The sequence below is a fragment of the Meles meles genome, unplaced genomic scaffold (genome assembly GCF_922984935.1).
Source record: "Meles meles unplaced genomic scaffold, mMelMel3.1 paternal haplotype, whole genome shotgun sequence".
NCBI classification, from domain to species: Eukaryota; Metazoa; Chordata; class Mammalia; order Carnivora; family Mustelidae; genus Meles; species Meles meles.
The window spans coordinates 3,522-147,700 of record NW_025721141.1 but is presented as its reverse complement, the minus strand read 5'-3'; positions in this window follow the sequence as shown (position 1 = coordinate 147,700).

Here is a 144,179-nt window from a genome sequence, read left to right as displayed (position 1 = left end):
GTATCTGTGTTCATTAGTAACATTTGCCTATTTTTTTTTTACTTTTTTAGATTTGATTATATTTTATTTTTTTTCAGTGTTCCAAGATTCATTGTTTTTCCACCACACCCAGTGATCCACGCAATACATGCCCTCCTTAATAGCCAATAACAGGCTCACCCATTCCCCCCTCATTTCCAAAAGCCTCAGTTAGTTTCTCAGAGTCCACAGTCTCTCATACTTCATCTCCCCTCCAATTTCCCCGAAACTCACTTTTCCTTTCATTCTCCTAATATCCTCCATATTTTTCATTATGCTGCACAACTAAGTGAAACCATATGATTAAGGACTTTCTCTGGTTGAATTCTTTCACTCAGCATAATCTCCTACAGTCCCGTCAATGTTGATACAAAGGTTGGATATTCATTTTTCTGAAGGGGTGTAATATTCCATTGTTTATATGGACCATGCACTTTTTATCCATTCATCTATTGAAGGGCACCTTGGGTCTTTCCACAGGTTGGCGACTGTGACCATTGCTGCTATGAACATTGTGGTACAGATGGTCCTTCTCTTCACTACATCTGTATGTAGTGAAATACTCAGTAGGGCAATTGCAGAGTCATAGGGTAGCTCTATTTTTAATTTCTTAAGGAATCTCCACACTGTTTTCCAAAGTGGCTGAACCAACGTGCCTCCCCACAAACAGCATAAGAGGGTTCCCCTGACTCCACATCCTCTCTAAAACTTGTTCTTTCTTGTCTCATTAATTATGGACATTCTAACTGGTGTAAGGTGGTATCTCAATGTGTTTTTGATTTGAATCTCCCAGATGGTTAATGATTATTAACATCTTTTCATGTGTCTATTAGCCATTTGTGTGTCTTCTTTGGAGAAGTGTCTGCACATATCTTCTGCCCATTTTTTGACAGGATTATCAGTTTTGGGGGTGTTGAGTTTGAGGAGATCTTTTTAGATCTTCGAAATTAGCTGTATCTTATAGACCTTGGGCATTAGCTTGGATATTGCCTGCAGTGTCCTTTGTAAATATCTTCTCCCATTCCATGGGTTGCTTCTTTGTTTTGTTGACTCTTTGCTTTGGATCTTGGTGAAGTCCAAAAAGTTCATTTTTGCTTTTCTTTCCTTTGCCTTTGGAGACATGTCTTGAAAGAAGTTGCTGTGGTTGATGTCAAAAAGGTTACTGCCTGTGTTCTTCTCTAGGATTTTGACAGATTCCTGCCTCATGTTGGTGTACATTATCCATTTCGAGTTTACCTTTCTGTATGAAGTAAGAGAATGGTTAAGTTTCATTATTCTATATATAGGTGTTCAGTTTTACCAGCACCATTTATTGAAGAGACTGTTCCCTTCCCCACTGGACATTTTTTCCTGCTTTGTCAAAGACTATTTGACCATAAAGTTGAGGGTCCATATCTTGGTTCTTTACTCTGTTCTATTGGTCTATATATCTGTTTTTGTGCCTGTACCATGCTGTCTTGGTGATTACAGCTTTGTAGTAAAGCTTTAAATGAGGCAACATGATGCCCCGAGCTTTGCTTTTCTTTCTCAACATTTTTTTAGAAATTCAGACTCTTTTATAGATCCATACAAATTTTAGGATTGCTTCTTCCAGCACTATGAAAAATGCCGGCGGAATTTTGATAGGGATGACATTGAAAGTACAAATTACTCTGGCCAGTATACACATTTTACAAATGTTTATTCTTCCAATCCATGAACGTGGAATGCTTTTCCATATTTTTGTGTCTTCTTCAATGTCTTTCATAAGCATTCTGTAGTCCTCTAGTATACATCTTTTACCTCTTAGGTTAGGTTTATTCCCACGTATTTTATGCTTCTTGGTGCTATATTAAATGGAATAGATACTCTAATTTCCCTTTCTATAGTTTCATTGTTAGTGTATAAGGAAGCAACAGATTTCTGTGCATTTATTTTCTATCCTGCCACATTACTGAATTGCTTTATGAATTCTAGTAGGTTGGGGGAAGAATATTTTGGGTTTTCCATAGAATGCATCATGTCATCTGCAAAGAGAGAGAGTTTTACCTCTACTTTGGCAATATGAATACCTTTCACTTCTTTTTGTTGTCTGCAGTGGATAGCATTCTAGTACTATGTGGAACAGAAGTAGTGAGGGTGGGCATCATTATCATGTTCCTGATATCAGAGGGAAGACTGTCAGCTATTCCTGATTGAGAATTATATTTGCTGTGGGTTATTCATCATTAGATTTTATGCAGTTGAGGAATGTTTCTGCCATCACTATACTTAGAAAAGTTTTAATCAGGAACAGATGATATATTTTGTCAGATGTTTTTCTGCATCAGTTGAGAGGAACATATGTGTTTTATCTCTTCTCTTATTGATTTCTTCTATCACATTCTTGCTTTGCGAAAGTTGAACCACCCTTTCATCCAAGGGACAAATCCCACATTATGGTGGATAATCATTTCTTTTCCTTTTTTTTTTTATTTCTTTAGCATAACAGTATTCATTGTTTTTGCACCACACCCAGCGATCCATGCAATACGTGCCTTCCCTATTACCCACCACTTGCTTCCCACAACCTCCCACTTCCCGCCCCTTCAAAACACTCAGGTTGATTTTCAGAGTCCATAGTCTCTCATGGTTCATCTCCCCTTCCAATTTCCCTCAACTCCCTTCTCCTCTCCATCTCCCCATGTCGTCCATGTTATTTGTATGCCCCACAAATAAGTGAAACCATATGATACATGGCTCTCTCTGCTGGACTTATTTCACTCAGCATAATCTCTTCCAGTCCTGTCCATGTTGCTACAAATGTTGGGTACTCATCCTTTCTGATGGAGGCATAATACTCCATCGTGTATATGGACCACATCTTCCTTATCCATTCGTCCATTGAAGGGCATCTTGGTTCTTTCCACAGTTGGGCGACCGTGGCCATTGCTGCAATAAACTTTGGGGTACAGATGGCCCTTCATTTCACTACATCTGTATCGTTGGGGTAAATGCCCAGTAGTACAATTGCAGGGTCATAGGGAAGTACAATTTTTAATTTCTTGAGGAATCTCCACACTGTTCTCCAAAGTGGCTGCACCAACTTGCATTCCCACCAACAGTGTAAGAGGGTTCCCCTTTCTCCACATCCTCCCCAACATACGTAGTTTCCTGTCTTGCTAATTTTGGCCATTCTAACTGGTGTAAGTTGGTATCTCAATGTGGTTTTAATTGGAATCTCACTGATGGCTAGTGATGATGAGCATTTTTTCATGAGTCTGATAGCCATTTGTACGTCTTCATTGGAGAAGTGTCTGTTCGGATCTTCTGCCCATTTTTGATAGGATTATCTGTTTTCTGTGTGTTGAGTTTGAGGAGTTCTTTATAGATCCTGGATATCAACTTTTTGTCTGTACTGTCATTTGCAAACATCTTCTCTCATTCCATGCATTGCTTCTTTGTTTTGTTGACTGTTTCCTTTGCTGTGCAGAAGCTATTGATCTTGATGAAGTCCCAAAAGTTCATTTTCACTTTTGTCTCCTTTCCCTTTGGAGACATGTCTTGAAAGAAGTTGCTGTGGCTGATACTGAAGAAGTTTGCCAATGTTCTCCTCTAGGATTCTGATAGATTCCTGTCTCACGTTGAGGTTTTTTATCCATTGCGAGTTTATCTTTGTGTACGGTGTAAGAGAATGGTCGAGTTTCATTCTTCTACGTTTGTATTTTTAGGGTAAATACCCAGTAGTGCAATTGCTGGGTCATAGGGTAGTTCTATTTTCTACATTTTGAGGAACTTCCATGCTGTTTTGCAGAGTGGTTGCACCAGCTTTTATTCCCACCAACAGTGTAGGAGGACTCCCCTTTCTCCGCATCCTCGCCAGGATCTGTCATTTCCTGACTTCTTAATTTTAGCCATTCTGACCGGTGTGAGGTGATATCTCATTGTTGTTTTGATTTGTATTTCCCTCATGCCGAGTGACGTGGAGCACTTTTTCATGTGTCTGTTGGCCATCTGGATGTCTTCTTTGCAGAGATGTCTGTTCATGTCCTCTGCCCATTTCTTGATTGGATTATTTGTTCTTTAGGTGTTGCGTTTGCTAAATTCCTTATAGATTTTGGGCACTAGCCCTTTATCTGATATGTCGTTGGCAAATATCTTCTCCCATTCTGTCAGTTGTCTTTTGGTTTTGTTAACTGTTTCCTTTGCTGTGCAAAAGCTTTTGATCTTGATGAAATCCCAATAGTTCATTTTTGCCCTTGCTTCCCTTGCCTTTGGCGATGTTCCTAGGAAGACGTTGCTGTGGCTGAGGTAAAAGAGTTTGGTGACTTTGTTCTCCTCAAGGATTTGGATGGATTTCTTTCTCACATTGAGGTCCTTCATCCAATTGGAGTCTATTTTCATGTGTGGTTGTAGGGAAATGGTCCAATTTCATTTTTCTGAATGTGGCTATCCAATTTTCCCAGCACCATTTATTGAAAAGGCTGTCTTTTTTTTCCACTGGACATTCATTCCTGCTTTGTCCAAGATTAGTTGACCATAGAGTTGAGGGTCTATTTCTGGGCTCTCTATTATGTTCCATTGATCTATGGGTCTGTTTTTGTACCAGTACTACACTGTCTTGATGATGACAGCTTTGTAATAGAGCTTTAAGACCGGAATTGTGATGTGTCCAACTTTAGCTTTCTTTTTCAATATTCGTTTGGCTATTCGAGGTCTTTTCTGGTTCCATATAAATTTTAGGATTATTTGTTCCATTTCTTTGAAAAAAATGGATGGGATTTTGATAGCGATTGCATTCAATATGTAGATCGCTTTAGGTAGCATAGACATTTTCACAATATTTAGTCTTCCAATCCAGGAGCATGGAACATTTTTCCATTTCTTTGTGTCTTCCTCAATTTCTTTCATGAGTAGTTTATAGTTTTCTGCATATAGATTCTTAGCCTCTTTGGTTAGGTTTATTCCAGGGTATCTTACAGTTTTGGGTGCAATTGTAAATGGGATTGACTCCTTAATTTCTCTTTCTTCTGTCTTGTTATTGGTGTTGAGAAATGCAACTGATTTCTGTGCATTGATTTTATATCCAGACACATTACTAAATTTGTGTACACATCCTAGCAGTTTTGGAGTAGAGTCCTTTGGGTTTTCCACATAGAGTATCATATCATCTATGACGAGTGATAGTTTGACTACTTCTTTGCCAATTTGTATGCCTTTAATTTCCTTTTGTTGTCTGATCGCTGAGGATAGGGCTTCTAGTACTAGTTGAATAGCAGTGGTGATAATGGACATCCCTAACATCTTCCTGACCTTAGCCAATAAGCTTTCAGTTTTTCTCCATTTAGAATGATATTTGCGGTGGGTTTTTCATAGAAGGCTTTGATGATATTGAGGTATATGCCCTCTATCCCTTCACTTTGAAGAGTTTTGATCAGGAAGGGATGCTGTATTTTATCAAATGCTTTTTCAGCATCTATTGAGAGTATCATATGGTTCTTCTTCTTTTTTTTATTAATGTGTTTTATCACATTGATTGATTAGTGGATGTTGAACCAACCTTTCAGCCATGGAAAAAATCCCACTTGATCATGGTGAATAATCCTTTTAATGTACTGTTGAATCCAATGGGCTAGTATTTTGGTGAGAATTTTCACATCTGTGTTCATCAAGGATATTGGTCTGTAGTTCTCTTTTTTTGATGAGATCCTTGTCTGGTTTGGGGATCAAGGTGATGCTGGCCTCATAAAATGAGTTTGGAAGTTTTCCTTCCATTTCTCTTTTTTGGAACAGTTTCAGGAGAATCGGAATTAGTTCTTCTTTAAATGTTTGTTAGAATTCCCCTGGGAAGACGTCTGGCCCTGGGCTTTTTTTTGTTTGGAGATTTTTGATGACTGTTTCAATCTCCTTACTGGTTATGGGTCTGTTCAGGTGTTCTATTTCGCCCTGGTTCAGTTGTGGTAGTTCATACGTCTCTAGGAATGCATCCATTTCTTCCAGATTGTCAAATTTGTTGGTGTATATTTGCTCATAGTATGTTCTTACAATTGTCTGTATTTCGTTGGTGTTAGTTGTGATCTCTCCTCTTTCTTTCATGATTTTACTTATTTGGGTCTTTTCTCTTTTCTTTTTGATAAGTCTGGCCAGGAGTTTATCAATCTTATTAATTCTTTCAAAGAACCAGCTCCTAGTTTCATTGATTTTTTCAATTGTTTTTTTGGTTTCTATTTCATTGATTTCTGCTCTGATTTTATGATTTCTCTTCTTCTCCTGGGTTTAGGCTTTCTTTCCAGTTCTTTCTCCAGCTCCTTTAGGTGTGGAGTTAGGTTGTTTACTTGAGACCTTTCTTGTTTCTTGAGAAAGTGTTGTACCGCTATGTATTTTCCTCTCAGGACTGCCTTTATGTGTCCCACAGATTTTGAGCCATTGTTTTTTCATTATCATTTGTTTCCATGAATTTTTTCAGTTCTTCTTTAATTTCCTGGTTGACCCATTCATTCTTTAGAAGGATGCTGTTTAGTCTTCAGGTATTTGGGTTCTTTCCAAATTTCCTCTTGGGGTTGAGTTCTCGCATCAGAGCATTGTGGTCTAAGATTATGCAGAGAATGATTCTAAACTTTTGATACCAGTTGAGACCTGATTTAGGACCCAGAATGTGATCTATTCTGGAGAATGTTCCATTTGCACTAGAGAAGAATCTGTATTCTGTTGCTTTCGGATGAAATATTCTGAATATATCTGTGATGTCCATCTGGTCCAGTGTGTCATTTAAGACCTTTATTCCCTTGTCGATCTTTTGCTTGGTTGATCTGTCCATTTCAGTGAGGGGAGTGTTAAAGACCCCTACTATTATTGTATTATTATTGATGTGTTTCTTTGATTTTATTATTAATTGGATTATCTATTTGGTTGCTCCCACATTAGGGGCATAGATATTTAAAACGTTTAGATCTTCTTGTTGGACAGACCCTTTGAGTATGATATAGTGTCCTTCCTCATCTCTTATTATAGTCTTTGGCTTAAAATCTAATTGATCTGATATAATGATTGCTATCCCAGCTTTCTTCTGATGTCCATTAACATGGTAAATTGTTTTCCACCCCCTCACTTTAAATCTGGAGGTGTCATCGCGTCTAAAATGAGTTTCTTGTAGGCAACATATTGATGCATTTTGTTTTTTTTTTTTTTTATCTATTCTATTACCCTGTGTCTTTTGATTGGGTTATTTAGCCCATTAACTTTCAAGGTAACTATTGAGAGACATGAATTTTGTGCCATTATATTTCCTGTAAGGTGACTGTTACTGTATATTGTCTATGTTCCTTTCTGATATACTACTTTTAGGCTCTATCTTTGCTTAGAGGACCCCTTTCAATATTTCCTGTAGAGCTGGTTTGGTGTTTGCAAATTCTTTCAGTTTTTGTTTTTCCTGAAAGCTTTTTATCTCTCCTTCTATTTTCAGTGATAACCTAGGTGGATATGGTATTATTGGCTGCATGTTTTTCTCATTTAGTGCTCTGAATATATCATGCCAACTCTTTCTGGCCTGCCAGTACTCTGTGGTTAAGTCCACTGCCAATCTAATATTTTTACCATTGTATGTTACAGACTTCTTGCCCTGGGCTGCTTTCAGGATTTTCTCTTTTTCACTAAACTTGTAAATTTTACTATTAGGTGATGGGGTGTGGACTTATTCTTGTTGATTTTGAGGGTGGGTCTCTGGACCTCCTGGATTTTGTGGCTTGTTCCCTTTGCCATATTAGGGAAATTCTCTTCAATAATTCTCTCCAATATGCCTTCTGTTACCCTCTCTCTTTCTTCTTCTTCTGGGATCCCAATTATTCTATTGTTGTTTCGTTTTATGGTGTCACTTATCTCTCGAATTCTCCCCTTGTGGTCCAGTATGTGTTTGTCCCTCTTTTACTCAGCTTCTTTATTCTCTGTCATTTAGTCTTCTATGTCACTAATTCTTTCTTCTGCCTCATTTATCCCAACAGTGAGAGCCTCCATTTTTGATTGAATCTCTTTAATAGCTTTTTTTAAATTTCAACTTGGTTAGATTTTATTTCTTTTGTTTCTCCGGAAAGAGCTTTTATCTCTCCAGAGAGTGTTTTTCTAATATCTTCCATGCCTTTTTTGAGCCTGGCTAGAACCTTGAGAATCATCATTCTGAACTCTAGATCTGACATATTACCAATATCCGTATTGATTAGGTCCCTAGCCTTTGGTACTGCCTCTTGTTCTTTTTTTGTGGTGAATTTTTCCACCTTGTCATTTTGTCCAGATAAAAGTATATGACGGTGCAAGTAAAATGCTAAAAGGGTGGCAAAGACCCCAGGAAAATGTGCTTTAACCAATTCAGAAGAGACCCCAAATTGTGGGGGGGAGAAAGGGGATAAAAAGAGGTTCAGAAAAAAAAGAAAAATTAAGAAAAGAAAACAAATAAAGTAAAAATATAAAAAAAGAAATATATATATATATATATATATATATATATATATATATATATATTAGATGAACTAGTTAAAAAACATTTAAAAAGAACAGGGTAAAATTTAAAAAAAATAGCAGAAGGAGAAAGAAAAAAGTTTAAATTAACCGCAAGACTAAAGATCACGGGGAGAAAGCCATGAGTTCCGTGCTTTGCTTTCTCCCCCTCTGGAATTCCATTTATGTCCTTGTTATTGAACCTGCTCTCCTTTAGGTGAACTTGTTCCTGGCTGGATTTCTTGTTTATCTTCTGGGGGAGGAGGCCTGTTGTAGTGATTCTCAAGTGTCTTTGCCTGAGGCAGAATTGCACCGCCCTTACCAGGGGTTGGCTAAGTAATCTGCTTGGGTTGGCTTCCGGGAGCTTTTGTTCCCTGCCTTCAACAGATGAATGGATAAAGAAGATATGGTCCATATATACAATGGAGTATTATGCCTCCATCGGAAAAGATGAATACAAAACTTTTGTATCAACAAGGATGGGACTGGAAGAGATTATGCTGAGTGAAATAAGTCAAGCAGAGAGAGTCAATTATCATATGGTTTTACTTATTTGTGATGTTTATGGAATAACATGGAGGATATGGGGAGATGGAGAAGAGAAGTGAGTTGGGGGAAACTGGAAGGGAAGATGAACCATGAGGGAATGTGGACTCTGAGAAACAAACTGATTCTTTTGGAAAAGAGTAAGGTGGGAGTTTGGGTGAAACTGGTTGCGGGAATTATGGAGGGCATGCATTGCATGAAACACTGGATATTGTGCATAAACAATGAATTCTGGAATACTGAAAAGAAATAAAATTAATAAAAATTTTAAAAGTGGCAATAAATACATAATTATCAATAATTACTTTGAATATAAATCAACTAAATGCTCCAATCTAAAAATGTAGTTTCAGAATGGCTGTAAAATATGACCCATTCATATTCAGCCTACAAGACCTCATTTTAGATAAGGATACCTAAAAATTGAAAGTTAGGGTATCAACAAATATTTACCATACCAACAGATGTCAAAAGAATGTAGTGTAACAACACTTATAATGGACAAATTAGACTTTAAAACACAGTAAGTAATAAGAGAATAAGAAGGGCACCATATGATAATAATAGGGTAATTTCAACAATATCTAACAATTGTAAATATTTATGCATCCAACATGGGAGCAACCAAATATACAATATGATTAATAACAGAAATGGAATCATTGATAATAATACAAAAATCGCAGGAGACGTTAACCTCTCACTTACATCATTAGGCGATCACCTAAACAGAAAATCAACAAGGAAACAATATCTTTGAATGATACACAGAACCAGATGGTGTTAACTGATATCAAGAACATTTTATCCTATAGCAATAGAATATATATTATTTTTAAATGACCATGAGACATTCTCTAGGATAGATGACATGGTAACTCGCATGAGGCCTTAACAAGTATAAAAATATTAGATCATACCATGTATATTTTTTGACCATGACACTATGAAACTTGAAGTCAACCACAAGGAAAATAAAATTGAAAGACCACAAATACTGGTGGTTAAAAAACTTGCTAGTAAGCAATGAATAGATCAAAAAGGAAGTCAAAGTAAAACGAGGCAGAAGAAAGAATTAGTGATATATAAGACCAAATGACAGAGAATAAGAAAGCTGAGAAAAAGTGGGACAAACAGCTACTGGACAATGAGGGGAGAATTCGAGAGATAAGTGACACCATAAGACGAAACAACATTAGAATAATTGGGATTCCAGAAGAAGAAGAAACAGAGAGGGGAGCAGAAGGTCTATTGGAGAGAATCATTGGAGAGAATTTCCCTAATATGGCAAAGGGAACAGGCATCAAAATTCAGGAGATGCAGAGAACCCCCCTCAAAGTCAACAAGAATAGGTCCACACCCCGTCACCTAATAGTAAAATTTACAAGTCTTAGTGACAAAGAGAAAATCCTGAAAGCAGCCCGAGAAAAGAAGTCTGTAACATACAATGGTAAAAATATTAGATTGGCGGCAGACTTATCCACAGAGACCTGGCAGGCCAGAAAGAGCTGGCATGATATATTCAGAGCACTAAACGAGAAAAACATGCAGCCAAGAATACTCTATCCAGCTAGGCTATCATTGAAAATAGAAGGAGAGATAAAAAGCTTCCAGGACAAACAAAAACTGAAAGAATTTGCAAACACCAAACCAGCTCTACAGGAAATATTGAAAGGGGTCCTCTAAGCAAAGAGAGAGCCTAAAAGTAGTAGATCAGAAAGGTACAGAGACAATATACAGTAACAGTCACCTTACAGGCTAATAATGGCACTAAATTCATATGTCTCAATAGTTACCCTGAATGTTAATGGGCTAAATGCCCCAATCAAAAGACACAGGGTATCAGAATGGATAAAAAACAAAACCCATCAGTATGTTGCCTACAGGAAACTGCTTTTTAGACGCGAAGACACCTCCAGATTTAAAGTGAGGGGATGGAAAACAATTTACCATGCTAATGGGCATCAGAAGAAAGCTGGGGTGGCAATCCTTATATCAGATCAATTAGATTTTAAGCCAAAGACTATAATAAGAGATGAGGAAGGACACTATATCCTACTCAAAGGGTCTGTCCAAAAGAAGATCTAACAATTTTAAATATCTATGCCCCTAACGTGGGAGCAGCCAACTATATCAACCAATTAATAACAAAATCAAAGAAACACATCAATAATAATACAATAATAGTAGGGGACTTGAACATTCCCCTCACTGAAATGGACAGATCATCCAAGCAAAAGATCAACAAGGAAATAAAGGCCTTAAATGACACACTGGACCAGATGGACATCACAGATATATTCAGAACATTTCATCCCAAAGCAACAGAATACACATTCTTCTCTAGTGCACATGGAACCTTCTCCAGAATAGATCACATCCTGGGTCACAAATCAGGTCTCAACAGGTATCAAAAGATTAGGATTATTCCCTGCGTATTTTCAGACCACAATGCTCTGAAGCTAGAACTCAATCACAAGAGGAAAGCTGGAAAGAACCCAAATACATGGAGACTAAACAGCATCCTTCTAAAGAATGAATGGGTTAACCAGGAAATTAAAGAAGAATTGAAAAAATTCATGGAAACAAATGATAATGAAAACACAACGGTTCAAAATCTGTGGGACACAGCAAAGGCAGTCCTGAGAGGAAAATATATAGCGGTACAAGCCTTTCTTAAGAAACAAAAAGGTCTCAAGTACACAACCTAACCCTACGCGTAAAGGAGCTGGAGAAAGAACAAGAAAGAAACCCTAAACCCAGCAAGAGAAGAGAAATCATAAAGATCAGAGCAGAAATCAATGAAATAGAAACCAAAAAAAAACAATAGAAAAAATCAACGAAACTAGGAGCTGGTTCTTTGAAAGAATCAATAAGATCGATAAAACCCTGGCCAGACTCATCAAAAAGAAAAGAGAAAGGACCCAAATAAATAAAATCATGAATGAAAGAGGAGAGATCACAACTAACACCAAAGAAATACAGACAGTTATAAGAACATATTATGAGCAACTCTACGCCAACAAATTTGACAATCTGGAAGAAATGGATGCATTCCTAGAGACATATAACCTACCACAACTGGACCAGGAAGAAATAGAAAACCTGAACAGGCCCATAACCAGTAAGGAGATTGAACCAGTCATCAAAAATCTCCAAACAAATAAAAATACATGAAAAAAGTGAAAGAAAACAGTCCAAAACCTTTGGGATGCAGCAAAAGGTTTAAAGGTGAAGCATAGAGCAAAACAGTCCTACCCCACAGAACAAGAAAAATTTCCAGTAAACAACCTGTCCTTACACTAATGGAGCTAGAAAAATTACAACACATAAAACCTAAAGCCAGAAAAAAAGGAAGGAAATATTAAAGATCGGATAAGAAATGAATGATAAAGAAACTAAAAACAAACAAAAAATAAAACAGATTGATGAAACAAGGAATTGGTTCTTTTTTTTGTTTGTTTATTTTCAGCATAACAGTGTTCATTGTTTTGGCATCACACCCAGTGCTCCATGCAATACGTGCCGACCCTATTACTCACCACCTGGTTCCTCAACCTCCCACCCCCCGCCCCTTCAAAACCCTCTGGTTGTTTTTCAGAGTCCATAGTCTCTCATGGTTCATCTCCCCTTCCAGTTTCCCTCAACTCCCTCTCCTATCCATCTACCCATGTCCTCCATGTTCTTTGTAATGCTCCACAAATAAGTGAGACCATATGATACTTGACTCTCTCTGCTTGACTTATTTCACTCAGCATAATCTCTTCCAGTTCCGGCCATGTTGCTACAAAAGTTGGGTATTCATCCTTTCTGATGGAGGCATAATATTCCATTGTGTATATGGACCACATCTTCCTTATCCATTCATCCGTTGAAGGGCATCTTGGTTCTTTCCACAGTTTGGCCACCGTGGCCATTGCTGCAATAAACATTGCGGTACAGATGGCCCTTCTTTTCACTACATCTGTATCTTTGGGGTAAATACCCAGCAGTGCAATTGCAGGGTCATAGGGAACCTCGATTCTTAATTTCTTAAGGAATCTCCACACTGTTCTCCAAAGTGGCTGCACTACCTTGCATTCCCACCAACAGTGGAAGAGGGTTCCCATTTCTCCACATCCTCTCCAACACTCGTTGTTTCCTGTCTTGCTAATTTTGGCCATTCTAACTGGTGTCAGGTGGTATCTCAATGTGGTTTTAATTTGAATCTCCCTGATGGCTAGTGATGATGAACATTTTTTCATGTGTCTGATAACCATTTGTAGGTCTTCTTTGGAGAAGTGTCTTTTCCTATCTTCTGCCCATTTTTTGATATGATTTTCTCTTTTGTGTGTGTTGACTTTGAGGAGTTCTTTATCGATCCTGGATATCAACCTTTCGTGTGTACTGTCATTTGCAAATATCTTCTCCCATCCCGTGGGTTTCCTCTTTGTTTTCTGACTGTTTCCTTTGCTGTGCAGAAGCTTTCAATCTTGATGAAGTCCCAAAAGTTCATTTTCACTTTTGTTTCCTTTGCCTTTGGAGATATATCTTGAAAGAAGTTGTTCTGGCTGATATCGAAGAGTTTACTGGCCATGTTCTACCTAGGATTCTGATGGATTCCTGTCTCACATTGAGGTCTTTTATCCATTTCGAGTTTATCTTTGTGTATGGTGTAAGAAATTGGTCACGTTTAATTCTTCTACATTTAGCTGTCCAGTTTTCCAAGCACCATTTAGTGAAGAGACTCGTATCCACTGTATATTTTTTCCTGTTTCTTCGAAGTTTATTCGGCCCTAGAGTTGAGGGTCCATATCAGGGCTCTCCACTCTGTTCCACTGGTCCATGTGTCTGTTTTTATGCCAGTACCATGCTGTCTTGGTGATCACAGCTTTGTAGTAAAGCTTGGAATCAGGTAACGTAATACCACCAGTTTTGTTTTCGTTTTTCAATATCTCCATAAAAATTCGGGGTCACTTCTAATTCCATACAAATTTTAGGATTATTTACTCTAGCTCTTTGAAAATTACCCGTGGAATTTTGACCAGAATGGCATTAAAAGTCTAGATTGCTCTAGGCAGTGTAGACATTTTAACAATGTTTATTTTTCCAATCCAAGAGCATAAAATGGTCTTCCATTTTTTTGTGTCTTCCTCAATTTCTCTCATGAGTGTTCTGTAGTTCCTCGAGTACAGATCCTTTACCTCTTTGGTTAGGTTTATTCCCAAATATCTTATGGTTTTTGGTGGTATAGTAAATGAAATCGATTCTCTAATTTCCCTTTCTGTATTTTCATTGTTAGTGTGTAAAAAGCCACTGATTTCGGTACATTGACTTTGTATCCTGCCACGTTACTGAATTGCTGTATGAGCTCTAGTAGTTTGGGAGGGGACTATTTGGAGTTTTCCATATAAAGAATCATGTCGTCTGCAAAAAGAGAGAGTTGAACTTCTTCATTGCCAATTTAGATACATTTTATTTCTCTCTGTTTTCTGATTGCTGTTGCTAGGACTACTAATACTATGTTGAGCAATAGTGGTGAGAGTGGGCATCCTTGTCATGTTGCTGATCTAAACGGGAAGGCTGTGAGCTTTTTCCCATTGAGGATGATATTTGCTGTGGGTCTTTCATAGATTGATTTTATGAAGTTCATGAATGTTCCCTCTATTGCTATACTTTGAAGAGTTTTAATCAGGAATGGATGATGGATTTTATCAAATCCTTTTTCTGCATCAATTGAGAGGACCATGTGTTTCTTCTGTCTTCTCTTATTGATTTTCCTATCACATTGATTGATTTGTGAATGTTGAACCAACCTTGCAACCCAGGGATAAATCCCACCTAGTCATGGTGGATAATCTTTTTAATGTGCTGCTGGATCCTGTTTGCTAGGATCTTGTTGAGAATCTTTGCATCCATATTCATCAGGGATATTGGTCTGAAATTCTCCTTTTTGGTAGGGTCTTTGCCTGGTTTGGGGATCAGGGTAATGCTGGCTTCATAAAAAGAGTCTGGAAGTTTTCCTTCTGCTTCAATTTTTTGGAACAGCTTCAGGAGAATTGGTGTTATTTCTTCTTTGAAAGTGTGGTGTAATTCCCCAGGGAATCCGTCAGGTCCTGGGCTCTTGTTTTTTGGGAGGTTTTTGATCACTGCTTCAATCTCGTTACTAGATATCAGTCTATTCAGGTTGTCAATTTCTTCCTGGTTCAATTTTGGGAGTTTGTAGTTTTCCAGGAATGCATCCATTTCATCTAAGTTGCTTAGCTTATTGGTATTTAACTGCTGGTAATAATTTCTGATGATTGCTCCTATATCCTTGGTGTTAGTTGTGATCTCTCTCTTTGCATTGATAATTTTATTAATTTTGGCTTTCTCTCTTTTCTTTTGGATTAGTGTGGCCAATCATTTATCAATCTTATTGATTCTTTCAAAAACACAGCTTCTAGGTTCATTGATATGTTCTACTGTATCACTGATTTCTACCTCATTGATATCTGCTCTAATCTTGATTATTTCCCTTCTTGTGTGTGGAGTTAGTTTGATTTTTTGTTGATTCTCCTGTTCTTTAAAATGTAGAGACAGCTGGTGTATTCTGGATTTTTTAATATTTCTGAAGGAGGTTTGGATGGCCATGTATTTCCCCCTTAGATCCGCCTTTGCTGTATCCCATAGGTTTTGGACCGAATTGTCTTCATTCTCATTGGTGTCCATGAATTGTTTAAGTTCATCTTTGATCTCCTGGTTGATCCAAGCATTCTTAAGCAAGGTGGTCTTTAGCTTCCAGGTGTTTGAGTTCCTTCTGAACTTTTCCTTGTGATTGAGTTCCAGTTTCAAAGCATTATGATCTGAGAATATGCAGGGGATAATGTCAGTCTTCTGGTATTGGTTGAGTCCTGCTTTGTGACCCAGTATGTGGTCTATTCTGGAGAAGGTTCCACGGGCACTTGAGAAGAATGAGTATTCTCTTGTTTTAGGATAGAATGTTCTGTATATATCTATGAAGTCCATCTGATCCAATGTTTCATGCAATGCTCTTGTTTCCTTATTGATTTTCTGCTTCGATGATCTATTACTGAGAGAGGCATATTAAGATCTCCTACTATTAATGTATTCACATCCATATGACTCTTTATCTTGATTAATAGTTTTCTTATGTAATTGGATGCTCCCATATTGGGGGAATAGATATTTACAATTGTTAGATCATCTTGGTGGATAATCCCTTTAAGAATGATGTAGTGTCCTTCTGTATCTCTGACTACAGTCTTTAGTTTAAAATCTAATTTATCTGATATGACAATCGCTACCACGGCCTTCTTTTGAGGTCCATTGGCATGAATGATGCTTCTCCATCCCTTCACTTTCAGTCTGGGTGTATCCTTAGGTTCAAAATAGGTCTCTTGTAGACAACGTATGGATTTGTCCTGTCATTTAATACAATCTGCAACCCTGTGTGGTTTTATGGGTGCAATTAGGCCATTCACATTGAGAGTGATTATTGTTACATAAGACTTTATTGACATTGTGTTACCTTTGAAGTCTTTCTTTCTATAGATTGTTTCTATATTTCTGTTCAATGATATTCTTAGGATTTTTTCTCCCTTATAGAACCCCCCTTAATCTTTCCTGCAGTGTCGGTTTTGTGGTTGCCTAGTCTTTTAAGCCTTGCCGGTCTTGGAAAGTGGGAGTGGTCCTTGTTGACTCTTGAATATGAATGCTTGTTTCCTGCCCCAGATTAGGGAAGTTCTCAGCTATAATTTGCTCAAATATACCTTCTGTTCCTCTCTCCTCCACCTCGGTACCCCAATATCTTTGACATTTTTTTTTCCTTCTCAGGGCATCATTAATTTCTTGAAGTATTTCTTCGTAGTTTGCTAGTTGTCTTTCTCCCTTTTCTCAATCTCCTTCCTTTCCATCAGTCTATCTTTTAGATCAGTTTTTCTCTCTTCTGCCTCATTAACCCTAGCTGTTTGCACATCCAATTTAGACTGTAACTCGGTTAGCATTTTCAAGTTTGGCCTGATTATATCTCTTTTCTGCCTTTAATTTCTATTCTGTCTTTTATACTCTTTTGAAGCCAAGCTATTAAATTTTTAAGTACTGTGCTGAGTTCCATCTCTGACATCTTACTTATAATTTATACTAATTATCTTTGTGGCAGAGAACACTTTCTTTTGTTGTTAATCCCTCCTTCTAGTCATTTTTCCAGAGAAGAATGGGTGAGCAAGTGAGCAGACTGGAAAATATCAACAGCAACGTGAACAAAATTACCCTAGAAAAATCCTAACCAGCCATAAAGCAAAACAGAAAATCAAAACAGAACAAACCAAAAGAAATTTTAAAAGGAGAACAAAAATGTGTGGAGGGGTAGGAAGAGACTATAAGACATCAGTGTGGGCAAAGCAGCATGGTCCACTAGTTCCTGAGTGAGTTTTGGCCTGTGTTTTAGAAGACACTACCTTCCATAATTGCAAAGAAAGCAAAATTTACATTTATACAAAAATAAAATTAAATAGAGTGAGAAAATGACTAAAATGAAGTATATATATATAAAATCTAGATGTAAAAAATGTTAAAACATGACTTAAAAACAGAAGTTGGTAAAATTAAAAAAAAACTAGTTGAAATAGGAAAAATAAAAAATGGAATATTTTAGATTGAAGGATAAGCACATCGTGGAGGGGAAAGAAAAACCCTCAAGCTCAATATGCTGTTCCCTGGCACTGGAATTTTACAGTCTTGTATCTGTAAAAGGTTGTCCTCCCGCTCTTCCAGTCAATCTTCTCAGGAAGATATCTATTATGCTGCTTCTTAGATGTTTTTGCATGGGCAGAGTTGTGTCATCCTTTCCAGGGGGGCTGGACTCAGTGTAAGCTGGTCCTCTGTGTGTCCTTTGTTCCCTGGAGACTTTCTGTAGCTCTTTAGAGGAATGGAAATAAAATGGTTATTCCTTGTTCTCTGGCCCCAGAGCTAAAATATTGAGGTCCCCCTCTTCAATAAACCTGGGAAAGACTTCTCTCTTGTGTGTGCCAAAGTCTGCAGACTGTTGTGGTGTGTGCACACTGTAATCCTCCCAGGGGATGTCCAAGAGACCATGTAACTATCCTTTGTGTGCCCAGGAACTGAGAGTGGTTACAGGTTCCTGGGCATACCTGCTTTGCTGTTTCTAGGGGATTGCTGACTGTCACCTTACTGTCCTTTCTAGGGCCACCACACTGAGAGCTGTTGCCTGGTCATGGATACAGCCATTTTGCCCCTCCAGAGGGATTGTAAATTGCCTGCAAGTACCAGTCCTATTCTGGGTGCTCCAGCAGAGAGCCGTCACCAGCTTGGCTGGTTCATGATTTATGGTGATCACAACTAAGAATCTCATCTTTGACTCAGTGACCATAACCAGTTTCCCCACTCCCATGCTTGGGTACTCTACCATTTCAGGCATCCCCATTCCTTCGGTGTCTCCTGGGATCCTGAGACCATAATGATCCACCTAGAATTCTATCCTTTTCATCCCCTGACCCTCATTCAGAAAGGGTTGTTTCTCACTGGAACAGATTTCTAAGGGTTCTGATTTTGTGCTCTTGGGCTATATCACTTTCCAGTAGCTAGCTTATTTCCCCCCATTTATTTTCTGATATCTCCCTGCAGATCCATGACTTCACACATCCTACCTTGTAAAAAGCAACAACTTTTCTACTTGTAAAGTTCCAGATATATTTCCTTATATCAGGCTGAATCTGTGGGTGTTCAGAATGGTTTGATAGATATGCAGCTAAATTTAAGGGACAAGATAAAACAAAAAATTAGTCCCCTACTCTTCCCCATCTTGCCTTCTCCTGCTTTTCCAATTAAAGAAGTCCCTTTAATATTTCTTGTAAGGCTGGCTTAGTGGTAATAAATTAATTTATCATTTGTGAAACTATCTCTCCTTCATATCTGAATGATAATATTATAGGGAAAATATATTTGTTTGTAGATTTATTTATTTTTTCTTTATACTTTGAATATATAATATCACTTTCATATGGCCTGCAAAATTTCTACTGAAACATCGTTCATACCCTTATAGGTTTTCTCCTATAGACTCCTTTTGTTTCTTCATTAATGCTTTTTAAAATATATCTTTATAATATTTTACATTTTAATTTTTATGTGTTATAATGTGGATCACCTTGGATTCATCTTGTTTGGAAGATGCTCCATGCTTCTTGGACTTGGATGTCTATTTACTACCTTAGATTATGGGTGTTTCCAGATATTAATTCAAATAAGCTTTGTACCCCTTTCTCTCTGTCTTCTTCTTTTGAGATCCCTATAATGTGATTGTTTGTTTGCTTAATATTTTCCAAAAGATCTCTTAATCTATCCTCACTAAAAAAAAAAAAAAAAATTCCCGTTTTATTATTCAAATTACATTTCTGTGTTGGGGTTAATGTAGAGAATGAAATCAGCCATAACACCTCATTTGCTATGTAACATGGAGGTAGTGGAGGGCATGGAAGCTTTCAGAGAATGGTGTTGGCCTTTGGAATGCTGAGGCCTCCATGACCACTCTGCCATTGGAACACCATGAGGAATTGTCTTCCTCAAAGCTTTCTTAGCCCAAACAGCTGCCCTATGATCTAAGATGTATGCACTGTATCTTAGGCTATGTTTATCAGGACTCATAGTAAACACCAAGTAGTGAGTTCTATGACATGATATGACATAATCTCCTAGTTCCAGTAAGATCCCTGTCACATATCATGTTCTTGAGAAACAATGATAAAGATTTGTGATTATCCTGTAGGAGAAATGAAAGTGGGAACAAAGAAGAGCAAAGGATCTTCGTCTCTGAGGGTTGACCCCATTGCCTTCTCCTCTCCTGCATAGCAAACTTTGGAGTAGTATTCCATCTATCATTCTAAGGATTTTTGGCCATTCTCAGCATTTCCATTTGACTGTTTACCAGGTCAATAGGTTCTTTTACATCCTCTAGTGTACTGTTATATTTCTCTGGTGATTTGCATCCTCTAATCTACTGTTATATTTCTCTACCGTGCTTTTTTCTCTTCTTGTATTATTTTTTAAAGATTTTATTTATTTATTAGACAGAGATCACAAGTAGGCAGAGAGGCAGGCAGAGAGAGAGGAGGAAGCAGGCTCCCAGCTGAGCAGAGAGCCCGATGCGGGGCTTGATCCCAGGACCCTGGGATCATGTCCAGAGCCAAAGGCAGAGGCTTTAACATTTTGAGCCACCCTGGCGCCCCTCTCTTATTGTATTATTTGATTCTTATTGATTCTTTTTAATATTTTCTCTCTCCTTATTGAAATAATCACTGACTTCATGTACTCTTTTTTTTTTGTATTTTACTTATTGTATTTATTTATTTATTTTCAGCGTAACAGGACTCATTGTTTTGGCACCACACCCTTGCTCCATGAAATACGTGCCCTCTCTATTACCCTTCACCTGGTTCTGCAACCTCCCACCCCCCCCCCCCCGACCCTTCAAAACCCTCAGGTTATATTTCAGAGACCATAGTCTCTCATGGTTCATCTCCCCTTTCAATTTGCCTCAACTCCCTTCTTCTCTCCATCTCCCCATGTCCTCCATGTTATTTGTTATGCTCCACAAATAAGTGAAACCATATGATACTTGACTCTCTCTTCTTGACTTATTTCGCTAAGCATAATCTCTTCCAGCCCCATCTATGTTGCTACAAAAGTTGGGTATTCATTATTTCTGATGGAGGCGTAACACTTCATCGTGTGTATGGACCACATCTTCGTTATCCATTTGTCCGTTGAAGGGCATCTTGGTTCTTTCCACAGTTTGGCGACCGTGGCCATTGCTGCTATGAACATTGGGGTACAGATGGCTCTTTTTTTCACTACATCTATATCTTTGAGGTAAATACCCAGCAGTGCAATTGCAGGGTCATAGGGAAGCTCTACTTCTAATTTCTTGAGGCATCTCCACACTGTTCTCCAAAGTGGCTGTACTAACTTGCATTCCCACCAACAGTGGAAGAGGGTTCCCCTTTCTCCACATCCTCTCCAACACATGTTGTTTCCTGTCTTGCTAATTTTGGTCATTCTAACGTTTGTAAAGTGATATCTCAATGTGGTTTTAATTTGAATCTCCCTGATGACTGTGATGATGAGCATTTTTGCATGTGTCTGATAGCCCTTTGTATGTCTTCATTGGAGAAGTGTCTGTTCATATCTTCTCCCCATTTTTTCATAGGATTATCTGTTTTGTGTGTGTTGAGTTTGAGGAGTTCTTTATTGATCCTGGATATCAACCTTTTGTCTGTACTGTCATTTGCAAATATCTTCTCCCATTCCGTAGGTTGACTTTTTGTTTTGTTGATTGTTTCCTTTGCTGTGCAGAAGCTTGTGATCTTGATGAAGTTCCAAAACTTCATTTTCACTTTTGTTTCCTTCGCCTTTGGAGACATATCTTGAAAGAAGTTGCTGTGGCTGATATGGAAGAAGTTATTGCCTATGATCTCCTCTAGGATTCTGATGGATCCCTGTCTCACGTTGAGGTCTTTTATCCATTTCGAGTTTATCTTTGTGTACGGTGTAAGAGAATGGTCGAGTTTCATTCTTCTACATATAGCTCTCCAGTTTTCCGAGCACCATTTAGTGAAGAGACTTTTTTTTTTCCATTGTATACTTTTTTCCTGATTTATCGAAGATTATTGGACCATAGAGTTGAGGGTCCCTATCTGGGCTCTCTACTCTGTTCCACTGGTCTATGTGTCTGTTTTTATGCCAGTACCATGCTGTCTTGGTGATCACAGCTTTGTAGTAAAGCTTGGAATCAGGTAACGTGATGCTGCCAGTTTTGTTTTTGTTTTTCAACATTTCCTTAGCAATTTTGGGTCTCATCTGATTTCATGCAATTTTAGGATTATTTGCTCCAGATCTTTGAGAAATACCGGTGGAATTTTGATCAGAATGGCATTAAAAGTATAGATTGTTATAGGCAGTATATACATTTTTAAATATATTATTTATTTTACAGAGAGAAATCACAACTAGGAAGAGAGGCAGGCAGAGAGAGAGGAGGAAGCAGGATCACTGCGGAGCAGAGAGCCTGATGTGGGGCTCAATCCCAGGACCCTGGGAACATGACCTGAGCCAAAGGCAGAGGTTTTAACCCACTGAGCGACCCAGGCGCCCCTAGGCAGTTTAGACATTTTAACAATGTTTATTCTTCCAATCCAAGTGCATGGAATGGTCTTCCATCTTTTTGTGTCTTCTTCAATTTCATTCATGAGTGTTTTGTAGTTCCTCCAGTACAGATCCTTTATCACTTTTGTTAGGTTTATTCCCAGGTATCTTATGGTTCTTGGTGGTATAGTAAATGGAATCAAATCGCTAAATTCCCTTTCTGAATTTTCATTGTTAGTGTGTAAGAAAGACACTTATTTATGTACATTGACTTTGTATCCTGCCACGTTACTGAATTGCTATATGAGTTCTAGATGTCTGCGAGTGGAGTTTTTGGGGTTTTCCATATAAAATATCATGTCATCTGCGAAGAGAGAGAGTTTGACTTCTTCATTGCCAATTTGGATACCTATTTTTCTCTTTGTTGTCTGATTGCGGTTGCTAGAACTTCTAATACTATGTTGAGCAAGAGTGGTGAGAGTGGGCATCCTTGTCGTGTTCCTGATCTCAACGGGAAGGTTGCAAGCTTTTTCCCATTGAGGATGGTATTTGCTGTGGGTCTTTCATAGGTAGATTTTATGAAGTTCAGGAATGTTCCCTCTATCCCTATACTTTGAAGCATTTTAATCAGGAATGGATACTGGATTTTGTCAAATGCTTTTTCTGCATCAATTGAGAGGACCATGTGGTTCTTCTCTCTTCTCTTATTAATTTGTTCTATCACATTGATTGATTTGCAAATGTTGAACCATCGTTGCAACACAGGGATGAATCCCACCTGGTCATGGTGGATAATCTTTTTAATGTGCTGCTGGATCCTGTTTGCTAGGATCTTGTTGAGAATCTTAGCATCCATATTCAAAAGGGATGTTCTTCTGAAATACTCCTTTTTGGTAGGGTCTTTGCCTGGTTTGGGGATCAGGGTAATGCTGGCTTCATAAAAAGAATCTGGAAGTTTTCCTTCTGCTTCGATTTTTGGAACAGCTTCAGGAGAATTGGTGTTATTTCTTCTTTGAATGTTTGGTAGAATTCCCCAGGGAATTCATCAGGTCCTGGGCTCTTTTATTTTTTGGAAGGTTTTTGATCATTGCTTCAATGTCGTTACTAGATCTCGGTCTATTCAGGTTGTCAATTTCTTCCTGGTTCAATTTTGAGAGTTTATAGTTTTCCAGGAATGCATCCATTTTATCGAAGTCGCTTAGCTTATTGGCATTTAACTGCTGTTAATAATTTCTGATGATTGTTTCTATTTTCTTGGTGTTAGTTGTGATCTCTCCCTTTTCATTCATATTTTTGTTACTTTGGGCTTTCTCTCTTTTCTTCTGGATTAGTGTGGCCAATGGTTTATTGATCTTATTGATTCTTTCAAAAAAACAGCTTCTAGTTTCATTGATACGTTCTACTGTATCACTGGTTTCTACCTCATTGATTTCTGCTCTAATCTTGATTATTTCCCTTCTTGTGTGTGGAATTGGTTTGGTTTGTTGTTGATTCTCCAGTTCTTTAAGGTGTAGAGACAGCTGGTGTATTCTGGATTTTTCAAATTTTTTTTTGAGGCATACTTGAATGGCTAAATATTTCCCTCTTAGAACAGCCTTTTCTGGGGTGCCTTGGTGGCTCAGTGGGTTAGAGCCTCTGCCTTCAGCTCAGGTCATGATCCCAGCGTCCTGGGATTGAGCCCCACATCCGGCTTTCTGCTTGGCCGGGAGCCTGCTTCCTCCTCTCTGTCTGCCTGTCTCTCTGCCTACTTGTGATCTCTGTCTGTCAAAGGAATAAATAAAATCTAAAAAAAAAAAAAAAAAAAAAGAACAGCCTTTTCTGTATCCCATAGGTTTTGGACCGAAGTGTCTTCATTCTCATTGGTGTCCATGAATTGTTTAAGTTCATCTTTGATCTCCTGGTTGATTCAGGCATTCTTTTTTTTTTTTTTTTTTTTTTTTTGAACCAAGAATTCTTAAGCAAGGTGGTCTTTAGCTTCCAGGTGTTTGAGTTCCTTCTGAACTTTTCTTTGTGATTGAGCTCCAGTTTCAAAGCATTGTGAGAATTCCCTGAGAATATGCAGGGAATATTGTCAGTCTTTTGGTATTGGTTGAGTCCTGCTTTGTGACCCAGTACATGATCTGTTCTGGAGAAGGTTCCATGTGAACTCGAGAAGAATGAATATTCTGTTGTTTTAGGGTGGAATGTACTTTTATGTCTATGAGGTCCATCTGGTCCAATGTTTCATTCAATGCTCTTATTTCTTTATTAATTTTCTTCTTCTATGACATGTCTATTACTGAGAGAGGTGTATTAAGATCTCCTACTTTTAATGTATTCATATCAATATGATTCACTATCTTGATTAATAGTTTTCTTATGTAATTGGCTGCTTCCATATAGGGGGCGTAGACATTTACAACTGTTAGATCATCTTGGTGGATAGTCCCTTTAACAATGATGTAGTGTCCTTCTGTATCTCTGACTACAGTCTTTAGTTTAAAATCTAATTTATCTGATATGTGAATCACTACCCTGACCTACTTTTGAGGCCCATTGTCATGATAGATGCTTCTCCATCCCTTCACTTTCAGTCTGGATGTATCCTTTGGTTCAAAATGGGTCTCTTGTAGACAACATATGGATGAGTCCTGTCGTTTTATCCATTGTGCAACCCTGTGTCATTTTATGGGCTCATTTAGGCCGTTTGCAATGAGATTGATTATTAAGACATAGATTTTGATTGATATCGTGTTATCTTTGAAGTCTTTCTTTCTGTAGATTCTCTCTATATTTCTGTTCAATGATATTCTTAGGATTTTTTCTCTTTCATAGGACCCCCCTTAATATTTCCTGCAGTGTCAGCTTGGTCGTTGCTTAGTCTTTTAAGCCTTGCCGGTCTTTGAAACTCTTTATCTCTCCATCCATTTTGAATGTCAGTCTTACTGGATAAAGTATTCTTGGTTGCATTTTCTTCTCATTTAGTACTCTGAATATATTTTTCCAGCCATTCCTGGCTTGCCAGGTCTCCGTGGACTTCTCTGACGTTATTCTATTGCGTTTTCCTCTGTATGTAAGGAACTTCTTTGTCCTTGCTGCTTTTGAGAGGGTCTGTCTAGAATCATAATTCTTCATTCTAACTATCAGGTTTCATGAGGACTTTTGAGAATTTAAAATCTTGGGGAGATACCTCTCTGCCTCTAGCACATGAACGTTGTTTCCATTCGTGAGATTGGGAAAATTTTCATAGACAACTTGTTCCACTATTTTTCTAGACTTCTTTCTTTTTCCTCCACTTCAGTGATTCCAATAATTCTGACGTTGGAACGTTTCATGTCATCATTTATTTCCCTGATTCTGTTTTCGAGGCTTCTGAGCTGTTTTTTCCAGGCTTCGTCTTGATCCTTTCTCTCTATCTGTCCTCCAGATCACTAATTCTACCATCTGTCTCAGTTACCTTAGGTTTTGGAGAATTTAGATTGGATTGGAATTCATTCAGGGCATTTTGAACATCATCCCTGGTGGCATTCAGTTCTGCCCTAACATTGTGAACATCATCCCTGGTGGCTTTCAGTTCTGCCCTAATCAATTCCATTTGTTCATCCATGGCTTTCTCCAACCTAGCTATTGCCTGGATAATTGTTAGCTGAAATTCCCTTTCCAACATATTGTCTATGATGATAGCCATTAGCTCTGTTGCAGAAGGTCCATCCTCTGTATTTTTCTTCTGCTGGGCATTCCTCCTCTAGTCATTTTGGTAAGAGATGACTGAGCAGATGTAGCTGGATGTATCAATTGTGGTGCAGTCAAGGTGTACCCTGGAATGCTTATGTGCAATCAGGATTCCTCACCCAAATGAGAGAAAATAAGAAAAGAAAAAGAAATAGAGAAGAAAGAAAAAAAGAAAAGAAAAAGAAAGAGAGAGAGAGAGGATAAAAAGGGAAGGTAAAAGAGAAGGCTCAGCCCAAATGGGCCCCAAGGTAAGATTTATGAAGTATAAAAACAAATAGACTGATAAAAGTATATGACAAGAGAAAAAAATATACATATTTAAGCAAAAAAATGAAGAATCTCATCATAAAGAACCCTAAATATAAGATTTAGATACTATCAGGACAAACACAAATACAGAGAAACACTGGTGGAAGGAAAAGATGGGGAGTGGTTGTAAATTCTCAGTGTGGGCGAGGAAGGTTATTTTGATTCTTCCTGGATATATCTTGATGTTTTTTAAGGGACTCAACTTTCCTACGATAAAGGGAGATTAAATATTGGTTTGCCTATAGGGGTAGCATTGATTGGGGAAAGGGTATTACCTTGAAGTTTAACTCTATATGTATATTAGAAAATAAAAATTCAAAAAGAATAAACCAGACTAAACTAAATTCAAATTAAAAAAATTAATAAAATAGAAAAGCAAAAGAAAAACACGGGTGTATGTATCAAAAATTTCAGGTTAGTGGGTTATTAAGGAATTTGATGTACTGGACATCTCAATGTTATGGGAAATAGGTTAAAAATTATATATATGTATTTAAAAAAGAACCAGAATAGTTGTAAAGAGTTAAAAATAAAAGTAGTATTTATGAAGTAGTGGTGGTTGTTCTCTTGTCATCGTTTTTTTTTTTTTCTTCCTTCCTAGTTGCTTTCTGGGGGAGGGGCCTGCCATGTGGGTTTTCAGACAATGATGTTCCCTGAGTTAGGTCTTCCTGCCCCCTTCAAGTGGGTGGGCTCTGAGGAAACTGGTTTTTTCAGGCTTTTGTTCTCTGGAGGTTTTTATGTTCTTTCATCTGTTTTCTCTTGCCTTGACAGTTTTTGATGGTTTTTGGAGGTTTAGGGGAGAGCAAACTGCACCCAGACCTCCCTCTCAGAGAGAAGCCTCAGAATGCTCTGCAGAGCTGCTGGCAGAGTAGGTTCTGATCCCTGGGGATGCAGGAACTCCTCTTTGTCCCCAGTACCATGGCTGCAGCAGCTGTCTGGGCAGCTCCAGACCGCCAGAGAGGTTCCAAGCAGCAATTGTACACTGAGATTTTCCCGCTGGCCTGGCCTGGGAATACCTGGTTTTTCAGGATGCCAGAACTCCAGGTTGGCACTTGTGTGCACCTCTCCCAGGGGAGGGTGTGGGACAAGTGCATTTCGAGAATGCCCTCTGTCCAGGCTCCCAGCCCCTTACAAGAGCCGGACCCCACGCATTCTTGGGTGTGCTGGCTGCTCTGGCACGCTGGCGCTTTATGGACCAAGACCTGGTTTCTCCGCTGCACTCTCTCTGGCTCAGCACCAGGGGAGGCTGTTCTGGGTACAGGGACGTAAGCCCCTGTCCCTAACCACCCCGATTCCCACAATATCCCCCCGTGATCCTTTGCTCTTTTTTTTTTTTTGAGTGCTTTAAACCAGACTCCAAGTTAATGCTGGTCCCCAGTCACAGGGCACTCATGTATTGGGGTATTACTTTCCAATGTGTCGCCTCTGGTGGCTCCCTCCCCCTTTTTGTTTATCTTCCGATATCAGTCCGATATTCCCACTCTGCTTTACCTGCCACTGGTGTCTTCTGCTACTGTAGAGATCCAGACGTGTATATTTCTGATCTCAGGCTGATTTCATGTGTGATCAGAGTTCTTTGGTTGGTAACCAGCTCACTTTAGGGTTCAGGTTGAAACGGCGCCTCCTCCTACTTCCTCCCCATCTTGACTCCTCTGACTTCATGTAATCTTGTCTACATTCCAGTGAGTATCTTCATAATCATTACTTTAACTACTTTACCAAACATATTTTTATCCCTGTTTCATTTAGTTCTTTTTCTGACATTTATCCTTCTTCTTTCTTTAGGAGCATATTCCACTCTCTCCATTTTGCTTCACTTTGTCTGTTTCCATGGATTAGGTGGCACAGCTCCTTCTCCTAAGCTTTAAGGAATGGAGTTGTATATACTGTCCCCTATGTAGATGGTGCATGCTTAGTGACTTTTCCTGAGTGGCTGGAACAGTGGGTGTTTATGCTAATTTCTCTTTATTTTTTAAAGATTTCATTTATTTGAGAGAAAGAGAGAGTGCACAAGCAGAGGGAAGGGTGGGAGGAGAGGGAAAGGGAGAGGCAGACTCCTTGCAGTTCACAGACCGGGACATGGGGCTTGATCCCAGGATGCTGAGATCATGACTTGAGCTGAAGTCAGATGTTCAACAAAATGAGCCACCCAGGATCCACTGCTACTCTTTTATACTTTGGCTTTTTTTTTTACAGATGGAAGAAAATAATTAATAATAATCATAATAATAATAGTAAAAAAAATTAAAAAATATAAAAAGGAGAAAAAGAAGAAAAAGAAATAAGAGGGAAAGAAATCAAAGAAAAACAAAACCAACAGAATTACAAATAAATACACAACATGGCAAATTAAATAAAATTTAAAAATCGAAATTAAAAAAAAGAAGTGGCTTATTATCTGTGCCCCAGTGGAGAGACTGCGGTGTGCTTGCAGATCCTGGGCTTGCTGAGGCCATGAGTTCCCTGTGATGATGGAACCACCATAGTGGTATCCAGATCCTACTCAAGTCTAGGCTTTTAATTTGAGATTAGAACATAATCATGTTATCTTCCAGTCCCTCTGATCTGGAGATTAACCATGCAGCTCCTTCACTGCTTGGTGGAATCTTAGTGTTATCTCTTTTTTGTGCTACCTTCACTTTTAAATGATGACATTTTTTTTTCCTGTGCCCAAGGACAGATAAATCTATTTCCAGTTCTACATCACTATCCCTCCCCACTGCCATTTGAGGGTTCCCTTTGCTACTGTGTCACCATTTCTCTTGCTGTTCTCTTGCCCTTCTCCCTGTCTTTGGTTTTTCAGCTTAAAGTCACCAGCTGCATTATCTCCTAGCAATCGAGTCAACCTATTCTTTGACACTTTGAAGCCAGGCATTGACTTATCTGCTCTAGCTATGAAAGTCCTACATGATATCTTCTTCCCATAAAAGGCTTTGTTTACATAGAAAAACCTTTTGTTTTGTTTGTTTGTTTGTTATTAGTTCTTGGTTTTTTGTAGCCATCTTTATTAATTATCTTAGGTAAAACTTTTGAAGAACTTGCTGAAGCACTTGCTGCTTCATCTTGCACTTTGATGTTACAGAGATGACTTCTTTCCTTAAATTTCATAAACTAGCCTCTGCTAGTTTGAAATATTTTCTTCTAAGTCTTCCTTACCTCTCTCAGCATTCATAGAATTGAAGAGAGTTAAGACCTTGCTCTGGATTGGGCTTTGGCTTGAGTAAATGGTATGGCTCATTTGCTCTTCTAAACAGACCCCCAACAGAAGTTTCTCTGTATCAGCAATAAGGTTGTTTTAATTCTCTATCCACAGGTTCACTGGCATAGAATTTTTAATTTCTTTCAAGAACTTTCTGTTTGCATTTACAGGTTGGTTGTTTGGTGCAAGAGGCCTAACTTTTGGCCTCTTTTAATACACCTTCTTTACTAAGCATAATCATTTCTAGCTCTTAATTTAATGTGAGAAACATGTGACTTCCTTTCACTTGAGCACTTATTGCCCATCACAGGATTATTAATTCGCTTAATTTCAGTATCATTGTGCCTCATGGAATAAGTAGGCTCAGAGAGAGAGAGAGAGGAGAACAGCTAGTTTTGGAGTAGTCAGAGCAAACACAATATTTATCAATTAAGTTCACTGTCTTATGCAGGAGTCATTTATCATACACCAAAATAATTATAATAGTAATAGAAAAGACTATTGTATTACTGTATACAATAAAGAAAAAATTTGAAATGCTGTGATAATTACCAATCTGTGACACAAAGATACAAAGTGAGATAATACTGTTTGAAAAATAGTGCTGATAGACTTTCTTGATGACAGATTTCCACAAACTTCAATTTGTAGAAAATGCAGTTTGTGAAATGCAACAAAATGAAGCACAATAAACCAAGGTTTTCAACACTCCAAAACTCACTTAGGAAAAATAAACCAAGGAGAAAGTACTAGGTGGTCACCATGATTGTACTGTTATGCCTGATTTATAATGCAGTTTAATAGGCTAGTAGTCTCAAGTGCTTCCTATGTCTGTACTGAAATTTTCATTAGGTGTATCTAGGAAAATATTTTCTGAGTGTCAAATATGTACCATGCATTGACCATATCTGAGGATACCACCATAATGAAGAGAAAACTGATCACCACACTTGGGGGGATTTTATTATAGCATTACATACAGAAAATAAGCAACTATACAAACACATTATAGGGTGATAAGTACTATGAAGGAAAGATTTGAAGTTTTCTGATAAAGAAATTCATCTGATTTATGTGAAGAGACCAGGAGTCTTTCTTAGAAATCATTTGAACTGGAGGATACAAAAGGAAGAAGAGGAATGGATAGTATTCCTATATAGAGGCATGGTAGTGTGTGTTCCAGACAGAAGAAAGGAGCAGCTCCATGGTGCCAATGAAGGACACTTGTGGCTTGTGTCAAGTGAAAGGAAGGAATTATTTTCATCACTGTTCAGAAATATTTAATTAACCTATTAATTAGGTTTTTGAAACCCATATTTCCTCATATGGGAAGTAAAAATAACAAAAGTAATAATGGTTAATAACACTAGACTCATGGGTGGGGTGACAAGATGGCAGAGAAGTAGGAGGTGCTATTTCAAGTGGTTCCCTAAAGTGAGCTGATTATCTGCTTTCACCAATGAAATCAGCCTGATATTTGAATTATACACTTCTGGATTTCTACACAGGCAGTTATCACAAGTGGACAGGTAAAGCAGAATGGGATCATTTGAATGTTATTGGAAGATAAACAAAAAGAGGAGGGAGCCCCCACAAGCAACCCATTGAAAAGTAATACCCTAATACGAGAATGCCCTGTGATTGGGGACCAGCATTAAGTTGATGTTCGGTTGAAAGCACTCAAAAACAGCAAAAGGTCTTAAGGGGAATTTGGTGAATTGGGTGGTTAGGGACAGGGGCTTAAGTCCACAGACCCAGGACAGCAACCGCTGGCGCTGAGCCAGAGAGAGTGCAATGAAGAAGCCAGGCCTTGGTCCCTGAGCCACCAGCATGCCTGAGAGCATCTGGGTGGTGCTGCACATGAGAGTCTGATGTGGATGCCACCCTGCACTCTATAGAACCACAGCCTTTTTCACTCTGCATGCATGCTGCATGACCAGGGTCTGAGTCATGCTCTACACCCTCCTCTGAGAGAGGTCCCTGCAGACGCTAGCCAGTAATATCTAGTACCAGCAAGAGTCTGAACACCCCCAGCCTGGGTCAGCATGAAAATCACAATGTGCTATCTCTGGTTGGGACCTGTCTGGCAGTCTGGACCTGCCTGGACAGCCACGGCAGAGGCAGCTCCTGGAAACCAGCTTTGTGGGCTTCTTGTGGATTTGGTAACATTGGGGCACAAGCAGGAGCTCCTGCGATTCCCGAGATCGTGAATGGAGACATGCTCTGCTGGCAGCAGAGGGGGAATTTATGTGCTCTGGAGCATCAAGAAGGGAACGGACTGAGGTTTCTCTCTGAGACAGAGGTCTAGGTGCAGTTTGCTTTGCTCTAAACCTCCAAATAACCACCAGAAGCCACCAAGGGGAGAGAGAAAAAAAAAAAACCCTCCAGAGAACAAAAACTGGAAAAACTAGTTTCCTCAGAGCCCAGCCCCTTAATAGGAGGCAGGAGCACCCAACTCTAGCAAGACCCCCTGAAAAAAACACATGGCAGGCCCCTTTCCTGGAAAGCCAGATCCCCACCCCAAAGAGGATAACAACCACTACTTCATAGATACAACTTTTAATTTTTTTATAAACTTATAAAATATAGTGTATTATTAGCCCCAGGGGTACAGGTATGTGAATTGCCAGGTTTACACACTTCACAGCACTCACCATAGCACATATCCTCCCCAATGTCCATAACACCACCACCCTCTCCCTATACCCCTCCCCCTGGCCACCCTCCGTTTGTTTTTTGACATGAAGAGTCTCTTATGGTCTTCTCCCAAGCCCATATTGTTTCATTTATTCTTTTTCTACCCTCCAAACCCCCCACATTGAATCTCCACTTCCTCATATCAGGGAGATCATATGATAGTTGTCTTTCTCTGATTGACTTATTTCACTAAGGATGATACCCTCTAGTTCCATCCACGTTGTCACAAATCGCAAATGGCAATATTTCATTTCTTTTGATGGCTGCATAGTATTATATATACTATGTATGTATGTACATATATATGTATGTATGTATGTATGTATATATATATATACACCACTTCATCTTTATCCATTTATCTGTTGACAGACATCTAGGTTCTTTCCATAGTTTGGCTATTGTGGATATTGCTGCTATAAACATTCAGGAGCATGTGCCCCTTCAGAACAATGTGTTTGATACAACTTTTATTTTTAATTCGTTGCCACTGTTCTTGCTCTTCTTATGTTTTTATAAGTTTTTAACCTATTTACCATCACAATGAGATGTACAGTACAACAAATTCCATAATAACCTTTTAACTTGAACTTTTTTGATACATATACCTGTGTTTTTTTTATTTTATTTTTTTATTTTTTTAAATATTCATGTAGAGATAACCTTTAAGGTAATCCCCTTTCCCAAATCAATGCTATCCCTATATATAATCCAGTTTTAATCCCCCATTATCTCAGGAAAGTTGAATCCTTTAACGAGGATATCAAGAGACATCCAGGAAGAATCAAAATAAACTTCCTCGCCCACAATGAGAATTTATAACTACCCTCCCACCTTTTTGTTCTGTCAGTATTTCTCTATTTTTTTTTTTTTGTTCTGGTAGTATCTAAATCTTATACTTGGGGTTCATTTTGACTGGGTTCTTTTTTATTTTTTTTTCTTTTCATTTAATTTTGTTGCTCTTTTTGATTGTCTGGTTTTGTTTGTATACTTTATAAATCTTACCTTTGGGGCCCATTCTGGCTGGCTCTTCTCCTTTATTTTTTCTTTATTTTTTGTTCTCTCTCTCCCACTCTCTCTTTCTTTTTTGTTTATTTTTTTCTGTGGACTCCCAATTGCTCAGAAGCATTCCAGAGTGCACCTTGACTGCACCACGGTTGATACATTCATCTACACATCCCTTCATCATCTCTCACTAAAATGACTAAGAGGAAGAATGCCCAACAGAGGAAAAATTCAGAGACTGTGCCCTCTCCATCAAAACTATTGGATATGGACATAAACAGTATGTCAGAAAGGGAATTCAGGCTAACAATTATCCAGGCAATGGCTAGGTTGAAGAAAACCATTAACAATAACATGGAATCAATTAGGACAGAAGTAAAAGCCACCAGAGAAGAAGTTAAAAATGATATCAATGAGTTCCAATCTAATCTAAATTCTCTAACAGTTAGGGTAACTGAAGCATAAAATAGAATTCGTGATCTCGATGAAAATCTGATAGAGAAAAAGGATCAGGAGGAGGCCTGGAACAAACAGCTTAAAAGGAATGAAAGCAGAATTAGGGAAATAAATGACACCATGAAACTTTCCAAGATCAGAATTATTAGAATCATGGAGGGGCAGGAGAAAGAAAGAAGACTAGATTATAGAGTTGAACAAATTCTCCATGAAAATTTTTCCGATCTAGTGAATGGAAACTTCCTGTCCTAGAGGCAGAAAGGTATCCCCCCAAGATCCCAGAATCTAGAAAGATCATGAGGCACCTGATTGCTAATCTGATGAATCAATGAGAATGATTGGCCCAATTTTAGACAGGAGCTTTGAAAGCAGCTAGCAGGAAGATATTCCTTAAGAACAGAGGAAGGCCCATCAGAATAACTTCATACCTGTCCACAAAAACTTGGCAAGCCAGAAAGGGCTGGAAAGATATATTAAGGGCACTAAATGAGAAGAACATGCAGCCAAGAATAATTTACCCAGCAAGGCTGACATTCAAAATGGAGGAAGAGATATAGAGCTTTAACGACCAGCAAGGTTTAAAAGAGTATGTGACCACCAAGCCAGCACTACAAGAAATGTTAAAGGGAGTTCTATAAAAGAGGGGAAAAAAAAGAAGAATATCTCAAACATAAATTTATGGAGACAATCTATATATAAAAACACTTCACAGATAACGTGATATCAATAAAAATGTATCTCTTAATAATCGCTCTCAATGTGAATGGCCTAATGTGCCCATAAAATGAAAGAGGGTTGCAGATTGGATAAAACGACAGGACCTGTCCATAGGTTTTCTATAAGAGACCCATTTTGAACCTAAGGATACATCCAGACTTAAAGGGACGGAAAAGCATCTTTCATGACAATGGGCCTCAAAAGAAGTCTAGGATAGTGATTCTCATATCAGATAAATTAGATTTAAACTAAAGACTGTAGTCAGAGATATAGAATGGCACTACATCATTCTTAAAGTGTCTATCCGGCCAAGAAGATCTAACAATTGTAAAGATGTATGCCCCCAATACAGGAGCGGCTGACTACATAAGACAATTGTTAATTAAGATAGTCATCTAGATATGAATACATTAATGGTAGGACATCTTAACACACCACTCTCAGTAGTAGACATATCATCCAAGAAGAAAATCAATCAAGAAACAGGAGCATTGAATGACACACTGGACCACATGGACCTCAAAGATAGACACACAACATTTTACCCTAAACAATAGAATACTCATTTTGAATCACACATAGAACTTCCTCCAGAAGAGACCACCTGCCTGGTCACAAATCAGGGCTCACCTGGTACCAAAAGACTGAGATTATTCCCTGCATATTCTCAGATCACAATGCTTTGAAACTGGAGCACAACCACAAGAAAAAGTTCAGAAGGAATTGAAACACGTGGAAGCTAAAAACCACCTTGCGGGGCGCCTGGGTGGCTCAGCGGGTTAAAGCCTCTGCCTTCAGCTCAGGTCATGATCCCAGGGTCCTGGGATCGAGCCCCGCATCGGGCTCTCTGCTTAGCGGGGAGCCTGCTTCCTCCTCTCTCTCTCTCTGCCTGCCTCTCTGCCTACTTGTAATCTCTATCTGTCAAATAAATAAATCTTTAAAAAAAAAAAAAAAAAAAAAAAAAAAAAAAAAAAACCACCTTGCATAAGAATGCTTGCATCAACCAGGAGATCAAAGAAAACTTAAACAATTCATGGAAACCAATGAGAATGAAGACACTTTGGCCCAAAACCTATGGGATACAGCAAAGGCGGTCCTAAGGGAGAAATACATAGCCATCCAAGTCTCCCTCTAAAAAACTGAAAAATTAAGAATACACCAGCTGTCTGTACACCTTGAAGAAATGGAGGACCAACAGCAAATTAAGCCAACACCACACACATGAAGGGAAATAATCAAGATTAGAACAGAGATCAATAACATAGAAACTAGTGATACAGAAGAATGCATCAATGAAACTAGAAGGTTGTTTTTTGAAAGCATCAATAAGTTCAATAAACCATTAGCAAAACCAATCCAAAAGAAAAGAAAGAGGGCCCAAATTAATAAAATAATGAATGAAAAGTGAGAGATCACAAAGAACACCTAGGAAATAGAAACAATCATTAGAAATTATTATTAACATTTATATGCCAATACATTAAGCAAACTAGATGAAATGAAATGGATGCATTCCTGGAAAACTATAAACTCACAAAATTGAGCCAGGAAGAAATTGACAACCTGAATAGACTGTTACCTAGTAAGGATATTAAAGAAGTGATCAAAAACGTCCCAAAAAGCAAGAGCCCAGGACCTGACAGATTCCCTGGGGAATTCTACCAAACTTTCAAAGAAGAAATAACACCAATTCTCCTGAAGCTGTTCCAAAAACTTGAAGCAGAAGGAAAACTTCCAGACTCTTTTTATGAAGCCAGAATTACCCTTACCCCAAACCAGGCAAAGACCCCACCATAAAGGAGAATTCTAGACCAATATCCATGATGAATAGGAATGCTAAGGTTCTCAACAAGATCCTAGTTAATAGGATCCAAGAATACATTAAAAGTATTATCCACCATGACCAGATGAGATTTATCCCTAGGTTGCAAGGGTAGTTCAACATTCGCAAATCAATCAATGTGATAGAACAAATGAATAAGAACAAATCAATAAGAGAAGAAGAGAGAAGGAGCGAGATGCAGAAAAAGCATTTGACAAAATCCAGCATCTGTTTTTGACTAAAACGCTTCAAAGTATAGGGATAGAGGGAACATTCTTCAACTTCATAAAATCTAACAATGAAAAACCCACAGTGAATATTCCTCAATGGGGAAAAGCTGACATCCTTCCCTTTGAAATCAGGAACATGACAAGGATGCCCACTCTCACCACTTTTGTTCAACATAGTATTAGAAGTCCTAGCAACAGCAATCAGGTAACAAAGAGAAATAAAAAGTATACAAATTGACAATGAAGAAGTCAAACTCTGTCTCTTCAAAGATGACATAATTCTTTGTATGGAAAACCCAAAAGACTCCACCCCCAAACTACTAGAACTCATACAGCAATTCAGTAATGTGGCAGGATACAAAGTCAATGCACAGAAATCAGTTCCTTTCATATACACTAACAATGAAAACACAGAAAGGGAAATTATTGAATCAATTCCATTTACTATAGCACAAAGAACCATAAGATACCTGGGATTAAACCTAAGAAAGGTGGTAAAGGATCTGTCCTCAGAAGAAATTAGAGAAGAAACAAAAAAATGGAAAACCATTCCATGTCATGGATTTGAAGAATAAACATTGTTAAAATGTCTATACTTCTTAGAGCAATCTATACTTTCAATGCTATTCCATTAAAAATTCCATGACATTTTTCAAAGAGTTGGAGCAAGTAATCCTAAATTTTGTATGGAATCAGAAGAAACTTTGAATTGCTAAGGAAATGTTTAAAAAGAAAAACAAAACCGGGGGCATCATGTTGCCTGATTTCAAACTTTACTACAAACCTGTGATCACCAAGACAGCATGGTACTGGCACAAAATAGACACATAGACCAATGGAACAGAGTAGAGAGCCCATATATGGACCCTCAAATTTATGGTCAAATGATCTTCGACAAAGTAGGAAAAAAAATATATATATATACACACACAGTCTCTCTCTCTCTATATATACATATATATGTATATATATATACGTATATATATATGTATACATATATATATGTATATATACACATACATATATATGTATATATATGTATATATATGTATATATGTATATATACACAGCAGACAAAACACAGTCTCTCTCTATATATATATGTATATATATATATATATATATATATATATACATACAGCGGACAAAACACAGTCTCTTCAATAATGGTATTGGGAAAATTGGACAGCTATGTGTAGAAGAATGAAACTCGACCATTTTCTTACACCGTATGCAAAGATAAATTCAAAATGGATAAAAGACCTCAGTGTGATACAGCAATCTATGAGAATCTTAGAGGAGAACATAGACAGTAACCTCTTCGACATCTGCCACAGCAAGTTCTTTCAAGATATGTCTCCAAAGGCAAAGGAAACAAAAGCAAAAATGAAATTTTGGGACTTCATCAAGATCCAAACTTTCTGCACAGCAAAGGAAACAGTCAACAAAGCAAAGAGACAACCCACAGAATGAGAGAAGATACTCTCAAATGACAGTACAGACATTGGGCTGATATCCAGGATCTATAAAATACTCCTGAAACTGAACACAAACAAACAAACAAACACAAACAGAAGAGATAATCATGTCAAAAACTGGGCAAAGACATAAACAGACACTTCCCCAGTGAAGACATACGAATGGCTATCAGACACATGAGAAAAATGTTCATCATCATTAACCATCAGGGAGATTCAAATCAAAACCACGTTGAGATACCACCTTATACCAGTTAAAATGACCAAAATTAGAAAGACAGGAAACAACGTGTGTTGGAGAGGATGTGAAGAAAGGGGAACCCTCTTCCACTGTTGGTGGGAATGCATGTTTTTGCAGCCACACTGATAAAGAGTGTGGAGATTCCTTAAGAAATTAAGAATAGAGTTCTCTATGACCCTGAAATTGCACTACTGTGTATTTACCCCCAAAGATACAGATGTAGTGAAAAGAAGGGCCATCTGTACCCCAATGTTCATTGCAACAATAGCCACAGTCATCAAACTGGAAAGAACCAAGATGCCCTTCAACAGACGAAGGGGTAAGGAATATGTGGTCCACATATGGTATGGAGTATTATGCCTCTATCAGAAAGGATGAATACCCAACTTTTGTTATCAACATGGACAGGACTGGAAGAGATTATGCTGAGTGAAATTAGTCAAGAAGAGAGAGTCAATTATCATATGGTTTTGCTTCTTTGTGGAGCATAAGAAATATCACAGAGACATGGAGTGATGGAGAGGAGAAGTGAGTTGGGGGTAACTGGAGGAGGAGATGAACCATGCGAGACTGTGGACCCTGAAAACGATTCTGAGGTTTTTGGAGGGGTGGGAGGTTGGGTGGGCCTGTGGTGGGTATTTTGGAGAGCAAGTATTGCATGGAGCACTGGATATGGTGCATAAACAATGAATTCTGGAACACTGAAAAGAAATTTAAAAAAATAAATTAAAAAAAAATGGGTGGTTGGGGAGAGGGCATGATGTCTCCTGTGACCTTGAACTCAGGGTTTAATACTGGGCCTGGCACATAATAAGAGCTCAATAAATGTTTCTTGAATAAATGAAAAAAAAATACTAGACTCAGATCACATGCTAGTCTTGTTCTCAATGTTTGACCCTAATTTCTCATTCGTTATTCACATATTTTTTTTTCATTTTCCATGCTATTTAAAGAAAAGAAAAGCTTAAATGGTTTAAGTCACTTACCCAATGACATAGAGATCTTAGCTACAGAGATAGTATTTGAAAACATGCAGTTTGGCTTCAGAGCCCAATGTGCTTAACGAATCCCAAATTCATGCCTCATAGGTGTACTTCAAGACTAAATGAGGTAATGTATATAAAACACTTAAGACAGTGCATGGCAATAGGTAAACATTCAGTAAATGTAAATAATTATTAGTAAGCAATACCTTCAATATACTTTGTCAGTACCTGAGAAGTACATTGATAATAAATTTAGTTCCATTTTGTTTAGAACACTCAAAAAGTTATCACAAATCATGATACAGGTTCCATTCATGTTCCAATACAATCCCTTTTCTCAAGACGTCATGCACTGCCATGACTTAAGGAGAGATTATAACTTTCTTCTATCTCAGTGAGTCTCTACTTAAAACCCTAAAGAATTGGATATCTCAAATTATATTTTCCCCCCGGGAGTCTGACACAACAACGTAAAACCATGGCAAGACATTCCTGCCATCTGGGTTCCACCTGTTCTTCCTAAAGAGCCTTTCTCGTGAAGGTTACTCCAAGGCTTTAGGTAATTACAACTTTCAGTGTTAATCTAGATCAGTCCAACAATAGCATTAGAGAGAGACAGAACATGACATATTAGGGTATAGCTGTCCAGTCTGGTGTGGTTGAAAAGTATAGCATAGTGGGTATGATCATATGTGGCCACACTATTGAAAGGGTTTGGGACAAGCACCAGAAAGATTTAGAAAAGTACATTAGAACCATCGTATCTTGAATCATGTAAAAATTGTTGGACATATGTGCCTATATTACTTACCATAAATTGGTTTATAAAGTCTTGGGAAACTAGATGTTTTCCTTACATTTCATTTAGGTAACACTGTTATATGGGAACTTCCCTGCCCCATTGTAGTATAGTGCACGTTACTAAAAATATGGAAGCAAAGATGTATAATTAATGTGGGTTGAAAATTGGAATTTGGAGTTCATAATAGCATTAGCATTTTTCATAATAGCATTAAGTATTAAGTGGGATAACAATAAAGAATCTGGGTATTTTAAGGAACAAGTGACATCATCCACCCTGCTTAAGTATCAAGTTTCTCCATAGAACCTTACTCAGGGCCCCAACATCTTCTTGTTCTTCAGGCTGTAGATGAGGGCATTAAGCATGGGGATAATGATTACATCAAACACAGAGATGCTGTTCCATCTCTGAGTGGAGAGAACCTGAAGTCCCATAACTAATCATTGTTGGATCAAAGTAGAGCCTTATCACACCAAGGTGGAAGGAGCAGGTAGCTAGAACTTTGTTTTTTCCCTGAGGGGAATTCATGTGAAGGATAGTAAGGTAGATGAGTATGAAGGAGGTCAGAATGAGTCTAAAAGGGATGAGAATAAAAACAATGCTGGACAGTAGTACCACTTTCTCGTAGATTATTTTCTCACAAAAGAACTCACATAAGAAATGGTGAAATTTCTGGTGCCACAAGCAGAGAAATGTATGGCAAAAATTGTGTACATTAAGGAGTGGAGCACACTCCTAGTCCACGAACCAGTGACCATTTGTTTAAAGACTCAGGTGTCATGATGGCCAGATATCTGAGTGGGCTACAGATGCCCTGAGAGTGGTCAAAGACCAGGAGTGTCAGGAGAACACACTCAGCCACTCCCAGGATAACACACTCAGCCACTCCTAGCTTCAGATGAAAGTTTGGAACTCTACAGCTATTGCAAGAGATGTATCTATGTCGAGAACTTGGTTTCCATCTTGAGGAGAGTGGTGAAAATTATTAGAATTAGGTCCATGAGGGAAAGAGGGCTGAGCGGGAAGTACATTGGGGTGTGGAGGCAAGAATCACCCCACAACAGCAGAGCTACTATGGATTTTCCCATCCTGACCACCCCAAGAATAATAAGGACAATGGAGATGAAGAGGCCAGGATGCTGAAAGTAAGAGGAAAAGGCCCAGTAGAACATAATATGTGGTAGAGGATCCATTTCGCTGCTCCAGGTCTTAGTCTACTGGCTTGATATGAAAGGTCATGGGAGAAAATACACAGAATGTTATTGCTCTTTTCATATAAATGCACCACTGTTTCACATCTGCTTATGAAACTTGTATGTATTGCAATATATTTGCAATATAAAAGATTAATGGGTTTGTATCCGTTGTTATTTAAATATAGTATTTAGCAATCTGTCTGGCAGGACAAGCAATGTTAATGGAGAATATTGATTTTGGTCATATTATATTACATTGCTTTACATAGTGTTGCTACCATTTCTTGAGGATTACAAGTTTAATTTTTAGTTCCTATGAAAATGTCCCTTTGTCCTTGTAATGTGATATACACTCTTTCCAAAGTTAACAAGTTTTCTATTGCACAAACACTGGAATCTCTGCAAATCTATTGCTTTAGATTAACCATCCATATCTAAATTTACCCTTAGGGCTCTTACAGATCACTACACAGGTAGCCTGATCTGTAATGGGTTGGGGCGTCTTACGGCTCTAATCATTGGGACTGGCCTAGAATGTCTTGAAAGTGACTTGGACTTGTCCTTATGGCCCTTGTGATTTATCAGTCAATAGAAACTGATAAAAGAATATTATAATCGGGGCACCTGGGTGGCTCAGTGGGTTCCTCTGCCTTCAGCTCAGGTCATTATCTCAGGGTCCTGGGATCGAGTCCGCATCGGGGTCTCTGCTCGGCAGGGAGCCTGCTTCCTCCTCTCTCTCTCTCTCTCTCTCTCTCTCTGCCTACTTGTGATCTCTGTCTGTCAAATAAATAAATAAAATATTAAAAAAAGAGTATTATAATAGTTTTGTACACTTGATATGTTATATTACTTTTTCCCTATGAACAAATATATCCACTTCTGCAAGTCCTTCCATAAAATTCCATGTCATCTCATCTAAAATATTGTCTTTGCTATTCTGTTATTGGAATTTTGTGCCATCTTCCATGACAAGGTGAGGCTGCTAGAACATAAAAAAAAAAAAAAGATAAGGTCAAATAGTGTCTTGATGTAGAATCAGGAAGGAATGAATTCACAGAAACTTAAAAGCAATTTCTCAGTGTTCTTTTATTGTGTCTTTTTAAAAATATTAATCAATAGCATTTTTGACAACATATCTGCACATCCTGGTACTAGAAAATAATCATGAAAACAATAAAACTGTTCATTCAAAATTCTGGATATTTTATTAACATACTAAATAGATACAATATTATGTTCATCTCTTTAGCTGATATCTTCATATCTTTAGCTCTCCCATGTGTTATAGCTGCAGTAGTCAGCTTTATCTGTGATCAGGGTGGTAGAACATAACTGTAGGAGTTAGACACAAATATTCCAGAAAGTGTTCTGCAAGACATTTTGCGAAATGGTTGGTGAAACATTGTTAACACTATCTTATCCTAAGAAGCTCTTACTAGCATTTTGAGAACCTGACAATGTTACATTAAAAAATAAATCTTTTCAGCTATTTGTCAGCTTTTTAAAAAATGTTTTGTACTTTGACACTGAACTTGTTTTACTCTCCAAATATCCCTATTAATGTTCTCTATATTCTTGGGTTTAGTAGAACACTAATTTAGAAATGTTGAACTGGTATTGAAGACATTAGCAATTGATGAGGTTTTATTTTTTAGATATTCTAAATAAATAATATTTTTTTAAAAAACTTCCTTTTAATGTATTCAATTTGAACATTTTAAATAATGCAACATAGTATTTTGATATTACAGTATTAACATAGTGCTTGATTAAAGATCTGCAAATCTTTGTAGTAACACATTAAGTTAAAAAATTACCTCAGAAGGTAAATATGAAGACGAAAAGAATATTTTAATACAGTAATCTGTGCCATACTGACAATTGAGTACGAATACAGCTGAGGATAGTTGCTAACTAGTAAGAGCTTCAAGCAGGGTGGATGTTCAGTATTTTGACATTTAAAAAGATTAGTTATATAATGTCTGCTTCCAGCCAGTGAGAAACATCTAGCCATACTTTCTTATGCAAGCCATTCAGTTATCAGGACTGTGAATTAACACTGTATGAATAAATTTCTGTACACCTTATTGTTTGGCCAGAAGGCCACCAAGTGTACTTATATGTAATCCTTAAATTTTAAAGTAGCTGTAATTTTTAAATCTTTCTAAACTTTTCTTAAACCAATAAATAATATTTTTATTTTGACATAATGATTTTTTAAAAATTTCTTTTCAGTGTACTAGAATTCATTGTTTATGCACCACACCCAGTGCTCCATGCAATACATGCCCTCCATAATACCTACGACCAGGCTCAAACCACCATCCACCACCCGCCATTTCGAAAACCTCAGGTGGTTTTTCAGAGTACATAGTCTCTCATGGCTCGTCTCCCCTGCAATTTCCCTCAACTCCCTTCTCCTCTCCATCTCTCCATGTCCTCCATGTTATTTTTTAGGCCCCACAAAGAAGCAAAACCATATGATAATTGACTCTCTCTCCTTGACTAAATTCACTCAGCAAAATCTCTTCCAGTTCCGTCCATGTTGATACAAAAGTTGGGTATTCATCCTTATCAATGGAGGCATAATATTCTATAGTGCATATGAACCACATCTTCTTTATCTATTCATCTATTGAAGGGTATCTTGGTTCGTTGCACAGTTTGGCGACCATGGCCATTGCTGCTATGAACATTGGGGTACAGATGGCCCTTCTTTTCACTACATCTGTATACCGTGTATTGCAATTGGAGGGTCATAGGGAAGCTCTATTTTTATTTTTATTTTTTTTAATTTTATTTTTTATTTGTTTATTTACAGCATAAGAGTGTTCATTGTTTTGGCATCACACCCAGTGCTCCATGTAGTACGTGCATTCCCTATTAACCACCACCTGGTTCCTCAACCTCCTACCCCCGCCCCTTCAAAACACTCTGGTTGTTTTTCAGAGTCCATAGTCTCTCATGGTTCACCTCCCCTTCCAGTTTCCCTCAACTCCCTCTCCGCTCCATCTCCCCATGTCCTCCATGTTATTTGTTATGCTCCACAAATAAGTGAGACCATATGATACTTGACTATCTCTGTTTGATTATTTCGCTCAGCATAATCTCTTCCAGTCCCGTCCATGTTGCTACAAAAGATGGGTATTCATCCCTTCTAATAGAGGCATAATACTCCATTGTGTATATGGAACACATCATCCTTATCCATTCATCCGTTGAAGGGCATCTTGGTTCTTTCCACAGTATGGTGACCGTAGCAATTGCTGCAATAAACATTGGGGTACAGAGGGCCCTTCTTTTCAATCCATCTGTATCGTTGGAGTAAATAGCCAGCAGTGCAATTGCAGGGTCATAGGGAAGCTCTATTCTTAATTTCCTCAGGAATCTCCACACTGTTCTCCAAAGTGGCTGCACTAACTTGCATTCCCCCCAACAGTGTAAGAGGGTTCCCCTTTCTCCACATCCTCTCCAACACACGTTGTTTCCTGTCTTGCTAATTTTGGCCATTCTAACTGGTGTCAGGTGGTATCTCAATGTTGTTTTAATTTGAATCTCCCTGATGGCTAGTGATGATGAACATTTTTTCACGTGTCTGAGAGCCATTTGTATGTCTTCATTGGAGAAGTGTCTGTTCATATCTTCTGCCCATTTTTTTGATATGATTCTCTGTTTTGTGAGTGTTGAGTTTGAGAAGTTCTTTATAGATGCTGGATATCAACCTTTTGTCTGTACTGTCCTTTGTAAATATCTTCTGCCATTCCGTGGGTTGACTTTTTGTTTTGTTGACTGTTTAATTTGCTGTGCAGAAGCTTTTGATCTTGATGAAGTCCCAAAAGTTCATTTTTGCTTTGGTTTCCATGTCCTTTGGAGACATATCTTGAAAGAAGTTTCTGTGGCTGATATCGAAGAGGTTACTGCCTATGTTCTCCTCTAGGATTCTGATAGAGTCCTATCTCATGTTGAGGTCTTTTATAGACTTCGAGTTTACCTTTGTGTATGGTGTAAGAGAATGGTCGAGTTTCATTCTTCTACATATCGCTGTCCAGTTTTCCCAGCACCATTTATTGAAGAGACTGTCTATTTTCCATTGAATATTTTTTCGTGTTTTGTCGAAGATTATTTCACCATAGAGTTGACGGTCCATATCTGGGCTCTCCACTCTGTTCCACTGGTCTATGTTCTGTTTTTATGCCAGTACCACGCTGTCTTGGTGATTATAGCTTTGTAGTAAAGCTTGAAATTGGGTAACGTGATGCCCCCAGTTTTGTTTTTGTTTTTCAACATTTCCTTAGCAATTCGGGGTCTCTTCTGATTCCATACAAATTTTAGGATTATTTTCTCCAGCTCTTTGAAAAATATCCGTGGAATTTTGATCGGAATGGCATTAAAAGTATAGATTGCTCTAGGCAGTATAGACATTTTAACAATGTTTATTCTCCCAATCCAAGTGTATGGGACAGTCTTCCATCTTTATGTGTCTTCTTCAATTTCTTTCATGAGTGTTCTGTAGTTCCTCGAGTACAGGTCCTTTACCTCTTTGGTTAGGTTTATTCCCAGGTATCTTATGGTTCTTGGTGCTACAGTAAATGAAATAGATTCTCTAAATTCTCTTTCTGTATTTTCATATACACTAACATGTATAAGAAAGCCACTGATTTCTGTACATCGACTTTGTATCCTGCCACGTTACTGAATTGCTGTATGAGCTCTAGTAGTTTGGGGGTGGAGTCTTTGGGGTTTTCCATATAAAGAATCATGTCATCTGTGAAGAGAGAGAGTTTGACTTCTTCCTTGCCAATTTGGATACCTTTGATTTCTCTTTGTTTTCTGATTGCGTTTGCTAGAACTTCTAATAATATGTTGAACAAGAGTGGTGAGAGTGGGCATCCTTGTCGTGTTCCTGATCTCAACGGGAAGGCTGCAAGCTTTTTCCCATTGAGGATGATATTTGCTGTGGGTCTTTCATAGATAGATTTTATGAAGTTCAGGAATGTTCCCTCCATCCCTATACTTTGAAGCGTTTTCATCAGGAACGGATGCTGGATTTTGTCAAATGCTTTTTCTGCACCAATTGATAGGACCATGTGGTTCTTCTCTCTTCTCTTATTGATTTGTTCTATCACATTGATTGATTTGCGAATGTTGAACCAACCTTGCAACCCAGGGATGAATCCCACCTGGTCATGGTGGATAATTTTTTGAATGTGCTGCTGGATCCTGTTTGCTAGGATCTTGTTGAGAATCGTTGCATCCATATTCATCAGTGATATTGGTCTGAAATTCTCCTTTTTGGTGTGGTCTTTGCCTGGTTTGGGGATCAGGGTAATGCTGGCTTCATAAAAAGAGTCTGGAAGTTTTCCTTCTGCTTCAATTTTTTGGAACAGCTTCAGGAGAATTGCTGTTATTTCTTCTTTGAAAGTTTGGGGTAATTCCCCAGGGAATCCGTCAGGTTCTGGGCTCTTGTTTTTTGGGAGGTCTTTGATCACGGCTTCAATCTCATTACTAGATATCGGTCTATTCAGGATGTCAATTTCATCCTGATTCAATTTTGGGAGTTTGTAGTTTTCCAGGAATGCATCCATTTCATCTAGGTTGCTTAGCTTATTGGCATATAACTGTTGGTAATAATTTCTGATGATTGTTTCTATTTCCTTGGTGTTAGTGGTGATCTCTCCCTTTTCATTCATAATTTTATTAATTTGGGCTTTCTGTCTTTTCTTTTGGATTATTGTGGCCAATGGTTTATTGATCTTATTGATTCTTTCAAAAAAACAGCTTCTAGTTTCATTGATACGTTCTACTGTATCTCTCGTTTCTACCTCATTGATCTCTGCTCTAATCTTATTTCCTTTCTTGCATGTGGAGTTGGTTTGATTTGTTGTTGATTCTCCAGTTCTTTAAGGTGTAGAGACAGCTGGTGTATTCTGGATTTTTCAATGTTTTTGAGGGAGGCTTGGATGGCTATGTATTTCCCCCTTAGAACTGCCTTTGCTGTATCCCACTTTTGACTGAAGTGTCTTCATTCTCACTGGTATCCATGAATTGGTTAAGTTCATCTTTGATCTCCTGGTTGATCCAAGCCTTCTTAAGCAAGGTGGTCTTCAGCTTCCAGGTGTTTGAGTTCCTTCTGAACTTTTCCTTGTGATTGAGCTCCAGTTTCAAAGCATTGTGATTGGAGAATATGCAGGGAATAATGTCAGTCTTTTGGTATCGGTTGAGTCCTGCTCTGTGACTCAGGATGTGGTCTATTCTGGAGAAGGTTCCATGTGCACTTGAGAAGAATGAGTATTCTGTTGTTTTAGGGTGGAATGTTCTGTATATGTCTATGAGGTCCATCTGGTCCAATGTTTCATTCAATGCTCTTATTTCTTTATTAATTTTCTGCTTCGATGATTTTGTCTATTTCTGAGAGAGGCGTATTAAGATCTCCTACTATTATTGTATTCATATCAATATGACTCTTTATCTTGATTAATAGTTTTCTTATGTAATGGGGTTCTCCCATATTGGGGGCATAGATATTCACAATTGTTAAATCATCTTGGCGGATAGTCCCTTTATGAATTTTGTAGTGTCCTTCTGTATCTCTGACTACAGTTTTTAGTTATAAATCGAATTTATCTGATATGAGAATTGCTACCCTGGCCTTCTTTTGAGGCCCATTGGCATGGAAGATGCTTCTCCATCCCTTCACTTTCAGTCTGGGTGTATCCTTAGGTTCAAAATGGGTCTCTTGGAGACAACATATGGATGGGTCCTGTCGTTTTATCCAATCTGAAACCCTGTGTCATTTTATGGGCACATTTAGGCCATTCACATTGAGAATGATTATTGAGATAGGTTTTTATTGACATCGTGTTGCCTTTGAAGTCTTTCTGTCTGTAGATTGTTTCTATATTTCTGTTCAATTATATTCTTAGGATTTTTTCTCTTTTATAGGACCCCCCTTAATATTTCCTGCAGTGTCAGCTTGGTGGTTGCATAGTCTTTTAAGCCTTGCCGGTCTTGGAAACTGTTTCTCTCTCCATCCAATTTATTTATTTATTTATTTTAATTTTTTTATTTGTTTATTTACAGCATAACAGTGTTCATTGTTTTGGCATAACACCCAGTGCTCCATGCAGTACGTGCCCTCGCTATTACCCACCACCTGGTTCCTCAACCTCCCCCCGCCCCCCCCCGCCCCTTCAAAAGCCTCTGGTTGTTTTTCAGAGTCCATAGTCTCTCATGGTTCATCTCCCCTTCTAGTTTCCCTCAACTCCCTCTCCTCTCAATCTCCCCATGTCCTCCGTGTTATTTGTTATGCTCCACAAATAAGTGAAACCATATGATACTTGACTCTCTCTGCTTGACTTACTGTGCTCAGCATAATCTTCTCCAGTCCCGTCCATGTTGCTACAAAAGTTGGGTATTCATTCTTTCTGATGGAGGCATAATACTCCATCGTGTATATGTACCACATCTTCCTTATCCATTATCCGTTGAAGGGCATCTTGGTTCTTTCAACAGTTTGGCGACCGTAGCCATTGCTGCAATAAACATTGGGGTACAGATGGCCCTTCTTTTCACTACATCTGTATCTTTGGGGAAAATACCCAGCAGTGCAATTGCAGGGTCATAGGGAAGCTCTATTCTTAATTTCCTCAGGAATCTCCACACTGTTCTCCAAAGTGGCTGCACTAACTTGCATTCCCACCAAGAGTGTAAGAGGGTTCCCCTTTCTCCACATCCTCTCCAACACACGTTATTTCCTGTCTTGCTAATTTTGGCCATTCTAACTGGTGTCAGGTGGTATCTCAATGTTGTTTTAATTTAAATCTCCCTGATGGCTAGTGATGATGAACATTTTTTCATGTGTCTGATAGCCATTTGTATGTCTTCGTTGGAGAAGTGTCTGTTCATATCTTCTGCCCATGTTTTGATATGATTATCTGTTTTGTGTGTGTTGAGTTTGAGAAGTTCTTTATAGATGCTGGATATCAACCTTTTGTCTGTACTGTCATTTGCAAATATCTTCTGCCATTCCGTGGGTTGCCTTTTTGTTTTGTTGACTGTTTCCTTTGCTGTGCAGAAACTTTTGATCTTGAGGAAGTCCCAAAAGTTCATTTTCGCTATTCTTTCCTTGGCCTTTGGAGACATATCTTGAAAGAAGTTGCTGTTGCTGATATCGAGGAGGTTACTGCCTATGTTCTCCTCTAGGATTCTGATGGATTCCTGTCTCACGTTGAGGTCTTTTATCCATTTTGAGTTTATCTTTGTGTACGGTGTAAGAGAATGGTCGAGTTTCATTCTTCTACATATCGCTGTCCAGTTTTCCCAGCACCATTGATTGAAGAGACTGTCTTTTTTCCATTGAATATTTTTTCCTGTTTTGTCGAAGATTATTTCACCATAGAGTTGAGATTCCATATCTGGGCTCTCCACTCTATTCCACTGGTCTATGTGTCTGTTTTTATGCCAGTACCACGCTGTCTAGGTGATCACAGCTTTGTATTAAAGCTTGAAATCGGATATTGTGATGCCGCCAGTTTTTTTTTTTTGTTTTTCAACATTTTCTTAGCAATTCGGGGTCTCTTCTGACTCCATACAAATTTTAGGATTATTTGCTCCAGCTCTTTTAAAAGTACGGCTGGAATTTTGATCGGAATGGCATTAAAAGTATAGATTGCTCTAGGCAGTATAGACATTTTAACAATGTTTATTCTTCCAATCCAAAAGCATGGAACGGTCTTCCATCTTTTTGTGTCTTCTTCAATTTCTTTCATGAGTGTTCTGTAGTTCCTCGAGTACAGGTCCTTTACCTCTTTGGTTAGGTTTATTCCCATGTATCTTATGGTTCTTGGTGCTATAGTAAATGGAATTGATTCTCTAATTTGCCTTTCTGTATTTTCATAGTTAGTGTATAGGAAAGCCACTGATTTCTGTACATCGACTTTGTATCCTGCCACGTTACTGAATTGCTCTATGAGTTCTAGTAGTTTGGGGGTGGAGTCTTTGGGGTTTTCCATAAAAAGAATCATGTCATCTGTGAAGAGAGAGAGTTTGACTTCTTCCTTGCCAATTTGGATACCTTTTATTTATCTTTGTTGTCTGATTGCCGTTGCTAGAACTTCTAATACTATGTTGAACCAGAGTGGTGAGAGTGGGCATCCTTGTGTTCCTGATCTCAATGGGAAGGCTGCAAGCTTTTTCCCATTGAGGATGATATTTGCTGTGGGTCTTTCATAGATAGATTTTATGAAGTTCAGGAATGTCCCCTCTATTCCTATACTTTGAAGCGTTTTCATCAGGAACGGATGCTGGATTTTGTCAAATGCTTTTTCTGCATCAATTGAGAGGACCATGTGGTTTTTCTCTCTTCTCTTATTGTTTTGTTCTATCACATTGATTGATTTGCGAATGTTGAACCAACCTTGCAACCCAGGGATGAATCCCACCTGGTCATGGTGGATAATCTTTTTAATGTGCTGCTGGATCCTGTTTGCTAGGATCTTGTTTAGAATCTTTGCATCCATATTTATCAGTGATATTGGTCTGAAATTCTCCTTTTTGGTAGGTTCTTTGCCTGGTTTGGGGATCAGGGTAATGCTGGCTTCATAAAAAGAGTCTGGATGTTTTCCATCCGCTTCAATTTTTTGGAACAGCTTCAGGAGAATTGGTGTTATTTCTTCTTTGAAAGTTTGGTAGAATTCCCCAGGGAATCCGTCAGGTCCTGGGCTGTTGTTTTTTGGGAGGTTTTTGATCACTGCTTCAATCTCGTTACTAGATATTGGTCTATTCAGGTTGTCAATTTCTTCCTGGTTCAATTTTGGGAGTTTGTAGTTTTCCAGGAATGCATCCATTTTATCTAGGTTGCTTAGCTTATTGGCATATAACTCTTGGTAATAATTTCTGATGATTGTTTCTATTTCCTTGGTGTTAGTGGTGATCTCTCCCTTTTCATTCATAATTTTATTAATTTGGGCTTTCTCTCTTTTCTTTTGGATTAGTGTGGCCAATGGTTTATCGATCTTATTGATTCTTTCAAAAAACCAGCTTCTAGTTTCATTGATACGTTCTACTGTATCTCTCGTTTCTACCTCATTGATCTCTGCTCTAATCTTGATTATTTCCCTTCTTGCATGTGGAGTTGGTTTGATTTGTTGTTGATTCTCCAGTTCTTTAAGGTGTAGAGACAGCTGGTGTATTCTGGATTTTTCAATGTTTTTGAGGGAGGCTTGGATGGCTATGTATTTCCCCCTTAGAACTGCCTTTGCTGTATCCCACTTTGGACTGAAGTGTCTTCATTCTCACTGATTTCCATGAATTGGTTAAGTTCATCTTTGATCTCCTGGTTGATCCAAGCCTTCTTAAGCAATGTGGTCTTTAGCTTCCAGGTGTTTGAGTTCTTTCTGAACTTTTCCTTGTGATTGAGTTCCAGTTTCAAAGCATTGTGATCTGAGAATATGCAGGGAATAATGTCAGTCTTTTGGTATTGGTTGAGTCCTGCTTTGTGACCTAGTATGTGGTCTATTCTGGAGAAGGTTCCATGTGCACTGGAGAAGAACGAGTATTCTGTTGATTTAGGGTGGAATGTTCTGTATACATCGATGAGGTCCATCTGGTCCAAAGTTTCATTCAATGCTCTTGTTTCTTTATTAATTTTCTGCTTCGATGATCTGTCTATTTCTGAGAGAGGCGTATTAAGATCTCCTATTATTGTATTCATATCAATATGACTCTTTATTTTGATTAATAGTTTTCTTACGTAATTGGGTGCTCCCATATTGGGGGCATAGATATTCACAATTGGGTCTCTTGGAGACAACATATGGATGGGTCCTGTCGTTTTATCCAATCTGAAACCCTGTGTCATTTTATGGGCACATTTAGGCCATTCACATTGAGAGTTATTATTGAGAGATAGGTTTTTATTGACATTGTGTTGCCTTTGAAGTCTTTCTGTCTGTAGATTGTTTCTATATTTCTGTTCATTATATTCTTAGGATTTTTTCTCTTTTATAGGATCCCCCCTTAATATTTCCTGCAGTGTCGGCTTGGTGGGTGCATAGTCTTTTAAGCCTTGCCGGTCTTGGAAACTGTTTATCTCTCCATCCAATTTAAATGTCAGTCTTGCTGAATAGGGTATTCGTGGTTGCATGTTCTTCTCATTTAATACTCTGAATATATTTTGCCAGCCCTTCCTGGCTTGCCAGGTCTCTGTGGAAAGGTCTGACGATATTCTAATGGGCTTTCCCCTGTATGTAAGGAGCTTTTTTTCCTAGCTTCTTTTAAGTGGGTCTCTCTTGAAACATAATTCCTCATTCTAACTACAAGTTGTCGTGAGGACTTTCAAGAATCTAAAATCTTGGGAGGAAATCTCTCTGCCTCTAGTACATGAACGTTGTTTCCATTCGTGAGATTGTGAAAATTTTCATAGACAACTTCTTCCACTATATCTTCTAGACTTCTTTCTTTTTCCTCCCCTTCAGGGATTCCAATAATTCTGACGTTGGAACGTCTGATGGCATCATTTATTTCCCTGATTCTCTTTTTGAGGCTTCTGAGCTATTTGTTCCAGGTTTCCTCCTGATCCTTTCTCTTTATCTGTTTGTCCTCCAGATCAATAATTCTATCTTCTGTCTCAGTTACCCCAACTTTTAGAGAATTTAGATTAGATTGGAACTCATTGAGAGCATTTTGAACATCATCCCTGGTGGCCTTCAGTTCTGCCTTAACATTGTGAACATCATCCCTGGTGGCTTTCAGTTCTGCCCTAATCGATTCTGTTTAGTCATCCATGGCTTTCGCCAACCTAGCTATTGCCTGGGTAATTGTTAGTATGAATTCCTTTTCTGACATATTGTCTCTGTCGATAACCATTAGCTCTGTTGCAGAAGGCCCATCCCCTGTATTTTTGTTCTGTTGGGTATTCCTCCTCCTAGTCATTTTGGTAAGAGATGACTGAACAGATGCAGCTGGACTTATCGATTGTGGTGCAGTCAATGTGCACCCTGGAACACAAACAAAAACAGACAAACAAACAGACTGATAAAACTATATGACAAGAGGAAAAAAAATATATATATATATAAGCAAAAAAAAGGGGAAGAATCTCATCAGAAAGAACCCCAAGTATAAGATTTATATATTATCAGGACAAACACAAATTCACAGAAACACTGACAGAAGGAAAAATTGGGAGAGTGGTTATAAATTCTCAGTGTGGGTCAGGAATTTTATTTTGCTTCTTCCTGAAGGTATCTTGATGTTTTTGTTAAGGGACTCAACTTTCCCAAGTTACAGGGGGATTAGAAACTGGTTTGCCTATAAGGGTAGCATTGATTGGGGAAAAGGGATTACCTTGAAGTTTAACTCTATATGTATAGTAGAAAATAAAAATTAAAAAAGAATAAACTAGACTAAATTAAGTTAAAATTAAAAAAGAATTAAAAATAGAAAAGCAGAAGAAAAACACGGGTGTACGTATCAAATGTTCAGGTTAGAAGGTTATTAAATAATTTGATGTACTGGACATCTCAGTGTGGTGGTAAATAGGTTAAAAAATTATCTGTTCGTATAAAAAAAAAAAAGAACCAGAATATTGGTAAAGAGTTAAAAATAAAAGTTGTATCTTTGAAGTTGTGGTGGTTGTTCTCTTATAGTCTTTTTTTTTCTTCCTTCCTGGTTGTTTTCTGGGGGAGGGACTTGCCACGTGGGTTTTCAGACAATGATGTTCCCTAAGTTAGGTCCTCCCGCTCCCCTCAAGGGGGTGAGCTCTGAGGAAACTCTCTTTTTCAGCCTTTTGTTCTCTGGGGGTTTTTATGTTCTTTCATCTGCTTTCTCTCGCCTTGACAGCTTTTTGGTGATTTTTGGAGGTTTAGAGGAGAGCAAACTGCACCCCGACCTCCCTCTCAGAGAGAAGCCTCAGAATGTTTTGCAAAAGGTGCTGGCAGAGTCGATTCTGAGTCTCTGTCCCTGGGGATGCAGGAGCTCCTCGTTGTACCCAAAACCAGGGCAGCGGTAGCTGTCTAGGCAGCTCCAGACCGCCAGAGAGGTTCCGAGCAGAGATTGCACACTGAGATTTTCCCGCTGTCCCGGGCTGGGAATGTCTGGTTTTTCTGGATGCCAGAGCTCCAGGCTATCGCCTATGAGCACCTATCTCAAGGGAGGGTGTGGGATGCACGCATTTCAGGATTTCCATCTGGCCAGGCTCCCAGCCCCTCATGGGAGCCAGACCCCACTTGTTCTCAGGCGCGCTGGTGTTCAGGCACACTAGCTGCTCAGGGAAGGAGACTTGATTTCTCTGAGCACTCTCTCTGGCTCTGTGCCAGGGGAGGCTGTCCTTTGTCCGGGGACTTATGTCCCTGACCCTAACCGCCCAGGTTCCCACTATTACCCCCCTCTATCCTTTGATCTTTGTTTTTTGAGTGCTTTCAACCAGACTCCAAGTTAATGCTGGTCCCCAGATGCAGAACACTCTCGTGTTGGGGTATTACTTTCCAATTGGTCACCTCTGGTGACTCTCTCCCCCTTTTATTTATCTTCTGATATCAGTCCGACGCTCCCAGTCTGCTTTACCCGCCACTGGCGTCTTCTGCTCCTGTAGAGATCCAGACGTGTATAATTCTGATCTCAGGCTGATTTCGTGGGTGGTCGGAGTTCTTTGGTAGGTAATCAGCTCACTTTAGGGTACAGGTTGAAAAGGTGCCTCCTCCTACTTCCCTGCCATCTTGACTCCCCAAAAGCTCTATTTTTAATTTCTTAAGGAATCTCTACACTGTTCTCCAAATTGGCTGCACCAACATACATTCCCACCAACCGTGTAAGAGTATTCCACTTTCTCCACATCCTCTCCAACACATGTTGTTTCCTGTCTTGCTAATATTGGTCATTCTAACTGGTGTAAGGTATTATCTCAATATGGTTTTAATTTGAATCTCCCTGATAGCTAGTGATGATGAACATTTTTTTTTAAGCGTCTGTTCGCCATTTGTATGTCTGCATTGGAGAAGTGTCTGTTCATATCTTATGCCCATTTTTTTTACATGATTATCTGTTTTGTGTGTGTGGAATCTGAGAAGTTCTTTATAGATCCTAAATATCAGTCTTTTGTCTGTACTGTCATTTGAGTGTATCTTCTCCCATTCCATATGTTGCCACTTTGTTCTGTTGACTATTTCCTTTCTTATGCAGAGGCTTTTGATCTTGATGAAGTCCCAAAAGTTCATTTTCACTTTTGTTTCCTTTGTCTTTGGAGACATATCTTGAAAGAAGTTGCTGTGGCTGATATCGAAGATGTTACTGTCTATTTTCACCTCTATGATTCTGATGGATTCCTATCTCATGTTGAGGTCTTTTATCCATTTTGAGGTTATCTTTGTCAATGGTGTAAGAGAATAATTGAGATTCATTTTTCTACATATAGCTGTCCAATTTTCCCAGCACCATTTATTGAAGAGACTGTCTTTTGCCCACTGTATATTTTTTCCTGTTTGTCGAAGATTGTTTGACCATAGAGTTGAGCATCCATAGTTGGGCTTTCTACTTCGTTCTGATTTTATACCAGTACCATGCAGTCCTAGTGATCACAGCTTTGTAGTAAAGCTTGAAATCAGGTAACATGATGCCCCAGTTTTGTTTTCTTTTTCAACATTTCCTTAGCAGTTCGTGGTCTCTTCTGATACCATGCAAATTTTAGGATGATTTACTCCTGCTCTTTGCAAAATACCAGTGGGATTTTGATCAGAGTGTCATTAAAAGTATAGTTTGCTCTAGGCAGTATAGACATTTTAACAAGGTTTATTCTTCTGATACAAGAGCATGAAATGGTCTTCCACCTTTTTGTGTCTTCTTCAGTTTCTTTCATGAGTGTTCTGTAGTTCCTCGAGTACAGATCATTTACTTCTTTGATTAGGTTTATTCCCAGGTATCTTATGGTTCTTGGTGGTATAGTAAATGGATTAGATTCTCTAATTTCCCTTTATGTGCTTTCATTGTTAGTGTATAAGAAAGCAACTGATTCCTGTGCATTGACTTTGTATCCTGCCACATTACTGAATTGCTGCACGAGTTCTAGTAGTTTGGGAGTGGAGTCTTTTGTGTTTTCCATATAAAGTATCATGTCATCTGTGAAGTGACAGAGTAGGACTTCCTCAATGCCAATTTGGATATACTTTGTATTTCTTTGTTGTCTGATTGCTGTTGCTAGGACTTCTAATACTATGTTGAACAAGAGTGGTGAGAGTGGGCATCATTGTCGTGTTCCTGATATCAATGGGAAGGCTGTGAGCTTTTTCCCATTGAGGATGATATTTGATGTGGGTCTTTCATAGATAGATTTTATGAGGTTGAGGAATGTTCCCTCTATCCCTATACTTTGAAAAATTTTAGTCAGGAACGGTTGCTGGATTTTGTCAAATGCTTCTTCTGCATCAATTGAGTGGACCATGTGCTTGTTCTCTCTTCTGTTATTGATTTGTTCTATCACATTGATTGATTTGAGAATTTTGAACCACCCTTGCAACCCAGGGATGAATAACATCTGGTCATGTTGGATAATACTTTATTTATTTATTTATTTGACAGAGAGAGATCACGAATAAGCAGAGAGGCAGGCCGAGAGAGAGGAGGAAGCAGGCTCCCCGCTGAGCAGAGAGCCTGATGTGGGGCTTGATCCCAGGACCCTGAGATCATGACCTGAGCTGAAGGCAGAGGCTTAACCCATTGATCCATCCAGGTGCCCCATGTTGGATAATACTTTTAATGTGTTGTTGGATCCTATTTGCTAGGATCATGTTGAGAATCTTGGCATCCATATTCCTCATGGATATTGATTTGAAATTCTCCTTTTCGGTGCAGCCTTTGCCTGGTTTGGGATCAGGCTGATGATGGCTTCATAAAAAGAGTATGGAAGTTTGCTTTCTCCTCAAATTTTTGAAACAGCTTCAGGAGAATAGGTGTTATTTCTTCTTTGAACTTTTAGGAGAATTCCCCAGGGAATCCATCAGGTCCTGGACTATTATTCTTTGGGAGTTTTTTGATCACTGCTTCAATCTTGTTACCAGATATTGGTCTATTCAGGTTGCCAATTTATTCCTGGTTCAATTTTAAAGTTTATAGTTTTCCAGGAATGCATCTATTTCATCTAGGTTGCTTAGCTTATTGACATATAACTGTTGATAATAACTTCTGATGGATTGTTTCTATTTCCTTGGTGTTAGTTGTGATCTCTCCCTTTTCATTCATAGTTTTATTAATTTGGGTCTTCTCTCTTTTCTTTTGGATTAGTTTGGCCAATGGCTTATTGATCTTAGTGATTCTTTCAAAAAAAAAAAAAACGCTTCTAGTTTCATTGATGCATTCTACTATATTTCTAGTTCCTATCTCATTGATCTCTGTTGTAATCATGATTATTTACCTTCTTGTGTGTGGAGTTGGCTTAATCTGTTGTTGATTATCCAGTTCCTTAAGGTGTAGAGACAGCTTGTTTATTCTGGATTTTTCAGGTTTTTTTTTTTTTTTTTTTTTTTTTGGAGGTAGGCTTGGATGGCTATGTATTTCCCCTTTAGGACTACCTTTGCTGTATCCCATAGGTTTTGTGAAGTGTCTTCATTCCTATTGGTTTCCATGAGTTATTTATGTTCTTCTTTGATATCCTGGTTGATCTAAGCATTCTTAAGCAAGGTGGTCTTTAGCAGCCAGGTGTCTGAATTCCTTCCAAACTTTTCCTTGTGTTTGAGTTCCAGTTTCAAAGCATAGTGATCTGAGAATATGCAGGGAATAATTTCAATCTTTTGGTATCGATTGAGCCCTGATTTTTGACCCAGTATGTTGTCTATTCTGGAGAAGGTTCCATGTGCACTCAAGAAGAATATGTATTCTGTTGTTTTAGGGTGGAATGTTCTGTATTTATCTTTGAGGTTCATCTGGTCCAATGTTTCATTCAATATTCTTGTTTCTTTATTGATTTTTGTTTGGTTGATCTACCTATTACTGAGAGTGGTGTGGAAGATCTCCTACTATTAATGTGTTCATATCAATATGACTCTTTTTCTTGATTAACAGTTCTCTTATGTAATTGGTTGCTCCCATATTGAGGGCATAAATATTTACAATTTTTAGATCTTCTTAGTGTATGGTCACTTTAAGAATTATGTAGTGTCCTTCTGTGTCTCTGATTACAGTATTTAGTTTAAAATCTAATTTATCTGGTATGAGAATTGCTACCCCAGCCTTCTTTTGAATCTCATTGGCAAGAAAGTTGCTTCTCCATCCCTTCAGTTTCAGTCTGAGTGTATCCTTAGGTTCGAAATGGGTCTCTTGTAGACAACATATGGATGGGTCCTGTCATTTTATCCAATCTCCAACCCTGAGTCATTTTATGGGTGCATTTAGGCCATTCATGTTGAGAGTGATTATTGAGAGATACGTTTTTATGGACATCGTGTTACCTGTGAAGTTTTGTTTCTATAGATTGTCTCTATATATTTTTGTTCTATAATATTCTTAGGATTTTTCCTGTTTTATAGAACCCCACTTAATATTTCCTGCAATGTCAGCTTGGTGGCCATATATTCTATTAAATCTTGCTGATCTTGGAAGCTCCTTATCTCTCCATCCATTTTGAATGTCATTCTTGCTGGATTAAGTATTCTTGGATGCATGTCCTTCTCATTTAGTGCCCTGAATATGTCTTGCCAGCCCTTTCTGGTTTGCCAGATTTCTGTGGACAGGTCTGATATTATTTGATGGGCTTTCCTCTTTATGTAAGGAATTTCTTCCCCCAGCTGCATTACAGAGCTCTTGCTACAATTATGATTCTTCATTTAAACAATTATGTGTCTTGAGGTCTTTCTAGATTCTATGATCTTGGAGGGGGGGTTACCTTTATTCTTCTAGTACATGAAGGCTGGTTCCATTGGAGGGATTGGGAAAATTTCATGGAGAATTTGTTCGACTATATCTTCTAGTCTTCTTTCTTTCTCCTCCTTCTCAAAGAATTATTGGAAAAAAATTCTGACACTGGAAAATTTCATAGTATAATTTATTTCCCTAATTCTGTTTTAATGGCTTCTATCCTATTTGTTCCAGGCTTCCTCGTGATTCTTTTTCTCTATGTTTGTCTTCCATATAACTAATTGCATCTTCTGCCTCAGTTACCCTAGTTTTTAGAGAATTTATATTAGATTGGAACTCATTGAGAACATTGTGAACATCATCCCTGGTGGCTTTCCCTTCTGCCCTACTCATTTCCATTTTGTCATCCATGGCTTTCTCCAACCTAGCTATCGCCTGTATAATTGTTAGCTTGAATTCCCTTTCCAACATATTGTCTATGTCCATATCCAATAGTTCTGTTGCAGAAGGCCCAGTCTCTGAATTTTTCTTCTGTTGAGAGATGGCTGAATGGCCATGTAGCTGAATGTATTGACCATGGTGCAGGTAAGGTACACTTTGGAAAGCTTCTGAGAAATCAGTAGTCCCCACCAAAAGAAAGAAAAAAGAAAAAAAAAAAGGAGAGGGAGAAACAGGAAAAAAAAAAAAAAGAAAAAGAAAAGAGAAGGCCCAGACAAAATGGGCCCCAAGGTAAGATTTATGAAGTATACAAACAAAAACAGACAATCAAAAAGACCGACAAAAGTAGATGACAAAATAAAAAATAATAAATAAATAAATAAATAAATAAATACAAAAAAAGAACCTCATCAAAAAGAACTCCAAGTCTAAGATTTATATACTACCAGGACAAACTCAAATACACAGAAACACTGGCGGAAGATTAAGATGGGAGAGTGTCTATAAATTCTGAGTGTGGGCGAGAAAGGTTATTTTGATTCTTTCTGGATGTATCTTGATATCTTTGTTAAAGGACTCAACTTTCCTAAGATAAAGGGGGATTAAGAACTGTTTTACCTATAGGGGTTGCATTGATTGAGTAAAGGGGATTACTTTGAAGCTTAAGTCTATATGAATATTAAAAATAGTAATAGTAATGTAAAATTAAATTAAATTAAATTTTAAAAATTAAAAAATAGAAAAGCAAAAGAAAAACAGGCATATGTATCAAAAAGTTTGAAGGGTCAGGGGTGGGAGGTTGGGGCAACCTGAGGGTTTTGAAGGGTCAGGGGTGGGAGGTTGGGGGAACAGGTGGTGGGTAATGGGGAGGGCACGTTTTGCATGGAGCACTGGGTGTTGTGCAAAAAGAATGAATACTGTTACGCTGAAAAAATAAATAAAATGAGAAAATGGCAAAAAAAAAAAGTTCAGGTTAAAAGGTTATTATAGATTTTGAGTTACTAGACATCTCACTGTGATGGTAATTTGGTCAAAAATTTTTAGATAAAAGAAATGAACCAGAATAGTGGGAATGAATTAAAAATAAGTTGTATCTATGAAGTAGTGGTGCTTGTCCTATTCCCCCCCCCTTTTTTTTTTTGGTTGGCTTTCTTTTGGAGGGGTCTCCTGCGTGGGATATCAGGGAGTCATGCTAGAGTTAAGTCCTCCTGCCCCCATCAAGGTGGTAGGCTCTGAGGAAACCGGTTTTTCAGGCTTTTATTCTCTGAAGGATTTTTTTGTTTGTTTGTTCATTTGTTTTCTCTCCCCTTGGCAGCTTTTGATGGTTTTTGGAGGTTTAGAGGAAAGAAAACTGCACCCAGACCTCCCTCTCAGAGAGAGGCCTCCATCTGTTCCACTCTGAGTGCTCCAGGGCACATAAATTCCCCCTCGGCCACTGGCAGAGCATATTCCCAGTCATGGTCTCTGGGGTCACAGAAACTCCCCCTTGTACTCAAACCCACAATAGCCGATGCTGTCTGGTCAGCTCTAGACCACCAGAGAGGTCCCAAGCAGTGATAGTGCACTGAGATTTACCCCGGGCTGGGAGTGCTCAGACTCTTCGGGGTCCAAGAGAGTGCTGGCTGGCACCTGCATGCACCTCTCTCACGGGAAGGTGTGGGGATCAACTCAGACTCTGGTCATGAGGTGCGTGCATGGAAGATGCAAAAGTTTATGGTTCTGACAGCAATTGAGTCTCCTTTATCCTCAGGGGAGTCACCACCCAGAGGTTCTCAGGTGTGCTGGCCGCTCAGGGACCAATACCTGGCTTCTTTCCTGCACTCTTTCTGGCTCAGCACCAGCAGTGGCTGTCCTGGTTTGGGGGACTTAAGCCCCTGTCCCTAACCGTCCAATTCCCACAATTTCCCCCCCATGATCCTTTGCTCTTTTTGCATGCTTTCAACCAGACTCCAAGTTAATGTTGGTCCCTAATCACAGAGCACTCTCGTATTGGGGTATTTCCAATGGGTTGCTTCTGATGCCTCTCTCCCCCTTTTGTTTATCTTCCAATATCAGTCTGATTGTCCCACTCCACTTTACCTGCCCTGTTCTTGTTAAGTCTAATGTCCTTGTTAAGTGACACAAATTTATTTTGCCCCTGAGAGGAAAAATCCACTTTCTGTGAGAACAATGATGCATAAATAAACAGAACAATCAGCATGTACTTTTTTGTAATTATTTTTGTTAGTGTAACAACATTTTAATCATTTTGCTTTAAAATATCAGTTGGAGGGGGAGATGAACCATGAGAGACTATGGACTCTGAAGAACTAGCTGAGGGTTTTGGAGGGGAAGGGGGTGGGAGGTTGGGTGAGCCTGGTGGTGGGTATTGTGTAGGGCATATATTTCATGGAGCACTGGGTGTGGTGCACAACCAATGAATTCTGGAACACTGAAAAGAAATTTAAAAATAAATAAAAAATTAAAAAATAATATTAAAAAATAAAATATATAATAAATAAATAATATATATATAAAATATATAAATAAATAAAATATATAAATAAAATAAAATAAATAAATAAAATATATATAAAATATACTGACATCTTGTTTTTAAAATAAATTATAAAAAGTGCAATAACTCAATGAGTAAAAATAAATAATTTAGACTCCTATCACTGTTAATTTATGTAGAAAGATGTAAAGGAGAAGAAAAAGTAGAATTAAAAATAATACGAAGGAAATCTGGGATAAGAGACATAGACTGGCTCTGCCAATCAAGTTCAGCAACGAATCCACTAATCAAATACACCTTGCAAGCATTTTGTAATGTTTGGGACATGCAGAAGGAGGCATTAGTGCTGAACAGAGATAACTACTACGTAGTCATCCTTGTAGGGAACTGGAGAGGTTGCACAGGGTAAGAGGTATTGAATTAAGATCTGTGAAGGGAATCCAGGCAAAGAGAAGGGAGACAATGACTTTTTTATGCACAAGTAACAGCCTGTGTAAAGGTGCAGAGTTTGGAGAGAACATGACACCTGGAGATGGTACAAGCTGCTGGGAACTGCTGGAGATCAAGCAGACGGTGGAATTTGTGGGTATACTCACTAAGACATGTCATACAAGGCCTTGATGTCACATAGGAGAATGCGTAACCTAAACCCCCTAGGTTTTGAGAAGCCAATGATGAGTGAGGAATCCCTGATCAGGAGAATGTGTGTCTATACACATAAAAAAATCACACAGTAAGACTGTGGATAAATCATAATGAAACAAAAGGCCAGAGCTTAAACATTTTTATGCAATTATTGCTAGAGATTAGGGAAAGAAACTTAGAGGGGACAGAAATATCCATGATATTTGGAAGGTTAAAGGATATGGCTTATTGTGCTATCAGGTGGGCAAAAGTAATGATTGTTATTCATTGGCTCAAAAACCTGGAATTAACAGACATTTGGAGGTTTGTTACCAATGAAATCTAGAGGGAAGTCTGCTCTTAGAAAATGCTCTGTATTTTCTTTCCAAGCACACTACAATTTTCTTATGCTTTTTGCTACATCTAAAAGAAGGAAGAGGAGTTTCCATTCCAAGTGACAACAAATGAATAAGATGAGGGGATTATGTGAAATCTCTTACTCACATAGAGAACTGGTTGTGATTTAGACCTCTGCAAAATGGTAGTTGTTGTTTTCCTCTCTTCTCTGAGAATTTATTGGCTTGGTTATGTAAAACTGATGAGAGGAAATGGGGAAACAGAGAGTCCTATTGTTTTCTCAGACCCTGCTGCCTCCCAGGATATATGAACTTTGAAATTTTCTGTCTAGTCACTGAAACATTCTGAATGGGACACTTCCTCAGTACCTTCTTCATTGGGCCCACAACTTCCTTGTTCATTAGACTGTATATGAGAGGGTTCAGCATGGGATTGAGGATGGCGTCAAACATAAAGAAATCCTGGTTCAAGATGGGGTTATGGGAAGATCCAGGCCTCAAGTATATCAGCATGACTGCACCAGAGTAAAAGATGACCACAGTCAGATGGGAGGAGCAGGTAGCCAGGGCCTTGCTCCTTCCCTCACGAGAGTGAGGAAGATGAGGGTGTAGGAGGTCAGGAGGAAGCTTATAGGAAGAATAAAAAACAATGCTGTCCACTGTTATTCTTTTCTCATAGGATTATATGTCCTCACAAGGTAGCTTCAAGATGGCCTTGACCTCACAGAAGTGGTGGAGTTCCCAGGGGCCACAGAGGGGAAATTGTATGGCATAGGTTATGTGGGCCAAGGATGCCAGAGTTCCTCCCACCCAGGAGCCAATGGTCATTTTCTGGGAGACCTGGTGGCTGATAATAATTGGGTACTAAGAGGATTTCTGTTGGCCATACAGCGATCATAAGCCATGAGTGTCAAAGTAGGCACTTAGCAATCCCCATAGTCAAAGTGAAGAAGATCTGGGTCCCACAGCCAATCAGGGAAATCTCTGTTTCCTGAGAAAAAGTTAACCAACATTTTTGGCACTATGTTATAGATGAAATCCAGGTCAATGAGAGAGAGTTGCCTAAGCAGGAAATACTTGGAGGTGTGGAGGTGGGGATCCACCCAGATGAGGAGAATCAAAGTGGTGTTTCCTGTGATAGCAATGGTGTAGATGAGGAGGACAACCAAGACAAGGAGGACTGTATGTGTCATTACAGGATAAAGTCCCAGAAGAATGAAGTCTGTGCTTAATGTCTCATTTCCTGTCTCTATTTTCTCTTTAGCAGCTTCACCTGAAAGACAGTGGACACTTTCATAATGCATGTATATAAAGCAGACCCATACAATACAGTAATTGGCTGCATAATTTGAACTGTTTCTTGGGTAACTAAAAATATAATTTTCCTTCATAAAGATATTCAAGTTACAGGACAGGAATTAAGTACAGCAAGGACTTAAACCCATCAGTACTTAAACCCATTCTATATTTACTGTTTCTACTTCACCTTTAATTATCCTCTTTCAATAATCTAAAAGATTCTTAAATTCATACATGTGTTTTAGTTTTTTTTTTTTATATTAATGGTTGCAGTAAAGCAATTTTGGCATACCATAGGGATGCTTTAATAAAATATTTTTGTGATTCAGGTGTAACATGGGTTAAATGTGTCACATGAAGTAAACTATATTCTGGGAAACTCCAATATCATTTATTTAACTCATTGAAGTTCCTACAGAATGTGGACCATTGAGTGCTCCAACACACTCAAGCCTCAATAACATTTATCTGTTCAGTAGAAAGTTTTTTTTTTAGTCTCCCCTCACCATCTGTATTCAGAGAATCAACAAGCAGCAAGTTTAAATTCGATGTCTTTAAGAAGGGTGAGAAAGGACACATCTTGTTTTTCATTTTTAATTGGATTATATTTGCTAGATGATATTACATTAACTTAAGATGTACAACATACTTATTGTACAACTTGATAGGTTATTTTAGTCTCACGACAAGTTTAGCTATCATCTATTATTGTACAGGGCTATTTCAATGCCTTTGACTATATTCCTTATTCTGTACCTGGAAGCCTGTGCCTTCCATTCCGCTTCACCCATTTTTGCCCATTTCGGCCACCCTTACCCCCATCCATCCATGACCAGTTTGTTATATGTATTTATGGATCTGTTTCTATTATTTTCTTTTGTTTCTTCCTTTATTTTATTTTTTAGACTCCACATATAAGTGATGGTATATGACATATATCTTTCTCTGTCTGACTAATTTAACTTAGGATAATACCTTCTAGGTTCATCCATGTCACAAATAGCAATAAGACAAGGGAAGTAAGTAAAAGGCACCCAGATTGGTATGGAAAAAGTAAAACTGTCGCTATTTACAGATGAAATCATATTAAAAAAAAAACACAACACAACAAAATAAAAAAACCCTGAAAACCCCACCATAAAACTATTAGAAATAATAAATGCATTCAGTACTGTTGCAGAATACATAACTAATAAACATAAATCTTTCATCTCTCTGCACTAATGACAAAGCAGTTTAAAAAAATTAAGCAAACAATTTCATGTAGAATTTCACCAAAAATAAGAAAATACTTAGAAGTAAATTTAACCAAGAAGTTGGAAGAACTATATGCTAAAAACTAGAGAATCCTGCTGAAAGAAATAGAAGAAGAAACAAAAAATGAAAAGGTACCCCATGCTCACGGAATAGAAGAATTAATATTGTTAAAATGTGAGGGGGAGACAAGATGGCGGGGACCTAGGAGAGGCGCCGTTTCAACCTGTACCCTGAGGTGAGCTCATTACCTACCAAAGAACTCCAATCACCCATAAAATCAGCCTGAGATCAAAATTATATACTTCTGGATCTCTGCGGGCGCAGAAGACACCAGTGGGCAGGTAAAATGGAGTGGAAATTTTGGACTGATATTGGAAGATAAACAAAAGGGGGAGGGAGCCACCAGAGGCGATCCACTGGAAAGTAATACTCCAGTACGAGAGTGCCTTTCATCTGGAGACCACCATTAACTTGGAGTCTGGTTGAAAGCATGCAAAAAGAGTAAAGGATCATGAAGGGAAATTGTGGGAATTGGGGTGGTTAGGGACAGGGGCTTGAGTCCCCACACCCAGAGAGTGCAGTGGAGAAACAGGTCTTGGTCCCTGAGTCGCCAGTGTGCCCAAGAGCATGTGGGGTTTGGCTCACGTGAGGGGCTGGAAGCATTGCTAGTCGGCAGAAGCAAAGCCTTTTTGCATTCTCCACGTGAGTGCCATACCGTGCTATCAGAGTCTGATTCATATCTTGCACACTCCCCTGAGAGAGGTGCATGCAGGCACCAGCCAGGCACTCTTGGACCTGGAAAGACCAGGCACTCCCAGACTGGGCCAGCAGGAAAATCTCAGTGTGTGATCACTTCTTGGAACCTCTCTGGTGGTCTGGAGCTGACCAGACAGTCACCACTGTTGTGGTTTTGGGTACATGCAGGAGTTCCTGTGTCCCCAGGGACTGTGCCTGGGAAAGTGCTCTGCCAGTGGCCAAGGAGGAATATATGTGCTCTGCAACACCCAGAGGGGAACAGACTGAGGATTCTCTCTGAGAGGGAAGTCTGGGTGCAGTATGCTTTCCTCTAAACCTCCAAAACCCATCAAGAGCCACGAAAGGGAGAGAAAACTAATGAACAAAAACATAAAAACCTCCAGAGAACAAAAGCCTGAAAAACCGGTTTCCTCAGAGCCCAGTCCCTTAATGGGCTGGGAGGACATAACTCAGGGAACATTACCTGAAAACCCATGTGGCAGGCCCCTGCCTCAGAAAGCCAACAAGGGAAAAAAAAAAAAAAAAGACGACAAGAGAACAACCACCACTACTTCATAGATACAACTTTTATTTTAAATTTGTTCCCAAAATTCTGGTTATTTTTTTTAATTTTGTAAAAAATATATTTTTTTAGCCTATGTGCCATCACAGTGAGATATCCAGTACATCAAATTCCATAATAAACTTTTAACCTGAACTTTTTGATACATATATCCGTGTTTTTCTATTGCTTTTCTATTTTTTATTTTTTTAAATTTTTTTTTAGTTGAGTTTAGTTCATTCTTTTTTTTAAGGTTCAAACTTTTATTTCTTATTTCATTCTTTTTTTAATTTTGATTTTTAATATTCATATAGAGTTAAACTTCAAGGTAATCCTCTTTCCCCAATCAATGATACCCCTATAGGTAAACCAATTTTTAATCCCCCTTTATCTTAGGAAAGTTGAGTCCTTTAACAAAGATATCAAGATACATCAAGGAAGAATCAAAATAACCTTCCTAGCCCACATTGAGAATTTATAACCAATATCACATCTATCTCCCAATGTTTGTTTGACATTTAAAAATCAACCAATATGATACACTACATTACTAAAAGAAATGACAAGAACCATATGATCCTCTTAATTGATACAGAAAAAGTATTTGACAAAGTACAACATCCTTTCTTGATTAAAACCATTCAAAGCATAAGGATAGAAGGAACATGCCTCAATATCATAAAAGCCATCTATGAAAAGCCCACAGTGAATATCATCCTCCATGAGGAAAAACTGAAGTTTTTTCCCCTAAGGTCAGGAACAGGACAATGATACCTACTCTCACCACTGTTGTTCTACACAGTATGAGAAGACTCAGCCTCAGCAATCAGACAACAAAAAGAAATAAAATACATCTGAATCAACAAAGAAGAAGTCAAACTCTTACTCTTTGCAGAAAACATGATACTCCATATGGAAAACTCCAAAGACTCCAATTGCTAGAACTCTACAGGAATTCAACAAAGTGAAAGGATATAAATTCAATGCATAGAAATCAGTTGCATTTCTATGCACTAACAATGAGAACAGATGAAAGAGAAATTGAACTGATCACATTTATAATTGCTCCAAAATCCATAAGGTATCTAGAAATAAACCTAACCAAAGAGGTAAAGGATCTGTACTCAGAAAACTAGAACACTCATAAGTAAATTGAGGAAGACACAAAGAAATTGGAAAAAAAGCTCCTGCTTATGTATTAGAAGAATCATCATCGTTAAAATGTCTATACTACCTATAGAAATCTACACATTCATTGCTATCCCTATTTAAATTCACAGAGTTGAAACAAATAATCTGAAGCTTATATGGAACCATAAAAGATCCCAAATATTCAGGAGAATGATGAAAAAGAAAACCAAACCTGGGGGCATCACAATGCCTGACTTCAAGCTGTATTACACAGCTTTGATCATCAAGACAGTACGGTACTGGTACAAAAGCAGCACAGACCAATGGAACAACATATAGAACCCAGATATGTGCCACCAACTCTATGGCCAACTAATCTTTGACAAAGCAGGAAAGAATATCCAATCAAAAAAGGAAAGTCTCTTCAACAAATGATGTTGGGAAAATTGAACAGCCACATGAAGAAGAATGAAACCAGGCAATTTTCTTATACCAAACACAAACATAGACTCAAGATGGATAAAAGACCTTAATCTGAGAAAGGAATCCGTCAAAATACTAGAGGAGAGCACAGGCAGCAACCTCCATGAACTTCTTGCTAGATACATTTCCAAAAGCAAGGGAAACAAAGGCAAAAATGAACTTCTGGAAATTCATCAAGATAAAAAGCTTTTGCACAAAAATGGAAACAGTTGACAAAACCAAAATACAACTGAATGAATGGGAGAAGACATATACAAATGTCTCATCAAATAAAGAGCTAGTATCCAACATCTATAAAAGCCTTATCAAACACAAAGCTCAAAGAAAAATAATCCAATTAAGAAATGGGCAGAAAACATGAACAGACATTTCTGCAAAGAACATGTAGAAATGTCCAATATACCCATGAAAAACTGTTCAACATCACTGGGCATCAGGTAACTAAAAATCAAACCCACAATGAGATACCACCTCACACGGATCATAATGGGAAAAAAATTAACCAGTTCAGGAAATTACAGATATTGGAGATTATGTGGAGAAGTGGGAACTTCTTACACAGCTGGTGTGAATGCAAACAGCTGCAGCCACTCTGGAAAAGAGTACGGATAGATATGCCTCAAAATTTTAAAATAGAACTACACTGTGACCCAGAAATTTCACTACTAGGTATTTATTCCAAAGATACAAATGTAGTGAACTGAAGGGACATGCACCCCAATGTTTATAACAGGAATGTCTACAATAGCCAAACTATGGAAAGAGATCAGTTGCCCATAAATAGATGAATGGATAAAGAAGATATGATAAATCAATATGTATATCTATAACTATCTCCATGAAAAAATGAAATCTTGCCATTTGGAATGACATGGATGGAAATAGAGGATATTATGTTAAAAAATAAGTCAACCAGAGAAAGGCAATTATCATATGATCTCACTCATATGTGGAATTTAAGAAAAATGAATATCATGTGGGAAGGGAGGGAAAATAAAACAAGATGAAATCAGAGAGGGAGATAAACCATAAGAGCCTCTTAATCATAGAGAACAAACTGAGGGTTGCTGGAGGGTACCTGTTGGGAGGAAGACGTAACTAGATGATGGACATGAGATGTAATGAGCACTCGGCATTATATGAGACTGATGAATCACTGAATTCTACCTCAGGCACTAATAATATTTTTTTAATTAATTGAATTTAAATAAAAAGACATGTTTGGTAGAATTTTCCTGGGTAGATAACCTAAATAGATATTTCCCAAAGAAAATGTACACTTGGCCAATAGATATATGAAAAGACGCTTATCATCCTTATCATTAGGCAAAGGCAAATCAAAACCAAAATGATTTATCACCTTACAACTTCAGAATGTCTAACATAAAAAAGACAAGAAATAACAAGTGTTGGTAAGGTTGTGAAGGAAAAGAAACGCTCATGCAGTATTGGCAGGCATGTAACTTGTTGCTGCACCTATTGTTGAAGACAATAGAAAGGTACCTCAGAAAGTGAAAATAGAAATATGATGCAATCCAATAATCTCACTAAAAAGTGTTACCAAAAATTGAAAACACTAAATTGAAAATATATATGCACCCCTAATTTTACTGCAGCATTGATTATTTACAATAGCCAAGATAAAGAACCAACCTAAGTGTTGCATCAATAGATACAAGGGTAAAGAAGATGTGATAACTTACCGATTAAAAAAATACCTTTTTTTTTTTGTACCACCCAGACGCCCCTCCATGTGATGTTTTGAATGGCTGCATGATTATTCTATTCTACTAGTATATCCCTTCAACTCATTTCTTTTTTTTTCCATTTTATTTATTTTTTCAGCGTAACAGTATTCATTCTTTTTGCACAACACCCAGTGCTCCATGCAAAACGTGCCCTCCCCATTACCCACCACCTGTTCCCCCAACCTCCCACCCCTGACCCTTCAAAACCCTCAGGTTGCCCCAACCTCCCACCCCTGACCCTTAAAACCCTCAGGTTGTTTTTCAGAGTCCATAGTCTCTTATGGTTCGCCTCCCCTCCCCAATGTCCATAGCCCACTCCCCCTCTCCCAATCCCACCTCCCCCCAGCAACCCCCAGTTTGTTTTGTGAGATTAAGAGTCATTTATGGTTTGTCTCCCTCCCAATCCCATCTTGTTTCATTTATTCTTCTCCTATCCCCCTACCCCCCCATGTTGCTTCTCCATGTCCTCATATCAGGGAGATCATATGATAGTTGTCTTTCTCCGATTGAATTATTTCACTAAGCATGATACGCTCTAGTTCCATCCACGTCGTCGCAAATGGCAAGATTTCATTTCTCTTGATGGCTGCATAGTATTCCATTGCGTATATATACCACATCTTCTTTATCCATTCATCTGTTGATGGACCTTTTAAAATCTATTTACATCTTCAGTGTTTTTTTTAAAGTCAACTTAGATTACATTTTATTTCACTTAGGCTAAAAGGTTCTGTATAAATCTATGAGGTACATCTGGTCCAATGCATCATTCAACGCTCTTCTTTCCTCAATGAATTTATGCTTGGATAATCTGCTTATTACTGAGAGTGTTGTGTTAAGATCCCCTACTATTAATGTATTCATAGCAATATGACTCATAATCTTGATTAACAGTTGTCTTATGAAGTTGGCTGCTCCTGAGTTGGGGGCATAAAACTTCCAAAAACTTTTTACGAAGCCAGCATTACCCTGATTCCCATAGCAGGCAAAGATCCCACCAAAAAGAATTTCAGACCAATAACCCTGATGAATATGGATGCTAAGATTCTCCACAATATTTTAGCTAACAGGATCCAACACTACATTAAAAAGATTATCCACCATGACCAGGTGGGATTAATCCATGGGATGCAAGTGTGATTCAGCATTCATAAATCAATCAATGTGATAGAACAAATCAATAAGAGAAGAGAGAAGAACCACATGGTCCTCTCAGTTGATGCAGAAAATCATTTGACAAGAGAAAGCATCCATTCCTGATTAAAAGTTTTCAAAGTATAGGGATAGAGGAAACATTCCCCAACTTCATAAAATCTATCTATGAAAAACCCACACCGAATATAATTCTCAATGGGGGAAAAGATGGCAGTCTTCCACTGATTTCAGGAACATGACAAGGATGCCCACTCTCAACACTGTTGTTCAACATAGTACTGGAAGTCCTAACAAAAGCAATCAGACAAAAAAGGAAATAAAATATATTCAAATTGGCAAAGAAGAAGTTAAATTCTGTCTCTTCACAAATGACATGATATTTTAAATGGAAAACCCAAAACACTTCACCACCAAACTACTAGAACTCATACAGCCATTCAATAATATGGCAGGATACAAAATCATTGTACAGTAATCAGTTGCTATCATATAACTTAATAATCAAAATACAGAAAGGGAAATTAGAGAAACAATTCCATTTACTATAGCACCAAGAACCATAAGATCCCTGAGAATAAACCTAACCAAAGAGGAAAAGGATCTGTTCTCAAGGAACACAGAACACTCCTGAAATAAATTGAATAAGACACAAAAAGATGGAAGACCATTTTAACAATTCTCAGGGATCGGAAGAATGAACATTGTTAAAATGTCTATATGGCCTACAGAAATCTATACTTTCAATGACATCCCATTAAAAATTCCATGGGTATGTTTCAAAGAGCTGGAACAAACAATCCTAAAATTTGTATGAAACCAGAAAAGACCCCGAATTGCAAAGGAAATGTTGAAAAAGAAAAAAACAAATCTGGGGCACCACATTGCCTGATTTTCAAGCTTTACTACAAAGCTGTGATCACCAAGACAGCATGGTACTGGAAAAAAAAAAGACACATAGACCAGTGGAACAGAGTAGAGAGCCCAGATTTGGACTCTCAACTCTATGGTCAAATAATCTTCGACAAAGTAAGAAAATAATATGCAGTGGAAAAAAAGACAGTCTCTTAAATAAGTGGTGCTGGGAAATTTGGACAGCTATGTGTAGAAGAATGAAACTTAAATATTCACATACACCATACACAAAGATAAACTCAAAATGGATAAAAGACCTCAATGTGATGTAGGAATCCTTCAGAATCTTAGAGGTGAACATAGGCAGTAACCGATTCAACATCAGCCACAGCAGCTTCTTTCAACATATGTCTCCAAAAGCAAAAGAAAAAAAAAAGTGAAAATGAACTTTTGGGACTTCATCAAGATCCAAAGCCTCTGCACAGCCAAGGAAATCATCAACAAAACAAAGAGGCAACCCATGGAATGTGAGAAGATATTTGCAAATGACAATACAGACAAAGGGCTGATATCCAAGATCTATAAAGTACTCCTGAAACTCAACACACACAAAACAGATTATCATGTAAAAAACTGGGCAGAAGACATGAACAGACACTTCTCCAAAGAAAACATACAATGGCTAACAGACACATGAAAAAAAATGTTCATCATCATTAGCCGTCAGGGAGAGTCAAATCAAAACCACATTGAGATACCAACTTACAAAAGTTAGAATTGCCAAAATTAACAAGACAGTACACAACCTGTTTTGGAGAGGATGTGGAGAAAGGAGAACCCTCTTACAATGTTGGTGGGAATGCAAGTTGGTGTAGCCACTTTAAGAAAACAGTGTGGAGATTCCTTAACAGATTAAAAATAGAGCTTCCCCATGACCCTGCAATTACACTACTGGGTATTTACCCCAAAGATGCAGATGTAGTGAAAAGAAGGGCCATCTCTACCTCATTGTTCATAGCAGCAATGGCCACAGTCACCAAACTCTGGAAAGAACCAAGATTCCCTTCAACAACAGGAAACAACATGTGTTGGAGAGGATGCGGAGAAAGTGAAACCCTCTAACACTGTTGGTGGGAATGCAAGTTGGTGCAGCCACTTTGGCGAACAGTGTGTAAATTCCTCAAGAAATTAAAAATAGAGCTTCCCTATGACTCTGCAATTGCACGACTGGGTATTTAGCCCAAAGATACAGATGTAGTGAAAAGAAGGGCCATTTGTACCCCAATGTTTATTGCAGCAATGGCCACGGTCGCCAAACTGTGGAAAGAACCAAGATGCCTTTCGACAGATGAATGGATAAGGAAGATGTGGTCCATATTCACTATGGAGTATTATGCCCCTATCAGAAAATATGAATACCCAACTTTTGTAGCAACATGGACGGGACTGTAAGAGATTATGCTGAGTGAAGTAAGTCAAGCAGAGAGAGTCAAGTATCATATGGTTTCACTTATTTGTGGATCATAACAAATAAGATGGAGGATATGGGTAGATGGTGAGGAGAAGGGAGTTGAGGGAAATTGGAAGAGGAGATGAACCATGAGAGACTATGGACTCTGAAAAACAACCTGAAGGTCTAGAAGGGGTGGGGGGTGGGAGGTTGGGGGAACAGGGTGGTGGGTATTAGTGGGGGCACGTGTTGCATGGAGCACTGGGTGTGGTGCAAAAACAATGAACACTATTATGCTGAAAAGAAAAAAAAAATAAAGTGCTAAATGTTTAAAAAAAAAAAAGAAGCTATGGTCCATATACACTATGGAATATTATGCCTCCATCAGAAAGGATGAATACCCAACTTTTGTATCAACATGGAAAGGACTGGAAGAGATTGTGCTAAGTGAAATAAGTCAGCAGAGAGAGTCATTATAATATTTTCACTTACTTGTGGAGCATAAGAAATAACATGGAGGATATGGGGAGATGGAGAAGAGATGGGAGTTGGGGGAAATTGGAAGGAGAGATGAACCATGAGAGACTGTGGACTCTGAGAAACAAACTGAGCGTTTTGGAGGAGAGGGAGGTGGGGGTTGGGTGAGACTTGTGGAGAGTATTATGGGGGGCACTTTTGCATGGAGCATTGGCTATTGTACACAAGCAATGATTCTGGAATACTGAAAAGAAATTAAAAAATTTATTTCAGTTATATAGAGATAAATATCATAAAATTGCCCCCAAGGAATTTATGGTTTCTACCCAATTGAACTATGCATCTATGCCAGCTTGATCCATCAGAAAAAGGTATATGGCCATCTGAGAGAAACATATTCTGTAAGTTTTTGGAGTATTTTATGCAGATAAAATTTTTATCAAGCCTCCATGAACATCAGTAACTTCTGTCCTGTAGCTAGAAAAGTCCCTCAGCTAATAGAGGTCTTTCTACTGTCTTTTTCTACTCCTTCTGCTTGGCTTCTTGAGCCCGTTTGAGCTCTAATTCATGGCTCTCAGCTCTTATGTGCAGTAGAACCACATGAAATACTCATTAAAATGCAGATTCCAGGTCCTACACCCAGAAAATTGTATGCTTAGGCCTAAGATGAGTTACTGAAATATGCATTTCCAAGAAAAGCTCAAAGGATTTTGATGTTGGTGACATCTACCACATTATAAGAAGGCCAGTCCTGGCCAAATTATAGGGCCTTTAGTCAGGAATGACATCTGTTCTCTGTGTTACATTCTTTTATTAGCCACACAGACACATGCATTAATTGTCTACCATACCTCTCTTAGTCATAATTGACCAAATTGACTGACAGCTTTGGATGACTTTGGATAACTATAGCGCTCTGAATGGATGAGTCCAGGAAACAGTGGAATAATTGTCATTGTTGTGTGTCATGTCAAATTGACTGACTGAAGTCATCTATAATCTGATAAAATACTTTATATATCCTGATGTAGATAAATTTCATAGATGCCAGGTGACTAAAATGTTCTGCATTTTCTGTTTAAAATTAAGCATTTATTATTTTAAATAGTGTTTGATTCTCAGAGTTAAACTTAGCCATCAATACGAATACCATCTTGATTTCTTTGCATGAAGATGTAAGAAATGATCAATTCCCAAACAACTGATTTCTTCAGTGATCCAACTTAACAAACTAAGTCATACTACTTACTTGATATAATCCATTAGTTTTTTTTCACAATTACAAACTCTCCAATCAGTATCAACATTGGCTCATGGAACAAATTTTACTATTCCTTCTTATAAATATACTTAAGTCAACCAGTGTGCATGCATGTGTGTGTATCTTGAAGAACACAGAAATAGTCAATGATGTATTAAGGAGAGAAAGAGTTATCTCTTTTCCCCATATTGTCACTAAAACTGGAAAACAATTAAAATAAACCAAGTTAGCAAGTTCAGAAATTAACCAGATATGTATGAACAGGCAGGCTCCAAAAAAAACAAAAACAAAAACAAAAACAAAAAAAAAACCAAAATCTTCATAGAACATGATCTGAGTGCAATGAAATCATTTCCCTCCTAGATGTTCTACATCTTAAATAAAAGACTCACTTTAGGGGGGAAAATCAGACATGAGAGGCAGGCTGTGTCATCCAGAAAGCCAGCATTGAGCAAATAGAATCCAAAGCTTAAGACTGAATATGGCCTGCTGGTCAGTTTAGTTTAGACATTCATATCTAATGGCAAAAGGTGTAAAGATGCATACCATCCTGCCTTCTGCCTGTGTGGAGAATGCAAACCAAAATATTTCTAACCTAATCCACAAATTTGGGTTATACTGAACTTTACTTGTATTAGCCAATTTCTACTATTCACCATATTAAACAACAAGACAGTATTTTCACCACTAAAATTAAATTTGATTTAGTTATTTTGCTATTCTTTAAATAGTCGTTACCCATTTTTCCATAACCAAAACATTTAAGAACCACTGATCTAGAGCCTATAATCTCCTCTAGTGAAACATTATACAATCTTAAGATAATCCAATGCCAAACCTAATTAATTAAATAATTTAACATTTCAGCTGGTAACCTTGTTGATATTTTTTGCCTTTTTGTCCTAAGTTTACCACTATTTTGTTATTCTTACATCACATGACTATTTTAAATTTTTAAAATTTCAGTTCAATTAGCCAACATATAGTTCATCCTTAGTTTCAGATACAGTGTTCAATAACTTATAACTTATAACAATAACTTATAACCAATAACACCCAGGTCTCATCACATCATGCACTCTCCTTAACGTCCACCCTCCAACATCATCCCCTCTAGCAACCCTCAGTTTGATTCCTACAGTTAAAGGTCTCTCATGGTTTTCTCCCTCTCTGATAACTTCCCATTTAGTTTTTCCTCCCTTACCATATTATCCTCTGCAGTGTTTCTTATATTCCACATATGCATGAAACTATACGATTAACAAACAAACATTGAAATGTGATGTCAGACCAGGGTATGAGATACCACCTTACACCAGTCTGACATCACATTTCAATGTTGTGTGTTTTTTTTTTTAACTGTCATATCAATTGGTTGATAGTATAAATATTATCTGACATGTCATTCCTTATTTATGATCATTTTCAGCAGAATATCTCTCTTCCTTTTTAGATTCTGAACTGGATGGAGTGACAAGATGAGGGAAAAATATTAGTTTTATTGCTCAGTGATCCACATGGATGGGGCATGAATATTCTTAGAATTCAGGCTGGCTAGATCAGATACGTTACTTTCAGGACCAGGCAAGGACACAGCACATGATGAATCTTCTCCAAGAGGCAGTAAAGAAGTGAGGATTCAGATATCTTCCCAGCTAAAGATTTTTGTTTGTAATTCATTTTGTTGGTCTATTATAGTCCAGCTCACTCACTGGGTGATAGTTTTTATACCCTTTTTTTTTTTTTTTGTCAGAGAGAGAGAGAGAGAGCGAGCAAGCGAGCACAGGCAGACAGACTGACAGGCAGAGGCAGAGGGAGAAGCAGGCTCCCTGCCAAGCAAGGAGCCCGATGTGGGACTCAATCCCAGGACGCTAGGATCACGACCTGAGCCGAAGGCAGCTACTTAAACAACTGAGCCACCCAGGCGTCCCTATACCCATTTTTTTAAAGATTTTATTTATTTATTTGACAGAGAGATATCACAAGTAGATAGAGAGGCAGGCAGAGAGAGAGAGAGGGAAGCAGGCTCCCTGCTGAGCAGAGAGCCCGACGCGAGACTCGATCCCAGGACCCCGAGATCATGACCTGAGCCGAAGGCAGCGGCTTAACCCACCGAGCCACCCAGGTGCCCCTTTTATACCCATTTTAATTGTACCATGTAGTTAGAATAACAAGAAGACATGATTTAGTTCAAGGAGTGATTGATAGATATCTACATGGTGGGAAAAAGCACTTATCTGATGAGACTTAATAGATAGATCGATGATAGATAGATAGATAGATGATAGATATGATATAGATATAGATATAGATATTTGAACATATATATAACCTGACAGTTTATAAACATTATGTAGTTGGAACAGCAATGACAACTACTAAAATAGTTACCAGATTTTTTCTTTTTATATTATTTTTTCCACTTTATTTTATTGATGCAGAAATTCAAACAGATACTGGACTCTATTAAATCTTGGTCAAATGTATCTCACTCACAAACTACAGTCACTTCTGCAAGCAAGATAATAGAACGACAGTTATTTTTACACTCTATTGAAATCAAATATCTCTATTATTAACACCAAAATACCTTTTAATCAAGAAAAGGAGATTAGAGGTCTTTGTTTATTCATGTAGATAAAGAGAATACCAAGAAAAAACTTAGTGAGAATTGAGAACAATTTTTTTTTATTTCTAATTCATTTCTAAACATGTGGTTTGGCATTAAGTAAAAGTTTGTAGTAGGAGGCTGGTGAATTTTCATAAGTGAAATTTCAAGGTAAGGGTATAATGTGAAAAGGAGGCAAGGATGGCTTTGTCCTAAGGTATCAAAGCAAAATATATCTGTGAGCAATTAACTAAATCTAGAGGAAAGAAAGTATGGTCATCCTGCAACTCACAAAGAAAATATCACAGATCATAGTCTTATTTAAAAAAATAAGAATCAAAATTTCTTCCAAGGCAATGAAAATGTTGATGAAGGAAATGCAGAAGATAGGATGGAAAGAAATTTCTAAGGAAAGCAAAGAAGGGCATGGGATAGAAAAATGTAGTGATGAGAAGGAATCAGGACCAAGTTTCTGGAATGTATTTTGTTTGGGGGAATGTTTCACATAAACACATGGCAGTTTTTCTTTATTTTTTAAATTTTTATTTATTTTTTAATTTCTTTTCAGTGTTCCAGAATTCATTATTTATTCTTTAGATGACAGAAAAGTATGCATAAATGTATTTAAGGCATTGTTTGTTTAACTGAAATTATTTAGAATCCCATCCCTAGAAGTGTGTGTGTGTGTGTGTGTATGTGTGTGTGTGTGTGTGTGTGTGTGTGTGTGTAAACAGGCATTTATATTTGAGATGATTCATTTACTCTTATGTACTTTAGATGGCCTTCCAAGCCTTTATATTCAAATAAGTTATTTGGCACTCACTGTTTAACAACAAAAAAAATGTTGTATATCATATTTGACTGGAGAAGTTCAATGTTTCTCATTAATCATTGTAAAGCCAAAGCCAGATATTTTAAAAATATTTTTGTACATAACATTTACATGTATGAGATTCTGTCTTTGAGTAAAAAGGTACACAGATTACTTTAAACAATTTTAATTAATTTATTTATTTTTTCAGCATAACAGTATTCATTGTTTTTGCACAGTACCCAGTGCTCCATGCAATACGAGCCCTCCCTATTACCCACCACATGGTTCCCCCAACCTCCCACCTCCACCCATTCAAAACCCTCAGGTTGTTTTTCAGAGTCCATAGTCTCTTATGGTTCGCTTCCCCTTCCATTTTTTTTTTATAAACATATAATATATTTTTATCCCCAGGGGTACAGGTCTGTGAATCACCAGGTTTACACACTTCACAGCACTCATCATAGCACATACCCTTCCCAATGTCCATAACCCCCTCCCCCTCTCCCAACCCCACCTCCCCCCAGCAAACCCCACTTTGTTTTGTGAGATTAAGAGTCATTTATGGTTTGTCTCCCTCTCAATCCCAACTTGTTTCATTTATTCTTCTCCTATCCCCCTAAAACCCCATGTTACATCTCCACGTCTTCATATCAGGGAGCTCATATGAAAAGAGAAAGGACCCAAATAAATAAAATCATGAATGAAAGAGGAGAGATCCAACTAACACCAAAGAAATACCGACAAATAGAAGAACATAGTATGAGCAACTCTATGCCAACAAATTTGACAATCAGGAAGAAATGGATGCATTCCTAGAGACATATAAACTACCACAACTGAATCAGGAAGAAATAGAAAATATGAACAGGCCCATAACCAGTAAGGAGATGGAAACAGTCATCAAAAATCTCCAAACAAACAAAAGCCCAGGCCAGATGGCATCCCAGGGGAATTCCACCAAACATTTAAAGAAGAACTAATTCCGATTCTCCTGAAACTGTTCCCAAAAATAGAAATGGAAGGAAAACTTCCCAAAACATTTTATGAGGCCAGCATCACCTTGATCCCAAAACGAGACAAGGATACCACCAAAAAAGAGAACTACAGACCAATATCCTTGATGAACACAGATGCAAAAATTCTCACCAAAATACTAGCCAATAGGATTCAACATACATTAAAAGGATTATTCAGCACGATCAAGTGGGGTTTATTCCAGGGCTGCAGGGTTGGTTCAACATCTGCATATCAATCCATGTGATAGAACACATTAATAAAAGAAAGAACAAGAACCATGTGATACTCTCCATAGATGCTGAAAAAGCATTTGACAAAGTACAGCATCCCTTCCTGATCAAAACTCTTCAAAGTGTAGGGATACAGGGCACATACCTCAATATTATCAAATCCATATATGAAAAACCCACCGCAAATATCATTCTCAATGGAGAAAAACTGAAAGCTTTTCCGCTAATGTCAGGAACACGGCAGGGATGTCCATTATCACCACTGCTATTCAACATAGTACTGAAGTCCTAGCCTGAGCAATCATACAACCAAAAGAAATTAATGGCGTCCAAATCGGCAAAGAAGAAGTCAAACTATCACTCTTCGCAGATGATATGATACTATATGTGGAAAACCCAAAAGGCTCCACTCCAAAACTGCTTGAACTTGTATAGGAATTCAGTAAAGTGTCAGCATATAAAATCAATGCACAGAAATCAGTTGCATTTCTGTACACCAACAACAAGACAGAAGAAAGAGAAATTAAGGAGTCAATCCCATTTACAACTGCACCCAAAACTATAAGATATCTAGGAATAAACCTAACCCAAGAGGCTAAGAATCTATATGCAGAAAACTGTAAAGTACTCATGAGAGAAATTGAGGAAGACACAAAGAAATGGAAAAATGTTCCATGCTCCTGGATTGGAAGAATAAATATTGTGAAAATGTCTATGCTACCTAAAGCAATCTACACATTTAATGCAATCCCTATCAAAATTACCATCCATTTTTTTTCAAACAAATGGAACAAATAATCCTACAATTTATATGGAACCAGAAAAGACCTCGAATAGCCAAAAGAATATTGAAAAAGAAAGCCAACGTTGGTGGCATCACAATTCCGGACTTCAAGCTCTATTACAAAGCTGTCATCATCAAGACAGCATGGTACTGGCACAAAAATAGACACATAGATCAATGGAACAGAATAGAGAGCCCAGAAATAGACCCTCAACTCTATGGTCAACTAATCTTCGACAAAGCAGGAAAGAATATCCAATGGAAAAAACAATAAATGGTGCTGGGAAAATTGGACAGCCACATGCAGAGAAATTAAATTGGACCACTTCCTTACACCACACACGAAAATAGACTCAAAATGGATGAAGGGGGGGGAGACAAGATGCTGGAAAATAGGAGGAGGCGCCATTTCAACCTCTACCCTAAAGTGAGCTGATTACCTACCAAAGAACTTCGACCACCCATGAAATCAGCCTGAGATCAGAATTATACAGGTCTGTATCTCTACAGGAGCAGAAGATGCCAGTGGCACGTAAAGCAGACTGGGAGCGTCTGACTAATATCGGAAGATAAAAGGGTGAGAGAGCCACCAGAGGTGACCGATTGGAAAGTAATACCACAATACAAGAGTGCCCTGCCTCTGGGGACCAGCATTAACTTGGAGTCTGGTTGAAAGCACTCAGAAAACAAGGAGCAAAAGATCGCGGGGGAAATAGTGGGAACCTGGACAGTTAGGGTCAGGGACCTAAGTCCCCGGACCCAGGACAGCCTCCCCTGGCGCTGAGCGAGAGAGAGTGTGGTGGAGATATCAGGTCTCCATCCCTGAGCCACCAGTGCGCCTGAACGCCAGCACGCCCAAGAACGAGTGGGGTCTGGCTCCAGTGAGGGGCTGGGAGCCTGGCCAGATGGCAATCCTGAAACGTGCGGATCCCTCACACTCCCATGGGAGAGGTGCTCATAGGCGCTAGGCTGGAGCTCTGGCATCCGGAAAAAACAGACATTCCCAGCCCGGGGCAGCGGGAAAATACCAGTGTGTGATCTCTGTCCAAACCTCTCTGGCGGTCTGGAGCTGCCCAGTCAGCCACCGCTGCCCTGGTTTTGGGTACAACAAGGAGCTCCTGCACTGCCAGGGACAGTGACTCAGAACCGATTATGCCAGCAGCTCTTGCAAAACATTCTGAGGCTTCTCTCTGAGAGGGAGGTTGGGGTGCAGTTTGCTCTCCTCTAAACCTCCAAAACCATCAAAAGCTGTCAAGGCGAGAAAAACAGATGAAAGAACATAAAAACCCCAGAGAACAAAGGCCTGAAAAAAACAGTTTCCTCAGAGCTCACCCCCTTGAGGGGAGCGGGAGGACCTAACTCAGGGAACATCATTGTCTGAAAACCCATGTGGCAGGCCCCTCCCCCAGAAAACCAACCAGGAAGGAAGAAAAAAAAAAAAAAGACTCAAGAGAACAACCACCACTACTTCATATATACAACTTTTATTTTTAACTCTTTACCAATATTCTGGTTCTTTTTTTTAATACATACAGATAATTTTTTAACCTATTTACCACCACACTGAGATGTCCAGTACATCAAATTCTTTAAAAACCTTCTAACCTGAACTTTTTGATACATACACCTGTGTTTTTCTTTTGCTTTTCTATTTTTTAAATTCTTTTTTAATTTTAACTTAGTTTAGTTTAGTTTATTCTTTTTTAATTTTTATTTTCTACTATACATATAGAGTTAAACTTCAAGGTAATCCCCTTTCCCCAATCAATGCTACCCCTATAGGCAAACCAGTTTCTAATCCCCCTGTAACTTAGAAAAGTTGAGTCCCTTAACAAAAACATCAAGATACCTTCAGGAAGAATCAAAATAACCTTCCTCACCCACACTGAGAATTTATAACCACTCTCGCAATTTTTCCTTCTGTCAGTGTTTCTGTGAATTTGTGTTTTTCCTGATAATATATAAATCTTATATTTGGGGTTCTTTCTGATGAGGTTCTTCCTCCCCCCTTTTTTTTGCTTATATGTATATATTTATTCTCTTGTCATATACTTTTATCAGTCTTTTTGTTTGTCTGTTTTTGTTTGTATACTTCACAAATCTTACCTTGTGGCCCATTTGGGCAGACCTTCTCTTTATCTATCCTTTTTTTCCTATCTCTCTCTCTCTCTCCTTTTTTTTCTCCTTTTTGCTTTTCCTTTTTTTTCTTTCTTCTTCTCTATTTCTTTTTCTTTTCTTTTTTCTCTCATTTGAGTGGGGAATCCTGATTGAACAGAAGCGTTCCAGGGTGCACATTGACTGCACCACAATCGATAAGTCCAGCTGCATCTCTTCAGTCGTCTCTTACCAAAATGACTAGGAGGAGGAATACCCAACAGAAGAAAAATACGGAGGATGGGCCTTCTGCAACAGAGCTAATGGCTATCGCCATAGACAATATGTCAGAAAAGGAATTCAGACTAACAATTATCCAGGCAATAGCTAGGTTGGAGAAAGCCATGGAGAACCAAACAGAATTGATTAGGGCAGAACTGAAAGCCACCAGGGATGATGTTCACAATGTTAGGGCAGAACTGAAAGCCACCAGGGATGATGTTCAAAATGCTCTCAATGAGTTCCAATCTAATCTAAATTCTCTAAAAGCTAGGGTAACTGAGACAGAAGATAGAATTAGTGATCTGGAGGACAAACAGATAGAGAGAAAGGATCAGGAGGAAGCCTGGAAAAAATAGCTCAGAAGCCTGGAAAAGAGAATCAGGGAAATAAATGATGCCATTAAAAGTTCCAACGTCAGAATTATTGGAATCCCTGAAGGGGAGGAAAAAGAAGGAAGGCTAGAAGATATAGTGGAAGAAGTTGTCTATGAAAATTTTCCCAATCTCACGAATGGAAACAACGTTCATGTACTAGAGGCAGAGAGATTTCCTCCCAAGATTTTAGATTCTTGAAAGTCCTCACAACACCTTGTAGTTAGAATGAGGAATTATGTTCCACGACAGACCCTCTTAAAAGCAGCTAGGACAAAAAGCTCCTTACATACAGGGGAAAGCCCATTAGAATATTGTCAGACCTTTCCACACAGACCTCGCAAGCCAGGAAGGGCTGGCAAAATATATTCAGAGTACTAAATGAGAAGAACATGTAACCAAGAATACTCTATCCAGCAAGACTGACATTTAAAATGGATGGAGAGATAAACAGTTTCCAAGACTGGCAAGGCTTAAAAGACTACGCAACCACCAAGCCGACACTGCAGGAAATATTAAAGGGGGGTCCTATAAAAGAGAAAAAATCCTAAGAATATCATTGAACAGAAATATAGAAACAATCTACAGACAGAAATTCTTCAAAGTCAACACAATGTCAATAAAAACCTATCTCTCAATAATCACTCTCAATGTGAATGGCCAAAATGTGCCCATAAAGTGACACAGGGTTGCAGATTGGATAAAACGACAGGACCCATCCATATGTTGTCTACAAGAGACCCATTTTGAACCTCAGGATACACCCAGACTGAAAGTGAAGGGATGGAGAAACATCTTTCATGCCAATAGGCCTCAAAAGAAGGCCGGGTTAGCGATTTTCATATCAGATAAATTAGATTTTAAACTAAAGACTGTAGTCAGAGATACAGAAGGACACTCCATAATTCTTAAAGGGACTATCCGCCAAGATGATCTAACAATTGTGAATATCTATGCCCCCAATATGGGAGCGCCCAATTACATAAGAAAACTACTTATTAAGATAAAGAGTCATATTGATATGAATACAATAATAGTAGGAGATCTTAATACGCCTCTCTCAGAAATACACAGATCATCGAAGCAGAAAATTAATAAAGAAATAAGAGCATTGAATGAAACATTGGACCAGATGGACCTCATAGACATATACAGAACATTCCTCTCTAAAACAACAGAATACTCATTTTTCTCAAGTGCACATGGAACCTTTTCCAGAATAGACCACATACTGGGTCACAAAGCAGGACTCAACCGATACCAAAAGACTGACATTATTCCCTGCATATTCTCCAATCACAATTCTTTGAAACTGGAACTCAATCACAAAGAAAAGTTCAGAAGGAACTCCAACACCTAGAAGCTAAAGACCACCTTGCTTAAGAATGCTTGGATCAACCAGGAGATCAAAGATGAACTTAAACAATTCATGGAAACCAGTGAGAATGAAGACACTTTGGTCCAAAACCTATGGGATACAGCAAAGGCGGTTCTAAGGGGGAAACACATAGCCATCCAAGCCTCGCTCAAAAACATTGAAAAATCCAGAATACACCATCTGTCTCTACACCTTAAAGAACTGGAGAATCAACAACAAATCAAACCAACTCCACATGCAAGAAGGGAAATAATCAAGACTAGAGCAGAGATCAATGAGGTAGAAATGAGAGATACAGTAGAACGTATCAATGAAACTAGAAGCTGTTTTTTTTAAAGAATCAATAAGATCGATAAACCATTGGCCACACTAATCCAAAAGAAAAGACAGAAAGCCCAAATTAATAAAATTATGAATGAAAAGGGAGAGATCACAACGAGCACCAAGGAAATAGAAACAATCATCAGAAATTATTACCAACAGTTATATGCCAAAAAGCTAAGGAACCTAGATTAAATTGATGCATTCCTGGAAAACTACAAACTCCCAAAATTGAACCAGGAAGAAATGGACAACCTGAATAGACCGATATCTAGTAACGAGATTGAAGCAATGATCAAAAAACCCAAAAAACAAGAGCCCAGGACCTGAGAGATTCCCTGGGGAATTACACCAAACTTTCAAAGAAGAAATAATACCAATTTTCCTGAAGCTGTTCCAAAAAATTGAAGCAGAACGAAAACTTCCAGACTCTTTTTATGAAGCCAGCATTACCCTGATCCCCAAACCAGGCAAAGACCCTACCAAAAAGGAGAATTTCAGACCAATATCACTGATGAATATGGATGCAAATATTCTCAACAAGATCCTAGCAAACAGGATCCAACAGCACATTCAAAAGATTATCCAACATGACCAGGTGGGATTCATCCCTGGGTTGCAAGGTTGGTTCAACGTTCACAAATCTATCAATGTGATAGAACAAATCAATAAGAGAGGAGAGAAGAATCACATGGTCCTCTCAATTGATGCAGAAAAAGCATTTGACAAAATCCAGCATCCGTTCCTGATGAAAACGCTTCAAAGTATAGAGATGGAGGGAACATTCCTGAACTTCATAAAATCTATCTATGAAAGACCCACTGCAAATATCATCCTCAATGGGAAAAAGCTTGCAGCCTTCCCGTTGAGATCAGGAACACGACAAGGATGCCCACTCTCACCACTCTTGTTCAACATAGTATTAGAAGTTCTAGCAACGGCAATCAGACAACAAAGTGGAATAAAAGGTATCCAAATTGGCAAGGAAGAAGTCAAACTCTCTCTCTTCGCAGATGACATGATTCTCTATATGGAATACGCCAAAGACTCCACCCCCAAACTATTAGAACTCATAGAGCAATTAAGTAACGTATCAGGATACAAAGTCAATGTACAGAAATCAGTGGCTTTCTTATACACTAACAATGAAAATACAGAAAGGGAAATTAGAGAATCGATTCCATTTACTATAGCACCAAGAACCATAAGATGCCTGGGAATAAACCTAACCGAAGAGGTAAAGGACCTGTACTCGAGGAACTACAGAACACTCATGAAAGAAATTGAAGAAGACACAAATAGATGGAAGACCGTTCCATGCCCTTGAATTGAAAGAATAAACGTTATTAAAATGTCTATAGTGCCTAGAGCAATCTATACTTTTAATGCCATTCTGATCAAAATTCCACCTATATTTTTCAAAGAGATGGAGCAAATAATCCTAAAATTTGTATGGAATCAGAAGAGACCCCGAATTGCTAAGGAAATGTTGAAAAACAAAAACAAAACTGGCGGCATCACGTTACCCGATTTCAAGCTATACTACAAAGCTGTGATCACCAAGACAGCATGGTACTGGCACAAAAACAGACTCATAGACCAGTGGAACAGAGTGGAGAGCCCAGATATGGACCCTCAACTCGGTGGTGAAATAATCTTCGACAAAACAGGAAAAAATATTCAATGGAAAAAAGAGTCTCTTCAATAAATGGTGCTGGGAAAACAGGACGTCTATCAGAATCTTAGAGGAGAACATAGGCAGTAACCTCTTTGATATCAGCCACAGCAACTTCTTTCAAGATATGTCTCCAAAGACCAAGGAAACAAAAGCAAAAATGAACTTTTGGGACTTCCTCAAGATCAAAAGCTTCTGCACAGCAAAGGAAACAGTCAATGAAACAAAAAGGCAACCCATGGAATGGGAGAAGATATTTGCAAATGATAGTACAGACAAAAGGTTGATATCCAGGATCTATAAAGAACTTCTCAAACTCAACACACACAAAACAGAGAATTATATCAAAAAATGGGCAGAAGATATGAACAGACACTTCTCCAACGAAGACATACAAATGGCTATCAGACACATGAAAAGATCTTCATTATCACCAGCTATCAGCGAGATTCAAATTAAAACCACATTGAGATACCACCTGACACCAGTTAGAATGGCCAAAATTAACAAGACAGGAAACAACATGTGTTGGAGAGGATGTGGAGAAAGGGGAACCCTCTTACACTGCTGGTGGAAATGCAAGGTGGTGCAGCCACTTTGGGGAACAGTGTGGAGATTCCTGAAGAAATTAAGAATAGAGCTTCCCTATGACCCTGCAATTGCACTGCTGGGTATTTACCCCAAAGATACAGATGTAGTGAAAAGAATTGCCATCTCTTCCCCAATGTTTATTGCACCAATGGCTATGTTCGCCAAACTGTGGAAAGAACCAAGATGCCCTTCAACGGATGAATGGATAAGGAAGATGTGGTCCATATACACAATGGAGTATTATGCCTCCATCAGAAAGGATGAATACTCAACTGTTGTAGAAACATGGACGGGGCTGGTAGAAATTATGCTGAGCGAAATAAGTCAAGCAGAGAGAGTCAAGTATCATATGGTCTCACTTATTTTTGGAGCATAACAAATAACATGGAGGACGTGGCGAGATGGAGAGGAGAGGGAGTTGAGGGAAACTGGAAGGGGAGATGAACCATGAGAGACTATGGACTCTGAAAAACAACCAGAGGGTTTTGAAGGGGCGTGGGGGTGGGCGGTTGAGGAACCAGGTGGTGGGTAATAGGTAGGGCTGGTACTGCATGGAGCACTGGGTGTGATGCCAAAACAATGAACACTGTTATGCTGTAAATAAAGAAATAAAAAAAATAAAAAGAAAAAAGAAAAATAATAATAAACCTAAAAAAAAAATGGACTGATGATATGAATAGACATTTTCCCAAAGGAGACATCTAAAGATGGGTAACAGACACATGAAAAGATACTTAATATCATCAGGGATCATCAGGGAAATATAAATTAAAATTGAAATGCAATTTACATCACACCTGTCAGAATAGCTAAAATCAATAACACAAGAAACAACGGGCTTTGGCAAGTACATGGAAAAAGGTAATCCTCCTGCACTGTTGGTGAGAATGCAAACTGCTGCAGCCACTGTGGAAAACAGTATGGAGATTCCTCAAAAAGTTAAAAATAGAACTACCATATAAGCTAGCAATTATAGTTTTGGATAATTATCCAAAGAATATAAACCCACTAATTCAAATTCATATTTGTACAACAATGTTTATAGCAGCATTACCTACACTAGCCAGACTTTTGAAATAGCTCAAGAGTGCATCAACTGATGGATTGAAAAGATGTAACACAACACACACACACACACACACACACACACACAATGGACTATTACTCAGCCATAAAAAACAATGAAATCTTGGGGGGAGCAAGATGGCGGGGAAGTAGGAGGAGGCACCATTTCAACCTGTACCCTAAAGTGAGCTGATTACCTACCAAAGAACTCCGACCACCCATGAAATCAGCCTGAGATCAGAATTATACACGTCTGGATCTCTACTGGAGCAGAAGACGCCAGTGGCAGGTAAAGCAGACTGGGAACATCGGACTGATATCAGAAGATAAACAAAAGGGGGAGGGAGCCACCAGAGGTGACCGATTGGAAAGTAACACCCCAACATGAGAGTGCTCTGCGTCTGGGGACCAGCATTAACTTGGAGTCTGGTTGAAAGCACTCAAAAAACAAACAGCAAAGGATCCTGGTGGGGGGGGTAATAGTGGGAACCTGGGCGGTTAGGGTCAGGGACCTACGTCCAGGGACCCAGGACAGCCTCCCCTGGCGCAGAGCCAGAGAGAGTGCGGCGGAGAAATCAGGTCTCCGTCCCTGAGCCGCGAGTGCACCTGAACGCCAGCGCACCTGAGAACTAGTGGGGTCTGTCTCCTGTGAGGGGCTGGGAGCCTGGCCTGACGGCAATCCTGAAACGCGCGCGTCCCACACCCTCCCTTGGGATAGGTGCTCATAGGCGCTAGCCTGGAGCTCTGGCAGCAGGAAAAACCAGACATTCCCAGCCCAGGACAGCGGGAAAATCTCAGTGCGCGATCTCTGCTCAGAACATCTCTGGCGGTCTGGAGCTGCCTAGACAGCCACAGCTGCCCTAGTTTTGGGCACAACGAGGAGCTCCTGCATCCCCAGGGACAGTGACCCAGAACCAACTCTGCCAGCAGCTTTTGCAAAACAGTCTGAGGCTTCTCTCTGAGAGGGAGGTTGGGGTGCTGTTTGCTCTCCTCTAAACCTCCAAAAACCATCAAAAGCTGTCAAGGCGAGAGAAAGCAGATGAAAGAACATAAAAACCCCCAGAGAACAAAAGGCTGAAAAAAAAAAAAAAAACAGTTTCCTGAAAAAAAAAGAGCTCACCCCCTTGAGGGGAGTGGGAGGACCTAACTCAGGGAACATCATTGTCTGAAAACCCACGTGGCAGGCCCCTCCCCCAGAAAACCAAACAGGAAGGAAGGAAAAAAAAAAAAAGACTACAAGAGAACAACCACCACTACTTCATAAATACAACTTTTATTTTTAACTCTTTACCAATATTCTGGTTCTTTATTTTTTATACATACAGATAATTTTTTAACCTATTTACCATCACACTGAGATGTCCAGTACATCAAATTCTTTAATAAACTTCTATCCTGAAATTTTTGATACATACACCCGTGTTTTTCTTTTGTTTTTCTATTTTTTTAATTTTAACTTAGTTTAGTCTAGTTTATTCTTTTTTTAATTTTTATTTTCTACTATACATATAGAGTTAAACTTCAAGGTAACCCCCTTTCCCCAATCAATGCTACCCCTATAGGCAAACCAGTTTCTAATCCCCCTGTAACTTAGGAAAGTTGAGTCCCTTAACAAAAACATCAAGATACCTTCAGGAAGAATCAAAATAACCTTCCTCACACACACTGAGAATCTATAACCATTCTCCCAATTTTTCCTTCTGTCAGTGTTTCTGTGAATTTGTGTCTGTCCTGACAATACATAAATCTTATACTTGGGGTTCTTTCTGAGGAGGTTTTTCCCTTTTTTTTTGCTTATATATACATATTTTTTTCTCTTGTCATATACTTTTATCACTCTTTTTGTCTGTCAGTTTTTGTTTGTATACTCCACAAATCTTACCTTGTGGCCCATTTGGGCTGAGCCTTCTCTTGTATCTTCCCTTTTTTTCCTATCTCTCTCTCTCTTTTTTTTCTTCCTTTTTTCTTTCCCCCTTTTTTTTCTTTCTTCTTCTCTATTTCTTTTTCTTCTTTTTTCTCTCATTTGGGTGGGGAATCCTGATTGCACAGAAGCGTTCCAGGGTGCACATTGACTGCACCACAATCGATAAGTCCAGCTGCATCTGTTCAGTCATCTCTTACCAAAATGACTAGGAGGAGTAAAACCCAACAGAAGAAAAATACAGAGGATGGGCCTTCTGCAACAGAACTAATGGCTATCGACATAGACAATATGTCAGAAAAGGAATTCAGACTAACAATTATCCAGGCAATAGCTAGGTTGGAGAAAGCCATGGATGACCAAACAGAACTGATTAGGGCAGAACTGAAAGCCACCAGGGATGATGTTCACAATGTTAGGGCAGAACTGAAAGCCACCAGGGATGATGTTCAAAATGCTCTCAATGAGTTCCAGTCCAATCTAAATTCTCTAAAAGCTAGGGTAACTGAGACAGAAGATATAATTAGTGATCTGGAGGACAAACAGATAGAGAGAAAGGATCAGGAGGAAGCCTGGAACAAACAGCTCAGAAGCCACGAAAACAGAATCAGGGAAATAAACGATGCCATGAAACGTTCCAACGTCAGAATTATTGGAATCCCTGAAGGGGAGGAAAAAGAAAGAAGTCTAGAAGATATAGTGGAAGAAGTTGTCTATGAAAATTTTCCCAATCTCACGAATGGAAACAATGTTCATGTACTAGAGGCAGAAAGATCTCCTCCCAAGATTTTAGATTCTCAAAAGTCCTCACGGCACCTTATAGTTAAAATGGGGAATTTTGTTTCAAGAGAGACCCTCTTAAAAGCAGCTAGGACAAAGAAGCTTCTTACATACAGAGGAAAGCCCATTAGAATAACGTCAGACCTTTCCACAGAGACCTGGAAAGCCAGGAAGGGCTGGCAAAATATATTCAGAGTACTAAATGAGAAGAACATGCAACCAAGAATACTCTATACAGCAAGACTGACATTTAAAATGGATGGAGAGATAAAGAGTTTCCAAGACCAGCAAGGCTTAAAAGACTATGCAACCACCAAGCTGACACTGCAGGAAATATTAAGGGGGGTCCTATAAAAGAGAAAAAATCCTAAGAATATCATTGAACAGAAATATAGAAACAATCTATAGACAGAAAGACTTCAAAGGCAACACGATGTCAATAAAAACCTATCTCTCAATAATCACTCTCAATGTGAATGGCCTAAATGCGCCCATAAAACGACACAGGGTTGCAGATTGGATAAAACAACAGGACCCATCCATATATTGTCTCCAGGAGACCCATTTTGAACCTAAGGATACACCCAGACTGAAAGTGAAGGGATGGAGAAGCATCTTTCATGCCAATGGGCCTCAAAAGAAGGCCTGAGTAGCAATTCTCATATCAGATAAATTAGATTTTAAACTAAAGACTGTAGTCAGAGATACAGAAGGACACTACATAATTCTTAAAGGTACTATCCGCCAAGACGATCTAACAATTGTGAATATCTATGCCCCCAATATGGGAGCACCCAATTACGTAAGAAAACTATTAATCAAGATAAAGAGCCATATTGATATGAATACAATAATAGTAGGAGATCTTAATACGCCTCTCTCAGAAATAGACAGATCATCAAAGCAGAAAATTAATAAAGAAATAAGAGCATTGAATGAAACATTGGACCAGATGGACCTCATAGACATATACAGAACATTCCACCCTAAAACAACAGAATACTCATTCTTCTCAAGTGCACATGGAACCTTCTCCAGAATAGACCACATACTGGGTCACAAAGCAGGACTCAACCGATACCAAAAGACTGACATTATTCCCTGCATATTCTCCGATCACAATGCTTTGAAACTAGAGCTCAATCACAAGGAAAAGTTCAGAAGGAACTCAAACACCTGGAAGCTAAAGACCACCTTGCTTAAGAATGCTTGGATCAACCAGGAGATCAAAGATGAACTTAAACAATTCATGGAAACCAATGAGAATGAAGACACCTCGGTCCAAAACCTATGGGATACAGCAAAGGCGGTTCTAAGGGGGAAATACATAGCCATCCAAGCCTCCCTCAAAAACATTGAAAAATCCAGAATACACCAGCTGTCTCTACACCTTAAAGAACTGGAGAATCAACAACAAATCAAACCAACTCCACATGCAAGAAGGGAAATAATCAAGATTAGAGCAGAGATCAATGAGGTAGAAACGAGAGATACAGTAGAACGTATCAATGAAACTAGAAGCTGGTTTTTTGAAAGAATTAATAAGATCGATAAACCATTGGCCACAAAAATCCAAAAGAAAAGAGAGAAAGCCCAAATTAATAAAATTATGAATGAAAAGGGAGAGATCACAACGAACACCAAGGAAATAGAAACAATCATCAGAAATTATTACCAACAGTAATATGCCAATAAGCTAAGCAACCTAGATGAAATGGATGCATTCCTGGAAAGCTACAAACTCCCAAAATTGAACGAGGAAGAAATTGACAACCTGAATAGACCGATATCTAGTAATGAGATTGAAGCAGTGATCAAAAACCTCCCAAAAAACAAGAGCCCAGGACCTGAGAGATTCCCTGGGGAATTCTACCAAACTTTCAAAGAAGAAATCACACCAATTCTCCTGAAGCTGTTCCAAAAAATTGAAGCAGAAGGAAAACTTCCAGACTCTTTTTATGAAGCCAGCATTACCCTCATCCCCAAACCAGGCAAAGACCCTACCAAAAAGGAGAATTTCAGACCAATATCACTGATGAATATGGATGCAAAGATTCTCAACAAGATCCTAGCAAACAGGATCCAGCAGCACATTCAAAAGATTATCCACCATGACCAGGTGGGATTCATCCCTGGGTTGCAAGGTTGGTTCAACATTCGCAAATCAATCAGTGTGATAGAACACATCAATAAGAGAAGAGAGAAGAACCACATGGTCCTATCAATTGATGCAAAATCCACCATCCATTCCTGATGAAAACGCTTCAAAGTATAGGGATAGAGGGAACATTCCTGAACTTCATAAAATCTATCTATGAAAGACCCACAGCAAATATCATCCTCAATGGGAAAATGCTTGCAGCCTTCCCGTTGAGATCAGGACCACGACAAGGATGCTCACTCTCACCACTCTTGTTCAACATAGTATTAGAAGTCCTAGCAATGGCAATCAGACAACAAAGAGAAATGAAAGGTATCCAAATTGGCAAGGAAGAAGTCAAACTCTCTCTCTTCGCAGATGACATGATTCTTTATATGGAAATCCCCAAAGACTCCACCCCCTAACTACTAGAACTCATACAGCAATTCAGTAACGTGGCAGGATACAAAGTCAATGTACAGAAATCAGTGGCTTTCTTATACACTAACAATGAAAATACAGAAAGGGAAATTAGAGAATCGATTCCATTTACTATAGCACCAAGAACCATAAGATACCTGGGAATAAACCTAACCAAAGTGGTAAAGGACCTGTACTCAAGGAACTACAGAACACTCATGAAAGAAATTGAAGAAGACACAAAAAGATGGAAGACTGTTCCATGCTCTAGATTGGAAGAATAAACATTGTTAAAATGTCTATACTGCCTAGAGCAATCTATACTTTTAATGCCATTCCAATCAAAATTCCACGGATATTTTTCAAAGAGCTGGAGCAAATAATCCTAAAATTTGTATGGAGTCAGAAGAGACCCCGAATTGCTAAGGAAATGTTGAAAAACAAAAACAAAACTGGCGGCATCACATTACCCGATTTCAAGCTTTACTACAAAGCTGTGATTACCAAGACAGCGTGGTACTGGCATAAAAACAGACACATAGACCAGTGGAACAGAGTGGAGAGCCCAGATATGGACCCTCAACTCGGTGGTGAAATAATCTTCGACAAAACAGGAACAAATATTCAATGGAAAAAAGACAGTCTCTTCAATAAATGGTGCTGGGAAAACTGGACAACGATATGTAGAAGAATGAAACTCGACCATTCTCTTACACCATACACAAAGATAAACTCGAAATGGTTAAAAGACCTCAACGTGAGACAGGAATCTATCAGAATCCTAGAGGAGAACATAGGCAGTAACCTCTTTGATATCAGCCACAGCAACTTCTTTCAAGATATGTCTCCAAAGGCCAAGGAAACAAAAGCGAAAATGAACTTTTGCGACTTCATCAAGATCAAAAGCTCCTTCACAGCAAAGGAAACAGTCAACAAAACAAAAAGACAACCCACAGAATGGGAGAAGATATTTTCAAATGACAGTACAGACAAAAGGTTGATATCCAGGATTTATAAAGAACTTCTCAAACTCAACACACAGAAAACAAATAATCATATCAAAAAATGGGCAGAAGATATGAACAGACACTTCTCCAATGAAGACATACAAATGGCTATCAGACACATGAAAAAATGTTCATCATCACTAGCCATCAGGGAGATTCAAATTAAAACCACATTGAGATACCACCTGACACCACTTAGAATGGCCAAAATTAGCAAGACAGGAAACAACCTGTGTTGGAGAGGATGTGGAGAAAGGGGAACCCTCTTCCACTGTTGGTGGGAATGCAAGTTAGTGCAGCCACTTTGGAGAACAGTGTGGAGATTCCTGAAGAAATTAAGAATAGAGCTTCCCTATGACCCTGGAATTGCACTGCTGGGTATTGACCCCAAAGATACAGATGTAGTGAAATGGAGGACCATCTGTTCCCCAGTGTTTATTGCAGCAATAACTACGGTCGCCAAACTGTGGAAAGAACCAAGATGCCCTTCGACGGATGAATGGATAAGGAAGATGTGGTCCATATACACAATGGAGTATTATGCCTCTATCAGAAAGGATGAATACCCAACTTTTGTAGCAACATGGACGGGACTGGAAGAAATTATGCTGAGCGAAATAATTCAAGCAGAGACAGTCAAGTATCATATGGTCTCACTTATTTGTGGAGCATAACAAATAACATGGAGGACATGGGGAGATGGAGAGGAGAGGGAGTTGAGGGAAACTAGAAGGGGAGATGAACCGTGAGAGACTATGGACTCTGAAAAACAACCAGAGGGTTTTGAAGTTGGGGGGGTGTGAGGTTGAGGAACCAGCTGGTGGGTAATAGGAAGGGCATGTCCTGCATGGAGCACTGGGTGTGATGCCAAAACAATGAACACTGTTATGCTGTAAATAAACAAACAACAAAAAAAAGTTCTCTGTTCTCCACACCCTTGCCAGCATTTATTACTTTTTTCTTTAATAAAAGCCAATCTGACAGATGTGATGTGATTTGAATTTTCATTATAAGCTTATTTACTTAATATAAAATATTTTATAGTTCAGTTCACATTTTATGCTTATTTCTTTATCTGTAAATCCGCAGCTTCTGTTTATTTTACTACTTTACTTATATTATATCCCTCGTAATTCTATCAATTTTATATATTTCATACCTGAAATTTTATGTGCATAAAAAATTAGAATTTATTTACTTGTCTCCCTGCTCTTCTTATCCACATTTAAGTTCACTCCTCAAACTCTATAATTATAATAATTAAAATTACTATTTTGTTTCTTATCAAATTCTGATACTCAAATTGCAACAGGTGACAGATATATTATGAGGCCTTTGTGATTAGCCAATTTCTAGCATTGCAGGACTGGATTAATTTAAGAGCAGAACACTGTGATGTCATCTTCTGAGGTACATTGAAGTGTGTATGTGTGTGTATGTGTGTGTGTAGTTGGGGGAAATTTTTGAACTCTTTTCATGGTGTTCCAGCCCATTTATGCTAAGCTTAAACACTGTGCAGTAAAATGAGAGTTCAGAAGAATTTTTTTTCTACTACTGTTATACTTAATACATTTTATTCCAAAAGACATATTTTATTCTATATTTACACTGAAGCACAGTGTTAACATATTTGGTATTCTTTATTCATGAAAACTTCTTGTCTGGAGTCAATCCCATCTACAATACCTTTCTTGTCTCTTAAAATTCTATACTATTTTTCTCTTCTTTTCTCACAGAGAGATGGAAAAGTCCCTGCTTGGCTAGTGTTTGACATGTGTCGATCAATGAATTTAGAGTTACATTCAAAGTTTTATTTTAAATTCCTGAAAAATAACAATATTTGTTGAAATTTGATATTATTTATTTCCTCTAGCCAGATAAGTTTATCTTTAGAATACACTTAGGTTTTTGTATATGTGGATATTTTTTCACACATACAATTTTCACACACACATATAGATACATGTACATACATGTCATAAATTTTTTCACTGCTCATTTTCCCCTCTGACCAAATAATCAAATAGAGACCTATGGGATATTCTCCTCTAACACCTCTTTCTCAATCAGCAAGATACAAACTCCAATTCTTTGGAATCTCATTTCTACTGAGAACTTCTCTCATGATTAAAAAAAAAAAAGTTCTTCCTCAAGTTAATAAGGATTACCTGCAAAAACCTATGTCTAAAATCATACTCAATAATATGAAATTTGATGTGTTCCAACTAAGATTAAAAAAATGGCAAGAGTGGCCAGTCTCAAAATTGCTGGAAATGAGGAAGAAAGGAAGGAAGGAAGGAAGGAAGGAAGGAAGGAAGGAAGGATCTACAATCCCTAGGTTTATGGTACCAGTTCTCTGGGAGCGGAACCATCAGACCCCAAGTTAGGGTTAGGGTTAGGGCTTAGGAGCATGACAGTTCTGATCTGCTGGATGTGTGGCAAATTTCCAGGACACTGAGTTGTGGGCATGGTTTGTGTCCAGAGGACCCCTGAAAGTGTGGGTTGGTTCAGATCATCTAAAATAGGCATTCAGATTTCTCCTGCTCTGAATCCTTTCTGGAGTTCTATATGGCATGGTTTCCTTGGGTCTTTCAGGGTGAGTCCTCTGGTATTGCTGAGGTATGCCCAATTCACTGAGATCTGGAGCCTGTCCTCTGGAAATGGACCTCTCAAACTTCCCCCAGCATTATGGTTAGGGACAAGGAGCATGGAAAGTCAGATCTGGTTGCTCTGTGGTGACATTCAAAGGGTCAGTTTGAGGGAGTAGGTTAGAGTCATTATTGGGCTCAGGATTTGTGTTCATGGTGCATTAAATTGTGTTAGTTGGCTGGGATGGTACCAGGGGGTCATTGAAATTTCTCCTATGTATCCATTCTGGAGTCCCAAACGCATGGTTTCCACCTGGATTGCAGTCTTAGTTTAGTCCTCTAGTATTGCTACAATTGCTTTAGTGCCTTCAGTGTCTTTTCTACTAATGTTACTATTGCTTCAGTGGCAGCAATTTCTGGGGCCAGACCTGTGGAAATGGTCCACTCAGAGCCCAAATTAGGGTTAGGGTTAGGGCCTAGGAACATGGCAGTTCTGATCTGCTGGCTGTGTGGTGATGGTCTAGAAAGGCTGACTTTAGGAATGTGGATTAGGGTGAATGCAATGCTTAGATTTTGTTTCCAGTGGGGCCCACAAATGTGTCAGTTGCCTGGAATTGTGGTGACTTTTCCAGAGGGCTGGATTGAAGGTGGAGAGTAGGCCTATGATTAGGCTCAGGGATTGTGTCTTGGCTGATGCCTAATGAGTGAGTTGGTTAATTTCTGCATAGGTGGGCGTTCAGATTGCTCCTGATATGAATCCATTCTGGAGTACCAAATGGCACAGTTTTCATCTGTATTGCCATCTGAGTCCTCTGGTATTGCTCAGGTGTCCCCGCTCCCTGGGCCTTTGGAGCAGGTCTCTAGGAATGGACCTCTCAGAAACAAACCTAGGATTTGGGATAGAGCAAAGGAGGATGGCAAGTACAATCTGTCATCTGTGTGGTGACATTTTTCAGAGGGCTGGGTTGAGAGTGTGAGTTAGGGTTAATTCCATGCTGAGGGTTTGTGTCCAGGGAGCTCACAAATGTCTTGACTGGTTGTGAAACATTGAGTTGAGCATTCAGATTTCTCCTTCTCTAAATCCTATCTGGAGTCCCATATGGCACAGGACTGTGTTGCAGGCTGAGTCCTCTGCTCTTTCTGAGGTGTTCCCAAACCACTGAACTTTGAAGCCAGGCCTCTGGGAATGGACTTCTCAAAACCCACCCTAGAGTTAGGGTTAGGGACTAGAAGTATGGCAGGTATGATCTGGTGTGTTGTGATGAGCCATGAGGCCTGAGTTGAAGGCAAAAGTTAGGGTGATTTGGGGGCTACGGGTTTGTTTCACGGGGTTTTTGAATGTGTCGGTTGGCTGGGATCACCTCAGGTGGGCATTGAGATTTCTTCTCTGAATCTGCATTCTGGAGTCCCAAATGACACCATTTCCTTCTATATTTTAGCCTGCATCTTCTAGTATTGTTTTGGTGTCAACAATATGTTGGGGCTTTGTACCAGGCCTATGGGAGTGGTCTACTCAAATCCAAACCCAGGGGTGAGATTAGGGCCTAGGAACATGGGAGGTCTCATGTGACAGGTGTGTGGTGACAGTCTGAAAATGTTGAGTTCAGGACGTTGGTTAGGGTGAATGTGATGCTTAGGATTTGTTTCTAGCAAGCTCCCTAAAGCATTAGTTGGCTGGATTGGGTCAAGAGAGCATTCATATTTCTTCTGCTCTGAATCTTATCTGGAGTCTTAAATGGCACATTTTCGTTTTGAGTGGCAGGCTGAGTCCTCTGGTATAGCTCAAGTGTCCAGGGGTTTGGAGGGATTTGGAGCCAGGCTTCTGGGATAGGAACCATCAGAAACCAAATGACAGTAGGTGTTTGGAGCTAGGGCGATGTCAGGTCCAATATGCAGGCTGTGTGAAGACATTTTCAGAGGGCTGAGTTGAGGTCATGCATTAGAGTTAGGGACGCTCATGATTTGTGTTAAGGGGGCCTCTTAATATGTGTGTTGGATGCTCAGGTGGACATTCAGATTTTCCTTTGTCAGAATCCTCTCTGGAGTCCCTTAAAGCAAGGTTTCCTTTGGTGTTGCAGGCTGAGTCCTCTGGTATTGTGGAGGCATTCCCAATCTATTGAACGTTAGAGCAAGGCCTTTGGCAATGGAATCTCAAAACCCACCCTAGGGTTATGGCCAAGAAGCATGATAGGTCTGATATAGTGGCTTGCTGTGATGATCGAAAAGGACTAAGTTGAGTGAGTCAGTTAGAGACATTATGAGGCTCAGGGTTTGAGTCCAAGGGATCTTCAAAAATACTGGTATGCTGGATTGCCACTGCGGGGGGGTGGTGGATAGAGATTTCTCCTTCTATGTATCTGTTCTGGAGTACCAAAAGGCATGGTTTCCATCTGTATTGCTGCCTTAGTGCTCTAGTATTGCTCCAGAATAAACAATCTCTGGGCAAATGGATCCTGTACATGGGCCATTGGAGCTGGGCCTCTGGGAATGGACCCCTAAGAAATCAATCTAGGATTAGGGTTAAGGCTTAGGAGTATGGCAGGTCCCATCTTCTTCTTACATGGTGAACGTCCCAAAGCCCTGAGTTGAGGATGTGGGTTAGGGTGAGTGACATGCTCAGGCTTTGCATCCACAGTGCCCCCGAAAATGAGGTTTGATTCTGATTGTTTAAAAGAGGCTTTCAGATTTCTCCTTCTCTGAATCTTTTCTGGCATCCCACAGGGCATAGTTTCCTTCTGTGTTACAGGCTGAGTCCTCTTGTGTTGCAGAGGAGTCCCCCGTCCATTCAGTATTGGAGGCAGGCCTCTGGGAATGGACCTCCACAAAGCCAGTTTAGGGTCAGAGTTAGTGGCTAGGAGCCTGGCAGGTCCAATCTTGTAGCTGTGCAGTGACTTTCCCGAGGGCTGAGTCGAGGGAGTGGGCTAGGCTGATTTTTGGGCTCAGGGTCTGTACACCGGGACTTTGAACATGTTGGTTGGCTAGGATCCACTCAACTGGGCATTCAGGCTTCTCTTGGACCAAATCCTTCATGAAGTCTCATTCAGCACAGTTTCCTTCTGTGTTGCAGGCTGAGTCCTACTCAGTATTGCTCAGATGTCTCCAATCTCTGGGGCTTTGGAGCCAGGCCTCTGGGAACAGACCCCTCAGAATGCACCCTAGGGTTAGGGTTAGGACTTAGGAGCATGGCAGGCCTGATCTTCTTGTGGTGTGACAAAATTCCTGGACCCCTCATTTGAGGACGTGAATTAGTCTAAGTATCAACCTCCGGGTTTGTGCCCAGTGAATCACAGAAAGTGGGATGGTTGGAGTCAACTCAAATAGGCATTCAGATTTCTCCTTTTCTGAGTCCCTCAGAGTGGGAGAAACCTGTATGCCACCCTGAGGACACCAGAACTTTCGGCGGCACCCCTGGCCACAAACCCAGAGGCTGACGAGCGGCCTGACCCCCACCATTCACTCAGACCCCCAGCAATCCCACCTCCAAGCCAGCAGATCAGGCCTGTCATGACCTTAGGCCCTAAACATAACCCTAGGTTGCATTTTCAGGCTTCCATCCTCAAGGCCTGGCCTCGAAGCCCTTAAAATTGGAAACACCTGAGCCACACCCCAGGACTCTGCCTTTCACCCAGGAGGAAACCATACCATTTAGAGTGCACAGAACCCTCAGAGTGGGAGAAATCCTCATGCCCCCCTGAGGACACCCCCACCATGCCTGGCCCCCTGGCCACAAACCTGTAGCCTAACATGCTGCCTTACCCCCACCCTCAATTCAGCCAGGGAGCCTGCCTCAGTGCCAGCAGATAGGGCCTACCATGCTCCTAGGTCCTAACACTAACCCTAGGATGTGTTTTCAAGCTTCTGTCCCCAGAGGCCTGTCCCCCAAAGCCTCCAGATTGAGGAACCCTGAGCCACACCGCAGGATTCCAACTGCTATCCAGAAGAAAACCATGCCATTTGGAGCTGCACAGAATCTTTAGATTGGGAGAAACGTGCATGTCCCCTGAGGTGACCCCTACCTGTGGCAGCCCCCTCAGCCACACACCCAGAGCCTGACACACTGCATGATCCCCACCCTAAATTCAGACCCTGGGGACCCTGCCTCAGTGCCATCAGATCAATCCTGCCATGCTTCTAGGCCCTAACCCTAAACATAGTTTTGGTTTTCAGGGGTCCACTCCCAGAGGCCTGTCTCCAAAGCCCCAGAAATTGGAGACATCTGAGCAATTCCAGAGGAATCAACCTGCAACACAGAAGGAAACTGTGCCAAATGGGATTTCATAAAGGATTCAGTTGGGAGAATTCTGAATGTCCAACTGAGCTGATCCTAGCTAACCAACATGTTCAAAGGCCCCATGTACAGACACAGAGCCCAAAAATCAGCCTAGCCCACTCCCTCGACTCAGCCCTCGGGAACGTCACTGCACAGCCACAAGACTGGACCTGCCAGGCTCCTAACCCCTAACTCTGACCCTAACCTGGGTTTGTGGAGGTCCATTCCCAGAGGCCTGCCTCCAATACTGAATGGACGGGGGACTCCTCTGCAACACAAGAGGACTCAGCCTGCAACACAGAAGGAAATTGTGCCCTATGGGATGCCTATGGGACTTACACCACACAACATTATGATCAGACCTGCCAAGTTCCTAAGCCCTAAGCCTAACTCTAGGGAGGGATCTGAGGGGTCCATTCCCAGAAGCCTGGCTCCAAAGCCCCAAGGATTGGAGACATCTGAGCAATACCAGAGGACACAGCCTGAACACAGAAGAACACTCTGCCCTATGGGACTCCAGAAAGGATACAGAATAGGGGAAATATGAATTCCTATTTGAGTGGACTCCAACAAACCCCTCTTTCTGGGTGCCACTGGACATAAACCCAGGGTATGACACTTACCCTAACCCATGCCCTCAACTCAGAGGTCCAGGAAGACTGCCACATGACAAGAATATAACACCTATCATGCTCCTTAGCCCTAATGCTAACCCTAGGGTGGGTTCTGAGGCATCCATGGTCTCAAAGTCCTGGTCCCAAAGCCCCAGGGCTTGGAGACATCTGAGAAATAACGTAGGACACAGCCTGAAAAACAGAAGGAAACTGTGACGAATGAGACTTCATGAAGGATTCGGTCCAGGAGAATCCTGGATGCACAGTTGAGCAGATCCTAGCCAACCAACATATTCAAAGGTCCCGTGTACACAGACCCTGAGCACGAAAATCAGCCTAGCCCACTCCCTCAACTCAGCCCTCAGGAAAGTCACTGCACAGCCACCAGATCGGACCTGCCAGGCTCCTAGGCCCTAACTCTAACCCTAGGCTGGGTTTGGAGAGGTCCATTCCCAGATCCTGCCTCAAATACTGAATGGACTGGGGATTCCTCTGAAACACAAGAGGACTCAGCCTGCAACACAGAAGGAAATCATGTCCTATGGGATGCCAGAAAGGATTCAGAGCAGGAGAAATCTGAAAGCCTTTTAGACAATCAGAACCAAACCTCATTTTCAGGGGCACTGTGGATCCAAAGCCTGAGCATGTCGCTCACCCTAACCCACATCCTCAACTCAGGGCTCTGGGACATTCACCATGAAACAAGAGGAGAACTGCCATACTCCTAAGCCTTAACTCTAACCCTAGGTTGGGTTCTTAGGGGTCCATTCACAGAGGCGTGCCTCCAACGAACCCAGAAATCAGAGACATCTGAACAATCCCAGACTACTCAGCCTGCAACACAGAAGGAATGCTTGCTGTATCGGACTCTAGAGAATATTCTGAGCAGGAGAAAACCCAGTGCCCACCTGAGTTCCTTCCAGCCAATACACACATTCAGGGGATCCCTTGGACCTAATTCCTGAGATTGATAGTCTCTCAAATGCATGCCCTCACCTCAGTCCTCCAGGATGGTCTTTATACACCTGGCCTATAGGATCTGATTTGATCCTATGTCCTAACCCTAACCCTCTGTTGGGTTCTATCTTTGCCAATCTCAGAAGCCTAACTCCAAAGACTTAGGGACTGGGGACCCCTCAGCAACACCAGAGGACACAGCCTGCCACTCCAAGAGGTAATTTGCCATCTAGGACATCAGGTAGGATGCAGAACAGAAATCTCCATGACTACCCTAGCTGATCCCAGCCAACCACCACATTCAGGGCCCTGCTGGGAACCAACCCTTAGCATCACTTTAACCCTAAATCACATCCTGAGCTCAGCATTTCAAGAGGGTCACCACAAAATTGGCACATCAGACTTTCCCTTCTCCTGGGCTCTGATCCTAACTTGTGCCTGGGTTCTGAGTGGACCATTTTCACAGGCCTGGCTCCAATCCCACAGAAAATGTTGACAACAAAGCAATCCTGGACAACTAAGTCTTCAGTAGGGATAGAAACAGTGCCATTGGGGACCAAAGAATGGATATGGAGAAGGAGAAATCTCTATGCCTCTCAAAGGCTTCTCCAGTGAACCAACATATTTGAAGTCCCTGTGGACTCAAACTCTGAGCCTAACAATGGCTCTAACCCACTCCCTCAACTCACCCTTCTGAAAAGGTCACTGCAAGGCCACCAGATGGGACCTGCCATGCTTCTAGCCCCTAACACTAAACATAGGGTGGGTTCTGAAGAGTACATTTCCAGTGGACTGGATTCAAATCCTAGGGATTGTAGATGTCTGATCAACACCAGAGGACTCAGCCTGCAACTCAGAAGTACACCATGCAGTGTAGGAATCCAGACAGGATTCAATGTCTAGGGGTATGGCAGGCCTGATCTGCCGGTGCAGAGGTGGGCTTCCCAGGAGGCTGAGTTCCGGGCGGGTGTAAGGCAGCACATCAGGCTCTGGTTGCTCCTAGTCCATAAACCTAACCCTAGCCGGGTGCTCTGCATTCTGTCCACAGCAGCTTGGCCTCCAAGCCTTCCACATTGTGACACATTCGCTTACTCGCATGATTCTGACTCTCTCACCACGGAGGACACGGTGCTTTTAGGAGTTGTGCAGAATCCTCAGAACATGTAAAACCTCATGCTCCCCTAAGGACACCCCCACTTTATGTGCCCATGGGGAGAATGAACCAGGGTTCTGATGATGCTGAAGACATATGCCCTCAACTCAGGGATCTGGAGCAGTCAAGTCAGCACTGGCAGATAATTTTTTCATACCTCTAGTCCCAATCCTTACCCTAGTTTGGGTGTTCAGACCCAAACAGTGGCTCCCAATTCCTCCAGATAAAGGAACCTGAGATTCACCCCAAGACTCTTCCTCTCACCCCAGAGGAAACCATGGCATTTGGTTCTGTCTAAAACCCTCAGAGCGAGAGAAACCAGCATGCTCCCCTGAGGCCATTCCCACCATCTCATCCCTCCAGGCCAAAGACCCGGGTCTGGCGAACCTCCTGACTCCCACCCTCAACTTAACCATTGGGCTAGCCCATATCTGCAATGGCAGATCAGACCTGACTTGTCCTTAAGCATTAACCTTAACCCTACGCTTAACTCTAACCCTAACCCTAGGTTGGGTTTTCAGGCTTCCATACCCAGAGGCATGGCCCCCAAGCCTTTCATATTGGGGACCCCTGATTCACAACGCAGGACTCCAGTGGCCACCCACAAGGAAAATATACCATTTGGCCCTGTGCAGAACCTTCATGGCAAGAGAAACTGCATACCCCTAGACTCCAATCCCACATTTGCCTGATCCTCTGGCAAAAATCCCAGCGCCTGCCGCGAGTCTGAACTTGGCCCTCTGGGGAGCCTGAACTTGGCCCTCTGGGGAGCCCAACTCCCTACCGGCACATTTGGCCTGCCATGCTCTTCATACCTAACAATAACCCTTGGGTGGGCGTTCAGATGTCCGACCCCAGAGGGCTGGCCCCAATTCCTCCAGATAATGAAAGCATGATACTCACACCAGGACTCCAACTCTCACTCTGGAGGAAACTGTGACATTTGGTGCTACCTAAAACCCTTAGATCAGGAGAAACAACCATGCTCCCCTCAGGCCAGACTCACCAATGGCGACCCTCCAAGGCAAAAATGCAGGGCCTGGCATGCCTTCTGAATCACGCCTTCAACTCAGCCATTGGGTTAGCCCATATCTTCACTGGCAGATCAGACCTGCCTTGTACAGATGCCCTAAGGCAAACCATAACCCTAACCCTATCCCCAGTTTATTTGTTCAGTATTCCATCCTCGGAGGTCTGGCCCCAAACCCTCCAGATTGGGGACCTCTGAGATGCACCCTAGAATTGCACCTGTTCCCAGGAGAAAACTATGCCATTTAGACATGCGCTGAACCCTTAGAGTGGGAGAAGCCTGCATGATCCCCTCAGGCCAGCCCCACCAACGGTGATGCTCCAGGCCAAAAACTGGAGTGAGACAGGCCTCCTGACAAACACACACCACTCAGCCTTTGTGGAAGCCCACTAATGCACTGGCACTCAGGCCTGCCTTATCCCTTGGCCCTGACCCTAACTGTATGTTGTGTTTTCAGGCTCGGTTCCAACAGGACAGGACCCTAAGCCCCTAAAATTGGGGAAGCCTGAGCCTCATCAAGAACTCCGGCTGCCACAAGGACACACCATGCTGTTTGGAGCTACACATGGAATGCAACTCTGAGTCAACTCCACAAGGGCAGCCGCCGGGCCAGAAACCCATAGTCTCATATGCCATCAGTCCAGCAACCTCAGCCCTGCCCCTTAGACAGCCCATCTCAGTGCAGGCAGGTTGGGTCTGCAGTGCCCCTTGGCCCTACCCTAACCACAGGTTGGGTTTTCAGCCTTCTGTCCTCAGAGCCCTGGCCTCCAAGCCCTCCGGACTGGGACATGTTTGCTATACACAGGATTCTGCCTCTCACCCTGGAGGACAGCGTGCGGTTTGGAGTTGTGCAGAACCGTCAGATTGGGGAAAACCTGCATGCTCCCTTGAGGCCACTCCCACTTTAGGAGCCACCAGGACCACGAACCAGGAGTCTGACGATCCTGCAGACACACCCTCAACTCAGCCATTGGGAGACGGCACCTCAACACCGGACAATTGGGGCTGTCATGCCCCTAGACTCTCAACCTAACCTATGCTGGGTTTTCAGGCTCTGTTCCCAGAGGCCTAGCCCCTAAGTCCTTCAGATTGGGGACTGCTGATTTGCAACAAATGACTCCAGCTGCCACCCACGAGAAAACTGCAATTTGGACTGTGCTGAACCTTCATGGCAGGAGAAACCTGCATGCCACCTGTCACAACTCCACTTTGGCAGACCTCTGGTCTCAATCTCAGAGTCTGATATGCCACCTGAACAATGCAATCCACGTGACCCTCTGGGGATACTGCCTCCTCACTGTCCCATCAGGCCTGCCATACTCCTAGGACCTAATCCTAACACTACGTTGGGTATTTTGGCTTCTGACTCCAGAAGCCTGGCCCCCAATTCTTCTATAATGGAAACATGAGACTCACCCCAGGACTCCGACTATCACCTAGGAGGAAACCACGGTGTTTGGTGCTGTCTAAAACCCTCATAGCAGGAGAAACAAGCATGCTCTCCTGAGGCCATCCCCACCATCATCATCTCTCCAGATGTAAAACCCAAGGACTGAGGAGCCTCCTGACCACCACTCTCAACTCAGCCATTGGGCAAGCCCATATCTGAGCTGGCAGATCAGACCTGCCTTGTCCACATAACTCTAACCCAAACCCCAGTTAGGGTGTGCAGGCTTCCCTCCCTCCTGGCCCCCGAGGCCTCCAGTTTGGGGACCCTTGACTGCACCCATGGATTTCACCTGCCACCAGGAGGAACCATGCCATTTAGACCTGCACTGAACGCTCAAAGTAGGAGAAAACAGCATGACCCCATGAGGCCAGCCCCACCATCGGCGACCTACAAAGCAAAAAACCCAGGGCCTGATGTGCCTACGGATGAATGCACTCCACTCAGCCATCATGGCAGCCCACCTCTGAACTGAAAGATTGGGCCTCCTTGTCCCTTGTCCCTGAACCGAACCCTAGGTTGTGTTTTCAGGCTCTGTCCCCACAGGTCTGATCCAAAACAGTCCAGATTGGGAAGCCTGAGCCTCACCACAGAAATCAGACTGCCACAAGGGTAGGCACCATGCTGTTTGGAGCTATGAAGAACCCTCAGAGAGAGAGAGAAAACAACATGCAACCCTTAGGCCACCTCCAGATTGGGCAGCCCCCTCGTGAGAAACTGGGAGTCTAATACACCATCTGTCCACTGACCTCAACTCTGCCCCTTAGACAGCCCATCTCAGTGCTGGCAGATTGGGCCTGCAGTACCCCTAGGCCCTAACCCTAACCATAGGTTGGGTTTTCAGCCTTCTGTCCCCAGAGGCCTGGCCTCCAAGCCCTTCAGAGTTGGGACCCATCGGATTCTGCCTTTCACCCTGGAGGACAGTGTGTGGTTTGGAGTTGTGCAGAACCGTCAGATTGGGGAAAACCTGCATGGCCCCTGAGGCCACTCCCACTTTAGGTGCCACCAGGACCACGAATCAGGGGTCTGAAGATCCTGCAGACACACGCTCTGAACTCAGCAATTGGCAGATGGCACCTCAGCGCTGGCAGATTGGGGCTATCATATCCCTAGACTCTAATCCTAACCCTACGTTGGGTTTTCAGGCTTTTGCCCCCAGGAGCCTGTCCCCTAAGCCCTTCAGATTGGGGACAGCTGATTCACAACTGATAACTCCGGCTGCCATCCACGAAGAAATCGTGCAATTTGGCCCTGTGCTGAGACATCATGGTGGGAGAAATTTGCATGCCATCTGTCACAACCCCACTTTGGCAGACCACCTGGACTCAATCCCGGAGCCTGATGTACCACCTGAACAATATAAACCACTCGGCCCTCTGGGGATCCTGCCTCCACACAGGCCCTTCAGGCCTGCCATGCTCCTAGAATCTAACCTTATCCCTAACGTGGGTGTTCAAGCTTCTGACCCTAGAGGCCTGGCCCCCAATTCCTGTGGATTAAGGAAACTTGAGACTCACCCCCAGGACTCTGCCTATCACTCAGGAGGAAACCATGGCATTTGGTGCTGTCTAAAACCCTCAGAGCGGGAGAAACAAGGATGCTCCCCTGAGGCCATTCCCACCATCTTCTCCCCTCCAGGTCAAAAACCCAGGGGCTGACGAGCTTCTTGACTCCTGCTCTCAACTCCGCCTTTGGGAGAGCCCATATGTCTGCTGACATATCAGACCTGCCTTGTCCCTAAGCCTTAAACCTAACCATAACCCATTTTGGGTGTTCAGGTGTCTGTCCACAGAAGCCTGGTCCCCATGCCCTCCAGATTGGGGACCCGTGAGCTGCATCCCAGAATTGTACCTGTTCACAGGGAGAAACCATGTCATTTAGACCTGCATTGAACCCTCAGAATGGGAGAAACCTGCATGACCTACTGAGGGCAGCCCCAACACGGGCAACCCTCCAAACCAAAAACCTGTGGCCTGACCTGCCTCCTTACCAACGCACTCCACTCAGCCATTGTGGGAGCCCACCTACATGCAGGCAGATAAGGCCTGCCTTGTCCCTTGGCCTTGACTATAACCCTAGGTTGTGTTTGCAGGCTCGGTCCCCACAGCTCTGGCCCCCAAGCCCTCAAGATTGGGGAAGACTGAGCCTCACCCCAGGGCTTGGCCTGCCACAAGGGTAGGCGCTTTGCTGTTGGAGATATTCAGAACCCTCAGAGTGAGAGAAAACCCCATGCACCCCTGAGGCCACCCCCACAGTGGGCAGACCCCTGGCCAGATATCTGGAGTCTAATACGCCATCTGTCCATGGCCCTCAACTCAGCCCTTTAGACAGCCCAACTCAGCACCAGCATATTGGGCCTGCAATGCCCCTAGGTCCTAATACTAACCCTAGGTTTGTTTTTCAGCCTTCTGTCCCCAGACTTTTGGTCTTCAAGCCATTCAGACATGGGACCCTTTTGCCTCCCCACAGATTCTGCCTCCCACCAGGAAGAAACTGTGCCATTTGGAGTCGGGCAGAACCCTCAGAGAAGGAATAACCTGCATGTTCCCTTGAGTCCACCCCTACATTAGGCACCCCCAGGACCATGAACCAGTGGCCTGATGATCCTGCAGACACATGCTGTCAACTTGGCCATTGGGAGAAGTCATCTAGCACCGGAAGATCAGGGCATGCATGCCCCTAGGCCCAAACCCTAACCCTAGGTTTTGTTTTTCAGGCTCTTGTCCCCAGAGACCTAACTCTGAAGACCGCCAGATTGAGGACCCCTGATTCACAACCCACAACTCTGGCTGCCACCCCAGAGGAAGCCGTGCCATTTGGATCTCTTCAGAACCTTCAGAACAGAAAAAACTGCATGTCCCATCATGCCACCCCCATATTCGGAGGACCCCTGGCCACAACCTGCGATCCGGACATGGCACCAGAACAATGCCCTCTTCTTGGCCCTCTGGGGATCCAGCCTCAGCCCTGGCAGATCAGGCCTACCATTCTCCTTGGACCTAACTATAATCCTAGATTGAGATTTCAGACTTCTAACCCCAGAGGGCTGGACCCCAATTCCTCCTGTTTGGGGAAGCATAAGATCCACTCCAGGACTCTGCCTGTCACCCAAGAGGAAACCATGCCTTTAGAAGCTGTCCAATAACCTCAGCGTGGGAGAAAACTGCATGCTTCCCTGAATCCACCCTCACCATCGTATACTCCAAGCCAAAAACCTGGATCCTAACGTGCCTCCTGTATTTCACCCTTAACCCAGCCATTGGATGAGCCCAATCTGCTCTGGCAGGTCCGACCTTCCTTGTCCTTAGGTCCTATCCCTAACCCTAGGTTGGGTTTACAGGCTTCTATCCCCAGAGGCCTGACCCCTGAAGCCCTCCTGATTCGGTACCCCTGAGCCACAGCCCAGAACTATGCCTTTTCCCAGGAGAAAACCCTGCCATTTAGACCTGCGTAGAATCCTCAGAGCAGGAGAAATCTGCATGCCCCATTGAGGCCATCTATACTATCAGAGACCTTCAAAGCCAAAACCTGTAGCTTCACATGCCTCCTGACACATACCCACCACTCAGCCATTGGGTAGCCCACATCTGTTCTGGCAGGTCTGGGTTGCCTTATCTCTAGGCCCTAGTGCTAACTGTAGGTTGGGTTTTCAGGTTTCTTTCCCCAGAGGCCTGGCCCCCAAGTCCTCCTGATTCAGGAACATTGAGCCTCACCCGAGAACTGCGCCTGTTCCCAGGAGGAAACCCTGCCATGTAGACCTGCACAGAACCCTCAGAGCAGGACAAATCTGCATGGAACTTGAGGCCAGGTGCACTATTAGAAACCCTCTAAACCAAATACCTGGAGTATGACATGGCTCCTAACCCTCACCCTCCACTCAACCATTGGGGTACCCCGCATTTGCGCTGGCAGTTCCAGAGTGCCTTGTCCCTAGGCCCTAACCCTAACCCTAGGTTGGGTTTAGGATTCCTTTCCAGAGACCTGGCCCCCAATAAATCCTGATTCGGGACCCCTGAGCCACACCCCAGAACTGCACCAGTTCCAGGAGGATACCATGCCATTTAGATCTACGAAGAGAGCTCAGAGCAGGAGAAACCTCCCTTACACCATCCCCACCTTCGGCAGACCCCCTGGCCACAATCCCAGAGTCTGACTCACTGCCTGAAAAATGCCCTGATCTTGGCCCTCGAGGGCGCCCACTACAGTGCTGGCAGAATGGGTCTGACATGCTCCAGAGGCCTAAACCTAACCCTAGATTGGGTTTTCAGGCTTCTCTCCCCAGAGGCCTGGTCCCCAAGCCCTCCAGTTTGGGGAAGCCTGGGCCTCACCCCAGGACTCTGTATGCCACAAGGGATGAAACTGTGCTATTTGGAGCTGTGCAGAATGCTCAGAGTGGGAAAAACTAGCACGATCCCCTGAGGTCATCCCCAACATCTGCACTACCCCAGGTCCCAAATTCCAGGCCAGGCATGCTTCATGAGACCCCCCCCTCAACTCATTCATTGATGGTGTCCACTCCAGTATTGGCAGATAAGGCCTGCCATGCCCCTTGGCCATAAACCTAACTCAGTTTGGGTTTTCATGCTTCTGACTCCAGGATCCTACACACCAAACCTTCCAGATTTGGGAGCCCTGAGCCACACCCCAGAACTGTGCCTTTCCCAGGAGGAAATCATGCCATTTAGACCTGCACAGAACCCTCGGAGGGGGAGAAACCTGTATGCACCCCTGAGGCCACCCCCATGATCATCACCCCTCCAGGCCAAAATCTCAGGGCCTGACATGCCTCCTGACTTCCGCCCTCAACTCAGCCATTGGACAAGCTCACATTAGCCCTGGCAGATCAGGCCTACTTTGTCCCTCGGCTCTAACCCTAACCCTAGTTTGGGTTTTCAGGCTTCTGTCCCCAGTTGCCTGACCTCCACACCCTCCCGTTTCAGGACTCCTGAGACAAATCCCAGTGCGGGTCCTGTTCCATGGAGGAAACCTTTCCATTTAGACCTGTGCAGGACCCTCAGATCGGGAGAAACCTGCATGCCCCACTGAGGCCACCCGCACTATCGCCGACCCACCTGGCCACATATCCAGAGCCTGATTCACTGCTTGCCATGCATCCTCAGCTCAGCCCACCTGGAGCCCACCTCATTGCCAGTTGATTGGGCCAGCCATGACCCTAGGCCCTAACCCTAACCATAGTTTGGGTTTTCAGGCTTCCATCCCAAGAAGACTGGCTCCCAAAGCCCTCCAGTTTTGGGATACCTAAGTCAACCCCAGGTCTCAGACTTTTGCCTAGGAGGAATCCATGCCTTTGGGAGCTCTGTGGAATCCTCCGAATGGAAGAAAGCAGCACGTCTCCATTCCACCTCCATATTCGGTGGCCACCCTAGCATCTTACCCTTAGACAAATGTGCTTCCTGAACACCACCCTCACCTCACCCTCCTGGGAGTCTGCCTCAATGCTGGCAGATCAGGCCTACCATGTTCGTAGTCTCTAACCCTAAACCTGCACTGACTTTTCAGACTTCCATAAAGCACTCATACATATGTTTGAGGAGGTTCCTTTATTGCATCAAAATGTTCCCTGAAATGTGTATTCTACACAGACTTGTGGAATCAATGTTACCCATATAGCACTTTCCTCACAGTGCTCTTTCTCAGAGTCAAGGTTATCACACATCCCTTATCACTTTCCTAACATTTTCAGACACTGTGGGAAATGCACTATAGTCAAGAGAGCAGATGTTCATTGAATGACATTTTCTCCACAGTGTGCTGTGACAATAGAATGGCATGTAGGGCTATTTCTGCAGGCATCCACACATTATTTGAGCCTGCAAAATGCTTCTAACTTCTAGAAAGAAGATAGTACAAATCTCTTGACAGATTTGAAAGTGTGAATTCAGTGCATGGCACTTTTTTTGGGCTTCTAATACGTACATTTGGAGAACATGTTCCACAGGCATCCACACTGTCAGCAGCAGTTGAAAATGCTTCTAACTTCAGGAAGGATATTAGTAGAAGGACGGTCCCTTGACCACTTTGAAACTGTAGAAACTCACAATGAAACTGTGGGAACTGACAGTTTTGAAATGGAAAGTACATGGCCCTTCCCTTAGGTGTCTCAAACACACATTTAGAAAACCTTACAATTAGAACACAAGGTGTTAGTTGAAGGTGGAGACCTAAACACTTTCTTTTTTCTCTGTGCAAACTATATGGAACTTTCCATCAGCTTTCACACGCACTTTTGAAAATGCTTCCATCTTCAGGGAAGAAGATGTTATTGAAAGACATTTTCTGCACTGTTTGGTGTCTTAGTTATGAGCACATAGCACAGTCCTTTGGCTTTCACACATATATTTGAAAATGCTTCTATTCTCAGGGAACAAGATGGCAGTTGAAAGGTGGTGCCCACAAACTCATTACTCAGAGTAAAGTATAGGGCATCCTCCTTATGTTTTCACTTATACTTTCCTGAAGGCTTCATTCTTCAAGTGGGTTGTTAGTTGGAAGAAGGTTTCACAAAAGTTGTTTTCTTTCTTAGAGTTATATGAGAAAATTTTTCTATCTTCATCAAACAAGACATCAGTTGAAAGTTGCATTCTACCCACAGTCTTTTTCTCTCCAAGATCATGGAGAGAAATGGCTCCTTCTTTATGCATGGGCACACACTTTGAAAATGCTTGTGTCTTCCGAAAAGAAAATGTTGGTTGAAAGCAGACTCTCTGTCGTGTTCTTTCTTTGTTCTTTCTAAATGTGTGGGTCTTAAGTTAGGCTCTCTCGCCCATGTTTCAACATGCACCTATCATCTTAAAACAAGACGTTAGTAGGAAGATGCATTGTACACTGCATTGTTTCTCAGAGTTACATACAGGGCACTTTCTTTATGCTTTCCACTTTTATCTGAAACATCCTCTGTCACCATGACATAATCTCTTAGTTGCAAGTTACTCTCTAAACCAACAGGTTTCTTGGAGTTAAGTACAGAGCAGTTTCCTTACACTTTCCCATACACTTTGGAAAGGGATTTTAGTTTTTGATTCAGTTTCTCTACAGTGATTGTAGAGTGATTATTGCACTTTCCTCTGGATTCCCACCTACCTTTGGATTGTACTTCTATCGGTGAAGGAGTGTTCTGTCCCAGAGTCAAGGTTATCAACCATCCCTTGTGTTTCTGTACGTACCTTTTAGAACACTTCCAGTTTTGTGGAGCAAGATGTGAGTCGAAAAACTCTTGTTTCTCAGAATTAAGTATATGACACCCATAGGCATCCACACATAAGTTTGAGGAGGCTGTTTTCCTGCATCAAGACGTTCATTGAAAGTTGCATTTTACTCAGAGTTCTATGATCAGGGTTACATATGGGGCACTTTCCTCACCTTGAAGAGCTCTATATGTAACCCTGATCATGCAACTCTGAGTAGACATGGTGGGAATCGTCCTACTGTCAAAAGAGCAGATGTCGATTGAATGACATTTTGTCCACTTTGAGCTGAAACAATAGAATGACGTGTAGGTCTCTTTCTCCAAAGGTGTCTACACCTTATTGGAAAATGTTTCTAACTTCAAGAAAGAAGATAATACAAAGACGGTCTCTCAACAGTTTTGAAGCTGTGAGTTCAGTGTGTGGCACCTTTCTTGACTTCTAAAATATACATTTGGGAAGCACATTCTGTGGGCGTCCACACTGTCAACATCAGTTGAAATGTTTCAAAAGACAGGAAGGAAGTTATAAGGACAGTCTACCATTGAAATTATTGATACCGAAAATTTTGAAAGGGAAAGTACAACGAAAAAAACCTACCTTCAACTAAAGTTTAAGACACAATGTGTAAGTTGAAGGTGGATCTGGGATTTTGGTGTGGGTGCCCATGGACGATGTGGAGATCTTTAGTGGGGAAACAGTTTTCCCACCAGGAGGGTTCTGCACAGGACCAAATGGCACAGTTTTCACGTAGGTGGCACCCAGAGTCCTGTGCTGTGAATAAGGAGTCCCCAAACTGGAGGGCTACCAGGCCATGCCACTAGTGACAGAAGTCTGAAGAACCACCCTAGGGTTAGGGTTAGGCCAACAGGGCATGGCAGGCCTGATCTGCCCGCACTGATGGGACCACTTCCTGTGGCTGAGTTGAGGGCTTGTGTCTGCAGGATCATCAGATCACTGCTTCCATGTCCTGGTGGGAGCCTAATGCAGATGTGGCCCATAGAATGCATGCAGGTTTCTCCCGCTCTGGGGATTCAGGTCATTTCAAAGGGCATGGTTTCATCCAGGGACCAGGTGCAACTGTGGTGTGCAGCTCAGGACTTCCCCAGATGGAGAGTTTGAGAACCAGGACTCTGAGGACGGAAGCCTGAGAACTCAACATGGGCATCGGGTTAGGGTTAGGGTTAGCGTTAGGGTTAGGGTTAGGGTTAGGGCTTGGGTTAGGGTTATGTGATAGGGACAATGCATGTCGTATCTGGCAACACAGATATGGCCTCCATCATGGCCTCAGTTTAGAGCAGGACTCAGGAGGCCCCTCACGTGCTGGGATTGGGGGATGCAGGGGCCAAGAGGGCTGGAATGGCCTCGGGGAAGCATGCTGTTTCTATGGCTCCGAGGGTAGTAGAAAGCACCCAAAGAAACGGGTTCCTCCTGGCTGAAAGGCTGAGTCCTGCTGTCAGTCTGATGCTCCCATCCATGAGAAGAATTAGGTGTCAGGCCTCTGGGGTCCAGAGCCTGAACACGCAACCTAGGGTTAGGATTCGGTCCTAGGAGAATGGCAGGCCTGGTCTGCCAGTGACAAGTCAGGATCTACTGAGGGCTGAATTGAGGTCATTGAGCTGGCGGCCCGTCACTCTCTGTTATTTTGGTGTGGGTGTTCTCGGACGGTGTTGGTCTCTTGAGGCGGCATGGGGTTTCTCCCGCCAGGAGGGTTCTGCACAAGGCCAAATGGCACAGTTTCCACGTGGGTGGCACCCAGAGTCCTCGTTGTGAATAAGGAGTCCCCAGACTGGAGGGCTACCGGGCCAGTCCACTGGGGATGGAAGTCTGAAGAACCACCCTAGGGTTAGGGTTAGTCCAACAGGGCATGGCAGGCCCGATCTGCCCACACTGACGAGTCCTCTTCATATGGCCGTGTTGAGGGATTGTATCTGCAGGATCGTGAGATAACTGGTTCCAGATCCTGGTGGGCGCCTACTCCAGATGTGGCCCATGGGAGGCATGCAGGTTTCTCAGGGCGTGGTTTCCTCCATTGACCAGGTGCAATTTTGGTTTGCAGCTCAGGAATTCCCCACCTGGAGAGTTTGAGAACCAGACCTCTGAGGATGGAAGCCTGAGCACTCAACATGGGCATCGGGTTAGGGTTATGTTTAGGGTTAGGGTTTTGTTAGGGTTAGTGTTGGGGTTAGGGTTATGGTTAGGGCAATGGTTAGGGCTAGGGTTAATATTATGTTTTAGGGACAAGGCTTGTCATATCTGTCAACACAAATATGGCCTCCTCCAAAGCCTGAGTTGAGTTCTGTACTCAGGACCTCTTCTGGTCCTGGGTTTTGTGGCTTTGGGGCCAAGAGGTTTGGAATGGCTTCAGTTGAGCATGCTTTATTCTACAGCATTGAGGGTAGTAGAAAGCACCCAAGGAAAAGGGTTCCTCCTGGCTGAGAGTCTGAGTCCTGCCATCTGTCTGATGCTCCCATCCATGGGAAGAATTGGGTGTCAGGGCTCTGTGGTCCAGAGTCAAAACACGCAACCTAGGGTTAGGGTTTGGTTCTAGGAGAATGGCAGGCCTGCTCTGCCAGTTCCAAGTCAGGCTCTATGGAGGGCTGCATTGAGGGCATTGGTCTGGCTGCCCTTTAGTCTCCGTGATTTCGGTGTGGGTGTTCTCGGATTGCGTGTTTCTCTTGAGGTGGCATGGGGGTTTCTCCCGCTAAGAGGGTTCTGCACAGGGCAAAATGGCACAGTTTCCACTTGGGTGAAACCCAGAGTCCTGCGTTGTGAATAAGGAGTCCTCAAATGAGGGCTACCAGGCCAGGCCTCTGGGACGGAAGTCTGAAGAACCACCCTAGGGTTAGGGTTATGCCGACAGGGCATGGCAGGCCCAATTTGCCCATGCTGATGTGGCCTCTTACTATGGCTGAGTTGAGGGCCTGTGTGTGCAAGACCGTCAGATTACTGGATCCAGGTCCTGGTGGGCGACTAATGTGGATGTGGCACATGGAATGCATTTAGGTTTCTCCCACTCTGGGGATTCAGCTCATTTCAAAGGGCATGGTTTCCTCTAGGGATCAGGTACAATAGTGGTGTGCAGCTCAGGACTTCCCCATTTGAAGATTTTGAGAACCAGGCCTCTGAGAATGGAAGACTGAGCACCCAACATCGGCATCAGGTTAGGTAGAGGGTTAGGGTAACGGTTAGGGTTAGAGTTAGGGCTAGGGTTAGGATTGGTGTTATGTGTTAGGGACAAGGCATGTTGGATCTGTCAACACAAATATGGCCTCCTCCAAGGCCTGAGTTGAGTTCTGTACTCAGTACCTCCTCAGGCCCTGGATTTTGGGGCTTTGGGGGCTAAGTGGGTTGGAATGGCCTCAGTTGAGCTTGCTTTTTTCTACGGAACTGAGGGTATTAGAAAGCACCCAAAGAAATGGTTTCCTCCTGGCTGAGAGGCTGAGTCCTGCTGTCAGTCTGATGCTCCCATCCATGGGAAGAATTGGGTGTCAGGCCTCTGGGGTCCAGAGTCTGAACACGCAACCTAGGGTTATGGTTTGGTTCTAGGAGAATTGCAGGCCTGCTATGCCAGTGCCAAATAAGGCTCTACAGAGGGCCGAGTTGACGGCATTGGTCTGTAGGCCCATCAGGCTCTGGGATTTTGGTGTGCGTGTTCTCGAATGGTGTGGGGGTCTTGAGGGTGCATGGGTATTTCTCCCGCCAGGAGGGTTCTGCACAGGGCCAACTGGCACAGTTTCCACGTGGGTGGAATGCAGAGTCCTGTGTTTTGAATAAGGAGTGCCCAAACTAGAGGGCTAATGGGCTAGGCCACTGGGGACGGAAGTCTGAAGATACACCCTCTGGTTAGGGCTAGGCTGACAGGGCATGGCAGGCCCGATCGGCCCACGCTGACGTGGCCTCCTCCTATGGCTGAGTTTTGGGCTTGTGTCTTCAGGATCGTCAGATTACTGGTTCCAGGTCCTGGTTGGCGTCTAATGCAGATGGGGCCCATGGGATGCTTGCAGGTTTCTCCCGCTCTATGGATTCAGCTCATTTCAAAGGGCATTTTTTCCTCCAGGGGCCATTGCAATTGTGGGGTGCAGCTCAGGAATTCCCCATCTGTAGAGTTTGAGAATCAAGATTCTGAGGATGGAAGCATGAGCACCCAACCTGGGCGTCGGGTGAGGGTTAGGGTTAGGGTTAGTGTTAGGTTTAAGGTTATGAGTTAGGGACAAGGCATGTCTCATCTCGCAACACAGATATGGCCTCCACCATGTCTTCAGTTTAGGGCGGGTCTTCAGTTTAGGGCGGGACTCAGCAGGATCCTCAGGCCCTGAGTTTTGGGGCAGCATGGGCCAAGAGGGCTGGAATGGCCTCAGGGGAGCATGCTGTTTTCTACGGCTTGGGGGTAGTAGAAAGCACCCAATGAAACGGGTTCCTCCTGGCTGAGAGGCTGAGTTCTGCCGTCAGGATGATGCTCCATTCCATGCGAGGAATTGGGTATCAGACCTCTGGCGTCCAGAGCCTGCACAGGCAACCGAGGGTAAGGGTTTGGCCCCGTGAAGGGCAGGCCTGCACTCCCAGTGCCAAGTCAGGCTCTTGGATGGGCTGAGTTGAGGGCGTTGGTCTGGCAGCCCATCAGTCTCTGGTAATTTGGTGTGGGTGTTCTCAGAAGGTGTGGGGGTCTTGAGCGGGCATGGTTTTTCTCCCTCAAGGAGGGTTCTGCACAGGGCCAAGTTGCACAGTCTCCATGTCGGTGTCACCCAGAGTCCTGTGTTGTGAATAAGGAGTCCTCATACTGGAGAGCTACCTGGCCAGGCCACAGGGGACAGAAGTCTGAAGAACCACCCTAGGTTTAGGGTTAGGCTGACAGGGCATGGTAGGCCCGATCTTCCTGCACTGAACTGCCCTCTTCCTATGGCAGAGTTGAGGGCTTGTATCTGCAGGATGGTCAGATAACTGGTTCCAGATCCTGGTGGGCACCTAATGTGGATGTGGCCCATGGGATGCATGAAGGTTTCTCCCCCTCTGCAGATTCAGCTCATTTCAAAGGGGATGGTTTCCTCCAGGGACCAGGTGCAATTGTGTGGTGCAGCTCAGGACTTCCCCATCTGGAGAGTTTGAGAACCAGGCCACTGGGGACAGAAGCATGAGGACCCAACATAGGCATCGGGTTACGGTTAGGGTTAGGGTTAGGGTTTGGTTTAGAGTTAGAGTTAGGTTTAGGGATAGGGCCAGGGTTAGGTTTCTGTGTAGGGACAAGGCGTGTCAGATCTGTCAACACAAATATGGCCTCCCCCAAGGCCTGAGTTGAGATCGGGACTTGGGAGGCTCCTCAGGCCCAGAGTTTTGTGGCTATAGGGCTAAGAAGGTGGGGATGACCTCAGGGGACCATGTTGTATTCTACGTCTCTGAGGGTAGTAGATAGCACCCAATGAAATGGGTTCCTCCTGGCTGAGAGGTTGAGACCTGCCATCAGACTGATGCTCCAATCCATGGGAGGAATTGGGTGTCAGTCCTCTGGTGTCCAGAGCCTGCACACACTATATAGGGTTATTGTTTGGTCCTGGGAGAATGGCAGGCCTGCTCTGCCAGTGCCAAGTCAGGCTCTAGGGAGGGCTGTGTTGAGGGCAGTGGTCTGGCATCCCGTCAGTCTCTGGGATATTGGTGTGGGTGTTCTCAGATGGTGTGGGGTGTCTTGAGGGGGCATGGGTTTTCTCCCTCCAGGAGGCTTCTGCACAGGGCCAAATGACACAGTTTCCACGTGGGTGGCACCCAGAGTCCTGCGTTTGAATAATTAGTCCCCCAACTGGAGGGCTACCCTGCCCGGCCACTGGGGATGTAAGTCTTAAGAACCACCCTAGGGTTAGGGTTTGGCCCACAAAGCATGGCAGGCCCGATCTGCCCACTCTGACATGGCCTCTTCCTATGGCCTAGTTGAGGGCTTGTGTCTGCAGGATCGTCAGATGACTGGTTCCCTCCTTACAGATCCTGCTTCACTGCCGTCATGGTGCACAGATCGGCTTGCCATCACCTAGCCCCAAACCCATTCCGAGTTTGTGTTTGCAGACTTTTGTTCCCAGAGCCCTGGAATAGAGGCCCTCCAGGATGGGGCCTCTGGAGCCACAATGCAGGACTCTGCCTGCCCACCCGAAGGAAACTGCCCGTCACATTTGCACAAACCCTCCAGATTGGGAGACACCTGCAATGGCCCTGAGCCCACCACAAAGTCGTTGGCCGCCTTGGAAAAAATGCGAATTCGGACACATGCCAGACACCTACCTCCGGCAGACACCCAGGTTAATGGCCCTGAGTCTGAAGATGGAACCTGACGTACCCCTAGGACCTCAACAGAACCCTAGTTTAGGGTTGAAGGCATCTGTCTCCAGAGGCAAACACTGGAATACCTACATATGGTACAACACTTTATCCCTCAGCCTCAAAACAGAACACCTCCTGTCCCTAGAAGGCAAACTGCCTCTGGGGAGCTGCGTCCAATCCTCAGGTGAGGAGAATCCTGCATGGTGCCTGAGCCCCCGCCACATTCTAAGGTTGCCCTGGACACAAGCCAGCATTGTGAGGCATCAGAATAAGGCTCCCTGTCACCTCAACCCCCTGGGCATTTTGCCCCAGAGACACCAGATCAAAACGGCCTTGTTCTGGGGCTGGAAGCATAAACTGAGCTGTGCTTTCCAGGCATCCATATGGTGACTTCATCTGGGGGGCCCTGGTGCCAACAAAATGGACTCCCCCTGTCCCGCAGAAGGAATGCTTGCTATCCGGAGCAGCTCACAAGCCCCAGCCTGGGAAGACCTCCATGGCCTCATGAGGTCACGCCCCATTCAACGGCCATCATGGACACAAAGTCCAGCATGAGCGACCATCTGACACGTGCCCTGACTCAGGTGCTGGAGATCTCGGGTCAGACACTGCACATTGGAAATGCCATGTCCTTGGCATTGAACTGAACCTGCGTGTGTGCTTTCAGAATTCCCTCCTCACCCTCCTGGGTCACAAGCCCTCCAGATCATTCATTCGGGGACCACAACGCAGTCTTCTACCTGCCCTCCAGAAAGAAGAAGGGCCCTCGGGGTCTGCCCAGAATCCCCTCGTGATTACAACTTGCACAGGCCTTGACAGCAACCCAATATGCTAGGCCGCCCTGTGCACTAATGCTCTGTCTGACAAAGCCTGAGCCCTGACCTCCCATCAGCCCACAGGTATCTGACCCCATATCCTGCAGGTGGGACCTCCTAAGGTCAGAGACTGTCATCTCTACCCAACCTGGGAATTCAGGCGTCTGTGCCCAGACCATAGCTCAAATCCCGGCCTTTGGGGAACCGCAAGCATAAAAGAGCACTCCTACTGCCTGAAGAAGGGAAAATCTTGCTGTGGGGATGGGGGTCTAACCCTCAGAGTGGAGCCAGCTGCATGTCCCATGAGACCACACCCACCCAGGAGGGCTGCCCTGGCCACAAACAGGCATTGTGACCCTCAGCCTGAGCCTGCTTTCAAACCATCCCGCTCGCTAACTGGACCAGGGGCCCGCATATCGGGCCTGACATATTTGGGCATAGGCCCAAATCTTCACCCTCGGTCTGGTCCCCAGGTGACCGGACCCAGAAGCCCACTCTGGAATCCCTGCTATGGCGGGACCACTGAGACGGAAAACAGCACTCTTCCCTTCCCCCTGAAAGACACCAAACCCCTGGGAGCTGGGCAGAATCCTCACAGAGGCAGAATCTCCCATGGCAGCATGAGGCTACCGCTACATTCCGCGGCCAACCGAGACACACCACCAGACAGAAAAGCCTGTGCTCCCGCCTCCCCATCGCCCTCATTTCAGAACCCGCGGCACTGCCCTTCCAGTCTACAGAAAGGTCCTGCCATCACCTCTCCCCTAACCCTATTAGGAGTTTGAGTTTGCAGGCTTTTGTCCCCAAAGCCCTGGCCGACAGGCCCTCCAAGATGAGGCCTCTGGAGCCACAGTGCAGGACTCTGCCTGCCCACCCGAAGGAAACTCTGCCCATCACATTGGCACAAACCCTCCAAATTCGGAGACACCTGCAATGACCCTGTGCCCACCCCAAATTCGTTGGCCACCTTGGAAAAGTGCATTCAGACACATGCCAGACACCTACCTCAAGGCAGACACCCAGGTCAATGGCCCTGAGTCAGAAGATGGAATATAACATAACCCTAGGACTTCAAAAGAATGCTAGCATAGGTTTGCAGGCATCTGTCTCCAGAGACAAACTCTGGGATACCTATATGTGGACCAACACTTGATCCCTGAGCCACAAAACAGTACACATTCTGTCCCCAGAAGGCACCATAGCTCTTTTGAGCTGCGTTCAACACTCAGGGGAGGAGAATCCTGCATGGCCCCAGAACCCTGCCACATTTTAAGGTCTCCCTGAATACAAACCAGCATTGTGAATCATCAGAATGAGGCTCCCTGTCACCTCAACCTACTGGGGACTTGTCCCCAGAGCCACGAGAGCGAAACGGCCTGGTTCCTGGGCTGGAAGGGTAAGTAGAGCTGGGCTTTCCAAGCATCCATGAGGTGAATTTTGCTACCCCGTCTTTCCATATGGGGGACCCTGGTGCCATCAAAACGGACTCCCCCTGTCCCACAGAAGGAAATCTTGCTGTTCGTAGCAACTCACAAGACCCAGCCTGGGAAAACCTCCATGGCCTCATGAGGCCACCTCTTCATTCGTCAGCCATCATGGACACAAACTCCAGCATGAGCAACCATCTGACACGAGCCCTGACTCAGGTGCTGGAGATCTCGAGTCAGACGCTGCACATTGGAAATGCCATGTGCTCGGCACTGAACTGAATTGGCGCTTGTGAGTTCAGAATTCTGTCCTCATCCTCCTGGGCTGCAAGCCTCCAGATTGTTCATTCTGGAGCCACAACGAATTCTTCTGCCGTCCCTCCAGAAATAAGAAGGGCCCTAGGGGTCTGCCCAGAATCCCCACGTGAGGATCAACCTGCACAGACCTCGACAGTACCCTAAAATCCTAGGCTGCCCGCCTCCAGATTGTTCATTCTGGAGCCACAACGAATTCTTCTGCCGTCCCTCCAGAAATAAGAAGGACCCTAGGGGTCTGCCCAGAATCCCCACGTGAGGATCAACCTGCACAGACCTCGACAGTACCCTAATATCCTAGGCTGCCCTGTGTACTAATGCTATTTCGGACAAGCCTATGTCCCTACCTCCCATCAGCCTGCCACGTAGCGGGCCCCATATCCTGCAGGTGGGACCTGCCATGGCCAGAGACTGTCATTTCTAAACAACCTGGGTATTCAGGCATTTGTGCCCAGACCATAGCTCAAATCTCGGCCTATGAGGGAACCTAAGCAGAAAAGAGCACTATTATTTCCCGACGACAGGACAAGATTGCTGTGGGTATGGGGGTCTAACCCTCAGAGTGGGAGTCAGCTGCATGGCCCATAACACCACGCCCAACCAGGAGGGCTGCCCTGGCCACAAACAGGAATTGTGACCCCCAGCCTGAGCCCGATTCAAATAAGCCCCCTCGTTAGCTGGACCAGAGGTCCACATATCAGGCCTGACATGCCCTCAGACCAAAATCCTCACTCTCGTTTGGGGTCCCTAGGCTCACGGACCCACAAGACGACTCTATAATCCCTGTAATGGCAGGACCCCTGAGATGTAAAACAACACTCTTCCCTTCCCCCCGAAAAACACCTAAACCTCTGTAGCCATGTAAATTCCCCACAGAGGCAGAATCACCCATGGACCCATGAGGCTATCCCTCCATTCCGTGGCAAACCGAAAGACACAACACAGACAGAAAAGCCTGGGCTCCTATCTCCCTGTCACCCTCATTTCACATCCCGAGGCACTGCATTCACGGTCTGCAGATCGGGCCTGCCATTACCTCGCCCCTCACCCTAACCTGAGTTTGTGTTTGCAGACTTTCGTCCCCGAAACCCTGGCCAACAGGCCCTCCAGGATGCGACCTCTGGAGACAAAACACAGGATTCTGCCGGCCCTCCAGTAGGAAACTCATCCCGTTACACTGGCAAAAACCCTCCAGACTGGGAGACAACTGCAAGGACCCTGAGCCCACTGAATTTCGTTGGCCGCTCTGGAAAGAAATGCACAGTCTGACACATGCCAGACACCTACCTCCAGGCAGACACCCAGGTCAAAGGCCCTGAGTCAGAAGATGGAATATAACATAACCCAAGGACTTCAAAGGAATGCTAGCATAGGTTTGCAGGCATCTATCACCAGAGGCAAACTCTGGAATACCTACATGTGGACCAACACTTGATACTTGAGCCACAAAACAGTACACATTCTGTCCCCAGAAGGCACCATGGCTCGTTCAAGCTGTGTCCAACCTTCAGGGGAAGAGAATCCTCCATGGCGCCTGAGGCCCCGCCAAATTCTAAGGTCTCCCTGGACGCAAGCCAGCATTGTGACTAATCAGAATGAGGCTCCCTGTCACCTCAACCTCATGGAGACCTGTCCCAGAGCCACCAGATCGAAACGGCCTTGTTCCTGGGCTGGAAGGGTAAGCAGAGCTGGGCTTTCCAGGCATCTATCAGGTGACTTCTGCTACCCCATATTTCCATATGAGGGACCCTGGTGCCATCAAAACGGACTCCCCCTGTCCCACAGAAAGAAATCTTGCTGTTCGTAGCAGCTCACAAGACCCAGCCTGGGAAAACCCCCATGGCCTCATGAGCCACCCCTCCATTCGTCGGCCATCAAAGACACAAACTCCAGCCTAAGTGACCACCTGACATGAGCCTTGACTCAGGTGCTGGAGATCTCGACTCAGACGCTGCACATTGGCAATGCTGTGTGCTCGGCACTGAACTGAACCAGCGCTTGTAAGTTCAGAATTCCGTCCTCACAATCCTGGGCTGCAAGGCTCCAGATTGTTCATTCTGGAGCCACAACGCAGCCTTCTGCCTGCCCTCCAGAAATAAAAAGGGCCCTAGGGGTCTTCCCAGAATCCCCACGTGAGGATCAATCTGCACGGACCTCGACGGCTCACCAATATCCTAGGTCGCCCTGTGCACTAATGCTCTGTCGGACACAGCATGAGCCCCGACTTCCCATCAGCACACCAGGGAGTGGGTCCCATATCCAGCAGGTGGGACCTGCCGTTTCCAGAGACTGTCATCTCTACCCAACCTGGGTATTCAGGCATCGGTGCCCAGACCATAGCTCAAATCCTGGCCTATGTGGGAACCTCAAGCATAAAAGAGCACTCCTCCTTCCCACGACCGGAAAAGCTTGCTGTGGGGATGGAGTCTAACCCTCAGAGTGGGAGCCAGCTGCATGGCCCATGAGAACACGCCCACCCAGGGAGGCTGACCTGGCCACAAACAGGCATTGTGACCCTCAGCCTGAGCAAGCTTTCAAACAATCTCCCTCGCTAGCTGGACTAGGAGCCCGCAAATCCGCCCTGACATTCCCCCAGCCCCAAATCTTCACCCTCGGTCGTCTTTGCCAGTCAACCGGACCCAGAAGCCAACTCTGGAATCCCTGTTATGGCGGGATCCCTGAGATGGAAAACAGCACTCTTCCCTTCCCCCCAAAAGACACCAAACCCTTGGGAGCTGGGAAGAATCCTCACAGAGGCAGAATCTCCCATGGCCCCATGAGGCTACCGCTGCATTCTATGGCCAACCGAAACACATAACTCAGACAGAAAAGCCTGTGCTCCCGCCTCCCCGTTGCTCTCATCTCATATCCCGTGGCACTGCCCTCACAGTCTGCAGGTCGGGCCTGCCATCACCTCGCCCCAACCCTATCCCGAGTTTCGGTTTGCAGACTTTTGTCCCGGAACAACAGGCCCTCCAGGATGGGCCCTCCGGAGCCACAGTGCAGGACTCTGACTGCCCACCCAAAGGAAACTCTGCACATCACATTTCACAAACCCTCCAGATTGGGAGACAGCTGCATTGCCCCTGAGCCCACCCCAAATTCGTTGGCCGCCTTGGAAAAAACGTGCATTCAGACACATACCAGACACTTATTTCCAGGCAGACACCCAGATCAATGATCCTGAGTCAGAAGATGAAACCTGACATACCCCTAGGACCACAACAGAACCCTAGCTTAGGATTTCAGGCATCTGTCGCCAGAGGCAAACTCTGGAATTCCTACATGTGGTCCAACACTTGATCCCTGAGCCACAAAACAGAACACCTCCTGTCGCCAGAAGGCAACATTGCTCTTGCGAGCTGAGTCCAAACCTCAGGGGAGGAGAATCCTGCATGGTGCCTGATCCCCCGCCACATTCTAAGGTCTCCCTGGACACATGCAGCATTGTGACAAATCAGAATGAGGCTATCTGTCAGCTTAACCCCTGGGAACTTTGCCCCAGAGCCACCAGATGGCCTTGTTCCTGGTCTGGAATTGTAAGTGGAGCTGGGCTTTCCAGGCATCCATGCTGTGACTTCTGCTATGATGTCTTTCCATATGGGGGACCCTGGTGCCATCCAAACGGACTCCCCCTATCCCACAGAAGAAAAGCTTGCTCTTCAGAGCAGCTCACAAGCCCCAGTCTGAGAAAAGCTCAATGGCCTCATGAGGCCACCCCTCCAATCGTCGGCCATCATGGACACAAACTCCAGCATAAGCGACCATCTGACACGTGCCCTGACTCAGGTGCTGGAGATCTCAAGTCAGACGCTGCATGTTGGAACTGCCATGTGCTTGGCACTGAAATGAACCGGCGCTTGTGCGTTCAGAATTTCGGCCTCACCATCCTGGGCCACAAGCCCTCCAGATTGTTCATTCTGGAGCCACAATACAGTCTTCTGCCTGCCCTCCAGATAGAGTAAGGGCCCTAGAGGTCTGTCCAGTATACCCAGTGAGGATCAACCTGCACGGACCTCGATGGCACACCAATATCCTAGGCCCCCCTAGGCACTAATGCTCTGTCTGACACAGCCTGAGACCTGACCTCCCATCAGCCCCACAGGAAGCGGGCCACATATCCTGCAGGTGGGACCTGCCATGGCCAGAGACTGTCAAAGCTACAGAACCTGGGTATTCAGGCATCTGTGCCCAGATCATAGCTCAAATCCCGGCCTATGGGGGGACCTCAAGCATAAAAGAGCACTCCTCCTTCCCCACGACAGGAAAAGCTTGCTGTGGGGATGGAGGTCTAACCCTCACAGTCGGAGCCAGCTGCATGCCATGTGAAACGATGCCCACCCAGGAGGGCTGCCCTGGCCACAACCAGGCATTGTGATGCTCAGCCTGAACCCGCTTTCAAAGCAGCCCCCTCGGTACCTGGACCAGGACCCCACATATCGGGCCTGACAGGCCCCTAGCCAAAAATCCTCACACTCGCTTTGGTTCTCAGGGCGCCCAGACCCAGAAGCCCACTTTGGAATCCCTGCTATGGCAGGACCACTGAGACAGAAATCAGCACTCTTCCCTTCCCCCCGAAAGAAACCACATCCTTGGGAGCCAGGCGGAATCCTCACAGAAGTAGAATCTCCCTTCCCCCCATGAGGCTACTGCTACGTTTCATGGCCAACTGAGACACACAACCCAGACAGAAAAGCCTGCACTCCCGTCTCCCCATCGCCCTTATTTCAGATCCTGCGGCACTACCTTCACCGTCCGCAGATTGGGCCTACCATCACCTCGCCACTTACCCTATCCCACGTTTTTGTTTGTAGACTTTTGTCCCCAAAGCCCTGGCAGACAGGCCTTCCAGGATGGGGCCTCTGGAGCCACTGCGAAGGATTCTGCCTGCCCACCCGAAGGAAACTCTGCACGTCACAGTCACACAAACCCTCCAGATTGAGAAACACCAGCAATGCCCATGAGCCCACCCCAAATTCGTTGACCACCTTGGAAAAATTGCGCCTTCAAACACATGCCAGACACCTACCTCCAGGCAGACACACAGGGCAATGGCCCTGAGTTAGAAGATGGTACCTGACATAACCCTAAGACCTCAACGTATCCCTAGGGTAGGTTTGCAGGCATCTGCCTCCAGAGTAAACTCTGGAATACATGCATATGGTCCAACACTTGATCCCAGAGCCACAAAACAGAACAAATCCTGTCCCCAGAAGGAAACCTGGCTCTTGGTAGCTGCGTCCAACCCTCAGGGAAGGAGAATCTAGCATGGCGACTGAACACCCACCACATTCTAAGGTATCCCTGGACACAGGCCAGCATTGTGATTCATCAGATTGAGGCTCCCTGTCACCTCAGCCCCCTGGACACTTTGCCCCAGAGCCACCAAATCGAAATGGCCTTGTTACTGGGCTCGAAGGGTAAGTGGAGCTGGGCTTTTCAGCCATCCATGCAGTGACTTCTGCTACAATGTCTTTCCATACAGTGGACCCTGATGCCCTAAAAAAAAAAAAAAAAAGTAGTCCGCTGTCCCAAAGCGGAAAGCTTGCTGTTCGGAGCAGCTCACAAGCCCCAGCCTGGGAAGACCTTGATGGCTTCATGAGGCCACCCCGCCATTCATCAGCCATCATGGACACAAACTCCAGTGTGAGTGACTATCTGACACGTGCCCTGACTCAGGTGCTGGAGATCTCGAGTCAGACGTTGCACATTGGAAATGTTATGTGCTCGGCACTGAACGGAACTGGAGCTTGTGCGTTCAGACATCTGTCCTCACCCTCCTAGCCTGCAAGACCTCCAGGTTGTTAATTCAGGAGCCAGAACGCAAACTTTTGCCTGCCCTCCAGAAAGAAGAAGGGCCCTAGGGGTCTGCCCAGAATCCCCACGTGAGGATCCACCTGCACTGACCTCGAGGGCACATCAATATCCTAGGTCGCCCTGTGCACTAATGCTCTGTGTGACACAGCCTGAGCCCCGACCTCACGTCAGCCTGCCAGGTATCGGGCCCCATATCCACCAAGTGGGACCTGCCATTTCCAAACACTGTCATCTCTATGCAACCTGGGTACTCAGGCGTCTGTGCCCAGACCATTGCTCAAATCCCGGCCTGTGTGGGAACCTCAAGCATAAAAGAGCACTCCTCCTTCCACACGATGGGAAAAGCTTGCTGTGGGGATGGGGGTCTAACCCTCCGAGTGGGAGCCAGCTGCATGGCCCATGAGAACACGCCCACCCAGGAGGGCTGACCTGGCCACAAACAGGCATTGTGACCCTCAGCCTGCGCAAGCTTTCAAACGAGCCCCCTCGCTAGCTGGACTAGGAGCCTGCATTTTGGGCCTGACATGACCCTAGGCCCAAATCCTCACCCTCAGTCATGTTTGCCAGGCACCCGGACCCAGAAGCCGACTCTGGAATCCCTGCTATGGCAGGATCACTGAGACGGAAAACTGCACAATTCCCTTCCCCTTGAAAGACACTAAACCCTTGGGAGCTGGGAAGAATCCTCACAGTGGCAGAATCTCCCATGGCCCCATGAGGCTACTGCTACATTCTGTGGCCAACCAAGACACATAACCCACACAGAAAAGCCTGTGCTCCCGCCTCCCTGTCGCCCTCATTTCAGATCCCATGGCACTGCCCTCACAGTCTGCAGGTTGGGCCTGCCATCACCTCGCCCCAACCCTATCCCGAGTTTCGGTTAGCAGACTTTTGTCCCCAAAGCCCTGACCAACATGCCCTCCAGTATGGGGCCTCTGGAGCCACAGCGCAGGACTCTACCTGCCCACCCAAAGGAAACTCTGCCCGTCACATTTGCACAAACCCTCAAGATTGGGAGACTCCTCCAATGCCCCTGACCCCACCACAAATTTGTTGGCCACTTGGAAAAAATGCACATTTGGACACATGCCAGACACTTATCTCCAGGCAGACACCCAGGTCAATGGCCTGAGTCAGAAGATGGAACCTGACATACACCTAGGACCTCAACGGAACCCTAGCTTAGGTTTGTAGGTATCTGTCTCCAGAGGCAAACTCTGGAATTCCTACATGTGGTCTAACACTTGATACTGGGGCCACAAAGAAGAGCACCTCCTGTCCCCAGAAGGCAATCTGGCTCTTAGGAGCTGCGCCCAACCCTCAGGGGAGGAGAATCCTACATGGCGCCTGAGCCCCTGCCACATTCTAAGGTCTCCCTGGAAACAAGCCAGCATTGTGGCCCATCAGAATGAGCCTCCCTGTCACATCATCCCCCTGGACACTTTGCCCAAGAGCCACCAGATCAAAACGGCCTTGTTCCTGGGCTGGAAGGGTAAGTGGTGCTGGGTGTTCTAGGCATCCATGCAGTGATTTCTGCTATGATGTCTTTCCATACAGGGGACCCTGGTGACATCCAAAAGGACTCCCCCTGTCCCGTAGAAGGAAAGCTTGCTCTTCAGAGCAGCTCACAAGCCCCAGTCTGCGAAGATCTCCATTGCCTCATGAGGCCACCCCTCCATTCGTCGGCCATCATGGACACTCTTAGGGTCCATGATCAAAGGAACAAGACTGACACAAAGCAAAAATTAAGCAAAGCTTTGTTTCACGCCAAGCATCGAAAATCAAACCGACCAGTCGGGGCCATTTCTTCCGTAGAGGCGACGATGACAAGGATGCTGCTCCTGACGACAAAGAGGTGATGACGACAAGGACGACAACACCAATAACACAGGCTCTGCTCCCCATGACGCCACTCTGACAAATCTGTTCCCCAAATGAGGCTGCTCTGTCTGGACGAGGCCACTCAGGATGAGGCTGCTCCAGACGAGGCCGCTATTCGACAAGGCCGCTCCCCAGACGAGGCCACTCTGGATGAGGTCGCACTCCAACGAGGCCGCTACCCGGAATGACGCCGTGGCTCAGGGCAGTGAGGCGGGAAGCGGCTCTGGGTGGCGAGGCCGCCCGTGGCGGTACTGCTGCTCGGGGCAGCGAGGCCGCTTGTGGCGGGGCTGTGGCTTGGGGCAGCGCTGCTCCCGATGACCCTGACGCTATCACTCCTATGACCACCCTAATGGCTCCCAAAGGCTACCCTAAGAGCTACTCTAATGGCTCCCAAAGGCTACTTTAACAGCTACTCTAATGGCTATTCTAACTGCTATTCTAACTCCTCCTACTTATCCCCCCACCCCCAGCCTCACAGAATAACCTTTATAGAGGTGGTTGAGCCTGGCCCACACACAGGTGGCCAATGAGATTTCAACTCACCACAGTTAATATATGTGCACACCACGGATTGGATACGGCTATTTGGCCTGGCCCGCCCCTATATCCAGGGTTTACAAGAAACTTCCTCTGGCTAACCAGGCCCCTACATTGACACAAACTCCAGCGTGAGCGACCATCTGACACGTGCCCTGACTCAGGTGCTGGAGATCTGGGGTCAGAAGCTGCACATTGGAAATGCCAGGTTCTCGGCACTGAACTGAAACGGCACTTGTGCATTCAGAATTTCGTCCTCACCCTCCTGGCCCGGAAGCCCTCCACATTATTAATTCTGGATCCACAACACAGTCTTCTGCCTGCCCTCCAGAAAGAAGGGCCCTAGGAGTCTGCCAGAATCCCCACATGAGGATCAACCTGCACAGACCTTGACAGCACCCCAATATCCTAGGCTGCCCTGTGCACTAACGCTCTGTCTGACACAGCCTGAGCCCCGATCTCCTATCAGCCTCCAGGTAGTGGGCACATATCCTGCAGGTGGGACCTGCCATGGCCAGAGCCTCTCATCTCTACCCAACCTGGGTACTCAGGCATCTGTAACCAGAACATAGCTCAAATCTTGGCCTATGGGTGAAGCTCAAGAATAAATGAGTTCTCCTCCTTCCCCATGACAGGAAAAGCTTGATGTGGGGATGGGGTCTAACCCTCAGAGTGGGAGCTAGCTGCAAGGCCCATGAGACCATGCAGAACCAGGAGGGCCCACCTGGCCACAAATAGCCATTGTGACCCTTAGCCTGAGCCTGCTTTCAAACCAGCACCCTTGCTAGCTGGACCACGAGCCCGCATATCAGGCCTGAGAGGCGCCTAAGTCCTAATCCTCACCCTCGGTCGGGCTCTCCAGTTTCCCAGACCCAGAAGCCAACTCTGGAATCCCTGCTATGGCGGGACTCCTGATACAGAAAGCAGCACTCTTCCCTTCCCCCCGAAAGACACCTAAACCTTGGGATCCGGGCAGAATCCTCACAGAGACAGAATCTCCCATGGCCCCATGAGGCTACCGGTACATTCTGTGGCCAGCTGAGACACACAACCCAGATGGAAAAGCCTGCGCTCCTGCCTTCCCACCGCCCTAATTTCAGATCCCGTGACACTGCCCTCATGGTGCGCAGATCAGGCCTGCCATCACCTCTCCCAGAACCCTATCCTGAGTTTGTATTTGCAGACATTTTTCCTCAAAGCCCTGGCAAACAGGCCTTCCAGGATGGTGCCTCTGGTGCCACAGCTTAGGACTCTGTCTGCCCACCCAAAGGAAGCTCTGCCCATCACATTTGCACAAACCCTCAAGATTGGGAGACTCCTGCAATGCCCCTGAGCCCACCCTTATTTCACTGGCAGCCTTGGAAAAAAATGCGCATTTGGACACATGCCAGACACCTACCTCCAGGCAGACACCCAGACGTCTGAATCAGAAGATGGAAGTTGACATACTCCTAGGACCTCACCGGAACCCTAGCCTAGATTTCCAGGCATCTGTTTAAAGAGGCAAACTCTGGAATACAAACATATTGTACAACTCTTGATCCCTGAGCCACAAAACAGAACACCTCCTGTCCCCAGAATGAAACCTGGCTCTTGGGAGCTGCGTCCAACCCTCAGGGGAGGAGAATCCTGCATGGCGCCAGAACCCTGCCACATTCCAAAGTCTCCCTGGACACAGGCCAGCATTGTGACCCATCAGAATGAGGCTCCCTGTCACCTCAGCCCCCTGGGCACTTTGCCCTAGAGCCACCAGATCAAAATGGCCTAGTTCCTGGCTGGAAGGATAAGCGGTGCTGGGCTTTCCAGACATCCATGTGATGATTTCTGTTACGAAGTCTTTCCATACAGGGGACACTGGTTCCATCAAAACAGACTCCCCCTGTCCCGCAGAAGGAAAGCTTGCTGTTCGGAGCAGCTCACAAGCACCAGCCTGGGAAAACCTCCATGGAATCATGAGGCCACCCCTTCATTCGTCAGCCATCATGGACACAAACTCCAGCGTGAGCGACCATCTGACACTTTCCCTGACTCATGTGTTGGAGATATCATGTCAGACGTTGCAAATTGGAAATGCCATGTGCTTGGCACTGAACTGAACTGGTGCTTGTGCTTTCAGAATTCTGTCCTCACCTGCCTGGGTTGCAAACCCTACATATTTTTCATTCTGGAGCCACAACGCAGTCTTCTGCCTGCCCTCCAGAAAGAAGAAGGGCCCTAGGGGTCTGCCCAGTATACCCACGTGAGGATCAACCTGCATGGACCTTGATGGCACCCCAATAACCAAGGCCCCCCTGTGCACTAATGCTCTGTCTGACACAGCCTAAGCCACAACCTCCCATCTGCCCGCAGGCAGCGGGTCCCATACCTTGCCACTGGGACCAGACATGGACCGTGGCTGTCATCTCTACCCAACCTGGGTGTTCAGGCATCTGTTCTCAGACCGTAGCTCAAATCCCAGACTAAGGGAGAACCTCAAGCACAAAAGGGCACTCCTCCTTCCCCACAGCAGTAAAAGCTTTCTGTGGATAGTGTTAGGGTCCGTGATCAAAGGAACGAGACTGACACAAAGCAAAAATCAAGCAAAGCTTTATTTCGCGCCATGCATCAGAAATGAAAATGACCGGTAGGTGTCCAAGCCCGATGCATTAGAAATCAAACTGACCGGGAGGTGCCCGAGCCTTACTGGGGGCCACCGCCTCCTTGCCCTGGGGTCCCTCCTGGAGGTTCCCTGCCTCACCCTCACTTACCAAAGGCTGCTCCCCAGGACGTGGCCACTCCCAGTGAGGCTGCTCCCTGGACGAGGCCACTGCCAACGAGGCTCCCAGCAATGCCACGAGGCCGCGCCGCCGGCTCCTGGGAGGCTGCTCCTGGCGGCGCCACTGCTCCAGGTGGCAAGGCCGCTTGTGGTGGCGCTGCAGCTCAGGGCGGCGAGGCCGCTCTCGGTGGCACTGCTGCTCAGGGCGGTGAGGCCGCTCCTGATGAGCCCGCTCTGGATGAGGCCACTCCCCGGGATGACGCTGCTGCCAACTAGGATGGGGCCGCTCCTGACAAGGCTGCTCCGGATGAGGCCACTCCCAGGACTTGTAATAGCACCACTACTTGGGGCGGCGAGACTGCTCCCGATGGTGTTGCAGCCTCGATACCTCAAGCAGCCGAGGCATCGAGGCCGCTCATGGTGGCGCTGCTGCTAACGAGGCCGCTCCCTGGACTCATTACAGCGCTGCTGCTCAGGGCGGCGAGGCTGCTCGTGGCAGTGCTGCTGCTTGGGTCGGCGAGGCTGCTCTGGATGAGGCCGCTCCCCGGGACGAGGCTGCTCAGGGCCACGAGGCCACTCCCGGGTCGAGGCTCCCAGCAATGCTGCTCCCAATGCTCCCGATGATGAAAAGGGTGCTGTCACTCTCCACAACCCCAACACTACCACTCTTAACACTACCTTTATGGCTCCCAATGGCTCCCCTAATGGCTACTCTAATGGCTCCTGCTACCGGCTACTCTAAGTCCTCCTGCTACACCCCCCCCCCCCCACCCTGCAGCCTCACAGACCAGCTTTTATAGAGGTGGTTGAGGCCGGCCCACACACAGGTGGCCAATGGGATTGCAACTCACCTCAGTAAATATATGCATGCCCCACTGATTGGCCATCTCCATCTAGCTGGCCTGGCCCGCCCCTACAGGTAGATGGTCGAACCCTCAGAGTGGGAGCAAGCTACATGGCCATGAGTTCACGCCCACCCAGGAGGGCCACCCTGGCCACAAACAGGCATTGTGACCCTCAGCCTGAGCACTTTTTCAAATAAGCCCCCTTGCAAGCTGGACCAGGAGCCCCCATATCAGGCCTGCCATGCCCATAAGCCCAAATCCTCACCCTCGTTTGGGTTAACCAGGCACCATGACCCAGAAGCTGTCTCTGGAATCCCTGCTATGCCTGGACCCCTGAGACAGAAAACAGCCTCTTCCCTTGCCCCCGAAAGACACCAAACCCTTGGGAGCAGGGCAGGATGTCACAGAGACAGAATCTCAAATGGGCCCATGAGGCTACCGCTACATTCCATGGCCAACCGAGACACACAACCCAGACAGAAAAGCCTGTGCTCCCGCCTCGCCATCACCCTAACTTCAGATACTGAGGGACTGCCCTCAGTCCGCAGATCAGTCCTGCAATCACCTCAACCCTCCCCCTAACCCGAGTTTGTGTTTGCAGGCTTTGTCCCCAAAGCCCTGGCTTACAGATCCTCCATGATGGGGCCTCTTGAGCCATAGCACAGGACTCTGCCTGCCTTCCCAAAGGAAATTCACCCCGTCACAGTTGCACAAACCCTCCAGATTGTGAGAAACTGGCAAGGCCCCTGAGCACACCCCAATTTCGTTGGCCACTGTGGACAAATATGCACAGTCTGACACATGCCTGGCACCTACCTCCAGGCAGACATCCAGGTCAGTGGCCTAGAGTCAGAAGATGGAACCTGACATGCTCCTAGGACCTCAACGGAAAACTAGCTTAGGTTTGCATCCATCTGTCCCCAGAGGCAAGTGCTGGAATACCTACATATGGTCCAATACTTGATCCCTGAGCCACAAAACATAGCACCTCCTGTCCCCAGAAGGCAACCTGGCTCTTGGGACCTGAGTCCTGCATGGCACCTGAGCCCCCACCACATTCTAAGGACTCCCTGGACACAAGACAGCATTGTGACCCATCAGCATGAGGCACCTGGTCACACAGCCCCTTGGGTACTTCACCCCAGAGCTACCAGATCGAAATTGCCTTGTCCCTGGGCTGCAAAGGTAAGCTGAGATGGGCTTTCCTGGCATCCATGCAGAGAGCTCTGTTACCAAGTCTTTCCATATGGGGGACACTGGAGATATCAAAACAGATTCCCCCTGTCCTGCAGAAGGAAAGCTTGCTGTTCAGAGCAGCTCCCACGCCCCAGCCTGGGAAAACCTCTATGGCCTCATGAGGCCACGGGCCATTCGTTGGCCATCATGGACACCAACTCCAGCGTGAGCGACCATCTGACACGTGCCCTGACTAAGGTGTTGGGGATCTCGAGTCAGATGCTGCACATTGGAATTGCCATGTGCTCCGCACTGAACTGAACCAGCGCTTGTGCATTCAGACTTCATTCCTCACCCTCCTGGCCTGCAAGCCTTCCAGATGGGGAATTCTGGAGCCAAAACACAGCCTTCTGACCTGCCTTCCAGAAAGAAAAAGGGCCCTATAGGGCTGTCCAAAATCCCCATGTAAGGATCAAGCTGCACGGCCCTAGATGGAACCCCAATATCCAGGCCACACTCTGCACTAATGCTCTATCTGACAGAGCCTGAGCCCCGACCTCCAGTCAGTCCCCCAGGTAGCGGATGCTGTCTCCTTCAGGTGGGACCAGCCAAGGCCCGAGACTTTCATCTCTACCCAACCTGGGTGTTCAGACATCTGTGCCCAAATAATAGCTCCAATCACAGCCTATAGGGGGAACTCAAGCATAAAAGAGCACTCCTCCTTCCCACAGCAGGAAAAGCTTTCTGAGGGGATGGGGTCAAATCCTCAGAGTGGGAGCCAGCTGCATGGCCCATGAGACCACGCCCACACGTGGTCCACCCTGGGCACAAACAGATATTGTGAACATCATCCTGAGCCTGCTTTTTTTTTTAAAGATTTTATTTATTTACTTGACAGAGCTCACAAGTAGGCAGAGAGGCAGGCAGAGAGAGAGAGGAGGAAGCAGGCTCCCTGCTGAGCAGAGAGCCCGATGCGGGGCTCGATCCCAGGACCCTGGGACCATGACCTGAGCCGAAGGCAGAGGCTTTAACCCACTGAGCCACCCAGGCGCCCCTGAGCCTGCTTTAAACAATACCCCTCGCCAGCTCGATCAGGAGCCCGCATATCGGTCCTACCATGCCACTAGGCCCAAGTCCTTCCTCTTGGTCGGGTTCTCCAGGCGCCTGGACCCAGATACCGCCACTGGAATCCCTGCTATGGCGGGAATCCTGAGACGGAAAACAACCCTCTTCCCTTCATCCAGAAAGACACCAAAACCTTGGGAGCCGTGCAAAATCCCCCAGAGGCAGTATCTCTCATGGACCGAAGAGGCCACCCCTCCATTCCGTGGCCAACCGAGACACAAAACACAGACAGAAAAGCCTGTGCTCCCACCTCCCCGTCGCCCTAAGTTATCCCGAGTAACTGCCCTCATGGTCTTCAGATCAAGCCTTCCATCACCTCACCCCTCACCCTAACCCGAGTTTGTGTTTGTAGACTTTTGTCACCAATGCCCTGGCTGACAGGCCCTCTAGGATGGGGCTTCTGGAGGCACAGCCCAGGACTCTGCCTGGCCTCACGAAGGAAACTCTGTCCGTCACAGTTGCACAAACCCTCCACATTGGGAGACACCTACAAGGCCCCTGAGCCCACACAATTTTGTTGGCAGTTCTGGACAAAATGCGCAGTCTAACACATGGCAGACACCTACCTCCAGGCAGACATCCAGGTCAATAGCCCTGACTCAGAAGATAGAAACTTACATGCCCCTAGGACCTCAACAGATCCATAGCTTAGGTTTGCAGGCATCTGTCCCCAGAGGCACGTTCTGGAATACCTACATATGGTCCAAAGCCTGGTCCCTGAGCCATAAAACAGAACACCTCCTGTCCCCAGAAGGCAACCTGGCTCCTGGGACCTGTGAACAACCCTCAGGGCAGGAGAATCCTGCACGGCGCCTGAGCCCCCACCACATTCTAAGGTCTCCCAGGACACAACCTAGAATTGTGACCCATCGGCATGAGGCTCCCTGTCACCTCAGTCCCCTGGGCACTTCACCCCAGAGCCATCAGATCGAAACTGCCTTGTTCCTGGGCTGAAAGGATAAGCTGAGCTGGGCTTTCCAGACATCTATGCAGTGAGCTCGGCTACCATGTCTTTCCATATGGGAGACCCTGGAGCCATCAAAACAGACTCCCCCTGTCCCACAGAAGGAAAGCTCGCTGTTCGGAGGAGCTCACAGCCACAGCCTGGGAAAACCTCTCTGGCCTTATGAAGCCACCCCTGCATTTATCAGGCATTATGGACACAAACCCCAGTGTGAGCGACCATTTGACATTCGCCCTGACTCATGTGCTGGAGATCTCGAGTCAGACGCTGCACATTGGAACTTCCATGTGCTCGGCACTGAAATGATCTGGCACTTGTGCGTTCAGTCTTCTGTCCTCACCCGTCTGGCCCACAAGCTCTCCAGATTGGGGATTCTTATGCCACAACACAGTCTTCTGCCTGCCCTCCAGAAAGAAGAAGGTCCCTCAGGGTATGCCCAGAATCCCCATGTGAGGATCAACCTGCACGGCCGTAGAAGGAACCTCAATATACAGGCCGAAATGTGCACTAATGCTGTGTCTGACACTGTCTGAGCCCCGACCTCCAGTAAGCCCCACCGGTAGCTTTAGCCATCTATAGCAGGGGTGACTGGTCAGGGCCCGAGGCTGTCATCTCTACCCAACCTAGGTACTCAGGCATCTGTTTCCAGACCATAGCTCCAATCCTGGCCTATGGGGGAACATCATACACAAAAAAGCACTCCTCCTTCCCCACCGCAGGAAACACTTGCTGTGGGGATGGGGGTCAAACCCTCAGTTGGGAGACAGCTGCATGGCCCATGAGACCATGCCCACCAGGAGGTCTGCCCTGAGCACAAACAGGCATTGTGACCATCAGCCTGAGCCTGCTTTCAAACAAGCAGCCTCGCTAGCTGGACCAGGAGCCCGCATTTCGTTACTGCCATGCCCCTAGGCCCAAATCGTCACCCTCGGTCAGGTTCGACAGGTGCCCGGACCCAGAATCTGACTCTGGAATTGCTTTGGTGGGACCCCTGGGATGGAAAACAGCTCTCATCCTTTCATCCAGAAAGAAACCAATAACTTGGGGGACATGCAAAATCCCCACAGAGAAAGAATCTCCCATGGACCCATGAGGCCACCCCTCCATTCCGTGGCCAACCGAGACACACAACCCAGACAGAAAAGCCTGTGCTCCTGCCACCCCATCGCCCTAAATTCAAATCCCGAGGCACTTCTCTCACGGTCTGCAGATCGGGCCTGCCATCAGCTCGCCCCTCACCCTAACCAGAGTTTGTGTTTGCAGACTGGTGTCCCCAAAGCCGTGGCCGATAGGCCCTCCAGGATGCAGCCTCTGGAGCCACAGTGGAGGACTCTGACTGGCCTCACGAAGGAAACTCTGCCTGTCACAGTTGCACAAACCCTCCAGATTAGGAGACACCTGCAAGGCCCCTGAGCCCACCCAATTTCGTTGGCCGTTCTGGACAGAAATGCCCAGTCTGTCACATGCCAGACACCTATATCCAAGCAGAAATCCAGGTCAATGGCCCTGACTCAGAAGATGGAAACTGATATGCCCCTAGGACTTCAAATGAACCTAGCTTAGGTTTGGAGGCATCGGTCCCCAGAGGCAGGTTCTGGAATACCTACATATGGTCCAACGCTTGGTCCCTGAGCCATGAAACAGAACACCTCTTTTCCCTAGAAGGCAACCTAGCTCTTGTGACCTGTTTCCAACCCTCAGGGGAAGAGAATCCTGCATGGCGCCTGATCCCCCACCACATTCTAAGGTCTCTCTGGACACAACCCAGCATTGTGACCCATCGGTATGAGGCTCCCTGTCAACTCAGCCCCTTGGGCACTTTGCCCCAGAGCCACCAGATCGAAACTGCCTTTTTCCTGGGCTATAAGGATTAGCTGAGCAGGGCTTTCCAGGCATCTATGCTGTGAGCTCTGCTACCATTTCTTTCCATATGGGGACACTGGAGGCATCAAAACGGACTCCTCCTGTCCCACAGAAGGAAAACTTGCTGCTCGGAGCACCTCACAAGCCCCCGCCTGGGAAAACCTCCATGGCCTCATGAGACCACCCCTGGATTCATCGGGAATCCTTGACACAAACTCCAGTGTGAGCGACAATCTGACACTACCCTGACTCAGGTGCTGAAGATCTCGAGCCAGACTCTGCACGTGGGAGTGCCCTGTGCTCGGCACTGAACTGAACTGACGTCCTCACCCATCTGGCCCGCAAGCCCTCCAGACTGGGAATTCTGGTGCCACAACAGAGCCTTCTGCCTGCCCTCCAGAAAGAAGAAGGGTCCTAAGGGTCTGCCCAGAATCCCCATGTGAGGATAAACCTGCATGGCCCAAGATGGAACCCCAATATTCAGGCCGAAAAATGCACTAATGCTGTGTCTGACACCCTCTGAGCCCCGACCTCCAGTCAGCCCCACAGGTAGCTTTAGCCATCTACTGCAGGTGGGACCATCCATGGCCCGAGGCTTTCAACTCTACCCAACCTGGGTGTCCAGGCATCTGTGCCCAGATCATAGCTCCAATTCCGGCCTATGGGGGGAACTCAAGCACAAAAGAGAACTCCTCCTTCTGCATGGCCAGAAAAGCTTGCTGTGGAGATGGGGGTTGAACTCTCAGAGAGGGAGCCAACTGCATGGCCCATGATACCACGCCCACTCAGGAGGTCTGCCTTGGGAACAAACAGGCATTGTGAACATCAGCCTGAGCCTGCTTTCAAACAAGCCGCCTCGCTAGCTGGACCAGGAGCCTGCATATCGTACCTGCCAGGCCCCTATGCCCAAATCCTCACCCTCGGTCGGGTTCTACAGGTGCCTGGAACCAGAAGACGACTCTGGAATCACTGCTATGGCAGAAATCCTGAGACTAAAAACAGCTCTCTTCCCTTCATCCAGAAAGAAACCAATAACTTGGGAGCCTTGCAAAAAACCCCACAGAGACAGAATCTCCCTTGGACCCATGAGCCCACTCCTCCATCCGTGGACAACCGAGACACCCAACACAGACAGAAAAGCTTGAGCTCCTGCCACCCCATTGCCCTAAATTCAAATCCCGAGGCATTGCCCTCACGGTCTGCAGATTGGGCCTGCCATCACCTCGTCCCTTACCCAAACCTGAGATTGTGTTTGCAGACTTTTGTCCCCAAAGCCCTGGCCTACAGGCCCTCCAGGATGGGGTCTTGGGAGCCACAGCACAGGACTATGCCTGCCCGTCCTAGGAAACTCTGCCCATCAAAGTTGCACAAATCCTCCAGATTGGGAGACACCTGCAAGGCCATGGAGTCCGTCCCAAATTCGTTGGCCTCTTTGGACAAAAGTGCACAGTCTGACACATGCCAGGCACCTACCTCCTGGCAGACACCCAGTTCAATTGCCCTGAGTCATATGATAGAACCTGACAACCCCTAGGACCTCAACGGAACCCTAGCTTGGGTTTACAGGCATCTGTCCCCAGAGGCAAGCTGGAATACCTACATATGGTCAAACACTTGATCCCTGAGCCACAAACAAAACATCTCCTGTCCCCAGAAGGCAATCTAGCTCTTGGGAGCTGTGTCCAGCTCTCAGGGGAGGAGAATCCTGCATGGCGCCTGAGCTCCTGCCACATTCTAAGGTCTCCCTGGACAAAAGCCAATATTGTGACCCATCAACATTAGGCTCCCTTTCAAACTCAGGCCATGGGCAATTCGCTGCAGAGCAACCAGATCTAAACTGCCTTGTTCCTGGGCTGCAAGGGTAAGCTGAACTGGGCTTTCCAGGCATCCATGCAGAGAGCTGTGCTACCAAGTCTTTCCATATGGGGGACCCTGGAGCCAGCAAATCAGACCTCCCCTCTCCCACAGAAGGAAAGCTTACTGTTCAGAGCAGCTCAGAAACCCCAGCCTGGGAAAACCTCCATGGCCTCATGAGGCCACCCCGCCATTCGTCAGCCATCATGAACACAAACTCCAGCGTGAGCGACCATCTGACACGTGCCCTGACTCAGGTGCTGGAGATCTCAAGTCAGATGCTGCACATTGGAAATGCCATGCGCTCGGCTCTGAACTGAACCAGCGCTTGTGCCTTCAGAATTCTGTCCTCAACCACCTGGGCCATAAGCCCTCCAGATTGTTCATTCTGGAGCCACAATGCAGTCTTCTGCCTGCCCTCCAGATAGAGTAAGGGCCCTAGAGGTCTGTCCAGTATACCCAATGAGGATCAACCTGCACGGACCTCGATGGCACTCCAATATCCTAGACTCCCTGTGCATTAATGCTCTGTCTGGAACGGCCTGAGCACTCACCTCCCTTTAGGCCCCCAGGTAGCGGGGCACATATCCTGCAGGTGGGACTGACCATGGCCCGAGGCTGTCATCTCTACCCAACCTGGGTATTCAGGCATCTGTGCCCAGACCATAGCTCAAATCCAGACCTATGGGGGAACCCAAGCACAAAGGAGGACCCCTCCTTCCCCATGGGAGGAAAACCTTGCTGTGGGGATGGGGGTCAAACCCTCAGAATGGGAGTCAGGTACATTGTCCGTGAGACCACGCCCACCCTGGAGGTCCATCCTGGGCACAATCAGGCCTTGAGACCCTCAGCCTGAGCCCACTTTCAAAAAAGCCCCCTCGCTAGCTTTACCACGAGCCCGCATTTCGGGCCTGCCATGCCCCTAGGACCAAATCCTCACCCTTGGTTGGGTTCTCCAGGCGCCTGGACCCAGAAGCCGACTCTGGAATCCTTGCTATGGCGGGACCCCTGAGACGGAAAATAGCACTCTTCCCTTACCCCTGAAAGACACCAAACCCTTGGGAGCTGGGCAGAATCCTCACAGAGGCAGAATCTCCCATGGCCCCATTAGGACACGCCTACATTCCGTGGCCAACCGAGACACACAACCCAGACAGAAAAGGCTAAGCTCCGACCTCCCTGATGCACTAATTTCAGATCACGAGGCACAGTCCTCACAGTTTGCAGATCAGGCCTGCCATCACCTTGCCCTTAAACTCGAGTCTGTGTTTGCAGACTTTTGTCCCCAAAGCCCTGGCCAACAGACCCTTCTGGATGGGGCTTCTGGAGTCACAGCATAGGACTCTGCCTGCACTCATGGAGGAATCACTGCCCATCACAGTTGCAAACTCTCCAGATTGGGAGACACTTGCAAGTCCCCTGAGCCCACTCCAATTTCGTTGGACGCTCTGGACAAAAATGCGCAGTTTGACACATGCCTGACACATACCTCCAGGCAGACACCCAGGTTAATGGCCCTGAGTCAGAAGATGGAACCTAACATGGCCCTAGAACCTCATCAGAACCCTAGTTTAGGTTGGCAGGCATCTGTTCCCAGAGGCAAGTTCTGGCATACCTACATATGGTCCAACACTTGGTCTCTGAGCCACAAAACAGAACACCCCCTGTCCCCAGAAGGCAACCTGGCTCTTGGAACCTGCATCCTGCGCCTGAGCCCCTGCCTCATTCCAAGGTCTCCCTGGACAAAAGCCAACATTGTGACCCATCGGCATGAGGCTCCCTGTCAACTCAGCCACCTGGGCAATTCACCCCAGAGCCACCAGATCGAAACTGCCCTGTGCCTGGGCTGCAAGGGTAAGCTGAGCTGGGCTCTCCACGCATCCATATGGAGAGCTCTGCTACCAAGTCTTGCATATGGGGGGCCCTGGAGCCATCAAAATGGACTCCCCCTGTCCCGCCGAAGGAAAGCTTGCAGTTCGGAGCAGTTCACAATCCCCAGCCTAGGATAACTTCCATGACCTGATGAGGCCGCCCCTCCATTCGTCGGCCATCATGGGCACAAATTCCAGCGTGAGGGACCATCTGACACGTGCCCTGACTCAGGTGCTGAAGATCTCGAGTCAGACGCTGCACACTGGAACTGCCATGTGCTCAGCACTGAACTGCACCGGCACTTGTGCGTTCAGACTTCCATCCTCACCCTCCTGGCCTGCAACCCCTCCAGATTGGGAATTCTGGAGACACAACGCACCCTTCTGACTGCCTCCAAAAAGAAGAGGGGACCTAGATGTCTGCCCAGATTCCCCACCTGAGGGTCAACATGCATGGCCCTTGATGACACCCCAATATCTTAGGCCGCCCTGTGCACTAATACTCTGTCTGACACAGACTATGCCCCGACATCCAGTCACCCTTTAGAGTAATAGGCCCCATAACCTGCAGGTGGCCTGGCCAAGGCCCAAGTCTGACGTCTCTACACAACGTGGGTATTCAGGCATCTGTACCCTGACCTTTGCTCAAATCCTGGCCTATGCGGGAACCTCAAGCACAAAAGAGGACTCCTCCTTCCCCAAGGC